This window comes from Entelurus aequoreus, linkage group LG13 (assembly GCF_033978785.1).
Source record: "Entelurus aequoreus isolate RoL-2023_Sb linkage group LG13, RoL_Eaeq_v1.1, whole genome shotgun sequence".
In the NCBI taxonomy this organism is placed as follows: Eukaryota; Metazoa; Chordata; class Actinopteri; order Syngnathiformes; family Syngnathidae; genus Entelurus; species Entelurus aequoreus.
In genome coordinates, this window is record NC_084743.1 from 53,522,511 (window position 1) to 53,666,689 (window position 144,179).

At 38.5% G+C, this 144,179-nt stretch overlaps 10 protein-coding genes and 1 long non-coding RNA gene across 16 annotated transcripts in view; 7 read left to right on the plus strand and 4 right to left on the minus strand.

Moving 5' to 3' along the window:
- Positions 1-2,106, plus strand: part of LOC133663506 (uncharacterized) — a 20,162-nt gene extending 18,056 nt beyond the window's left edge. Inside the window, exon 3 of one of the 2 annotated variants that reach the window (XR_009828360.1) lies at positions 973-2,105. This is a non-coding gene — a long non-coding RNA (uncharacterized LOC133663506). Of the gene's footprint in view, positions 1-972 lie in introns of both variants that reach the window. The other variant, XR_009828359.1, reaches the window with a different exon arrangement.
- The window catches only part of LOC133663505 (TRPM8 channel-associated factor homolog), a 13,981-nt gene extending 8,939 nt beyond the window's left edge, over positions 1-5,042 (minus strand). Inside the window, exons 1-6 of the mRNA XM_062068008.1 lie at positions 5,015-5,042; positions 4,180-4,874; positions 961-1,177; positions 580-871; positions 205-506; positions 1-90 (exon numbers count right to left, since the gene is read on the minus strand). The exon at positions 1-90 is cut by the window's left edge and continues 85 nt beyond it. Coding sequence (XP_061923992.1) covers positions 1-90; positions 205-506; positions 580-871; positions 961-1,177; positions 4,180-4,826 — 1,548 coding nt within the window. The 5' untranslated portion in view covers positions 4,827-4,874; positions 5,015-5,042. The remainder of the gene's footprint in view (positions 91-204; positions 507-579; positions 872-960; positions 1,178-4,179; positions 4,875-5,014) is intronic.
- A 14,526-nt stretch (positions 5,043-19,568) lies between these two features.
- LOC133663507 (TRPM8 channel-associated factor homolog) lies at positions 19,569-34,661 on the minus strand. 3 transcript variants are annotated; one of them, XM_062068012.1, is made up of 12 exons: positions 34,615-34,661; positions 32,314-33,011; positions 27,709-27,925; positions 27,348-27,639; positions 26,973-27,274; positions 26,681-26,855; positions 26,488-26,582; positions 24,101-24,311; positions 23,572-23,808; positions 21,461-21,684; positions 21,273-21,386; positions 19,569-21,170 (listed from the first exon to the last, which is right to left on the minus strand). In XM_062068012.1, exons 2-12 carry the CDS (start codon positions 32,958-32,960, stop codon positions 20,928-20,930), a joined length of 2,757 nt encoding a protein of 918 aa, XP_061923996.1. In that variant the 5' UTR covers positions 32,961-33,011; positions 34,615-34,661; the 3' UTR covers positions 19,569-20,927. The 3 variants fall into 3 exon arrangements, with proteins under 3 accessions (XP_061923996.1, XP_061923994.1, XP_061923993.1); XM_062068010.1 differs by lacking the exon at positions 34,615-34,661 and adding an exon at positions 34,036-34,086; XM_062068009.1 differs by lacking the exon at positions 34,615-34,661 and adding an exon at positions 33,084-33,229.
- On the plus strand, positions 34,065-56,459 carry pnkp (polynucleotide kinase 3'-phosphatase). The gene is made up of 17 exons (XM_062068015.1): positions 34,065-34,388; positions 35,261-35,307; positions 36,740-37,015; positions 37,094-37,387; positions 38,163-38,242; positions 38,320-38,377; positions 38,462-38,569; positions 44,841-44,912; positions 45,021-45,069; positions 46,802-46,872; positions 47,135-47,227; positions 50,155-50,251; positions 50,329-50,390; positions 50,696-50,805; positions 55,713-55,800; positions 55,880-55,947; positions 56,020-56,459. Exons 1-17 carry the CDS (start codon positions 34,268-34,270, stop codon positions 56,138-56,140), a joined length of 1,815 nt encoding a protein of 604 aa, XP_061923999.1. The 5' UTR covers positions 34,065-34,267; the 3' UTR covers positions 56,141-56,459.
- Positions 56,460-56,612: 153 nt separating this feature from the next.
- mfrp (membrane frizzled-related protein) lies at positions 56,613-77,073 on the plus strand. Its single transcript, XM_062067210.1, has 13 exons — positions 56,613-56,866; positions 66,543-66,651; positions 68,717-68,848; positions 68,941-69,084; positions 69,159-69,378; positions 71,894-72,024; positions 72,584-72,709; positions 74,301-74,377; positions 74,465-74,613; positions 74,883-75,013; positions 75,489-75,623; positions 75,703-75,830; positions 75,908-77,073. Exons 1-13 carry the CDS (start codon positions 56,810-56,812, stop codon positions 76,130-76,132), a joined length of 1,764 nt encoding a protein of 587 aa, XP_061923194.1. The 5' UTR covers positions 56,613-56,809; the 3' UTR covers positions 76,133-77,073.
- nudt8 (nudix (nucleoside diphosphate linked moiety X)-type motif 8) lies at positions 76,182-88,472 on the minus strand. Its single transcript, XM_062068016.1, has 5 exons — positions 87,116-88,472; positions 81,129-81,842; positions 80,928-81,060; positions 77,852-77,929; positions 76,182-77,633 (listed from the first exon to the last, which is right to left on the minus strand). Exons 1-5 carry the CDS (start codon positions 87,136-87,138, stop codon positions 77,439-77,441), a joined length of 1,143 nt encoding a protein of 380 aa, XP_061924000.1. The 5' UTR covers positions 87,139-88,472; the 3' UTR covers positions 76,182-77,438.
- On the plus strand, positions 86,706-94,529 carry ftr86 (finTRIM family, member 86). Of its 2 annotated transcripts, none has more exons than XM_062068013.1 (12): positions 86,706-86,854; positions 87,906-88,516; positions 88,626-88,721; positions 89,688-89,921; positions 90,719-90,884; positions 90,958-91,032; positions 91,131-91,172; positions 91,251-91,289; positions 91,875-91,910; positions 91,991-92,056; positions 92,162-92,364; positions 94,063-94,529. In XM_062068013.1, exons 2-12 carry the CDS (start codon positions 87,983-87,985, stop codon positions 94,396-94,398), a joined length of 1,827 nt encoding a protein of 608 aa, XP_061923997.1. In that variant the 5' UTR covers positions 86,706-86,854; positions 87,906-87,982; the 3' UTR covers positions 94,399-94,529. The 2 variants fall into 2 exon arrangements, with proteins under 2 accessions (XP_061923997.1, XP_061923998.1); XM_062068014.1 differs by lacking the exon at positions 86,706-86,854 and adding an exon at positions 86,904-87,283.
- Positions 94,530-107,838: 13,309 nt separating this feature from the next.
- cbln20 (cerebellin 20) lies at positions 107,839-110,629 on the plus strand. The gene is made up of 4 exons (XM_062068637.1): positions 107,839-107,878; positions 107,983-108,075; positions 109,790-109,930; positions 110,004-110,629. Exons 1-4 carry the CDS (start codon positions 107,872-107,874, stop codon positions 110,435-110,437), a joined length of 675 nt encoding a protein of 224 aa, XP_061924621.1. The 5' UTR covers positions 107,839-107,871; the 3' UTR covers positions 110,438-110,629.
- Positions 110,630-114,562: 3,933 nt separating this feature from the next.
- cbln18 (cerebellin 18) lies at positions 114,563-121,174 on the plus strand. Its single transcript, XM_062067211.1, has 6 exons — positions 114,563-114,566; positions 120,193-120,372; positions 120,482-120,631; positions 120,699-120,787; positions 120,877-120,957; positions 121,046-121,174. Exons 1-6 carry the CDS (start codon positions 114,563-114,565, stop codon positions 121,172-121,174), a joined length of 633 nt encoding a protein of 210 aa, XP_061923195.1.
- A 3,428-nt stretch (positions 121,175-124,602) lies between these two features.
- On the plus strand, positions 124,603-136,079 carry tagln (transgelin). 2 transcript variants are annotated; one of them, XM_062068017.1, is made up of 6 exons: positions 124,639-124,758; positions 128,203-128,245; positions 130,366-130,554; positions 130,670-130,841; positions 135,348-135,450; positions 135,544-136,079. In XM_062068017.1, the coding sequence occupies exons 2-6, from the start codon at positions 128,234-128,236 to the stop codon at positions 135,680-135,682; spliced, it is 615 nt and encodes a 204-aa protein (XP_061924001.1). In that variant the 5' UTR covers positions 124,639-124,758; positions 128,203-128,233; the 3' UTR covers positions 135,683-136,079. The 2 variants fall into 2 exon arrangements, with proteins under 2 accessions (XP_061924002.1, XP_061924001.1); XM_062068018.1 differs by lacking the exon at positions 128,203-128,245 and having other exon boundaries at positions 124,603-124,758.
- A 6,075-nt stretch (positions 136,080-142,154) lies between these two features.
- The window catches only part of pcsk7 (proprotein convertase subtilisin/kexin type 7), a 31,311-nt gene continuing 29,286 nt past the window's right edge, over positions 142,155-144,179 (minus strand). The window contains exon 17 of the mRNA XM_062068019.1: positions 142,155-143,111. Coding sequence (XP_061924003.1) covers positions 142,833-143,111 — 279 coding nt within the window. The 3' untranslated portion in view covers positions 142,155-142,832. The remainder of the gene's footprint in view (positions 143,112-144,179) is intronic.

Here is a 144,179-nt window from a genome sequence, read left to right on the forward strand (position 1 = left end):
GTCAGGATTGGGGCTAAACTTGTATACCTCTGCTCCCACACTGAGAAGGAGGTGGTCTTTGGGAGACTTCACTGGGCAGCTGTCACATACCTTAAACGTACAAACGTATATAAAGATCTATTAATGGGGATGATGGTTAAGTGCGATTTAATGCATGCAACTGCTGTCTTTGCTCTCATGAGTTTATCCAAGAACCTAACTTACCTGAGGCATGCCAGATCTTTTCAGGACATTTGTGAGGGTGGACAGGACCTGATTATATGGGCAGCAGTGGTGGGCATTCATCTTTAAGAAGGTCGCACAGTCATTTCCAAGCCTTTTAAGGCACTGCTCCTCATGCTGGGTAAGGTTCTCTCCCTGAGTTACATGAGCAGCAAAGCGCTGCAGAAGGTGGCGGAAGTGGTAGGTGTCTTTGACGGTCTTGCTGGGCACAGGGGCCTTGAAGACACCTCCCTTAATGGTTGCACTCAACAAGCTCAGGCCCATTGTATTGAGGATTTTGTTTCCTGGAATTATAGGAAGTGTCAATTATAAAATGATCAAGTCATACTATGAAGCTGATATGGTAGAGTGTAACACCTGGGAACTCTGTAAATTGGTTTTGGTCTTTGTGTTTTTGGGCCCAGTACCAGGCATGGCCACCAATCAACAGGCCTCCCCCCTCTGCTACAAAGTCGTGGATCTCCTCTGCATATTTGTCATTGTTTACTGAGCCCACAAACACACTCAGGTCTTTCCGGAAGTCTGTCTTCTCACACTTAAAGCCAGATTTCTTGAAATGTTTAAAGACGTCTTGTTTCTCGATACCAACAGTGCCATGTCGGTCATTGGTCAACCAGTGAATTGCGTTGTTCCAAAATGGAGCCAACACCTGTGAAAAATTTGGCAGTTTAGCACACAATAACAAGTGAAGTAACACAAAGTAGTTTGCTTAGCATACCGTCTCTAATGTAAAATTACCTCTCTTTGCAGAAACCCTTGGTGGCTCACGACAATGACGCGCCCCAGTCCATAATAGGAGGCGGCCAAAAATGTCCGTCCATCGTCTGCCATTGCCACAGGGAAGGCAAGCTGGCCATGAACAAGAATCTCAGAAGCAAGCGCATTACCAGAGATGTCAAACTGGGATATCCCCTTTAGCAAGAACTCCAGGTCTTCCTCAAAATCCTTACCAACACTGTATTTAAAAAGAATAGAAGAGAAAGCTTCACTGTCATTGTTGCAGTTGAATGAAAAGTGGTTTTGCGGTAGATTAAAAGAAAGAAACTACTAACACTGCAAAACTATATAAAACTACAAAAACACTCGGAGAGCACAGACCACCACCAGGCTCTACTTCCAATAGTAAAATTCCTGAAACTAGACAGTGATCCGAATTACCCCCAAAATGTAATCACTTGTACCTTCTCCCTTTTCTGACTTTTCCTGAAAGTTAAATAAAAAAGTTGTCAATGACTGATAGAGCTTTCTATAGCAGAATGAAAGGAACAGAGTGACGCCTCTTTTCAGTCATCTACTGTTTTTGTCTCTTTGGGTGGAGGTGGGACCATAACAATACATATAGACAAAGAAGTTGAAGCTCATATTGTAAAGTAATGTGGTGTCTGTTGATATTACCACATATCAAGGTTCGTATATGGTGAATGTTTACATTCCTCTTGGAGAAAGTGGACAATCTGGTTTTCTTTAAATAGGGGTATATCATTGTGGGCAGGTAATAAAGTATGGCCATCACGTTTACGTACATGTGGATTAGACTAGTTCACACAAGATAAAGGCTCATAAATTCGCCCTTGGTATGCAAAGGGCCAGTCGCATCTGTGGGAAGGGACTGCATGTTTAAGTTAACGCCAACAATTAAGTTATGACCTAAAACTGAAGTGTAAGCACGCCTACACACTTTACACATTGCCTTACATGGTCAGAATGTATGCAACTTGCGTAGCACACACTCAAAGACATAAGATGACCCCATTGGGGAATATAAAACTGCTGGTTTGGCTTCTCCAAGGCAGGGGAGACACATTTTGACTAAACCTCCTCCAAGTACTGCAGTCCTGTACAATGACACTCGTTCGACAATAAAGAAACTTTTGTTCATCGATGCATCACCGGCGTCTCCTTTGAGCCTTTACAACGCCACGTCGCCCTCAAGTCCAGACGAAGATGACAAGATCAGCAATACACATCCGTAACGAGGTATAAATTATTTGTATTAACCCCAAAATATAATAATGACAACTTCCTTATCCCATTTCGGACATTTCTGGATAGATTAAAATCAGCCTGTAAAAAAAAATTTCCTTTGAGGAAGGATGGGAATTGAAAGAGCTATGTAGTGATTTAAGGTTTTTGTACCTTTCTTTTCCAGACCACAGATTTCGACCATAATTCCATATCTGTTTGCTGATGCCACTGGTTTGAACACTGCCTGGTAGTTACTCCTCAAAAAGACGAGTTACGACTGCTGTCGATCTCTAGCAAAGAGAAGTTAACTACTTCTAACCTCCAAGCTTCAAAGCCGTCAAACCCAAACAACATGGGAAGAAAAAAGGCTTCTACTGCAACAAATGCAGAAGAGAATGTGGAAGAGAGTCCAGAATCAGGTAGCCTCCAAGAAGTAATAAGTATGCTACATGATATGGGAGCCAGGCAAAACCAAGTGTTTGCTAGGCTTGATAGACAGTGCGAGGACATGAAATACTTGTCCAAAAAATATTAGGAAGTGAGGAAGGATACTGCAACACTCCGTAACCAAATGGATGGACTGGAAGGAAAAGTGATTGGACTACAAGAGAAAGGGAATGTTTAAAGAGGCAAAATAATGAGAAGTATCACATTTTATCTTACATGTGTCAGACAGCACAAGAATATGTCCGCATGAACAATGTGATTATGATAGGCCTTCAGATATCATGCATGCCTAATGATGAAGCAGAGGAGGCAGACAAAATGCTGGTGTCTAACTTTCTGCAATCTAAGAGGGTGAATGTGAATGTCAACAACATCAAAACATACATTACAATGTCTAGCAGGAATAACACCACACCTGCCACCATCACAAAGTTCACCAACAAAAACAAAGTTTAGTTCAGTGCAATTTATTTCGATCATGCATACAATTACAATGTAATGCATAGCAGATTTAAAAAAAAATTAAAACGCATTAGCAATTAAAACATCTAAAACATACTGTCGAAATTAAAATTGCAAAAAAACATATTAAAAGTGAAAAACTGAAATATTTTAACTCACAATTACTAGGACCTATTCGACGCAGTATAAGCCAGTGGTACCCCTCGTCGTCGGCTTATTCAAATGGAAATGGCGAGCATTTAATCGCCAGAACAGCTGAGCTAGCTTCCGGGGTTGGCCGACATGGTCTCACAAGATGTAGTTTCTCTTTAAATATCCTTCTTGAAAATGGCCTTGCAAATATATATCTGCCACCTAATCACCGTTTTGTTCTCTTTCTCTGCTATCCCGGTCTGGCTACTGCGCAACACTTCCTGCTTCCTGCTAAATTGAAACTTCTGATTGGATACTCTGGAGTGACAATTGCGTATCCAATCACAGTCTCGTTAACAACAGGATACTTAGATAGGCTACTGTCAACAACTTGTAATCTGATTGGCTATCGCAACTGTCTCTCAACTCTATGTGATCTCAAATTCATCCGCTAACGGTCCCGATGAGTATGCAATCACAGGACGCGTAAATGTCACGTTCAAAGTGAGGCCATCTAGAAGGCCTTACTGACAACAACTGGTGATCTGATTGGCTATCACAACTGTCTATCAACTGTATGTCCACGTTCACTTACAGTGCACGGATGCCCGCATTGTTGATTCTGAAGGCCTCTGACAGATTTGGTACAGCATGGCAACATAAGCTAGCTGAATTCTGATTGGATACAAACTAAAACTAAAAACAACAGCACTGGAAGGAGCATAATATGACATAAAGAGAATATGAATACTTTTAGATATTTAGGGAAAGTAAATTAAAAAAATATTTTATCTTTAATTATGATCATGATTTCTGTTTATGTTAGGCCAGCAGAGAAGACCTTGCTGGCCCTGACGTCACACCACTGGCTGTTACCCAACAGACATACCCACACAAACAGACATGATAAAATTGCAAACATACACTACAATAATAATAGAATGTACTTACACGACGCCCATCCAGGAAGATGGAATCTGAGGGTACACAGGCAGACATTCAACCTCCCCCTGATGTTCAGAAAAGTAAATCCCGGCCACACCAGAAAGTTTATTCCCTCCAAACTGAAACAGAGTGTTTTCCTTTGGGTGATTTGCAGCCCAATTCCACGCTTGCCCTCCGATCAACACTCCCCCACCGTTTTTCAAGAAAGCCACCAGGTCCTTTACATCCGTACCAAGGCTGTAGGCATCTGTTACATACACACCGGCATTCGTATTCTTTTGGAATTCCCCCACAACTGTGGTTTGGAAACTGGATCTGCTGAGATAATCAACCACTGCTTTAACGCTTGTGTGGACGTCCACTGACAGGTTCTCTGTTCTGTCTCCTCTCAGCCAGGTCAGTGCATTTTCTACGAGAGCAGCGACTGTCGTCAGGTAGGCCTCATGACCCAAGACCACAATCCTTCCGGAGCCATACTGAGAGGCCGCCATTAGGACTTGGCCTTGGTTGTTCATAACCAAAGGAAAGGCATGGTCTCCTGTCAGAATCAGGTTAGAGGGCACAGGAGGGCCACAAAGGTCCACCTCATTCAAACCTCTCATCAGAGCCAAATAGGCACCCTGCGGGTGATATTGTGCTGGCTGCCTCGACATGGTGAAGAATAATCTTGGAAATTTAGTTCCAGGAAAAAAAATACATTCCTGTGAAAAAACAATAGAGGCGGTTATGTTTCAGTTATAGTGAACATATTACAACAGACATAATAAACTCACAAGATCACAACTAAATTAGCAAGTGAATTTGAAGTCTAAAGAAAAACATTGCTAAGTAATATTTTTACCAGAGTCAGCAGTTGAAGTCAAAGAAACAGGGAGCAGTATGAAGCAGTAGCCAGGTGTATACAGACTTAGTAACACAACAGAGGTGTGGCAAGTCAGAACAACCTATTGAAATGGCTTCAACAAAGAATAACAAACCTTACTGGACACATTAGATCACAAATAACATGTCTAACAGGATTGCTGTGTAACATTATTTTCTGTCTTGAGGAAGGTATACGCCCTGGTAAAACTCACCAAGTCATACTGTAGTCTTAGTCATCTACTCAAACAGAATTCAATTAATGCACTTTCAAGTTGTAAAAATGCAAGTTTAATCCGTTCATGAAGCAATACAGCATAAGCATAGTGGTGCTGACAAAGTATAAATAACTATTGTAGCACTGTGACTTTTCAGATACTTACAGGGGGACAGTGGTAGGATCAAATAAGCTCTGCTTCTTCCTATTCCCTTTGGACCTTTACCAGTTTGAGCTAGTGTTGTCCCGATACCAATATTTTGGTACCGGTACCAGTACCAAAATTACTTTGATACTTTTTGGTACTTTTCTAAATAAAGGAGACCACAAAAAATAGCATTTTTGGCTTTATTTTAACAAAAAATCTTACGGTACATTAAAAGTATGTGTCATGTTCTGTGGTCTGGATTTTGTTTGGTTATGTTCTGTTCGGTTTAAGACTCCATTGTTCCTGTTTTTGCGCTCCCTTGTTTTAGTTTCCATGACGACTGATTAGTTTCACCTGTCTCATGTGTTTGACTCACGCACCTGTTTTAATCAGAGAGTCGGCCTGGCGACATTACTCTGGATTTACTCTGTGTTTGCTCTGCCCACGCCATAGTTCTTGTTCATAGTTCATGCTGCTCTGCTCATGTCACAGTAAGTGTTGTTTGTTTTATGTTCATAGTTTACGTTAAAGTATTAGTTTTGTTCCCTGCGCCAAGTTTGTGTCGCCGCCTTGTGAGCGCCTTTTGTTTGTACTTTTTATAGGCAAGATTAAATCATGTTCCTACCTTCTACCGATGTCTGGTCTAGTCCGTTTACATCCCGGGAAAACAATCCTCGCAGTAAGCTGCGTAAAAGTCCACGTCCTGACAGTATGTTTCTTATTGAACGTTTTTCCTTAAATAAAATAGTGAACATACTAGACAACTTGTCTTTTATTAGTAAGTAAGCAAATGACCGGTACTTTTCAGAGGTGGTATAGTACCGAATATGATTCATTAGTATCGTGGTACTATACTAATACCGGTATACTGTACAACTCTAATTTGAGAGCAAATGTGATTGATTGTGGTTATGCATTTGTAATATGATCTAAATCAAATTGAAATGCATTAAAACTTAGCATTATCATCCTAACATTTAGTAAAAGCATTAAAATGATCAGAGTGGTTTGGAAGTGAGTAAATCATCCACCCAAAATGGGATTTACGATAAAGAAAAAAATGGATAGTGGATCAAAAACGGCACGTTTACACAACTTCTAGTTACATAACCTGCCTATTCATTTTCATTTCATTGACATCCTACTGGGTTGTGAGTTTTTCCTTGCCCTTATGTGGGATCTGAACCGAGGATGTTGTTGTGGCTTGTGCAGCCCTTTGAGACACTTGTGATTTAGGGCTATATAAATAAACATTGATTGATTGATTGATAGTGTTACTAAAAATAGTTTTACCGGCCCCCAGACGCATTTTTTTCTCTAAATGTGCCCCCCCCCCCCCCCCCCCCGAGGCAAAATAATTGCCCATGCCTGATCTAGACATTGAAAGCTACAGAGTATACAGGTCTGAATGGTAAACAAGATTTCTCTACTTTTTTGTACAATTATTCAGAACTGTTAGTTTGGTTGTCTCTCAGACAGGTCTTTAGAGACTTAATACTTATTACATGAATGTATGTACTAAGTTTATTTGATTGTGTGATGAGCTGAAGATGGTGGATTGTGTGGGGCAGATTTCCCTTTGGTTTTATAGTGTCTGTAATATTTGTGATATTTTTTTTTCCATTAGCAGGTCATGCTGATCATGTGACCACCCACCTGCTTACACTGAACAATTCTTTCTAATCACTCACCTATTGATCAATGAGCAGAATTGACTGAAAAACACTCTTAAACACACTTTCAGGCTGAAACGCATAAGCATGTTTTTACTAGACTAGCCAAGTACTAATGAAGGCGTTTTAATCTTTATTCTCTAGAGTGCCTTTTTCTTTTAAGTTTCACTTGGATCTTTAAACTGAAGAGTACCAGAGGGACGCATTTTGCTACACCCAAGCAGCATGTCATGCATTTTTGCTTTTTATTTAAGTTTAAATTAAAATTTTGACTCTTAATATTATATCTAAATGTTAAATCTAAACCTAAATCTTAAATCTAAACCTATATGTTAAATCTAAACCTAAATGTGAAATCTAAACCTAAATGTAAATAAGAGCGCTAAATGTTAAACCTAAACTTATATGTTAAATCTAAACTAAATCTTAAATCTAAAGCTTAATGTTAAATCTAAACCTAAATGTTAGATACAAATCTTAAATCTAAATGTAAGCACAAAATGTTGAATCTAAACCTAAATCTTAAATGTAAATCTAAATCTTAAATCCAAATGTGAGCACTAAATCTCTTGCCAAGTGTAAGAATGAATATTTATAAAAGGATGTCAATAATTGAAACCTCTCTGTCACGGCTCGAACCCGCCTTTCATCGGCAGATTGTACTGCCAGCGCAGCTGTTGGCAGCACGCCATGACACGCCCCTGCTTGCGCTGGGCGCTTCACGCCCACGCAACGGCGAAGCTGCAGGCAATCGGCAATCAACGCACCTGGGTCTAATCAAGACAAGCAGCATGAAGACCCAGGGAGCTGACGCCGGAACGTAGCCAATTCTTTGCAGTAAGCATCCCGTCTCTGGCTTCTCCTCCCGCGTACTTGCTATCTCCTTATCTTCCTAGTTTCCCGCGTATCATGTCCTTTGTGTCCTCCACAGTGTCCTCCCTGTTTCCCCGTGTTCGAGTTGTGTACCTCCAAACATCTGGATTCTGGACTGCCTTCCTCGATCCTCGACCTCTGCTTGGACACGGACCTCGCCGCTTCTCTCCTGCCCCGACCACCTGCCTGCCCACAGACTACCTCTTTGTCTCGCCCCTCTGGACTGACAAAGGATCCATCCAACGCGCACTTACAACAACCCTGGTAAAATTTACATTATTAATTCTACACATCGTCTGCACTGCAAAAAGTCAGTGTTCAAAAACAAGAGAAAAAAATACAAAAATTAGGGGTATTTTTTTTTAACTAAGCAAAATTATCTGCCAATAGAACAAGAAAATTTGGCTTGTCAAGACTTTCCAAAACAAGTCAAATTAGCTAACCTCATTGAACCCCAAAATACCTTAAAATAAGTATATTCTCACTAATAACAAGTGCACTTTTCTTGGTAGAAAAAAAAGACACCTTTTTGCTCAATATGTTGAAAAATATTCTTAAATTAAGTAAATGCTAGTGCCATTATCTCAACATAATGATATGCGCACGGCACTACATTTCTTGAAACCAGCAAACTTATACTAAAAACTAATTTATTGTTCTTAATGGAAAGGCAACAAGGCAACCGCTTGTTACTCTCGGGGTCTACTAGCCGCTCAGGCAAATCATATGGTCTAAAAATGCATTTTTCCATTGATAACATGACATCATCGTGCCAAGTGCGTGCTCTTTCAGTCAATTAGTGCGCATATATACAGCCCAGCCTTTTTTTAATTTTGAGGAATTTATCTGAATGTGCATGAACTATTTCTGTTCAAAATTGTTTGAAATGTTAAATGTTTAAATATTAACTGTCCGTTTACTGTACTTTGCCAACTGTACTACTATATGAGTACGTATATTCTATTGTTTCATTGAAAATAAAAAAGCAAAGTCAATTTGGCTGTCATACGTTTTAATTATGAGACACAATTGTGTCAAAATCATGATTTTTTTTTTTCATGCTTGAAATAAGAAATGATTACTTTAAAAAAGTAGTTTTATACTTGTGAGTGTTGATGACACAGCTTTGCAACACTTGATATTCTAGTTTCAAGCATGTTTTACTCAATATAGGTCATAAAATCTCAGCTACAAGCTGTAATATCTTACTGAGATAATTTTAAAAATTAAAACACTTAAAACAAGTAAAACACTCTAACATAAAATCTGCTTAGTGAGAAGGATTATCTTATAAAATAAGCAAATATCACCCATATTTGAGATATTTAATCTTACTTAGATTTCAGTTTTTGCAGTGGGGCACCACATACTTAGAGTAGCATACACATGCCACACACTCATCAAAGGTTTAAATAAACCTGTTAACCTGACCTTCCTCGTGGTGTCGTCTCCTTCCCCATTCGTACGTAACACTCTTGGCCGCAAAACCGCGCCCACATCTCTGCCTCTCAGTGCAGACACTCCTCCTTCTTACTGTGTAAGAAAGAAATTTGCTTAATGACAAATGATGCCAATTAAGTTGCATATTATTTTGAAACGTTAGCTCCAAACGTGTGCGTGTGCAAGGTGTGTTGCATAAGGACAATTAGACACTCGAACACGTTGACGTTGCACTTCCGTGTTTGACAATGAATGGAATTGCTTCTAATTACACCAAGGGATGCAGTCTGTTGGAATACACATATTTCAATGTGTACGTGTCTTTCATCCTTTCTCTGCGCTGTAACTTCATGATTGTGTCACATATGAAAATTACATTGCTGTAAATAACACGGTCGCTGTCATATAAGTTTGTTGCAGGCAGCAGCCAGCTGACACGCTCGCTTTGGATCGTCTTAAAGGCCTACTGAAATGAATTTTTTTTATTTAAACGGGGATAGCAGATCTATTCTATGTGTCATACTTGATCATTTCGCGATATTGCCATATTTTTGCTGAAAGGATTTAGTATAGAACAACGACGATAAAGATTGCAACTTTTGGTATCTGATAAAAAAAAGGCTTGCCCCTACCGGAAGTAGCGTGACGTAGTCAGTTGAACATATACGCAAAGTTCCCTATTGTTTACAATGATGGCCGCATGAAGTGAGAGAGATTCGGACCGAGAAAGCGACAATTTCCCCATTAATTTGAGCGAGGATGAAAGATTTGTGGATGAGTAAAGTGCAAGTGAAGGACTAGTGGGGAGTTGAAGCTATTCAGATAGGGAAGATGCTGTGAGAGCCGGGGGTGACCTGATATTCAGCTGGGAATGACTACAACAGTAAATAAACACAAGACATATATATACTCTATTAGCCACAACACAACCAGGCTTATATTTAATATGCCACAAATTAATCCTGCATAAAAACACCTGCGTGTTTGTTACGCTAGCTCCTAGCTCCTCTGCTAGCTCCTAGCTCCATAGAACACGCCAATACAATTCAAACACCTGATCAACACACACAATCACTCAGCCCAAAAGACCGTTCACCTAACCCAAGGTTGATAAAGCTTATATATTTTTAAAAAGTTACGTACGTGACGCGCACATACGGTCAAGCTATCAAATGTTTAGCAGCCAAGGCTGCATACTCACGGTACCTGATATTCAGCTGGGAATGACTACAACAGTAAATAAACACAAGACATATATATACTCTATTAGCCACAACACAACCAGGCTTATATTTAATACGCCCCAAATTAATCCTGCATAAAAACACCTGCGTGTTTGTTACGCTAGCTCCTAGCTCCTCTGCTAGCTCCTCTGCTAGCTCCTAGCTCCATAGAACACACCAATACAATTCAAACACCTGATCAACACACACAATCACTCAGCCCAAAAGACCGTTCACCTAACCCAAGGTTCATAAAGCTTATATATTTTTAAAAAGTTACGTACGTTACGCGCACATACGGTCAAGCTATCAAATGTTTAGCAGCCAAGGCTGCATACTCACGGTACCTGATATTCAGCTGGGAATGACTACAACAGTAAATAAACACAAGACATATATATACTCTATTAGCCACAACACAACCAGGCTTATATTTAATATGCCACAAATTAATCCTGCATAAAAACACCTGCGTGTTTGTTATGCTAGCTCCTAGCTCCATAGAACACGCCAATACAATTCAAACACCTGATCAACACACACAATCACTCAGCCCAAAAGACCGTTCACCTAACCCAAGGTTCATAAAGCTTATATATTTTTAAAAAGTTACGTACATACGCAAAAAAAAGTTGCGCACATACGGTCAAGCGATCAAATGTTTAGAAGCCAAAGCCGCATACTCACAGTAGCACGTCTGCGTCTTTGTCATCCAAATCAAAGTAATCCTGGTAAGAGTCTGTGTTGTCCCAGTTCTCTACAGGCGTCTGTGTATCGAAGTCAAAAGTCCTCCTGGTTAGAGTCTCTGTTATCCGAGTTCTTCCATCTTGACTGCATCTTTCGGGAATGTAAACAAAGAAGCGCCGGCTGTGTACTGTTGTTGTTGACTACGTTCGAAAAATGCGTCCATTTCGCACCGACAACTTTCTTCTTTGCTTGCTCAGCTTCCTTCTCCATAATGCAATGAACATGATTGGAACAGATTCACGAACACAGATGTCCAGAATACTGTGGAATTATGAAATGAAAACAGAGCTTTTTCGTATTGGCTTCAATGTGGAAGGCATACCCGTGTTCGCCGGGCTACGTCACGCGCATACGTCATCCTCAGAGGTGTTTCGAACCGGAAGTATAGCGGCAAATTTAAAATGTCACTTTATAAGTTAACCCGGCCGTATTGGCATGTGTTATAATGTTAAGATTTCATCATTGATGTATAAACTATCAGACTGCGTGGTCGGTAGTAGTGGGTTTCAGTAGGCCTTTAATTTATGAGCTAAATGGTACAAACATGATTATAGTGAGTCATCTTTCCTTCATCTTACTTCCTTTTAAGTCACGCTCCTCAGACAGGAGTAGGAAGATGGAAAACAAGCATATTAAAAGGCGCATGCATATCAGCATGCGCTGGGTCCGAACCTCTGACCAAATTTAGACTTTACACTCATTATGTATTTACCATTTAGCTGACATATTCTTTAAAAACCGATCCAAAGCGAGCCTGCATGTCAGCTGGCTGCAACCTGCAACAAACGTATATGACAGTCACCGCGTTGTTTACAGCAATGTAATGTTCATATGTGACACAATCATGAAGTAGGAGCGCAGGAAAATGATGAAAAACACATGCAAATAGAAACAAGCGTATTCATGCACACTGCATGCCTCGGTGTAAGAATCGTTTCCATTCATTGTCAAATGCGGAAGTGCAGCGTCGACGTGTTTGAGTGTCTAATTGTCTTTATGAAATAAACCATGCACACTCACACAGTTGGAGTAAACATTTTTTTTTATAATACGCAACTTTATTGGCATTATTTGTCATTAAGCATCGGTCATGTTTCCTTCTTCCGCAGTCAGAAAGGTGGAGGAGTGTCTGCACTGAGAGGCAGAGATGTGGGTGCTGTTTTGCAGCTGAGAGGCGGCGGATTGGTGGAATATTGACATCCTATAAATATTCATCTTTACACTTGGCAAGAGATTTAGCGCTCACATTTGGATTTAGATTTAACTCTAGATTTAACATTTAGGTTTAGATTGAACATTTAGCACTCACATTTAGATTTAACACTTAGGTTTAAAGTTAATATTTAGGTGTAGATTCAACATCTGGGTTTAGATTTAACATCTGGGTTTAGATTTAACATTTAGGTTTAGATTTAAAATTTAGCGCTCATTTAACATTTAGTGTTCACATTTAGATTTAAATTTAACATGTAGGTTTAGATTTAACATTTAGGTTTAGATTTAACATAGATTTATATTTAAGATTTAGGTTTAGATATAATATTTAGAGTCAACATTTAATTTTAATTTAAACGTGATGAAAACTAGTTGAATCTGAGAAAAGTGAGTTGAATCTGAGGAATATATCTACTAGAAAAGTGTGACTGAACTTTTACATTTGTCAGCCCGTATGGAACAATCCTGAATTGACTTGTTGGAAACAAAGTTAAAGTTGTGATTTTTGATTAAAATAACTGGCTTTTCAAAGTTGATACGGAAGTGTATTTATGTTCTTGTCACCCCCGTCCAGACAGAAAGGTGACACAGTAGTGTGGCTGGATCAAAAGAGACGTCGGAGGCGCTTTACTGAACCAAAAGTTGCTTTATTACAAGCGAGCGTCATTATACAGGACTGCAGTTCCCTGGAGGAGGTCGGGTCAAAAAAATGAGGCACTCCTAACTGGAGAAACCAAACCATCAGTTTTTATATTCCTCCTTTCTGTCTCTGGGTGTGTGTGCTATGTCAGGAGAGCGCATCCTGACCATAAAAGGAGATGTTCGTGTGTAAGTGTCTGGAAAACAACTGCTTTAAGTCATAACTCAAATGTTGGCGTTAAGCTAGACAGGTAGTCTTTTCTCAAGGATATGGTTATCACTTTTGCATTCCAAAGTCCCAATTAGAGCCACTATTCCTACGAGAAGTGATCCAATCCACCTGCGAATATCAAACTAAGGGACCTTAGTCGAGTGGCCAAAAGGTTCAATTTTGGTCTCATCACTCCAAATTACTTTGTTCCAGAAGTTTTGAGGCTTGTCTCTGTGCTGTTTGGTGTAATGTAAGCGGAATACTTTGTGACATTTGCGCAGAAATGGCTTTCTTCTGGCGACTCGACCATGCAGCACATTTTTCTTCAAGTGCCTCCTTATTGTGCATCTTGAAACAGCCACACCACAATTTTTCAGAGAGTCCTGTATTTCAGCTGAAGTTATTTGTGGATTTGTCTTTGCATCTCGAACAATTTTCCTGGCAGTTGTGGCTGAAATCTTTGCTGGTCTACCTGAATCCCTCATTTTCCACTTCTTAATCAGCATTCTCAATTCCTTGGATATCTTTTTATACCCCTTTCCTGTTTTATGCAGTTCAATTGCCTTTTCTCGCAGATCCTTTGACAATTCCTTTGCCTTCCCCATGACTCAGAATCCAGAAACATCTGTGCAGCACTGGAGGAAAGATGCAATGGTCTGTCAGAAGCCCAGAAACTCACTGACCTTTTATACACACACATTAATTACAAACAGGTCACAGGTGAGGATTGTAACCTTGATTAGCCATTCAAACCTGTTTGTCAACTTTTGTGCATGTTATCAGATCAAAGTCACTGAGGTATGTAAACTTTTGATCAGGGTCATTTGGGTACTTTCTTTTGTCATTTTGATTTAAAAAGAGTAAACACTGTTGTTTGCCAATAAATAGCTTCACACAACCATTAAGCATGAGTGGAAGAAAGGTTTTTGTGTTGTCATTCATATTCTCAGAAGAATGGCCAAGAAATCATAAATTCTCCCAGGGTATGTGAACTTATGAGCACAACTGTATATTTGTTTTTCTTCATGTTTGTTCACTCTTTTTTTTTTTTTAACACCCTTTCCTGTCTATGATGGCGTATGGTCCAAACCTTATTTTTTGGCACCCCTTCATGTCTGTCTTAATAGAAGGATATCCCTCGGTCCAGGTTATCCTAACCCAGGGGTTCCCAAACTTTTTGATTTGGGGGCCGCATTGGGTTAAAAAGATGTGGTGGGGGCCATATATAGATAGATATATATTCCTCACACACTAATTGACTGAAAGAGCGTGCACTTGTCGCGCGCTTGCCCGACACTGCGGAGCAAGCGTGATGTCCCATTATTGATGGGAAAATGCATTTTTAGACAATATGATTTGCCTAAAAAAAATAATAATAAAAAAATATATGTTAATATTTGGTTACATGTCCCTTGGTAAGTTTCACTGCAATAAGGCACTTTTGGTAGCCATCCACAAGCTTCTGGTTGAATTTTTAACCACTCCTTTTGACAAAATTGTGCAGTTCAGCTAAATTTGTTGGTTTTCTGACATGGACTTGTTTCTTCAGCATTGTCCACACGTTTAAGTCAGGACTTTGGGAAAACCATTCTAAAACCTTAATTCTAGCCTGATTGAGCCATTCCTTTACCACTTTTGACGTGTGTTCGGGGTCATTGTCCTGTTGGAACACCAAACTGCGCCCAAGACCCAACCTCCGGGCTGATGATTTTAGGTTGTCCTGAAGAATTTGGAGGTAATCCTCCTTTTTCATTGTCCCATTTACTCTCTGTAAAGCACCAGTTCTATTGGCAGCAAAACAGGCCCAGAGCATAATACTACCACCAGCACGCTTGACGGTAGGAATGGTGTTCCTGGGATTAAAGGCCTCACCTTTTCTCCTCCAAACATATTGCTGGGTATTGTGGCCAAACAGCTCAATTTTTGTTTCATCTGACCACAGAAGGTCTTATCTTTGTCCATGTGATGTCACCATATCCACTTGGCATCCATTGCACCGGTTGCCAGATTGTTCCCATCGGGTTGAGTTCTTTCTTGCCCTGATGTGCGATCAGATCCGAGGATGTCGTTGTGGTTTGTGCAGCCCTTTGAGACATTTGTGATTAAGGGCTATATAAATAATATTTGATTGATTGATTGATATAATTAATTTAACTTGGGACTTCCCGCGGGCCGTAGTTTGGGGACCCCTGTCCTAACCTAACGTTGTGGTAGCCTGGCTAAGTGTGGCTAAATTTGTTGACTAAAATTGCTTTGTGTTGTGGCAATAAGTAACTATTTTTCCCTCACTACTGGTTGTCACAAATGTTATTGTTAAATTACCATTATTATTATTATATACTATCAAATTGAAGCATGATTGACACAAGTGTTTATTTTGTTCATTCCACGTGTGGCTGTAACACTGTAACTTTTGTGTCTCCAACAGTAAAGGTGGTGGCGTGCTCTGCAGACCAGGATGTGGTTGTCACTCAGGTATTAAGACAAACATCGCAGTCCTAACAATCTTATGTCTCTACCTTTCATTGTTATTCACCGTAACTTTGTGATGATTAAAGAGACACACCCTTCAAGTGTAATTCCATCTCAAAGAAATATTAAGTTATAATTTGTCTTTGTTGAATTTTAACAAGTGATGACACAGTTGCTCACCTTTGAATTTACTGCAGTGTTTTTTTTGGACTGCCAAAAATGTATGTAACGCTAACTGATAAACCCTCACTCATCTCTAAACACGTGTAGCTTGTCATTACAATGCCGTACAAAAGATGGCATTGTAAGGCCTTCTCTGCTGGCCTAACATCACCAGAAATCATGATCATAATTAAAGATAAAAGTATTTTTGAAATGTACTTTCCCTAAATATGTAAAAGTATTCATAGTCTCTCCATGTCATATTATGCTCCTTGTTGTTTTTAGGTTATAAAGTTTTTATCCAATCAGAATTCAGCTAGCTTATGTTGCCATGCTGTACCAAATCTGCCACAGGCCTTCAGATTCAACAATGCAGGCGTCTATGGGCTGTAAGTGCACATACATTTGACAGACAGTTGCGATAGCCAATCAGATCACGAGTTGTTGTCAGTAAGGTCTTCTAGCTGGCCTAAGGCAGATATATATAGTGATGTTATCAATCAATCAATGTTTATTTATATAGCCCTAAATCACAGATGTCTCAAAGGGCTGCACAAGCCACAACGACATCCTCGGTACAGAGCCCACATAAGGGCAAGGAAAACTCACCCCAGTGGGACGTCGATGTGAATGACTATGAGAAACCTTGGAGAGGACCGCATATGTGGGTAACCCCCCCCCCCCCCCCCCTCTAGGGGAGACCGAAAGCAATGGATGTCGAGTGGGTCTGACATAATATTGTGAAAGTCCAGTCCCTAGTGGATCTAACATAATAGTGAGCTAGGTAACATAAGAACTCCATTACCCAGCATGTCATAGTAGTGAAGTACATGTGCAGTAGCCCCATTTAGGTTGTTGAATGTAGACATGCCTGCAGCTTGATGTTTTTGATGAGCACGCTGTGGAGTAAACTTTAAGAACTCAGCCAACACGCCCCGCCAGCATCTTTTATGATTAGACAAGACAACACATATAGTTGCAAGGCCATTTTCAAAAAGGATATTTAAGGAGTAACTACATCTTGTGACTGCGATGAGGTGGCGACTTGTCCAGGGTGTACCCTGCCTTCCGCCCGATTGTAGCTGAGATAGACTCCAGCGCCCCCCGCAACCCCGAAGGGAATAAGCGGTAGAAAATGGATGGATGGATACATCTTGTGAGGCCATGTCTAGCTCAGCTGTCCCGGCGATGAAATGGGGAAATTCCCGCCACACAAGAAGCGGCACCACTGGCTTATACTGCGTCGAATGGGTTCAACAAATTCTGAGTTCAAATATTTTATTTCTTAATTTTTTCACGTTTAATATGTTTGCAATTTTTATTTTGACCGTACCACATAGGATATGTTTTAATTGCTGATGCGGGCTTATTGATTTTTAAATGCGCCAGATAATAACCTGTTTTGTACACTGTTGATGTGATTCAATTCAAAGTAGTGCGTAAATGTGTTTCTGTATAGTATTTCTCCAGCAATGGTCATGTGGTGACATAAACAATGGTATTTTGAGAGGTAATCATTGAAGTCGCACATCTCTTTAGGCCTAGGTGGGAAACTCACTGCCCGCCATTGCTATTATTTGATAAGATATTTACATAAATGCTCTATTGTTTTTTTCCCAGCTGATCCCCAATTCCAGTGTCCTGGAGGGTGAGAAGCTCGGTCCTGGCCAGTCTGGGAAACTCAGTCATGGTGGCACCATCTACGTTGTCAACCAGAAATACCCATTTCAAGTTTGCTTCAGACATAGCTCAGACACAGCTGCTTCCAGTGTTGCACATAAAGGGCATAAAGATACAAACAAAACAAAAGGCGGCAAGAACGGGAGCGAAAAGCACGCACCTTGGTGTCTGCCCAAGCGCAGTATAAAAGATTTCTTTCCTACATCTCCCGTGAAAGTATGGGCTTTCTGGTCTGGTTACGGTTACGTCTGCAGTGTCTGTTTTTAAGTCAAACCACTTTACATTTACAAACTACCAGGGTGAATGAGTAATATGTGTGTAAAGGTCTGTTTATGACGTTAACAACATATGATCTTTCTTAAGGTTTGTTTGGACAACAACATGAATGGAGACTTCATTCTGAATGGAGCAGCAGGTGCAGTTTTAAGCCAGTATCACTGACGTTGCTGTATCGAGGTGTGTCCACCGATCGAGGACTAACTACACTAGAGCAAACTGGGACAAAGGCACAGTGTCTTTTAGCTCGGGTGAAGAGTCAGTAAAGCTAGAACTAACCAGCGCCAGACTGGTGAATTCCTGCACATATATATTTTTCATTATTCTGGTAGAATAATACATAACTCACATAATGTTTTTTTCTGTAGTGACTGTGCCAGAGATGAACATGCATTCCACTGAGGTGGCAAATTATGATGCGTTCAATCTATCGCACCAAGCAAATCTCAAGATCCCCATCATATCAATTCCTAGATGAGATTATTTAAGGCGCACTGCACAAAATAAACGTAACGTTAATATCAGTACAACGGATACCATTAACAAAAATTCCTCAAAACGGCCCACTACCGATAATATGGGCTTTTTAAACATCAGATCATTGACTCCCAAAACTTAATTAGTTAATGAGGTCATTAGAGACAACAATCTTTACGTCATTGGTCTCAGTGAAACTCGGCTAAAACCAGATGATTTTTTCCCGCTTAATGAGGCATCTCCTAAGTATAGGAGTGCACATATTGCCCGTCCCTCTAAAAGAGGTGGAGGGGTCGCACTAATATCCAATGAAAACCTTAACCTTAGCCCTAACCTAAGTATAAATCATTTGAGGTGCTTACTTTGAGGTCTGTCACACCGCTACCTCTCCATCTGGTTGTGTCATACTTTAATATATAATATAATACCCAAATTTTCCGGGAGGCTCCCGAATTTCAGTGCCTCTCCCGAAAATCTCCCGGGACAACCATTCTCCCGAATTTCTCCAGATTTCCAGCCGGACTTAAGGCACGCAGACCTGAGTGAGGACAGCCTCTCGTCACGTCCGCTCTTTACTTCATACTTCAGAACCGACTCCCACACTTGAGAGACGTAACTTCCATCACCTCGCCTGGTTATTGACTCCAACTCAGAATATTACACTGCACATACCTATGCTCCTTCAAAGGCTGTGCTACTGGCTGCAAAGCATTGCACTTTCAAATACAACAATGAGTAGAGAGGAGTGTTATGTGTGTATATATGTACATAAATGAACACTGAAATTCAAGTATTTATTTTATTCATATGTATATATATATATAATAAAATACATATTTATATATAGCTAGAATTCACTGAAAGTCAAATATTTATTTTATTATATATATATATATATATATATATATATATATATATATATATATATATATATATATATATATATATATATATATATATATATATATATATATATATATATATATATATATATATGAGGAAATACATGAATTTAAGTGAATAGCTATGAATATACTCCTCCCCCTTAAACCCGCCCCCCCCCCCACCCAAATCTCCAGAATTTGGAGGTCTCAAGGTTGGCAAGTATGGTTATATATCGCCCCCGGACATTGTCAGTTAATTTTCAGAGTTTGTCGCTAATCCAGTGACGCACGCAGATAATATAATTATAATGGGAAACTTTAATATCCATATGATTACCCTGTCCTACACTCCGTGTGTGGCGCTCCAGACTATATTTGATAGTTGTGGTCTTACACAAATTATAAACGAACCCACGCATCGCAACGGTAATACGATAGACCGAGTCCTTGTCCGGGGTGTCACCACCTCCAAAGTTATGGTACTCCCGTACACTAAAGTAATGTCCTGTCACTACCTTATAAGATTTGAAGTTCTGACTCATTGTCAATAAGCTACTAATAACCAATGATTTAGCAGCCACAACATTAATGTAGTCACAACTACGACTCTTGCTGGCCTACTGACTTCGGTAATGGCACCATTCCTAAATTATGTGGGCTCTATCGATAACCTCACTAACAACTTTAACAATGTCCTGCGCTACGCCATTGATATAGCACCACTAAAGCTAAAAAAGACCCCTAAAAGGCGTACCCCCTGGTTTACAGAAGAAACCAGAGCTCTTAAACATTGACCTTACATTTTTAATCATGCCATCAATAATTCAGCTATTAAGCCTGAAATTGACACATATTTCACGTTTATACTATTAATAATTAATACTAAATAAACTGAAAAAGAAGGGGTGTGATGTGTTTTGTGTGTAAATATTTATTGTTCCCTTTCTCAAGGTTATTAGCGTCACTTGTTTGCGTGCAGTAAAATCACTGCTGTCAGTGTTACATATGTCATTAATACCATACCATACCACCTTATTCATAACCATAAGAGTCATTGTTTTACCCATATAAAAGGAAAAATTACAACTATGAGAACCTGTTTGGGAGGGACACCTTTCCAAGAGTAGTTCAAAATGCGTTAACCCCAATAAAAAAACGGAGTGGAGTAGAAGCAGCGATTTGGGGGCGGCATGGCGTAGAATGCAGGTTCGCTCCCCGCCTCTTACCATCCAAAAATCGCTGCCGTTGTGTCCTTGGGCAGGACACTTCACCCTTTGCCCCCGGTGCCGCTCACACCGGTGAAATGAATGATGAATGATAGGTGGTGGTCGGAGGGGCTGTAGGCGCAAATTGCAGCCACGCTTCTGTCAGTCTACCCAGCCCAGGGCAGCTGTGGCTACGAGAGTAGCTTACCACCACCAAGTGTGAATGATTGATGGGTTCAAAAAAACATGTAAAGCGACTTTGGGCACTTAGAAAAGCGCTATATAAATCCCAGGTATTATTATTATTATTATTAACAGATTCCCGCACTCAAATCAACACCAGTCAAACGTTTAGCCACGCTTGACCATGGGGTGGTCAGTCCAGGGAGGAAGTTGGGATAGTTTCTCCTCAGTAGCTCTCTCTATAGGCCAGCTCCAGGCCTTAAAGAACCCAGAGAGGTTCATTTTCACCGTCTGCGAGAAGGTCTCTGCATAGAGGTTCATCTTTCCATTGTTGTCCTTTGGAAAGTTGTTCATGGTGTGGTAAGCAGCAAACACACTCTTGAAAGCACCCCAACCAAATCTTTCCTGGAGCTACATGAAAGGGAAGTAAATTCAATGGCATTAGTTTTGTTTGAGGTCACGTGTAAGTGTTTTTTTGATGAAAGTCTATCATGAAGGGTTAAAGTATCTCACCTGTAAGTATGTTTCCAGAGCCACCCACACCTCCCACTTGCCTAGTGGCTTGCCCTCTTTTACAAATTCCTGCAATCGATTCTTTCTTTTGTCTGGAGTGATTGCGCTGTGAGCCTGTAGTGATGGAGGCAGTGATGTAAAAGCATGAACAGTCAAGGGTCATTGTTAAGAACACATAAGGACTTCACCTTTGCCCTGTTGATCCCTAACACCATTTCATGCACATACACTGACCAAAGGTTGCATGTGCACTCTGTGGTGTGTGGTCGGAACTCCCAGCATGCTCTCTGCTGATTGTGTCCAAGCTCGTGAATTGACCCCCACAGACCTTTGCTCTTGGCATCCTCAAGATTGACCAGATTAGCTGCTGAGGCCTTGTGCATCATAACTGGGTATCCTGCATGCATCCACCCTGAGGATTGGAAAATGATGAGCGAGGATAACACTCCATGTGGTCCACAAGCAACATGTCAAGTCGCATCATTGGCCCCGTTTACAATGCACATCAAATCAGATTTTTTTTGCCCTCAAGTGACAGACCGGATTTTTTTGCCAGTCTAATGGCTCCAAATTGTTTCAGACCTGATCTTTTCACATCAGATTCAGGCCACATCGTGAGATAGTCAAAATCTGATTGAAATGGGATCTTTTCAGTCTAGGTTTGGGCGAGCTACGTTATTCGTGTGTTCGGGGAAAGACGCAGCCCGCCGGCGGAAGTGGAGTCGTCATCACAACATCCGGTTTCTGTGAGCAAATAATTTTTTTTAGCGGCAGAATTTTCGGTGCATCACTAGATAACAGTGCACAAATAATACGCTACAAGTAATATATGAAATAGCGATTGTTAATGCACCGGAAATTACGTGTACGCGTATGTTACGTACATTGCATAAGTTGTTTAAGTGAGTTGAAAAATAAAGCTAATGTAGATCCACGCTGATGTCTGTGTCTCCTCTAACAGTAGGGATGTCCGATAATATCGGACTACCGATATTATCGGCCGATAAATGCTTTAAAATGTAATATCGGAAATTATCGGTATCTGTGTCAAAAAGTAAAATCTATGACTTTTTAAAACGCCGCTGTGTACAGAGCGTCAATAAACCTTGAAGGCACTGCCTTTGTGTGCCTGCCCAGTCACATAATATCTACGGATTATGAAACACTCACAAGTGAATGCAATGCATACTTGGTCAACAGCCATACAGGTCACACTGAGGGTGGCCATATAAACAACTTTAACACTGTTACACATATGCACCACACTGTGGACCCACACCAAACAAGAATTACAAACACATTTCAGGAGAACATCCACACCGTAACACAACATAAACACAACAGAACAAATACCCAGAACCCTTTGCAGCACTAACTCTTCCGGGACGCTATAATATACACCCCCCGCTACCCCCTACCCCCCACCTCAACCCCGCCCCCCAAACCCCGCCAACCTCAACCTCCCAATGCTCTCTCAGGGAGAGCATGTCCCAAATTCCAAGCTGCTGTTTTGAGGCATATTAAAAACAACAACAATGCACTTGGTGACTTTAATAATAAATATGGCAGTGCCATGTTGGCCCTTTTTTCCATAACTTGAGTTGATATTGTTCTCTTATTTTGGAAAACCTTGTTACATTGTTTAATGCATCCAGCGGGGCATCACAACAAAATTAGGCATAAGATTGTGTTAATTCCACGACTGTATATATCGGTATCGGTTGATATCGGTATCGGTAATTAAGAGTTGGACAATATCGGAATATCGGATATCTGGCAAAAAAGCCATTATCGGACATCTCTACTTAACAGCCATGAAAAGATTAGAACCCTCCCAAATATATTACACTATAGTCATTCATACATTAAATTACTTTAATTCATTTTCACGTAAAAAAAAACTACTTTCATTTTTAAGGTGTGGCAACTTTTATTTTGCAAAATAGTAGTAGTAGTGACTTCCTTGTCCATTTACGGAATCCAGTCAACTTTCTTGGTTTTCACTTTATCGAAAAAAGCGAACATGCAAGCGGTGTCGAGGCCACATTTTAATTGTAATCAAAACAGTTATATGGAAAAAATCTGATTTCAAAAAGATCCGATTTGGTTCACTTTGGCCAGCTGTGTAAACGTAGTCTATGAGACACTTGTGATTAAGGGCTATATAAATACATTTTGACTGATTAATTGATAGATAGAAAGACCAATTTAATGTACCTCACACAACTGACTACAATGGGGGAATGGAATTCTAGTTGTAACCTGGTGTATGAGGGACATTATTTTTCCAATGACATACCATGAGAAATCTGTACATCTGCGACAAAGCGTTCTTTACGGGCATATGTGTGTGGTTTTGCAGCCAGATCAGCAATGCTTCTCATGATGGTGTCCCAGAACGCCGCCAACAAATCTGGCCGATCGAGCGTCCGTACGACATCTGAGGGTACAGTGAGGATAATGTTCTCAAACTCCAACTCGGCCCAGGGGGAAGGAGCTGTGCGCCGCAGAGACCAATCGGCTGGTGTTGTGGCACCTGAAATGAACACTGAGCGATAATATACAGTGGGCGCCTTGCATGAGCAACCATTATTAAACTGCCCTCTGGTATTAACAAGGATGTCAAAACATTGGATTAAAAACATTTGACTGTAGGCAAGACACACTTACCTGGATACTCACTTGTTTAGACAATAATGGTTGTGTGTGAGTAAATCTTTACTGCTATCCAAGCTGTACACTGACCACTCTAAAGTATATTCAAGTGTCATCCCTGGAAAATTATACTGTAGTGAAAACGGTGGCTGAGATGTGAGGAATGTACTCACCAGATTTATAATAAGGCGCTGGCACAGCTATCTGCACTGTGACCTCAAGGCCCCCGACTTGGGTTTTCGGTGGGGCCACCAAGTAGACCAGACCCCCCCACAAGTTCCACACCAGCAACATCCCCGTGGTAACGGAAAATCGCTCATGAACTTTGGGTGCTCTTTTCAACTCTTCATGCTGAAGATGGTCGGTTTGACAACCAATTTGGACCTGAAATGGAGGTTAAATAATGTAATATTGTATATGCAAGGATTTTTACAGACAAGCTAAAACGTTGCACCACTGTGAACAGTACATAAAGTAACGCTTTACTTCTCAAAAAAACTTCTGAATTGGAACTGAATTGCATAATTATCAAATTACTATTTAATTAAGTTTTTAAGTTCAAATTTATAAAATGTCTTGGCTGTTGTTCCCTTCCTCCCCAAAAGGTACAAAAAATCAAACCATATATATATATATATATATATATACAGTATATATACAGTATATATATATACACACACACATATATACATATACAGTATATATATACACACATATATACAGTACATACACACATATATACACAGTATATACACATATACATATATAAACACACAAACTAACGGGGGACGGCATGGCTTGGTTGGTAGAGCGGCTGTGCCAGCAACCTGAGGGTTCCTGGTTCAATCCCCGGCTTTGAATTCTAATTTGACAATAGCTCTAACACAGTGATGTCAAACATGCGGCCCGCGGGCCTGATGTTCAATCCAGCCCGGGAGATGAGTCTGCTAAGGGCATTTTAAAATTAAAGAAACTGCTGTTCTAAATGTGTCCACTGGATGTTGCAATAGCAATTCTGTTAGGCAAGCGAATAGTTTATACCGGGGCGAGCAAGTATACCAAACAAGAGGCACATGGCACACAAGAGGCGACTCCTCCCCCTCGACCCAACGTAAAACAAACAGGAGTAAAATAAAAAAATAGAAACCCTACTTAAAATGCTGCATGAGACACTGCACATTGATATAGTTCTGTGAAAATGTATGTCTTTTTGCAAATTTAAAGAAAGTGAACAGTGTGTAATTTACTGCAATACTGTCAGCCTTTTACGTTTCCATTTTTGGTTTGTTGAAATTGTGGCATTGCACAGTTTTTATTTTTCTATCAACACACAGTGATGCCTCGAAGGCAGGGAGGAACTCAAATCTCTTGAATAGTTTCTACGTCAGTTTTTATGGAATGTTGGGTTAGCACAGGTTTAATATGTAGAAATGACAAATGAGGTATTCGTATTTGATACATAGAAGAGTTTTGATTTATGCTTTATTTTGTTTTTTGTTCAATCCTAGATGGGATGTGACTTAAAGTGGAATTGCTTTGTGTTCTTCATGGTGTTTTTGAAACTGCATTAATTTTTTCCTCAGAATTTTCAACTAACATGAAGTGTTTTGTCAAGAGGATTATTTGTGATGTATACATTTTCAGAATGTGCTTGTTCTATTTTGGGCCAAAGTAAAATAAAGAAAACGATCTGAAGTTGTCGTAGTTGTATTTTTAAATTATTATGCCATGATTTTACCTGTCTGGCCCACGTGGGAATAGATTTTCCTTCATGCGGCCCCTGAGCTAAAATGAGTTTGACACCCCTGCTCTAACATAACCACAAGCAACACTGGAGCCTAATATGACAGAGAGAATATGATGAAAACTTTTATACATTCATGGAAAGTAAATTAAAAACAAAATTAACTTTAATTTATGATCAGGATTTAAGTTAGGCTAGCAGAGAAGGTCTTGCTGGCCCTGGCAGCACACCACATTTATATATATTTATTGTCAGTATATATATTCAGGTCACAAAAAGTAAATGGAGCATTGTTGGCGATTTTTTTTGTGTGGGTTACATGGGCGCAATAGAAGAGCTCCCATTGACTCCATTGTCAGCTGAAATGGATTTACGAGTTAGAATGCATTGAAAAACGACATATGTGTTCTTGTCACCTAAAAGAATTGTGAATAATAGGCAAAATTCCAAAAAAGTGCAGTTCTCCTTTAAACACTCAAAATAGTATGGCTTTTAAGTAGCCAGAATACAATTATTACGTAGCATATTTCTTCTGGCAAAAAAGTGTGTGGCTATTAATTTATTGCATTGGATTTTTTTTAAACAATTTGGTTTTCATAATAATGATAACCGTGATAATCTTGGTGACAATAATCGTGATAAGAAATGTTCATATCGTCACGTCCCTATAGCTAACAAACAAAGCTTGCGATTGCATAACCTCCTGGTGTGGGGTCAAGTTCTTATTCAGGGGACTGGCTATGCCAGAAATTAGGTCTAAAATGCAAGGCACTATTTTTTATTTGTTCCCCCCGTGTAATCATTTTTGTGTCACACCTTCCATCCCTTGTTGACAATCTGTGCAGGTAACGCCATGTAAGTCTTCATGCCAGGAGACAGGTAGAGACCTGTACTGATCCACTCTTCCCCTTCTGGCACACACAAATCATGATTTTCATTTCATTAAGTCAATGGAATATTGGAGAAAACAAAGGTTGAGCATTCAAATAGATAAGCAACAAGGTCTTACCTGCTGTGTTGACGTTCAATGGAATCTTGTAGTTGTAGACAACAGGTAACAGGGGATTCTGCTTGATTAGGTAAGGCATCAGACTGTCAGGATTGTGGCAAACCTTGTATACCTCTGTGCCCACACTGAGAAGGAGATGGTCTTTGGGAGACTTCACTGGGCAGCTGTCACATACCTTAAAGGTGACCAAATAAATATTAGAGACGTCACAATGGGGATAATCGTTAAGTGCGATACACTGCATGCAACTGCTGTCTTTGCTCTTGTAGGTTTATCCAAAAACGTTATTTACCTGAGGCATGCCTGATCTTTTCAGGACATTTGTGAGGGTGGACAGGACCTGATTATATGGGCAGCAGTCGTGGGCATTCATCTTTAAGAAGGCCGCACAGTCCTTTCCAAGCCTTTTAAGGCACTGCTCTTCATGCTGGGTAAGATTCTTTCCCTGAGTTACATGAGCAGCAAAGCGCTGCAGAAGGTGGCGGAAGTGGTAGGTGTCTTTGACGGTCTTGCTGGGCACAGGGGCCTTGAAGACACCTCCCTTAATGGTTGTACTCAAGAGGCTCAGGCCCATTTTGTTGATGATTTTGTTCCCTGGAATTACAAGCAGTGTCAACTATAAAATGATCAAGTCACACTATGAAGCTGATATGGTAGAGTTTAACACCTGAGAACTCTGTAAATGGGTTTTGGTCGTTGTGTTGTTGTGCCCAGTACCAGGCATGGCCACCAATCAACAGGCCTCCCCCCTCTGCTACAAAGTCTTGGATCTCCTCTGCATATTTGTCATTATATGCTGAGCCCACAAACACACTCAGGTCTTTCCGGAAGTCCGTCTCCTCACACTTGAAGCCAGAATCCTTGAAAACTTTGAGGTCGTCACGTCTCAGAATGCCAATAGTGCCATGTCGGTCTTTGGTCAACCAGTGAATTGCGTTGTTCCAAAATGGAGCCAGCTCCTGTGATAAAATTGGCAGTTTAGTGAACTGCACAGTCTTCTTAGCACATTGTCTCGAACGTAAACTTACCTCTCTTTGCAGATACTGTTCGTGACTCACAACAATGACACGTCCCAGTCCATAATAAGAGGCGGCCAAAAATGTCCGTTTATCGTCTGCCATTGCAACAGGGAAGGCAAGCTGGCCATGAACAAGAATCTCAGAAGCAATCTGATTACCAGAGAGGTCAAACTCAGATATTCCATGCAGTAAGAACTCCAGGTCTTCCTCAAAATCCTTACCGATACTGTATTTAAAAAGATAAGAAGAGGGAGCTTCACTGTCATTGTTGCAGATGAATGAAAAGTGGTTTCGCAGCAGATTCAAAGAAAGAAACTAACTAATAACATTGCAAAACTATATAAAACAAAAACAAAACATTCGGAGAGCACATACCACCGCCAGGCTCTACTTCTAATAGTAGAATTCCTGAATATGGACGGTGATCTGGATCAGCCCCAAAATATAATCTCTTGTACCCTATCACATTTCTCACATTTCCTGAATGTTGAATCAAAATCCATCCATAACTGCTAGAGCTTACTACCACAGAATAAAAGAAATGGGGTGAAGCCCTTTGTCAGTCATCCAATCTTTAACTCTGTGTTTGGAGGCGGGGCCACAAGAATCCATACTAGGGTTGTACAGTACAGCGGTACTAATAAATTACTGGGGTACTAATGAATTAAAAAATATAATATGCTGCCTTTGAAAAATACCATATGTTTGATGATGCCACTGGCCTGAACACCGTAGGGTGGAAGAAACTCTATCCATCTTATTCTGCATATCCAAAGTTGGGTCGCGGGGGCAGAAACCTAAGCAGAGAAGCCCAGACTTCCCTCTCCCCAGCGACTTTGTTCAGCTCTTCCCGGGGGATCCTGAGGCGTTCCAAGGCCAGCTGGGAGACATAGTCTCTTCACCGTGTCCTGGGTCTTCCCTGTGGTATTCAACCAGTCGGACGGCAAATTCAGAGCTTTGCCTCACGGCTCAGCTTCTTTTTCACCACGACGAACAGATGCAGAGTCCGCATCACTGCAGATGCCGCACTGATCCGCCTGTCGATGCCACAAACCACTCTTCCCTCACTTGTTAACAAGATCCCGAGGTACTTGAACTCCTCTACTCCTCCTTGGGACAGGATCTCCTCCCCAACCAGGAGATGGCATTCCACCCTTTTACGGGCGAGAACCATGGCCTCAGACGTGCTGATTTTCATCACAGCAGCTTCACACTCAGCTGCGAACTCATCCAGTGAGAGCTGAAGATCCTGGCTAGATGAAGCCAGCAGGACCACATCATCCGCAAAAAAGCACAGACCAAATTCTGCAGCTACCAAACCGAATCCCCTCAACCCCCTGAATGTGCCTAGAAATTTTGTCCATAAAAGTTGTAAACAGAATCTGTGACAAAGGGCAGCCATGGTGAAGTCCAACCTTCACTGGAAACGGGTCCGAATTACTGCCGGCAAAACGGACCAAGCTCTGACACTGATTATACAGGAAGCGGGCCGCCACAATCAGGTGATCTGATACTCCATGCTCTCTGACCACTCTCCGCAGGTCTTCCCAAGGGACACGGTCAAATGCCTTCTCCAAGTCAACAAAACACATGTACACTGGTTGGGCAAACTCCAATGCACCCTCAAGGATCCTGCCGAGAGTATAGAGTTGGTCCACAGTTCCACGACGACCACGAAAACCACACTGCTCCTCTTGAATCTTAGGTTATCCTAAGATAGGCTATCCTATCCGGCGTAGCCTCCTCTTCGGTACACCTGAATAGACCTTACTGGGAAGGCTGAGGAGTGTGATCCCACAATAGTTGGAACACGGTAAACAGAGAAACCACCACCCCAGAGGAGGTCTTCGAAGTATTCCTTCCACCGATCCACAGCATCTCCAGTCAACGTCAGCAGCCCACTGTCCCCACCCTACACGGTGTTGACAGTGCACTGCTTCACCCTCCTGAGGCGGCGGATGGTGATCCAGGATCGCTTCGAAGCCTTCCAGAAGTCATTCTACATGGCTTCTCCTCCCATGTCCGATTTTTTGCTTCTGCAACCGCTAAAGCCGCACACCGATTGGGCTGTCGTTACGTGTCCGCTGCCTCTGGAGTCCCACAAGCCAAAATGACCCAATACGACTCCTTCTTCAGCCTAACGGCATCCCTCACTGCTGGTGTTCACGAGTGGACTCTGGGATTATCGCCACGGTAGGCACCGACCACCTTGCGGCCACAGCTCTGATCGGCTGCCTCGACAATAGATGTACGGAACATGGTCCACTGGGACTAAATGTCCAGCGCCTCCCTCGTAACATGTTCAAAGTTCTTCCAGAGGTTGGAATTGAAACTCTCTCTCACGGGAGACTCTGCCAGACGTTCCCAGCAGGCCATCACTATGCGTTTGGGCCTGCCAGGTCTGTCCAGCATCCTCCTCCACCATTGGAGCCGATTCACCACCAGGTGGTGATCAATTGAAAGCTACGCTCCTCTCTTCACCTGAGTGTCCAAAACACGAAACTGCAAATCCGATGATACAACCACAAAGTTGATCATCGAACTGCGGCCATATCTACCAAATGCAGATATGGACACCCTTATGTTTGAACATGGTGTTTGTTATGGACATTCTGCGACGAGCACAAAAGTCCAATAACAAAACACCACCCTGGTTCAAATCAGGGTGGCCCTTTCTCCCAATTACGCATCTCCAGGTCTCACTGTCGTTGTAAGAGTTGAAGTCCCCGACTATAAAACGGGAATCACCTGAGGGAGCACTCAAAAAGGGCGAGTACTCTGAACTAATGTTTGTTGCGTAAGCACAAACCCCAATCAAGACCCGTACTCCCACTTATAGGCGGAGTTAAACGGCAACATACAGGCTCTGAGCCGCGGGGCAACAAGTATTGCCACTCCCGCCTGTCGCCTTTCACTGCTGGCAATGCCAGGGTGGAACCTTGTCCGCGCGTGTGATGCTGCAAAACTCTTGTTGAATTATGACATCAATTCAATGTACTTCATTGTACATTGTAGATGTACAATGAAGTGTACCTTGTCTTTAACATCAGTACACACTAAGGAGCCCAAGATACTTCTTAGAAAAGACTTACTAAAACTATATAGTCATCTCAGTGTTTTACTTGTTTGTTTATTTGCAAACAATATACAATACTACATGTTTATTAACATAATTATTTTATTCAAGGCAAAAGTTTAAATTTGCACTTTATTGATCTGATTAATTGTTATTGATTAATATTGATTATTGGTATCAATTGATTTATTGGAGTTAATAATTTGCATGCAGTGTGGAACGCTACCTCGAAAGGTGACCAGCGGTAGAAAATTGATGGATGGATTGATGTGCAATGTTGTATTTTTATTTACAGAAGTATTTTATTCAAGACAGAGGTTTTAAGTTTGCACTTTATTCATCTCAATGTTGGAGATTATTATTTATTTGCATGCAATGTACAATGCTACATTTTCGTTTACAGAAGTATTTTATTCAAGACAGAAGTATTGCCTTCCAGAGGAAGCTCTTAATTATTTTTTTTTAAAGTATAATCTGGTCCAACAAGAACAACACTGTACAAATTAGAATTTTGCTAAGAGTAAGATGCAGTGTATGCGGTGTCATTTCAAACAAAGGCAAAATCTGTTTTTGAATTATCAGTGTAATTTGTATTTATCCATCCATCCATTTTCTACCACTTGTCCCTTTCGGGGTTCTAAAATAATTAAGGAAAACAAATCGAAAACATTCATTAATCAAATTTGTTTGTGAACAAACCTGAGATTTTATTTTCAGCCCATATTGCCCAGGCTTAGTGCAACAGGTGGCCAACTTTCTGCAATAAAAGGGCGCGAATGTGGTGTCAACAACATGGAAACATGTCATCATGAAGTTCACCAACAACAACACCAAAGGGGCCTTGCTGAGGCAGCAAGTCAAACTGAAAAAACATACGTCGACATCAATGAGCATCTGACCAAACATCGCCGAGAAGTCAAGCGACTTGAGGAAACAACGAACAATTCAGAGCACTTAGAGCACCAACTGTAAAATCGACATCACGTTAAAATAAAAGACAGGAAGAAACCAAAGTACTTGTTATTAAAGACATTAAGGAACTGGACAATACCAAAGATGACCTCATCTCAACTACAAGGACAATAAAAGACACAACTCATATAGACTTGTTATCTGAAGCCAGTAACTACAAAAATAACAGATTATGACAGATTCTACAAATATTAGGCAACACACAACATTCATTAACTACCACCAAAAAGTTACGTTTTTTTTCCAACACCTTCCCTTCTTTCAAACAGGAAGTCAACTTAATGAAAACATGTAAAAGTTATGGTGTGAATGAACTATCAGTAAACGACGTGGAGAAGGAGTAGGATTAAATACAATCATAGTTTGCTCTTTACATCTTCCTACTCCTTTTCAGACGTGTTAAAATGTGTAATATAACTTGGTAAACATGTCTGAAACAAATAAATCATAACCATAACATTTTGAGTAATATTGTATTGTTGTTACCTAACAAACAAACCCACACAAACAGATGTGTAAAATAAAAATTGCAAACATACACTACAATAATAATAGAATGTACTTACACAACACTCATCCAGGAAGATGGAATCTGAGGGTACACAGGCAGACATTCAGCCTCCCCCGGATGTTCAGAAAAGTAAATCCCGGCCACACCAGAAAGTTTATTCCCTTCAAACTGAAACAGAGTGTTTTCCTTTGGGTGATTTGCAGCCCAATTCCACGCTTGCCCTCCGATCAACACTCCCCCACCATTTTTCAGGAAAGCCACCAGGTCCTTTACATCTGTACCAAGGCTGTAGGCATCTGTTACATACACACCGGCATTTGAATTATTTTGGAATGCCCCCACAACTCTGGTTTGGAAACTGGATCTGCTGAGATAATCAACCACTGCTTTAACGCTTGTGTGGACGTCCACTGACAGGTTCTCTGATCTGTCTCCTCTCAGCCAGGTCAGTGCATTTTCTACGAAAGCAGCCAATGTTGTCAGGTAGGCCTCATGACCCAAGACCACAATCCTTCCGGAGCCATACTGAGAGGCCGCCATCAGGACCTGGCCTTGGTTGTTCATAACCAAAGGAAAGGCATGGTCTCCTGTCAGAATCAGGTTAGAGGGCACAGGAGTGCCACAAAGGTCCACCTCATTCAAACCTCTCATCAGAGCCAAATAGGCACCCTGCTGGTGATATTGTGCTGGCTGCCTCGACATGGTGAAGAATAATCTTGGAAATTTAGTGCCGGGATAAACAAAAACAATGTCCTGTAAAAATACAATAAAGGTGGTTATGTTTCAGTTAGAAAGAACATACTACAACAGACCTAACACACTCACCAATCACAACTGAATTAGCAAGTAAAATTGAAGTTTAAAAGGTAAAAATTGCAATGTAATATTTTTTTTTAAACCAGATCTAGCAGTTGAAGTCAAAGAAACAGAGAGATATGATGCAGTAGGCAGGTATATTCCAAACTACATGACACAACAGAGGTGTGGCAAGTCAGAACCGCCTATTGAAGTGTTTTCAACAAGGAAGAAGAAATCTTAATTAACCCAGTAGATAACAAATACCATTTCTCACAGGATTGTTGAGTAACATTATTTACATGAAGACATACACGCTGGTAAAACTTGCTAATCAGGTCTTTCAGTTTAAACAGTGAACGTTAAGGAACTCTTGCAATTTACCCTAACAGAACACAAATAATGCATTATCAAACTGTAAAAATGCAAGTTTTGCAAAAAATAAATGTTGTTACATTAATCTCATAGAAATAAACACAATTTGTAAAGCAACATGACGTCTCCTTAAAATGTAATTTCTCATTTTCTGGTTAATGAAATGACACATTGTTTGGCGTGTGGACGCAGCAGCACTCAAACAGACTTTGGAAATTTGGGTCAGAGTGAAATGGTATCTCGATTCTTCCTTATATTTTGCATATTTGGGACAAATAATCTTTGATGTCTCAAAGCATTTGTATGCATGCATAACACTGAACGCTTTTAGTGTAATCGCTGTGTGGAATTGTTTTATGGAATGGATTAAGTAAGGAATGTAAACAATGTGCAAATATGAGTCCACACCCATATTCACACATAATTAGTAAAGCGCAAAACTGACAAACTAGCAAAACACTACTTAAGCCCTATTTAGTTTGGGTTTTCCCGAAATTATTTATAGATTTCCGCATTTAGCTCACCATAAAACTTGACAAATGTATACCTTTGCAACAATTAAAGTGAATTCACACCAAAAAAATATTGTAAAACGCAGTCGCTTTACCTGCTATAGTTTCTGGTATGACTCCCGGAACAGTTTATTCGGAATATTTAATCTGAGCACGTTTCCGGACGACCTTATTATTGTGAGGGACCGTCGGTGTTGGAAATGAAGTTAAAGTCGTGATTTTTGATGGAAATAACTGGCTTTTTAAAGTGGATACAAATACTGTTACCGTGTGGTGGTGTTCATTAATTGTTTATTGTAATAAGTTTACGTCGAGGTTGCTGCCCATATGTCGTGCGTGTTGGTTAGTGGTTCTGGAGCTCGGGTCTCTCTGGAGGACGGACGAGCAGTTGTGTTGGGTCGGGGTCCAGACACCGCAGTCACCGATAAAAAGTGCTCCAGACACCAAGGTGAATTTTACATTTTTCACTAATTCTATTCATTTTTGTTTGACTCTTACTACATTCATACTTCATTTTTATCTTATATTTATTTAAATGTGACCATATGTATTTATTCGTTTTCCTTCAACGTTGCACACGCAATAAACTATTTTACTTTTTGCTCATTTTTGTTTACTGGTATTTTCGTTCTTTTAGAACCCTTTCTTGTCTACAGTGGCCGTCGGGTCCAAACCTTTTTTTGGCATCCCTCATTGAGGGATTTCCCTCGGTTCGAGCTAAATTAAGTGCGGCTAAATCTGTTGACTCAAATTGCTTAATATAATAGCTGTAACTAACTATTTGTATACCACGTCACGCAGGGCCGGCCCGTAGCATAGGCCTTATATGCAAATGCTAAGGGCGCCGTCCACCAGGGGGCGCCACGCCAGTGCCACAAATGTTAAAAAAACAAAAAACAAGTTGGTACTATTATTTCTAAATACAAAAAAATAATCCCACGTTAATTAAAATGCAAAGTAAAGCCTATTTAATAGAAATATTATTTGTTACATCATTAATTTGAGCACTGCTGTGATTCGGTTAAAGATAATCATAACATAACATTCTCATATAATATGTTAATTTGCTTTCTTTAAGTAAAAAAAAAGGTCAAAGACAAAGCTATTCGGTTTCTTGTGAGTATATACACTTCACTGCTGATGTGGGGGGGGGGGGGGGGGCGCGCCCCTAAAATCTTGCCTAGGGCGCCAGATTGGTTAGGGCCAGGCCTGACGTCACGTCACAAATAGTATTGTTAATTATATACTATCAAATTGAAGCATGATTGACACACGTGTTTATTTGTGGCTGTAACACTGTAACTTTTGTTTCTCCAACAGTAAAGGTGGTGGCGTGCTTTGCAGACCAGCATGTGGTTGTCACTCAGGTATTAAGACAAACATCAAAGCCCTAACAATCTTATGTCTCTACTTTTCACTGTTAATCACCTTTGTGATGATTTAAAGCAGTGTTTTTCAACCTTTTTTGAGCCAAGGCACAGTTTTTGCGTTGAAAAAATCAGGAGGCACACCACCAGCAGAAATAATTAAAAAAACAAACTTAGTAGACAGTAAAAAATCGTTGTCGCAATTGTTGGATATGACTTCCGAAAGGGACAAGGGGTAGAAAATGGATGGACTTTAAACCATAACCAAGCATGCATCACTATAGCCTTGTCTGAAAGTAGGTGTACTGTCACCACCTGTCACATCACACCCTGACTTATTTTGAGTTTTTTGCTGTTTTCCTGTGTGTAGTGTTTTAGTTCTTGTCTTGCGCTCCTATTTTGGTGGCTTTTTCTCTTTTTTGGTATTTTCCTGTAGCAGTTTCATGTCTCCCTTTGAGCGAGATTTCCCGCATCTACTTTGTTTTAGCAATCAAGAATATTTCAGTTGTTTTTATCCTTCTTTGTGGGGACATTGTTGATTGTCATGTCATGTTCGGATGTACATTGTGGACGCCGTCTTTGCTCCACTGTAACTCTTTGCTGTTGTCCAGCATTCTGTTTTTGTTTACTTTGTAGCCAGTTCAGTTTTAGTTTCGTTCTGCATAGCCTTCCCTAAGCTTCAATGCCTTTTCTTAGGGGCACACACATTTTGTTTATTTTTGGTTTAAGCATTAGACACCTTTTACCTGCACACTGCCTCCCGCTGTTTCCGACATCTACAAAGCAATTAGCTACCTGCTGCCACCTACTGATATGGAAGAGTATTACACGGTTACTCTGCCAAGCTCTAGATAGCACCGACACTCAACAACAACACATAATTTGCAGACTATAGAACGTGACAAGCGGTAGAAAATGGATGGATGGATGGAATTACTGGTTTGCAAAAAAATATTTCTAACCCAAATAGGTGAAATTAGATAATCTCCCACGGCACACTAGACTGTATCTCAGGCACACTAGTGTGCCGCGGAACAGTGGTTGAAAAACACTGATTTAAAGATCACCTGTCTAGTAAGATTAAATCCCCAAAAACATTAAGTTGCTAATTGTCTTTGTTGGATTTTAATAAATGATGACACAGTTGCTCATCTTCCAATTTACTGTTTATGATTGAGTATTTTAATTTTTTGACAGCCCTATCCTTAACACCACATAATAGGACTGTCTGTGAATGTAGCTTGTCGTTACAATGTCATACAGTAGATTGCATTGTAACGCTGCTTTCAACACACCTCATGTGCACCTGGTCTGCCAGAGAATAAGAAGACACAGCAGGATGGATCAGTGTCTGTGTCTCTATTTTTATGACTGGTCTAATATTTATTATGATACAGTAATTGCATAAATGCTTTATTATTTTCTTTCCCAGCTGGGTCCCAATCCCAGTTTCCTGGAGGGTGAAAAGCTAGGTCGTGGCCAGTCTGGCAAACTCAGTCATGGTGGCACCATCTACCTCGTCAACCAGGAATACCCATTTCAAGTTTGCTTTACACCAAGCTCAGACATAGGTGCTTCCAGCGCTGTACATAAAGGGCATAAAGATACAAACAAAACAAAAGGCAGAAAAAACGGGAGTGAAAAGCACGCACCTTGGAGTCCGCCCAAGCGTAGTATAAAAGATTTCTTTGCTAAATCTCCCGTGAAGGTAAGGACTTTCTGTACTGGTTACGGTTATGTCTGCAGTGTCTGTTTTCAAATCAAACCAATTTACATTTCTGTCTAGTTGTCAAAAAGGCCGTTGAGCCCAGAGAGGGAGCACCCTGATGCCAAGCGCTCCAGAGGAGATGAGGCGTCTTCAGGTAGCTGGAATAAAAAAGAAGAGGAGGAAGATGAGATGCGTGTAGAGGAAAAGCTCAGGCAGCTTCAGAAATTGGCAGAGAAGTCAAAGAGCTGTGACAACAGTACCCACCTGGCATCTTCGTGGTCGTCTTCTTCCTCAGCCTGCGTTAAGAGCGTGTGGCAGCAGATTGGCAACCTCATGCTCTATACTGCTGCTGGCGTTAGAGCGAGTGACAAGGTGAGGTTGAATACACTAACCTAAAACATGTATCAATTAAACATTAACATTTATTTCATATAAATAATTCTAACAAAAATGAGATTAGATTTTTTTTCCCTCCATTATTGGTTTACAAGTTTTTGTCACAAAAAAGTATCTGGCCCTCTCCCATCGAAAAGCACTCATTCCGTCTTCTTTGTTTAGCGACTATAATAAACTTCATTTATATATATATCTATATACGCTTCTCTTGTATTTAAACTTGCTTTTTTCAATCATATAATTGCTAATTAGGAAAACTTGACGATTACGGCCTACCCATCATTCCACAAATAGATTGCAGTTCTATTGGAAGCACTGCTGTATTTCCTCCTGGAGGACTTTTTATTTACTCTGTTTTCTAAACCATTTTTCACAATACACAAACAGTTATACAGTGTTATTCATGTGTATAATGTATATATTCTATATTGTCAGCCTCTTGTTAGGCGTAACATCTTTGTCTCAGTATATCCGCACTTTCACTTTAAACCCCACCGTATCGATACTATGTAACTTTCAGAGGCATGTGGTGGAATCACATATCCTAGGAAGGATAAATACAGCTGCTTAGTGACTTTGTTAAGGCCTGGTGTACTGTATATTAGAGAATCAGTCACTAATATTGGAGAAATTAAGAATTTTGTATTTTCTTATTAAAACAGAGTAAATATTTATCTAGCTTCATGATTATTACACTGTCCTACTGTCAGGTTAGTTGCAATATCTCTGCCATGTCATGTTTCTTCTCTAGATTGCTGGCTTTGACATAGATGGCTGCATCATCACCACAAAGTCTGGCAAAGTCTTTCCAACAGCACCGGATGACTGGAAGTATGTGAACAACCCTCAAGCTGCAGCTAGAAAGGTTTCTTGTGCAAACCCATCATATTTTTTTGTCTCACGAACAGGATTCTCTACCCTGAGATTCAGCCTCGGCTTGCCAGCTTGATAAAAAAAGGATACAAGGTAAGAAAGAGCAAAATTATATTTTACATAGCAGCATTGAATCCTAAGGTTTGGTTTTTTAGTGTCCTCTTTCCCTTTCTGTAGGTGGTGTTCTTTACCAACCAGATGGGAATCGCTCGAGGAAAACTGAGACCAGAAGTCTTCAAATCGAAAGTGGAAGACATCCTTGCCACACTGCAGCTACCTGTGCAAGTGAGTGTTGAGTCTAAAATGAGTGAATTGCAAGCATACCAATACAATGGAACCCACTTATTCAGTCCCGTTCCACCATGTTATTTTTATAATTATTATTCATAAATAAAAACGACTATCTTAAGTTGACGTAAACATGTTACTACTAAGAATGTATCGGGGCGGATGCTGGTCCGAAGCAAAGAAAGACCGGCGGGAGAGTTTTTTCGAAAGAAGTAGTGTGGTGGCCATTTATTGTTACCACGCAAATTTCCGATAGCTAACATTAGCATTAGCATTTTGATTTGAGCATCGAAAGGTACTTACTAGTTTAGCAAGAACAGAGCAAAGATAACATTGGCCCAAAATCCCTCCTCATTGTTAAGCTCACGCCAGCAAGTGAAAGCTGAGGCAATGTTGATCCTGACTGTCCTTTTATCTGGGTAAGCTCTGTTTTTCTTTTTGTTTTGTCTCCTCAGACAAAACTTTTTGTTTCTTTGGTTGTTTTACAGCTTCGGCCATGATAGCAGTAATTGCATGTAGGCGTTCTTTTTGTTTTTCTTTTAGTTTTCTGGCAGCACGTAGGCGTTTGCATTGACTTCCCTCTTTTTAAAGAATGGGGAAAGGGGGAAAAACGTATGCTGTAAAGCAAGTCAGCACATTTGTAGTTTTTTGCATGGCAGGGTTCCTGCCACCCTCCTCAAGGTTGCTAAGTGCCAGGGAAAGAGATACAGACCCCTCAGGCCCTGACAGAGGCGTCTTTCAACTAGTTATAAGTCGATGTATCATCCCAAAAGTTATGAAAATATTTTATGAAGGTTGAAAAGTTACTTAATGCTGCTTTAAACATTAATTTTCGCATCAAAATATCACTAGTGTTTTTTATGAAATATCAAAAATGAAATACGATGTAAAAAAAAATGGTGGTATTTTGGTTATTCTAAGAATTTTAGCAAGCCCCGGCCGGAAATGTTAAGATCTTGCTCCTAGCTTACCAAAAGTGAACTAGGAGCAAGCAAGGTTGCAAGCTAAACGCAATAGGACAAACATGGCGAATATACTATGTTCATTACACAGTTTTCAACCTCCCGCCTCAGCAACATCTGGTCCGTCACTTCCATTGTGTTTATCTCGTCATTTGTGGCTTAAAGTTGTGTGGCAGCTTTATATTATTGTGTTGTTGCGTTTGTATTTTTGTGGCTTCTGCAATCGTGCTGTAGCTGAAAGTTGTTGTTAGGGCGTTGTCTTGTGGTGTTTGCATTTGCTGTGACCTTTCTCAGACACCGTAGGTATTCGCCATTCTTGTTTTGATGACTGATGGCGCCACAGACGTTCAGACCGACTTGAGTAATGTTTAACGTCCTTATCAATAAAAGTGCTATGGCAGTAAGCGAGGCTGCAAGCTTTTTGTAAACAAAGGACGAACATGGCAGATGTTAACTGTAAGTCTGATGTTACAAAAATTGATGCGGGGGTTAAAAAACCCTACTGCTAGCCTTACTAGTTAAAGTGATAATAATTTAATGAAATCTCCGAAGCATGTTAATGTATTACCTACAATCTATAATAGATATAAACTGAAACTTGAACTGCAAAATTAAGATAAACAGTTACATTATTTGTCATTTGTTGTATCTTCTTTTTAATTTTATATGTATCGGCTATAATGACATATTTTAAATATGAAAAATATGAACTTAATAATCACTGTGAAAATTCGGACTTTAAAAATTGTTAGACTATAATTAAAATGCATGTGTTGAACATATTTTGTCCACCTTTAAATGATGCTTGTCTAAATGATGCTTGTCTAAATTAGCTCAGGGGTTCTTAACCTTTTTGATCTCGGGGCCTGCGGCCCATTCAAATATTAACACTACATTTGTCATATTACTCTTAAATTTGATCGTGTTCAATAAATATATCTAACCTACTTACAGTTCACAACCTTGTCAAATGATATGATAACAAATACTATTTATTTAACACATAAACCTTAGGCTTAGGTCAGGCTGATTACAAAATTGAGTATTAACTAATTACTGCATAAGAAGGGACTCAAAAATAATTGACAACAATTTATTTATCATATAGTTATGTGTGAATGTGAGTGTGAATGTTGTCTGTCTATCTGTGTTGGCCCTGCGATGAGGTGGCGACTTGTCCAGGGTGTACCCCGCCTTCCGCCCGATTGTAGCTGAGATAGGCTCCAGCGCCCCCCGTGACCTCAAAAGGGAATAAGCGGTAGAAAATGGATGGGATGGATAGTTATGTTGTGCTCTAATGAATAAGCTAAATTCATAATATATATGTTTCTTAACTAAAGTGTCAGTAAAATTAAAGTAAACATGAAAATATGGCTTCACCACTTTAGTTATAATTTTTGCGCTTAATAAACTTCGCTATGACTTTAGCTCCAGACTTCTTATGTTTAATACAGAGCCGTCTATAGAGAGAGTGTGGAAAACTCGGTTTCAGTTGGTCCCAAACATGGCGTCATGTAGTCACGTGATGGGCTTATCACCAATCATTTAAGAAATGGATTGATTGTCTGGCCTTGCTCTCTCTAATTGGTCAAAAGCCCCCCATGTGTCTACAGGGCACCATGTTTGGGACTAACTCTGAAACTGAGTTGTCTATCCTCTATACCAGGGGTGCTCACACTTTTTCTGCAGGCGAGCTACTTTTCAATTGATCAAGTCGCGGGGATCTACCTCATTCATGTATATATAATTTATATTTACTTATTTATGAAATGTATGTTTTTGTTAACAAGTTAAAGGTGTTTAATGATAATGCAAGCATGTTTAACACATATAGTTAATATTTTTAATAAATTAAATGTGTTTAATGATAATACAAGAATGTTTAATACATATAGTTAATATTGTTAACAAGTTAAAGGTGTTTAAAGATAATGCAAGCATGTTTAACGCATATAGTTAATATTGTTAACAAGTTAAAGGTGTTTAAAGATAATGCAAGCATGTGTAAAACATATAGTTAATATTGTTAACAAGTTAAAGGTGTTTAAAGATATTGCAAGCAGGTTTAACACATATAGATTCCTTTCTTTCATGAAGACAAGAATATAAGTTGGTGTATTACCTGATTCTGATGACTTGCTTTGATAGGAATCAGACAGTGGTGCTGATAACGTCCGCATTTTCAAATGGAGGAGAAAAAAAGTAATCCTTTCTGTCCAATACCACATGAAAGTGGTTGGTTTTTGGCATCTTATTTGTCCAGCTTCCGTACTCCTTGTATGCAGTGCACACTTTACAAGAAATACATTGGCGACAAACTCCGTAGCTTGCGAGCTTGTGCTCGCCAGCTTTCTGAGACTCTTAGCGCAGGCAGGATGAAGCAGAGCTTTTATTGTGAAGGCAGGAACTGTGCAGTCGGTCTTTGGAGTTTTGACGACAGGTGCGGCGCCAGAGTCTGTTGAAATAAAAAGTGTTTTTCGCCTTCCTGTCGGTAATTTTTTCTTAATAATGAGCTGGCAGCAGCCAGCGTCATCTCAGAAGACCCTCGGGTGCCGTGAATGTCAATCAAGTGACGAAAGTGACGTCATAGTGAAGATTTATGATCGCTCATTTTTAGGACTATTTTTTTAATGCCTGGCTGGGGATCGACTGACACACCCTCCGTGATCGACCGGTAGATCGCGATCGACGTAATGAGCACCCCTGCTTTATACACAGCTCTGCTTTGATATTGTAACCACTGCCACAACTGGTGGAAAAGTGTATTACAACCAAGTACCGCTGCGGCCCATACAGATCACAGCTGAGAAACAGATATTTTTTGGCGGCCTATGGTTAAGAATCCCTGCCTTAGCTGATTATGTAATCTCCCTAATTCATGGATATGAGAGAGGGCCTGGGAGTTACAACAGAGATCCAATCAGATGCTTTTCCTTGTGAACTAAAGAAGTTGGATTTCTCACTGCAAAAACCAAAATGTTTTGGTTTAACATGTTCCACATCATAATATGTGTAAACCTGGGAGAAAGTGAAGAGGACACATTTAATTTTTGATGCTAGGATGCCATCAGCAGGCAAGTCATAGTGACATCTACACAACTGTAAATTAAATCTAATTCTACTGTATCACTTCTTTACAAAAAATATCAAGGCATTTTCTCTGCCTCAAGGAATGGTTTATATAATGGTAAATTTAAAGCCATGACCATTTTTAATGTAGTCCAACACGCTTATGTCACACACACAGCATAAAAAGTGGATGCAGTGTTTCCTAATTATTTAATTGAGGTGGACATTTATTAACAAATGAAAGGTTCAAGCCCCCCTGGCACCCCAGAGAAGGACAAGCGGGAAAAAATGGATGGATGGAAGGATAACATTTTCCATGCTACTTATGTTTATTTGCTGCTTCCGGTTGTCCCGCTCAGGAACAAATTATGATGAAAGCATGCATCGTAACTCCGTTTCACAACACACCTAAATACCTAGCAAAAAATGACTAATTACATCATCCTGACCTTAAAGGGGAACTGCACTGTTTTTGGAATTTTGCCTATCGTTCACAATCAGTATGGAAGACATTCTAACTCGTAAATAAACGTAGATAAAAGTCTGCTTACAGCGCAGCCAATGGGAGGTCCTCTATTCCACCCATAAAACCCCCAAAAAAACATCTAAAAGGCGCCAACAAATTCTCCATTTACATTTCGTGACTTGAATATTAACCATTAGTGATATTGTTATTATAAGCGCTAACGCAGACAAACTATTTATAGTGGCACCGTGATCTCGAGCTTGTGTGCCAATGTTGACAAGATCGACTGATAGGCTTCTTCCATGTTTCCTTGCTCGTCAAACTTTATTCGAGATAAATCATGCCTCTCACTTGGATAGTAGAAGGAGAAGGACTTATTCCGACAAGTTGGTACACTTTCACAGCCAATTTAGAGAATGACGCAAAAAGAAACTTCGTTCTATCCCCCTTTTTCTTCGCGAGGATTATGAGTAATTTTTCATCTAAATGAGCAATATATGAACATCCGAGCAGTCGGCATCTTAATAACAGCAGATATTGTACAGTAAGGAATGTTATATTATGTTTGTTGGCTCTCATAAAGTCTGCAGTAATCAATGATGTTGGGTAAAAAAAGCGAACGTCGTGATGTGTTTTTGAAATTAATGCGCTGCCAATGCTAAAAACTATCAGAATACGTAAGTATTAAATGTTGTTATAAATGTGCCTCTTACATATTTACTTACAGCATGTAAATAAAACCTTAATGGTGTTTGGATGTTTTTTTAAAGGCTTTATAGGCAGAATAGAACGACTCCAATAGGCTCCATTGTAAGCGCGCTTTTGATCGTGTTTATTAATATTTAGAACGCATTTTAAAAGGTTAATCCGTCATCATGTCTTTCATAATGATTGTGAACGATAGGCAAAAGTCCCAAAAAGTGCAGTTCCCATTGACCTAAGTCTAAGAGCGCTTTGCAGGTAGTCTAAATAATGGTGCTTTCAAATTAACTTTTAAGAGGCCTTATCATTTATACTTTTATTCGACTAAGTTTACTGTAATTTTAGGTAACTAAAATGTGATGTAATTTCGTACACTTAAACTAAATCAATTTAGATGAATGAAATTTGACTAAAACTCAAATACATTGTCGTCAAAAGACAAACTAAATTCAAAACTGCTGTTAAAATTATTCCTGGTTAGCAAAAATAATTGTTTTTTTTAACTTCCAAACAGACAGTTGTGCATAAAGGAATGTAAAATGTGTAATTCTTGTCAATGAGCCAAATAGTAAACAGGAAATGTAAAACCTTTGCCTTATTTGGCGCTATACAATCAAAATAATCCCACACTTTTGGCCAGTTTTCCTTTTATTTCTTGTTTTTTTGTGTAATGTTTATCTGTATCTGTAAAATGGGTCGTTGGTCCGTGAAAAACTAAAAAAGCTACAGGCCGCAAATGGCTTCCGCGGCACGGTTTGAACACCCTGATCCAAGCAATGGTTAGTTTCAATTTTATTTTTGGCTAGGTCGACAATCGTCAATGTTGCCTTCAGTCAGCCAGTCTGAGGGCCGCCAAGATAAGCAGGTTGTAGCTTGCTAAGGTGTAGAATTGTACTACCTCATATGTCATACTTATTTGGTTTTGAGAATGAATATACATCATATATACCTCTTGTTGTATTGTTTTGACAAGAAAGTGTAAATAAAGGTGTACAAATTTCCTATTTATATGCTGACTGATAAAATGTCATCCGAGTGTACACAAAGATGATTCTTGTCTGTTTCTAAGGTGTTTGTAGCAGCTGGATCCGGAATCTACAGGAAACCAACGATGGGAATGTGGAATCACTTGTGTGAAAAGGTAAATGCTAATACTCCTTTTTTTTAAAAACACAGTCTTTGTAATTATTGGAGCAGACTATCAAATATGTATTGTTACAACTCGTCTGAGTGTGTGATTCCTTGACAGGCCAATGATGATGTTCCTGTTGACAAGACTCAGAGTTTTTATGTTGGAGGTAAGCCAGCTTGGATGTTAAATGTTCAATCCTTTGTTTCCAATGTATTATCGTTTACATTTTTGATGTATTTTACCCTCAAAATTACTCCATGTTGGTTAGTTTCTTACTTTAATTTCTTTAATTTGTGTTATTGTTGCATCATGCCATGGCAACCATATACGTATCATCCACCCTAGGTCTCAGAGTGCTGGGCACCGTTACGAGGGATATCCCAATCCAATATTCATTTCAGATATTGGTTCGATATCATCAAAAAAACAAGTTTCAGATGATAGTGTCTTATATCTGAAACCTCCAATATAAGCTAATCCTGCAGCGTATTTACTTGTGCAAATCTGGACAGCCAGTTAATTGCTAAATTACCTCCAATAAGCACACAAAGTGGATCTTTCCTTGTGTTGTAGTCAAGGCATTTACAAAAGGTAAACATGGTAGGCGATATAGGCTGTTAGAAGATAGCAGCTACACAACAGCTAAGCACACAATGGCACACAAGCTAGACATCTGTATTAAGCAATGTTCCCTCTAAGGTGTACGCCTGCGCAATTGTGCACTGCTCACGCACACACAACAAATCTATGCCCTGCACAAAATAAAATCCAACCAGAACTTTAAACAAAGTAAACACATAACAATTTATTCTGTATGATTTTGCAACGCAACTCTGTGAGTGACATGGGACAACAAGCGGTCACAGCAGATAAAACAATGTTCGTCAACACTGTTCAATTATTGTAACGTCTTTTGAGATGCTTTAAAGAGGACATGAGGTCCACCGATCACTTTATTGAGTAAAACTGTTTATAACCACACCAAAAAACATTAGCAAAAAACTACTATCCAGTAAAACTGGTCATTTTCACAACTCCAACACCACACAGAAACTGTATATTCCAGGTCGTTAAACTCTGATGCGGCTCACATGCGGCCAATCAATGTTTATAACAGCGTGTTAATGCGTGCGTGTTGCTCTTTTGTTAGTTAGGTTTTAGCCAACAGTGCAACAAAGTTTAGATAGGTAAATGCTTGTAACTCTTATTTTGGTGAAACAAACAAGTACTGTACACCCACACTCCCCAATCAGATGCGTAATTATACAACTGTCATTTATTAAGAGTATTATTTTATGGATATTAATCATGAGATGCTGTTACTAGATTACAGAAATGCTAATAATAACTTTAATGATACATTTGTTAAAGGAATGTACATTTTATCCCATGCTTGTGCTTCAGCACACATCTCATTGGGCAACATGTGAATGTGTTAAGGGGAACTCAATGTGATCTCTGAAAGTGGTACACATTATTTTCAAACACAGGACTCCCACCCAGACACACAATACTAGTACATAGCTCATGAAAACCAAAATGTTTTTGATATTTTCATTATAAGTGAACCAAATCACTTATACTATGAAATAATCTAATGGAAATGACTGCTGTCATTTGATTATAATAAGGGTGTGAGGATTCGTTTGAACAACAATTCAATTCGATATTTGTGGTTGCCTTTCGTTAATAAATGCATATGCACTGATTTGTATTTAGAGCAAATTACACAACTTTAGTCGAAGCACTTCCTCCCTATTGCAAAATCAATTGAATGAACATTGTTGGCAGAGTCAAATGAGCAGATCATAAGACAACTATGAGAACAGTGCATAAACCACATACTCTCCAGTATATACACGGTATGTACAGTGACATCCTCTAATTTGACCTCAAAGATGCTGCAGGTCGGCCTGAGAACTGGGCACCAGGGAAGAAGAAGAAGGACTTCTCCTGCAGTGACCGACTGGTTAGACCACTTTTTTTGAACGTGTTGGAAAATAAATGTGACTTGCATCTGTTAGTGCTTGCTTGCTAATGACACAGTTCAATCATTAGCTTTAACCATTATGTATTCAGATACAAAGCTAAGTTGTCTTTGAAGAAATGGGAGTCCGGTACATGTAGGCATTGAACCACATCTTGAGTGTGTTTGTTTAAAATGAATGCAACTCTAGTTCATCAAATAGGAGAACTGTGTGTTATAATTACTGCATCTCTTATTTCTACAGTTTGCGTTGAACTTAGGCTTACAGTTCCACACTCCAGAGGAGTACTTCCTGGGCTGGAAAAGCGCTCCTTACAGCCTGCCACAATTTGACCCTGTGAGTATAAAAGCAAGTGAAAATTTCCTGTGAACATTTTCATTCATCTAGGTCATAGTATTCTCAGGGCGTTGAATGGGTTGCAATTGGACTGTTCAGATTGTCCTAGAAGACGTTTAGCCTCTCATCTGAGCAGTTCAGTTCAGTTTAGGCTCACAGATGTTGTTAAGACAGAGGTAGCCTGAGAGCCTGGTGTCAGATCCGAAGTATTTATCCTCTCCAGGATATTGTGGTAAGGAAAACACTGCTGTTAAGATACAAAGAAGAGGGGCCTCTGCCAGCACAACAACAGTCTTTAGGATAGAATCACCCTTCTTAGCATTCCATTCAATTGTACCAATGGTCAAGGGGGACCTGTGACCAAAAGTGCTATGTCCAGTTATTTGTCGGAGGCTAAAACGTTGAATTTCTTAGGAAGGGTTGAAAGGACAACATCGTATGTGGGGGATCAGGATGTTTTTTCAACTTTGACATAGATCTCCCTCACCCCTCTTTCAAACTATCCGGTTTCCTGTCCAGAATATGCACTTTTTTGGCCTCAGAAGAGGGTTGTGTTTTATTTGCAGAAAGAGAATTAGAGAGTGTGCTTCCATCCTAATGATTGTTGTTGTGCTGGCAAAGGTCCCTCTTCTTTGGATCTTATCAGCTGTTGTTTCACACCACAATGGAGCAAAACCATTCTTGTCGGGGCATGCCCCTGCCGGTAGAGGATAAATATTTTGGATCTGGCTCCAGGCTCTTGGACTAGATCTGTTGGATATAAATATGTGAGCATGAACTGATGAAGCCTGCTCATGAGAGGCAAAATGTCTTCTAAGACAATCTGAACAGTCCAGTTGTGATTGATTCAATGCCCCGAGAGTGTATTATGTATTGTAGTAACTATTGTTTTTTGTGGGCTACCAGCGGAACAAACAGCAACAATCACCAGATGTATTGTTATACTGCATTGTCCAAACTGTCTAGATCCGGGGTCTTTAACATTTTCAGAGCAAGGACCTCCAAACTGAAGTATAGATGGAGTGGGGACTCCTATTTTTTATATGTTCTGTATAAAATTAGGTTTGAAATTACTAACTATTCCTAAAAGTACCTTGTATTCAGGTGGTCTTTGAGTTATGAACGAGTACTGTTCCTAGACAGTGATGAAAGCCAAGTTTTATAATTAAAGTCAGATCTGATAAAATAAGAAGGAAAAAAAAACCTCCTCATGTGACATTTATCGACATCCAACTTTTTCTCGCTCACAGTCACATCATCACATTACATTCACCAAGCGCTCCAAAGCCTATCATGTGAACTTCACAATAAAAGTACTGTGCGCTACATCCTGCCTGACATTCATTAACTAGTGGTAGTATTAAAATACAGTATATAAGAGAAACCGATACAATAATGACTCAGTCGAGCATAGAACTCCACCAGGTCTTATCTCTCAATAGTAAAGGTTTCCTGAATCCAGATGATGATCCGGATTAGCCACAAAATTTAATGACTCTTCCCTTTAGCCATTCCTGGCATTTCTTGAAAGGTGGATAAAATCCACCAATAACTTTTTGAGCTATCTATAAAAAAATGAAATCATCTGCCTCTTGTCAGTCACCCACCGTATTTGTATCTGTGGGTGGAGGCGGGGCTGTTAGGATACACAGTAGTTAAAGCTTGTGTGGCTCGGTTGGTAGAGCAGCCGTGCCAGCAACATGAGGGTTCCAGGTTTGATCCCTGCTTCTGCCATCCTAGTCACTGCCGTTGTGTCCTTGGGCAAGACACTTTACCCACCTTCTCCCAGAGCCACCCACACTGGTTTAAATATAGCTTAAAGATGGGTTTCACTATGTAAAACATTTGAGTCTCTAGAGAAAAGCACTGTAAAAATATAATTCACTTTACTTTACACTTTTGTGGGGTGGTGTGGCTCGGTTGGTAGAGCGGCCGTGCCAGTAACTTGAGGGTTCCATGTCAAGATCCCTGCTTCTGCCATCCTAGTCACAGCTGTTGTGTCCTTGAGCAAGACACTTTACCTATCTGCTCCAAGTGCCACCCACTCTGGCTTAAATGTAGCTTAAATATGTAGATAATGGGTTTCACTATGTAAAACACTCGGAGACTCTAGAGAAAAGTGCTATATAAATATATTTTACTTCACTTAAAATGTAAGGACTTGTTCCTTATCCCACTTCTGACACTTCTTGGAAGGTAGATGAAAATCTGCCTGTAACTTTTTGAGCTATCAATAGCGGAATGAAATAAATGCATTGAAGCTTTGTCTGTCTGCCTTTCAGGTTTCATGCAAATCTGCCCATAACTTTTTGAGTTATTTATAACGAACTGACAGCCAAACTAATGGCAGAGATAGGTCCTCGTGTGTGTGCGTGCGTTTATATATAATACATATATATATATAATATATATGTATAATTGTATGTATGTATATATGTAGATATATATGTATATTTACATACACATATGTATATGTAAATGTGCATGTAATGTATATGTAAACCTGCTCAGTGGTCATACCAAAGACTATAAAAATACCCATTTCCTCCCTGCTTGGCACTCAGCATCAAGGGTTGGAATTGGGGGTTAAATCACCAAATGATTACCGAGCGCGGCCACCGCTGCTGCTCACTGCTCCCCTCACCTCCCAGGGGGTGAACATGGGGATAGGTCAAATGCAGAGAGTAATTTCACCACACCGAGTGTGTGTGTGACTATCGTTGGGACTTTAACTTAACTTTATATACATATATGTATATGTGCATGTATCAAAAAAAAATATATATATATACTGTATATATATAAATAAATAAAGTCTTATCCCAAAATTTTGCAACCCCAGGCGTCAACCCCTGTTAAAGACTACTGCTCTAGATTTCGAGTTTTTGTTATGATTTTTTATGGATTTTTTTTTTTTTCATCATCAGAGGAAACTTGACTCCACCGCCCAACTGTATGACCCGCCGTCTGCCTCTCTCACCTCCAACCAGACCGAAGTCATCGTGGCGGTGGGCTTCCCCGCATGTATGTGGAGGATCTCCATTTAGACTAACGCCTCCCTTGCAGTACCTTCCTCCTGACTGCTTCCCTTTTCTCTGCAGCGGGCAAGTCCACATTCTTCCATGCACACATCATCCCCAAGGGTTATGTGTATGTCAACAGGGTGAGTGATGGTCATCGGTGCAACAGAAATATTGTCATTTGTGTCCATGCATAAATTACCAAAATATGGTTTTAATACATTCAGCTAGAGGTCCACACAGAGACAAAAGTAGTGAAAATCCTTAGAGTAAATAATTAGGACATACTTGGGCTGACACGGCCAAACCAACCGAAAGCTTCTTGAGGAACCTATCTAAGCAATTGAGATCAATTAGGATTTGTGACATCTTCACTGAGATTACATTTATTGTTATGATTTTTGCATTAAGGAGGTTAGTGATTTTTTTTCCCTGGTGTACTTTTCAGGACACGATGGGTTCATGGCAGAGTTGTGTGGCCGCATGTGAGCGAGCTCTGAAAGAGGGTCGCAGCGTCGCCGTAGACAACACCAACCCTGACCCCGAGTCCCGTAAACGGTAACCAATAACATGTAAATATTGTGTGCGTGCGTGATGTAGAGGATCTTTGACTTACATTGTTTTTTTTGCAATACCTTAAAAACAGCAGAGTGCTCCTGTAATATAGAGGATCTTATACAGTTTTTTTGCAGGGCCCTAAAAACAGCAGAGTGCACCTGTAATATAAGAAGGTTTGACATACATTTTTTGGCAGTACCTTAAAATGGCAGTGCTCCTGTAATACAGAGGATCTTTGACAAATTTTTTTTCTTCCAGAAGTTCTTTCAAAAAAGACAAAGCACTGTACTTAAAGAATCGTTGACTCATGTTTTTCTTTAAAAATAGCAGAGCGCTTCTGTGATATTGAGGATCTTTGAAAAATGTTTGTAGTTCCTAAAAAAGGCAAAGCGCTCTGTCACATTGAGGATCTTTGACTACCTATTTTTTTGTATCCTCATTTCAAACACAGCAGAGTTCTTCTGTGATCATAGAAGAGCTTTGATTATTGATTATTGTATTTTGAGCATCCGGTACTTAATAACAGTGCTGCGCTCTGTAGAGCAGGGATGCCCAAACTTTTTTCCTCCCAAGGGCCAAAGTGAAAACGTGCCAAGGGTCTGCAGGCCAAACACAGCAATTTCAATCAATCAATCAATCAATCAATCAATTCCTTTATTGTCTTTGTCATAATAACACTCAAGTCATACATGTCAACGAGATTTTGTTTGAGCTTTGTCCAGCAGCATAGAAACTGCATTGAAGTGCAGGTTGACCAACGTTTACAGTTTAGCATTGTTAGGAAGATGGCAAATAGAGGGACGTGGGGGTGGGAACAGTCGGATGTCTGATGGGTGTTACGTTGATGTTGCAGCAATGCAATGTCCAGAGCACAATTATTGAGGTGGTGAAGAGTGAGGTAATAAGATGGTCCGGGGCAGCAAGGGGGCAGGCTGTTCATTTAGCAGTCTCACAGCCTGGGGATACAGACTGTGAGACATTCTGGTGGTCCTGGCACGAATCGATCTATACCTCCTTCCAGAGGGTAGCAGGTTGAAGAGGCCATGTGCTGGGTGGTATCTGTCCTTCAGGATGTTGTGTACTCGCTTTAGGCAGCGAGTTGTGTACATGGCACTCATCTCTGGGAGTATCGTCCTTGTAATTTTTTCCGCCGCTTTAACCACTCGCTGGAGGGCCTGTTGGTTCGCTTTAGTGCAGCTAGCAAACCACACTAAAGAGTGTAAGTGAGGACACTGCTGATGGCACAGTTGTAAGTCATTTTAAATGTACAGCAGCACCATGAGTGAAGCGTTTAGACCAGGGGTGTCCAAACTGTTGCCCGTAGTTCATTTTTAAACAGCCTGCTCCACAATCATTAGCATTTTAATATTAACATGCTAGTTTTTTGCAAATTTTGCAGTTACAAAAAAACAGCAAAGCGTTTCTGTCATATTGAAGATCTTTGAATTGTTTTTTGTTTTTTTTTGCAGTACCTTAAAAAGGCAAAGTGCTTTGTCATATTGAAGATCTTTGACTACCGTATTTTTGTGCATTCAGTCCTTAAAAACAGCACAGCACTCTTTTGAGGATTTTTTACTAGTATTTTGCAGTAGGATCCTAAAACAGCAGAGTGCTCCTGTTATATGTCCTTTAAAAAGCAGATCAATACTGTATTTTTGATACTCTTTTGACTCTGGCTTTGTTTTGTTTTTTGTAGAACTGTATTTTCTTAAATATGGATCCCCCTGTCATTTGGAGGATCCTTGACTTGGGTTTTTGTATTAGTTCTTGAAAATAGCAAGGCCTCTGTCATATTGAGGATCTTTGGTGAGCATATTTGTGTGCTTTTTAAATACCAGTAGAGTGGAAAAACAAGTTGACTTTATATGCTTAGTTGTGTTTCATTGAGGGACAAGCAGTAGAAAATGGATGGATGGATCCATTAAACCATATCCAATTGTATTTACATTTTGCAAAGTATGTGGCAATAGCGTCTGAACATGACAAAATTTCACAAATTAAATCAGCCATTTTGAATATTTAGCTCCGAATACCTTCGGCATCTTCCAGAGATTGACGTCACAATGGGAACACTTTTGCACTCTGACCATGTTATCAGATAAGTCATACTGGAAATATGCAACAATTAGACAGATATGTGCTGTTTATCATTCTCAATCCCTATATAAGACATGAACACGTGTTTTATTTATGCATTCTAAGTCGTAAATAAATAAAGGAATAAAAAGTCATCTGACAATAGAGTCAATGGGGGCTCTCTATTTTACCCACAAAACTTTCTAAATAAACACCCAAAACCCACAAGCAATACTCTATTTACGTCTCGTGACCTGAATATTAACCAAATATTAGTAATGTTGTTATTATAGGCGCTAATGCAGACAACATATTTTTAGCATAGATAACAGCTGGACTCAAGAGACTTTAATGTAATTATAAAATAAAACTGAAGATAGCAGTAATGCAACATATATGGAGGCAAACTGCCGTAAAACTGTGAAGAACAAGACAACGCTTATGCAGCACTGCAGCATTGAGCCAGCGATGTCTTGTTTGGTGCCGTGTCTGCAACTGCTGCATCGCGTCTCGGCTCGTCAAACTTATTCTAGATTAAAATTGATGCCTCTCATCTGGATAATTGGAGGATTTAGCCATGACTCTAGGAGTTGTCCATCTGTGACATTCAATTTATACCCGGAGATTGAGACAAACACACAACCGAAGACAGTGTCAACAGCAACTGTTTTAACCCTTTGTTGTGCGGATTAAAATTAATTATTCATCTAATCGGGAAGATATGGACATCCTATCATTCGTCATCACAGTGAGAGCATACATTGTACAGTACGCTGTCGTTTATTTGCGTTTGTATTTCTTGTTTAGCACTTAGCAATACTGCTACATGATGCTTAGTATTTCACTAAAGCTGCATTTGTTTAGCAGAGCTTCTAAAAGGTGTAGCTCACCCTCCTTATATTCAGGATCAACAATATAAGGTTCTGTACCATCATTTGTCCAAAAGTAGCCGTTATTGGCTCTCACAAAGTCTGCATGATTTGGATGGTTGTTGATGGTGAAGGGATCTGTGGTTCCTACCTGTACATCACGCGATGATATGTCTGGCTTCCTCATTATCTCTCAAAATGGCTTCGGAATCCCGGGAGATTGATACTATTCTGATCATATCTATTTACTCCCAAACTTTGTAAGTCTTTCGGTGTCACCTATCAGATATATAAGACAATAACTTTAATAAAGAGGCAACTTGTTTTTCCACTCTACTGGTACTTTAAAATCAGCAAAGCCCTCCTTTAGAAGTTCCTTGATCAACATGTTGCAGTATTTTCTCTCTTGTTCAATTTTAGAAAAATCTGCTTCTGCACATTAGGGCTGCACAGACAATAGAGTATTTTAAAACCTTGCTAAAAACACATTTATTTTCACAAGCATTCTGTAAATAACACCTGGGTTTTATCTTGTTTTACCTCAGTTTTAACTAAAATGTCTTGTTATATCATTAGATCATTGTTGTATTGATTTTTTTTATAATCTAATGTTCCCTGTGCAGCACTTTGGTCAACTTAGGGTGTTTTAATGTGCCATATAAATAAAGTTTGACTTGACAGTCTGTCTGTGAAAATAGTTGAGTGTTCTTGTCCCATTGAGGATCTTTGACCATGTTTACATAGTTTTTATGATTGAATTTCTGATTACTCCATTAAATATGACTAAATTAGCCATCTGATGAAGTAAACGTGTGAGGTGGGTGAATATGTTGTATACAAAAGAGAAAATGACAATCATTCAAATAGTGCACCTTCAGCACATCCTCTATGCACCCTAAGACTGCACCAGAATCTTGGTATTACTGCTTCTGCCAGCAGAGGGCAGCTCTGCTCAGCAATGTTGCTTCCAGGCACTGGAGAGAGAAAGATGAAGTTAATTGGATACTTACAATATTGATTGATATTAGAGATAAATGCTTTAAAATGTAATATCGGAAATTATCGGTATCGGTATCAACATTATCGGTATCGGTTTCAAAATTATCAGTATCGGTTTCAAAAAGTAAAATGTATTACTTTTTAAAACGCCGCTGTGTACACGGACGTAGGGAGAAGTACAGAGCTCCAATAAACCTTAAAGGCACTGCCTTTGCGTGCCGGCCCAATCACATAATATCTACGGCTTTTCACACACACAAGTGAATGCAAGCATACTTGGTCAACAGCCATACAGGTCACACTGAAGGTGCCCATATAAAAAACTTTAACACTGTTACAAATATGCGCCACACTGTGAACCCACACCAAACAAGAATGACAAACACATTTCGGGAGAACATCCGCACCGTAACACAACATAAACACAACAGAACAAATACCCAGAACCCCTTGCAGCACTAACTCTTCTGGGACGCTACAATATACACCCCCGCTAACCCCTACACCCCACACCTCAACCCCGCCCACCTCATCCTCCTCATGCTCTCTCAGGGAGAGCATGTCCCAAATTCCAAGCTGCTGTTTTGAGGCATGTTAAAAAAAATTATGCACTTTGAGACTTCAATAATAAATATGGCAGTGCCATGTTGGTATTTTTTTCCATAACTTGAGTTGATTTATTATTGTTTAATGCATCCAGCGGGGCATCACAACAAAATTAGGCATAATAATGTGTTAATTCCACGACTGTATACATCGGTATCGGTTGATATCGGTATCGGTAATTAAGAGTTGGACAATATCGGATACCGGCAAAAAAGCCATTATCGGACATCTCTAATTGATATGTATTTATAAAAGCCAATGTGTGTCAATATTATTTAGAAAAATAGACACAACACTGTCTATGTTGTGATACTATATTGATAACTGATCACCATTTTCTGTCTTTTTCTGTTTCAGTTACTTGGACGTTGCCAAAGCAGCGGGCGTGACCTGCCGCTGTTTCCTCTTCTCCGCCACTCTGGAACAAGCCAAACACAACAACAGAGTACGACCCACCTCTCCTGTACACTCTGGCACTTGTTCTGCCGACAAGGCCTTTTTCTTTAATGCGTTGTCTTCTCCAGTTCCGTGAGATGACGCCGTCCGACAGCAAGCATATGAAGGTCAACGACATGATTTTCCAAAGCTATAAGTGAGTGACTTTTCTTCATTTCTCATGTTCTCGTCATGCCTTTTGACTTTTTTCCTCTCTCTCCATGAACAGGAAACACTTTGTGGCTCCTGCTCTCACAGAGGGATTCTCTGAGATTCTCAGCATCCACTTTGTCCCTAATTTTAAAGACAGCCAGTCAGAAACATTGTTCAGACAGTTCTCAGAGGGATAACAGTACAAAGATTCCAAGTAATTGTGCAAGGAAAAGACACAGATAGTCAACAAATCATGTCATTTCAGATGTAATGCTGTAAGAGTTGTAATGTTCCATCCAATCCAGAAGATGGCATTGTGTTGAAAACATTTTTTCACAGTGCTATTATTGAATAGTCACATTGTTGTGTATAAAGTAAACAAGTGTCTTAGGTAAACAATAACCTCCGTCTATTTTGAGGCTCACCAATTTTGGCGAAAATGATTATAAAACACCCAATTTATCACGCAGACTTAGGAGCAGAAAATGTGTAAATAAAACACTTTAGAGGCTTAGATCATTAATGGGGATTACAGGGCTTTAGCAGGGACCCCTGCCTTTCTGTGCCCCCCTGCTTCAGGACTCAGTCCTCTCAGCTGACTCGGCTTTGCTCCACACTGGGAAGGAGTTTTGAAAAAGTTTTGTCAGCATACAACACAGCAAACCATTAGAAGTGCAGATATTTCTTTTTTTTTAATTGGAAATGAATACTTTCATTTTCAAGTCTCTGTGTGGAGCATGTTGGTGGACGTCCATTACAGGACCTGCTCACCACTAAAGCTTTACACTTGGACAAATTCTGCAACATTTCCTGGCGGACACATGGAGCGTTTCCCGGGTCCCTGACAGAGGAGCAGCACACCAAAGATGTCTGATCTCAGCCAAGTAGTCGTGGACTCTCGTGACGGCTCAGACATCTACAAGGTGACAGCGGTTGACAGTGATGGGTGATAGTCCAGTTATTTGCTAACGTGTGTGACTTATCACAAGAAAATGTCACATTAGTCATGTATAAAAGCAAATTAATCACGCAAGTGGTGCAAATTTCGTTTCAAAATATACCTTTGGGACTTTGGATAAAACTTAGTTTTCAGCAAAAAACACATAAAAAAATAAATCCTGTATGACATTCTGATTATAAAATTGCATTTGTGTTAATTTTTTTATTTTTATTAAGTACATAGCTGTTATTAAATGTGTAATTTATGTAAAGGGGACCTATTTTGCAAAGCCAACTTTTCTTACCTATTTGTACCCGTTTTTGTGTATTTGAGATCTCATAAGTCCCGAAAATGTCCAATCTAACCATGGAGGCATGGCGGAGCTTTCATAAAACAATCTTGCCTGCCTTCATAATTGCGAATCCAAAAAGCGTTTAAAAATTATCCCCATTTGGGATGTTTTTCTCATTGGTGATGTCAGCGGGGGGAAAAAAATCGAACCGACTCTTATTTTTTTGTGATAAGTGATTGGAGCACATACTTGTTTGTCACAAAAAACATTCATGAAGTTTGGTTCTTTTATGAATTTAAAATGTGACCACATCTGCTGGGTCAAAAGTATACATACAGCAATGTTAATATTTGGCCAGTTTCACTGCAATAAGGCGCTTTTGGTAGCCATCCACAAGCTTCTGGTTGAATTTTTGACCACTCTTGACAAAATTGGTGCAGTTCAGCTAAATTTGTTGGTTTTCTGACATGGACTTGTTTCTTCAGCATTGTCCACACGTTTAAGTTAGGACTTTGGGAAGGCCATTTTAAAACCTTAATTCTAGCCTGATTTAGCCATTCCTTTACCACTTTTCACGTGTGTTTGGGGTCATTGTCCTGTTGGAACACCCAAGTGCGCCCAAGACCCAACCTCCGGGCTGATAATTTTAGGTTGTCCTGAAGAATTTGGAGGTAATCCTCCTTTTTCATTGTCACATTTACTCTCTGTAAAGCACCAGTTCCATTGGCAGCAAAACAGGCCCAGAGCATAATAATACCACCACCAGGCTTGACGGTAGGCATGGTGTTCCTGGGATTAAAGGCCTCACCTTTTCTCCTCCAAACATATTGCTGGGTATTGTGGCCAAACAGCTCAATTTTTGTTTCATTGGACATCACAGACAAAGATAAGAACTTCTGGAGGATTGGAATTCACACCCCTACCATATATGGCAAAGTTTTACTCGAAGAGCTTTGCGCGAGTCTGCCATTATACTTCTACGAAGTCTGTAAATCCATTCTTTTTCTCTATTCACTTGTTGTGGGGAAGACTGGCTCGTACATGCACATGCATCCTCCGCTTTTGCCATTTCTGATATAAAGTAGTGTATAGTTCTAACTTATATCCGTCAGTAGACTCCATATGCAAGCACTAAAAACTACATCCTGAAGAGACGGAAAGCTGCTTGAAGATGGTTTGTGAAATAATTTATGCAAACTTTTGACCGGAGAACCGCCACAACATGCTATGTAGACCACAAGGAAGTGTTTTACAAAAAAAACAATATGACCCCTTTTAATTAAAAAATAAATCACATTCAATTAATTATTTCTATATTTAATTGAACAATTGTTACACTTAACGATTTTGTCATTTAATTATTTTACTATTTCATTGATACGTGTGTCAGCACTTGGTGATTTTGACAGGTAAAATAACTTATCAAAGTCAGTGGGCGGTGCAAATAAATCTAGTCATTTTTTTTGTTTTGTTTCAAGCATGAAACTTTGGAAGTCCTTCAAAACATGGCAGTGAAAGAGTATATATGTGGGTGATTTTTCGGGAGTTAGTGGTAGGTATTGTAGACCTTGAGTAGTATGAAGCAAGACCTGCTGACTCAGCTTGAAGCGGAATAAATGGAAGTTGTCGGAGTTATTTCTGCCCTTTTAGACCAAAGAACCGACCAGTACTCCTACCATCTATGATTCAAGTTCCACAGACAAGTGTAAGTGCCGGGTAACCAATCAGAGTTCAATAAAATACATTAATGCAACGTATCACAGGTTCACTAATATTAACTCAACGATTATTCGAATTCAATATTGAAGTGTACTTAATATATTTAATTCCAATTATAATTGATTTCATATTTAAATAAAGTTTTATTTATCTAATTGTGTCCCATTTGAACCCTCCATAGGCCATACTTGCCAACCTTGAGACCTCCGATATCGGGAGGTGGGGGGGCGTGTTTGGGGCGGGGGGCGTGGCTAAGGGCGTGGTTAAGAAGAGAGTATATTTACAGCTAGAATTCACCAAATCAAGTATTTCATATATATATATAATATATATGTATGAAATACTTGACTTTCAGTGAATTCTAGCTATATATATATATATATATATTTTTTTTTACATTTTATTATACATATAAATAAAATACTTGAATTTCAGTGTTCTGCAGGCTATCCAGTAGATGGCAGTATTGTCCTGTTTAAGAGTGTCACAACATTGCTGTTTACTGCAGAAGAACTGCTTTACGGTAGACTAAACGTGACTGCTGTTGTTGTGTGTTGGTACCGCGCTGGGAGGACGTTAATGAAACTGCCTAACAATAAACCCACATAAGAAACCAAGAACTCTCTCTCCTTGTTGTGCACTCTACTCTCTAAAAGCCGTAGATGTTATGACGTCATTGGGCAGGCAAACTGTTTATATTGTGGGAAAGCGGACTTGAGAACGGCTGTCCCCACTCAGGTCCGCATTGAGCTGGAGGGGGCGTGGCCTCCAGCTCCGGCTGAATCTATGGCGACTAATAATGCAGGCGACCTGTGGTGACGTCATGTTAAATTCAGTCTACGAGGTCGTCTTTTGTCTGCTTCCTCCTTTAATTGTGTTCCACTTAAAATGAATGTGGGCAAATCAAAGAGTCAAAAAGTAAGTCTAAACTGTTACTGCAATCTACTAATAAAAGTCTCAATCAATCAATTCCCATCTTGTTACCACACCTGCTGCCAGCTCGATGTTGTGCCTCAGCCTGCAGCGCCCTCTAGTATTCCAACAGGGTATGACAAGCACATCTGTCTCCTACAGACTGTGGGTAACATTTCGGTTCTTTATAATAACAGAATAGTTCACTGGAATTCATAAAATATTGTGTAGGTCGTACTAAATATATTTATACTGTATAATCAATTTGTTTATTTCACCTGGTAGCGTTTTGTTCAGGTTACATAGTCCAGAATTGAGGCATAGAAGCCAGTTAGATGTTCTCCACTACACCAATCACTTTATATTAGATAAGAGCATGTGGCAATAGAAAGTATACAGCGGGTAAAAATGCAACATGTTGACAATAATAGCAACATAAAGTTGGACTAATATATATATATATATATATATATATATATATATATATATATATATATATATATATATATATATATATATATATATATATATATATATATATATATTTATTTTTTTTAATTATTTTTTTTAATATATATATATATATTTTTTTAAATATATATATTTATATTTATTTTAAATATATATTTTTATATATATATATATGTGTATATATATGTATGTATGTATATATATATATATATATATATATGTGTATATATATATGTATATACATATATGTATATACATATATATACGTATATATATATATATATATATATATATATATATATATATATATATATATATATATATATATATATATATATATATATATATATATATATATATATATAAGGGCTACAAGCTGCAACTAACAATTAATTTGATAATCGATTAATCTATCGATTATTACTTCGATTAATAATCGATAAAAGAGACTAACTACATTTCTATCCTTTCCAGTTTATTGGGGGAAAAAACAGTATACTGGCATCATACTTATTTTGATTATTGTTTCTCAGCTGTTTGTACATGTTGCAGTTTATAAATAAAGGTTTATAAACAAATAATAATAAAAACAAAATAAAAATAATAAATTGCCGGACATCTGCATGCACATAGCATGGATCCAACGAATCGATGACTAAATTAATCGGCAACTATTTTTATAATCGATTTTAATTGATTTAATCGATTAGTTGTTGCAGCCCTAATATATATATATATATATATACATATATATATATATATATATATATATATATATATATATATATATATATATATATATATATATATATATATATATATATATATATATATATATATATATATATATATATATATGTGTGTGTATGTATGCATAATACAAAATACAATGATTTTCAAATAATTTTCAACATATATTCAATTGAATGGACTGCAAAGACAAGATAATTAACACTCGAACTAGAAAACTTTATTTTTTGCAAATATTACTCATTTGGAATTTGTTGCCTGCAACATGTTTCAAAAAAGCTGGCACAAGTGGCAAAAAAGACTGAGAAAGTTGAGGAATGCTCATATAACACTTATTTGGAACATCCCACAGGTGAACAGGCTAATTGGGAACAGGTGGGTGCCATGATTGGGTATAAAAGCAGCTTCCATGAAATGCTCAGTCATTCACAAACAAGGATGGGGCGAGGGTCATCACTTTGTCAACAAATGCGTGAGCAAATTGTCGAACAGTTTAAGAACAACATTTCTCAACCGGCTATTGAAAGGAATTTAGGGATTTCACCATCTACGGTCCGTAATATCATCAATAGGTTCAGAGAATCCGGAGAAATCACTGCACGTAAGCAGCGAGGCCCAAAACCAACATTGAATGCCTGTGACCTTTGATCCGTCAGGCGGTACTGCATCAAAAAGCGACATGAGTGTGTAAAGGATATCACCACATGGGCTCAGGAACACTTCAGAAAACCACTGTCAGTAACTACAGTTGGTCGCTAAATCTGTAAGTGCAAGTTAAAACTCTCCTATGCAAAGCGAAAGCCATTCATCAACAACACCCAAAAAAGGCAGCTGTCTTCGCTGGGCCCAAGCTCATCCAAGATGGACTGATGCAAAGTGGAGAAGTATTCTGTGGTCTGACAAGTGCACACCATCCATCCATCCATTTTCTACCGCTTGTCCCTTTTGGGGTCGCTGGAGCCTATCTCAGCTACAATCGGGCGGAAGGCGGGGTACACCCTGGACACTTTCTTTCTTTCTTTCTTTTAGTTTATTTCGAACATGAACACATTTACATCATAATACATCACACAATTTCATATCATTTCATTTACATCATGCCCGAAAAGGAGTAGGAAGAAGCAAAGCTTATTTAATCCTACCCCTTTCCCACTTCAAAGCATTTACAATTATATAAAATAATTTACTGACCTTTTTATATAATAAAATAACATCTATGAATTAGTATATACAACAGTTTGTAATATGTAATTAATTAATTCAGTCATTATTAACATACTGAGATGAAGAATATTTTCAATAAGGTTGGAAGTTTTTCTCATAATTCTTCTTCTTTGTACTTTGTAAGCACTATTAATTTAAACAACCTCTTAAACTGGATCATGTCAGTACAATTTTTAACTTCTTTACTTAATCCATTCCATAATTTAATTCCACATACTGTTATGCTAAAAGTTTTAAGTGTTGTACGTGCATATAAATGTTTTAAATTATTTTTTCCTCTAAGGTTATATTTCTCCTCTTTAGTTGAGAAGAAATGTTGTACATTCTTTGGTAGCAGGTTATAGATTGCTTTGTACATCATTTTAGCTGTTTGCAATTTTACCAAATCACCAAACTTTAATATTTTTGACTTAATAAATAAAGGGTTTGTATGTTCTCTATATCCAACATTATGTATTATTCTAACTGATCTTTTTTGTAACATGGTTAACGAATGTAGCGCACATTTGTAGTTATTTCCCCATATTTCTGCACAATACCTCAGATATGGTAACACTAGTGAGCAGTAGAGAATATGAAGTGATTTTTGGCCCAGGACGTGTTTTCTTTTATTCATTATTGAAATGTTTTTTGCTACCTTATGTTGTATGTTTTGTATATGAGATTTCCAGTTCATTTTATCATCTATTAATACTCCCAAAAATCTGGTTTCTTTTACCCTTTCGATGTCTACTCCGTCTATTTGTAGTTGCGTATGATGCTCTTTCCTACTATTACCAAATAGCATTATTTTAGTTTTACTGAGATTCAAAGATAGTCTGTTTTTGTCAAACCATCTTTTTAATTTGTTCATTTCTTCTGTTATTATTTGTATTATCTTCTGTGTGTTCTCTCCTGAACAGAAAGCAGTTGTATCATCTGCAAATAAAACTAACTTTAAGTCCTTTGTAACTTTACAAATGTCGTTTATATAAAGATTAAACAATTTTGGTCCCAGTATTGATCCCTGCGGCACACCACAGGATATATCTAGCCGTGTTGACATATTTTCACCCATCTTCACATATTGCTTCCTGATGGTTGAATAGCTTCTTACCCAGTTCAATACCAAACCTCTGATGCCATATCGTTCTAATTTTTGTATTAAAATATCATGATTAATTGTATCAAATGCTTTTGTTAAGTCCATGAATACTGCTGCCGCACATTCTTTACCATCTATTGCATTGGTAATTTCCTCTGTTATTTTAATTAATGGTATTGATGTTGAGATATTTGCTCGAAATCCATATTGGTTCTCCACGAGCGTCCCACTTTTGTTAATAAATAAATCTAATCGACTATTGAATAATTTTTCCATGATTTTGGAGAATTGTGGAAGTAATGAAACTGGTCTGTAGTTAGTAAACTGGTGTACGTCTCCATTCTTATAGATTGGTACGACTTTTGCAATTTTCATTTCGTCTGGGAATTTTCCGGTTAAAAATGATACATTGGTGATATATGTCAGAGGTTCTGAAATGTCTTCTATAACCTTTTTTATCGTTACCATATCTATTCCATGACAGTCAGTTGAAGTCTTGTATTTACAATTTTGATTATTTCTTCTTTTGTTACACTTTTAAGAAACATGGAATTGGGATTTCTGTCTATGAGCTCACTCAAGTCCTCAACTGACCCATCATCTGCATTTGGAATTCTTTGATCCAGATTTGTTCCGATATTAACAAAATAATCATTGAAACGTTCAGCTATTTGGTTCATATTGTCATTTTTTGTATGTCCATCTAGAAAGTACTGGGGGTAATCTTTCTTAGCACCATTTTTAATGATGCTATTTAGGATGCCCCATGTTGCTCTCATGTTGTTTTTGTTCTTGTTTAATAATTGACTGTAGTATTCCTTCTTACATGTTCGTAGTATACCAATTAGCTTGTTTTTATATTTCTTATACTTATTTTCTGCCTCTATAGATCTTTGTGTTATAAATATTCGATACAATGTGTTTTTTTTGTGACAAGCATTTTTCAGTCCTTTTGTCATCCACGGTTGGTTGTTTTTCTTTTGCTTCTTACTACGTTCTTTCCATGGGCAATGTTTATCATAGAGTGTTAGAAAGGTGTTGACAAAATTCCCATATGCATCATCTACATCATCTTCATTATATACATTGTCCCAAATTTGTTTCCTCAGATCCTTCTTGAAGAAAATCATTCCTTCCTCTGTGCATAGTCTTTGAAATGTCTTTTTGTCAATGTTCTTCTTCCTGTAGTTCCCATCATAAATAGTAAAGACTGGCAGATGGTCGCTGATGTCGGTTCACACTTCAAATTGTTTTTGGAAACTGTGGACATTGTGTCCCCGGGACTAAAGAGGAAAATAACTATCCGGACTGTTATAAGCGCAAAGTTGAAAAGCCAGCATCTGTGATGGTATGGGGGTGTATTAGTGCCCAAGACATGGGTAACTTACACATCTGTGAAGGCACCCTTATGCTGAAAGGTACATACAGGTTTTGGAGCAACATATATTGCTATCCAAGAAACGTTATCATGGACGCCCCTGCTTATTTCAGCAAGACAATGCCAAGTCATGTGTTACAACAACGTGGCTTCATAGTAAAAGAGTGCAGGTACTAGACTGGCCTGCCTGTAGTCCAGACCTGTCTGCCATTAAAAATGTGCAGCGCATTATTAAGCCTAAAATACCACAACGGAGACCCCGGACTGTTGAACAACTTAAGCTGTACATCAAGCAAGAATGGGAAATAATTCCACCTGAAAAGCTTCAAAAATTGGTTTCCTCAGTTCCCAAATGTTTACGGAGTGTTGTTAAAAGGAAAGGCCATGTAACACAGTGCTAAAAATGCCCCTGTTAATGATTATTTGCTACAAAATTTTAGTTTTTCAGTCCGAACATTAAATATCTTGTCTTTGCAGTCTATTCAATTGAATATAAGTTGAAAATGATTTGCAAATCATTGTATTCTGTTTTTATGTACGATTTATACAACGTGCCAACTTCATTGGTTTTGGGTTTTGTACTTATATATGTGTGCATTTGTATATTTGTATCTATATATGTGTGTGTATATGTAAATATGTTTTTTTTTTTAATTATACGAATTAGGAAATAACTATTTCATTCCTAAAAAGGAGAATGTATATTTTTAAGGATTCAAATAACTTTATTATGATACCAATTGAATACCACAATGATAGTATGTACATAAAAAAAAAAAGAATGGTAGAGTATATAAATGGCCTAGGTTAAAAGGTATATATAAAAATGGAATGTAAAAACAATGTATAAGAGTAGAATAAAATGCCTTTTATTGACACTACACATGACAGTGAGATTAAAAGTAGCTCCTTTTCCAGCGCAGACATGCATGTAGATGAGTATTTACAACATAAAAATTAAATATTCTGCAAAATTAATACAAATAAAGTTTCATATGCAATGGGTTATATAACATTGCTTTGGTTGAAACAGTTTCCCCTGTACCACAGAACTGTCATTTTGGAGGAACTAAATTCAGCTCACCAAATTAGCACACAGTACTTTTTTAAATCCTGTCATTTTTAGACAGGGTTTCCACCAATAAACTTTTTTAAGTGGATAATTACTTTGTGATGTGCAAATGCAAAAAAAAAACACACACACACAGGAACTTTTTAGTTCCAGGAACTATAAATGGATGGATATTCTTGGACAGTGGTTTGTGGGGCTTTTTTAATCTCCATTCACCATCAACCTGATTTGAATAAATTACACTGAACAAGTCAATCAAATGAATATGCATTATGTAATACATTAATATACATGTGTAGTTTGTATCAGATCATGTTAGATATACCTAATGTTTAGTTTATTTGGTCACTGTAAATGTTCTGGTTGACCAAGTAAAATTAAGTTATTAAGTTATTTCTTATGAACTGTCTGAAATGGACTTATGCTACCTTTGAGTTGAAGTGGAGTAGTAATTGTTTTTGGAGTTGCTTAGTGTCCACAATAATTTACTAATTTGAGCTCATGACGCAGTAAGTTGAATGATGCAGACACGTTTGTTACTGGATATTTTCTTATATGTTTCTGGTTTGGAGACTGTACATGTAAGTATTATGCAACTATATTTATTCGATACTTGCTTATTTTGACAAATATCATGTTTTAGACTGCAATATTTTTCAATGAAGAACCCTTATTACACATGTCTGGCTTGTGGGCTATTATTGTGAAGCTGCTAGCTCCTAGTAGCGTGTAGCCAACCATGTTTACCTAATTTCAGAATGTGTTCTGCAACCCTGCCTATGAGCTGGAGGGGGAGTGTGACGAGCATGAGGAGGGATTTCGAGGGACATTGTCCACCCCTGAGTTATTGAAACCACAAACAACTGGTAAGTTTGTATGTAAAAGTATGCTTTGGGCGCGAACACTGTTTATGTGTTGGTGGTGGGGCGTATATCCTTATGTCTTCTCTAGAGATCGGCCGATAATTGGCGTTGATATTTGGCATTTTGACATATATTGGTATCAGTCTTTTAAAAAAAAAAAAAAAAATTTTTACAATTACATCAGCAGATACAATATATACACATACTATACCAGTGTTTAGTATATTAATAGACCTAATTAGTCAAGTAGGTAGTTGCAAAGTATGTTCAAGCACCAGCCATTTTACCCTGCAAGTTAAGAGTTGCCTATTTTTTTCGACTGCAGCAGTGAAAAACTTGCAGAACTTTTTATATTTTACCATGAAATTCGGTTTTTGTCCTTCTGTCCCAGCGTTTTATCGATTCCGTTTTGTTTGTTTGATCAAGCCTCCGTCCACAACACTGAGCGTGGGCTCGTTATTGGAGCGCGGAGAGTTTCATGCTAGTGATTCAATCAAATAACGCGACGGAGAAGGACCCGAAGACAGAAAAGATATCCCTTTCAAAAATCCCAAGGTTAAGTAAATTTACTGACAAATAGGAGACTTATTATATTAGTAAAGAAGAGCAGGCAGCAGCTCACACATTCTCATACTGTCTGTAACATCTAGGAAGAAATTATGTCGGTCAGCTTTAAAAATGTCTCATCTATAAGGAGCCCAGAATTGATTTTACTCAAATGTTAAATATTTCAGGGTTCCTCAAGAGGAAACCTTCAAATGTATTAAATCTAGAGATGTTCGATAATGTCTTTTTTGCCGATATCCGATATTCCGATATTGTCCAACTCTTAATTACCGATACCGATATCAACTGATACCGATATATACAGTTGTGGAATTAACACATTATTATGCCTAATTTTGTTGTGATGTCCCGCTGGATGCATTAAACAACGTAAGAAGGTTTTCCAAAATAAGAGAACAACTTCAACTCAAGTTATGGAAAAAAGTGCCAACATGGCACTGCCATATTTATTATTTAAGTCACAAAGTGCATTATTTCTTTTAACATGCCTCAAAACAGCAGCTTGGAATTTGGGACATGCTCTCCCTGGGAGAGCATTAGGAGGTTGAGGTGGGCGGGGTTAGGGGGGGTGGGTTTCAGGGGGTGTATATTGTAGCGTCCCGTAAGAGTTAGTGCTGCAAGGGGTTCTGGGTATTTGTTCTGTTGTGTTGATGTGTTACGGTGCAGATGTTCTCCCGAAATGTGTTTGTCATTCTTGTTTGGTGTGGGTTCACAGTGTGGCGCATATTTGTAACAGTGTTAAAGTTGTTTATATGGCCACCCTCAGTGTGACCTGTATGGCTCTTGATCAAGTATGCCTTGCATTCACTTGTGTGTGTGAAAAGCCGTAGATATTATGTGACTGGGCCGGCACGCAAAGGCAGTGCCTTCAAGGTTTATTGGCGCTCTGTACTTCTCCCTACGCCCGTGTACACAGCGGCGTTTTAAAAAGTCATACATTTTACTTTTTGAAACCGATACCGATAATTTTGAAACCGATACCGATAATTTCCGATATTACAATTTAAAGCATTTATCGGCCGGTAATATCGGCAGTACGATATTATCGGACATCCCTAATTAAATCCATAAACTCTTATACAATTTTATAAAACTGAGTGGATGGCAAGTTATTTTGATGTCGCAAAATCCCGTATTTTTTTAACAATTTTCCAAGATATACCATAATTCGAAATGCAAATGTTGATGCTCTTAGACACATGTAGTAAGTGTTTGTGAATTGTGGGCTGCTAAATTAACCACAACATTAGCGATGTTTGTTGTCGCTACTGATGCAACGTTTAAAAAAAAGTGAATAAAAACAACTTCATGTCTTGTCCAGCTGTTTACTGACAAATACTATTCATGTTTAACTTTAAATACTTTTACTGCAAATTAATATTGGTTTCAAATACCGGTTATCGGCCTCCTTGGCGACTAATAATCGGTATCTGCCCTAAAAACCATAGTGGTCTATCTCTAGTCTACTCATGTACTTAATAATGTGTGCGTTACCTTTCAGGCCGAGGTTGGGGTATTTTCGTGGTGTGCTTTCTGCCACTGCGGCATCACCGTGGTCGGGGTAAAGGGATTTGTGCTGCTGCCTTAGTGCTGGTCGCAGCTCTTGGTCTGACACTGGCTCTCATCCTCACACGTGAGTCTCCGCACCTTTTAGGGTTAGAATAAAAAAAACGCCTAAACAGTAGCTGCTTGATGACCGTCTCTTGTTTATTTTCCTATATGAAGAGGTTAAAGGTGAAGAGGGCGAAGAGCAGCTGTCGTCCTCCAGCCCTACTACCATGCTGAATGCAGGAGGACGAGAGATGTCCACAAGTCCTGCAATCAGCATCCAACAGGACAGTACGGCTACTCCTTCCACGACTGAAACACGTAGGACATTCAAAGTAAACAACTGCTACTCGCACTAACTTTGGGATTCAACGACAATCCATGTTCTCCTTCAGGTTGTGGCGGAGTTTTAACCGACTCAGAAGGTTTTTTCAGCTCACCAAATCACCCCGGCTCCTACCCGCCGAACACGCTGTGTGTGTGGGTGATCCAAGCCACGCCCCCTCTCCTGGTCCAGATCCATGTGTCCTCGCTGAACGTGGAGGGCCCATCGCCATGTCTGTTTGACTGGCTGGAGGTGCAGGAGCATGGAGAGCACAGCTCTTGGGCAACCAGGTTAGTGATCATTCATAAAACATAATAACATAATTTATGCTCATATTAGCTTCCATCCTAAAAAGGATATATACATTTCCTTCATTGTTTACCTCCTTGAACTGGAGCTACAACTGCCGTCGTTAAAGACCAACAATGTATACCATTTAGCGTGCCTCAGTCGTTTACTATATTGTGGTTGTGTCTCAATTCGGGTGTCAGTCAGCTGTCAGTACAATGGGTTAAAAGTAGAGATGTCCAATAATATCGGACTGCCGATATTATAGGCCGATAAATGCTTTAAAATGTAATATCGGAAATTATCGGTATCGGTTTCAAAAAGTAAAATTTATGACTTTTTAAAACGCCGTTGTGTACACGGACGTAGGGAGAAGTACAGAGCGCCAATAAACCTTAAAGGCACTGCCTTTGCGTGCCGGCCCAGCCACATAATATCTACGGCTTTTCACACACACAAGTGAATGCAAGGCATACTTGATCAACAGCCATACAGGTCACACTGAGGGTGACCGTATGAACAACTTTAACACTGTTACAAATATGCGGGAGAACATCCGCACCATAACACAACATAAACACAACAGCACTAACTCTTCCGGGACGCTACAATATACACCAGCTATCCAATATCAGGAAAAAAAAAGAAGTATCGGATGATACCGGCTTGCATGTAAAATCTCTCTGATATAAGCTCCGATACAAGCAGTCCTGCTTTACTTAACATCTAAACGTCCTCCAATAAACACACATGGTTGTAATTTCTTGTATTTTAGGTAAGTCATTTACAAAAGGTAAACATGCTGGGCTATAGGCTACTAGGAGCTAGCACACAAGCTAGACAAGCGTAATAGGTGTCCTTAATTCCATCCATCTATCCATTTTCTACCACTTGTCCGGGATCGCGGGGTTTGCTGGAGCCTATCTCAGCTGCTTTGGGGCGGAAGGCAGGGTACACCCAGGACAAGTGGCATCGCAGGGCCAACACAAAGACAACATTCACACAGTGTTGCCAATCAACCTATCCCCAGGTGCATGTCTTTGGAGGTGGGAGTAAGCTGGGGAGAGCAGCTAAATTCCACACAGAAAGACTCTAAGCGGGGGCTCGAACCCAGGACTTTTGTATTGTGAGGCGCACGCACTACCCCCAGGGTCACCGCGCTGCCCTCAATTATTTTCTGTAACTAACAATATTGCAGTCTAAACACAATTGTCAATATAAACAAGTAACAAATAAATGTAGTTGCGTATTACCTACAGATACAAAGTCTCCAAGGCAGAGGCATATTAGAAAGTATCCAGTAACAAACGTGTTCGCATCATTCAACTTACTGCATCATGTGCTTAGCTGAATTGATTAATGCGGACACTAGGTGTTGGCACAAAAACCATTACCACTCCACTTCAACTTAAAGATAGCAGAAGTCCATTCCAGACGGCCAATGATAAATAGTTTAGTCTTTTTCATACCTATCATTGTTCAGGGTTTGAGTAATTTCACATGATTTTCTAGCATTCAACACTACAAAAAAATATATAAATTATTTGTGCTGATATCAAATCGTATCAACGTCAGTAATGACCAATACTCAGTGCTCTAAAACTATATACATGATTTGTGCTGATATCAAATTGTATCAATATCAGTAATAACCAATACTCAGTGCTCTAATACCAGTATCATATCGGGAGTAGAACAATTGTCTTGGCATCTTGTCTACGTCGCAGGAGAGGAGGTTGTTGCAATCCACAATTAAAACGTAGAGAAGAAGAGGAACCGGGTTAATCTGTAAATCTGTGTTGTTGTTGTTGTTGGGGACAAGTGTTGTAAATTAGCTTTGGCTACAAACACTATGATGCATACATCGGATAACTGTTTCAGATGTTTATGTTTTTGTATCTGTCCCTATTTCAAATAAACCTCTATAATAAAAAAATATATATATTGCCATCGTCATTCCACGGTATGTAGGCCTTGACAGTAATGGATTGGGCATAAAACCACACCAAAATGCACCCATTTAGAAATTAGGTACACAGATAGAAAACTTCAGTCAGTACACTTCAATATGTGAATTGCAAACCTAGTTCTCGAGAGCGATGTAACTTTTCATACCAAATCTATTACTGTCCTAGCCTTCTTACCGAAAATAACGATGGCAATATTTAAATTTTTTCTCTCCTTTTTAATTGTGTATTCCAACCACCTGAGTTAAGTCCCTCCCCTTCTGCTAGGTAGCCAAGATGGCAGCTGTTGAGTGTAGTTAGACTCCATGACTGAATGTGTTGAGCGCTGGGTATTAACAGCGTTTTGCATTTTACGGTACTTCCCCGTGTGAACGCACTCGTGCACACAAAATGCAACATACAACAATATACACACTTATACAGCGACATTGTAGCTCCTTGCACAATCGAAGTGAGTCACATTCGCTTATAAACCCTTTCAAGCAGTCACAATGTAATCTTCATTGTGTTGTGTATTCCACTTATCAGACTGTGTGTGTCTCTGCTGCAGGTTCTGTGGTGTTGCAGCTCCAGCAACCTTCAACACAAACAGCAGCACAGTGTGGGTGACCTTCCGCTCTGATGGAAGCATTACAGGCAGCGGCTTCACAGCGCAGTACAGGACTTTACTGCCTGGACACAGTCAGTGGTTTGTGTGCATAGATGACAAACCGAAGCAAAGTACCCTACCTGCTAATTGGGTTTTTCTTTAATTCCGCTTCTGGCTGTATAATAGTACTGTAGAATGGGGTTAGTTGTCGCACTTTTTTTTAAAACTCTAGTGTCACTGCTTATCATAAAAATCTCATTCTTGCTAATTGTAAAACAGGAACATATAGGTTTGGTGTAATTGTGCTCATTAATCACCAAATGGCGCCAGAAAACAATGAACATAATTATCTGAGCTTTGACGAGCATAAATGAGTTAAACTGTCAATAAACCGCTGAACTGCGATGAAAATTATTTTGGGTAATTATATATAACATGGCAGATATATATAAAATACGTGTGTGAACTTAATAAACGTAACCAATCTGTTTTCTCTCTCATTCTCTCTTGCGTAAATTTTCATTCCACAATTCTAGAGTCTGCGCCATCTGGCGCCGTTATATAACGAATGGGACATCTAACCCCGCTCTCCCCTACGTATACGTGTTTTAATGTACACCTGTGCCAAATACCTTTGTATGTGTTTCTCAGAAAGTTGCTCCAGAGAAGAGTTCATGTGTGACAGTGGCCGCTGTCTGCTGCCTGTGTCGGTGTGTGATGGCCATCCAAACTGCCAGGACCAACAGGATGAGGCGAACTGCAGCCAAAAACACAAAGGTGAGAGGTCAAAATATAACACACTTAAATGAGAATGTGAGAACTCACTTAGTGGAGCATAATCCTCTATCAAAGCTGGACGGTCCTATTTTAGACCGACATTAAAGGATTTTATTAACTTTTAAAACATTTTTTAAAAAGGACCTCATTCTAGAACTTGCTCTGAAGCAATGTTTACACACTTTTTAAATGTTAACTATGTTGCGACAACAATTGAGTGTCCTGTGTTGCTGACTTAGACATCTTGTTTTTTGTGTGTTTGTGCATGTAAAACAAATTGACTCAAACCGTAATTGAATTAGGTTCATATTTTTGGATTAGTACAAATACAGTACATTAAAAACAAATAATTCTATATGTCGGTATACACAATATTTTTTTGTGCAAAAGAGCAAAAAAAACAACCTTTTGGCTTTTTCACGTTAGGGGTTGCCACGGCTTGACAACCATTTAATGTTTACATTGATATATTTTCTGACCACCAGGGATTGACAGAATATTTGCCTACATTGGTGACATAATAAGAAAGGGCTTGGAAAAAGTTTGCCATAAAATGTTACATAAAGCTCATTGTCATTTAATAACTAAATTAACATTTTAAAACATATATTGGGTTCTCACAGTACAATACAGGACAAAGTGTGTACTTTTTAGGCTCAATAATGGATGCATACTTTTTTTATTTTCTAAATATGGGACAATTCTGTTTTGCAAACTACAGATGGCAACCCTGATATATGCTGACCATGTCACAGAGGAGTTTTGTTTAAAAAAATTAAAGAAAGAAAGGCTCCACCATGCACCTTGAAATACCCAGGAACTCTGTCCACTATCAGTCAGTCAGCTACAGATACGGAACATTTTTGCTTTTTATTTTTCTATTCTTTGATTTGACTCGTCGGTTGTTCGATTCATTTTAGTTTTATACGAAGACAGATTCATCTCAACATTTAAATTTCACAATTTTACTCTTGACTCGTTACTTTATATGGGCAACAGGGCATTTAACCTACACTAATTTAGAATATGTAGTTTTAAACACAATATTGTGGATCATTGTCAAAAATCTTATGAATAAATTGGTCCTAGTGTGTGAATGTGAGTGTGAATGTTGTCTGTCTATATGTGTTGGCCCTGCGATGAGGTGGCGACTTGTCCAGGGTGTACCCCGCCAACCGCCCGAATGCAGCTGAGATAGGCTCCAGCAACCCCCCGTGACCCCAAAAAAGGACAAGTGGTAGGAAATGGATGGATGAAAGTGATTTTATACATATGAATGTACATATGTATGTACATATATATACACATCTGTATAGATATATACATACATGTGAACATAGATATATAGATGTATACATAAATATATAGATGTAGAAATGTATATATATATATATTTTATAGTCAATACTGTAGCTACGTGCTCTACATACAGGAGAGGGCAGGATATAATACTTTTAGAAAGTTAGAGCCCTCTAAAGGTTGCAAATATCACATTTAAGACTTTATCACAGTACTTCAGTCTTCTACTAACCCAACCATAAACATGACTTCCTTGCCGGAAGTCATCATAATAATTTATTTTCACGCACAGATTGCGGGGGGCAGAAAACCGGGCCGTATGGCTTCCTGGCCAGTCCAAATCACCCGAGGCCTTATCCTCACCAGCAGGTACATTCTCACCTATTCTTGGCCGGGCTGTCACATGCTATACCCACCAGTGCAGATATATTCAATATTTATTTTGTGTGTCATTAGTTTTGTGTATGGCACATATCTGTTGAGGAGGGCCACGTCATCATGCTCAGCTTCAAAAACTTCAGCCTGGAGATTCAGGATGTGTGCGAGTTTGACTATGTGGAGGTTTATGACAGCAGCAACACGGGAGCGGAGAAAGTCCTGGGAAGGTAAAACATACTATGGTCTTAATATGGACAATTTGGGACTTCTGTACACTATGCCGTTTTCACATTTCTAGACAAGGAGTCTGGCCCATTCCAACTGATAAGAGTATATAAAAGTTTTGTTCACATAGTATACTTCTGTTTTTGTATTTCACTGACCTGCCTTTAGCCTCTATGATTTGTCTATGTGACTGTAAAAGTGTCCTACTTTGTGTCAGTCACATAAATTACAGGTTGACAGGCAGTGTCTGTGTTTTCTGCCTTTGTCCTAGGTTTTGTGGCACCACCCTCCCCCCATACCTGACCTCATCCGGTCACCACATGACTGTGTTGTTCGTGGCAGATGAGGGAGTGGCCGACAGTGGTTTCAACGCAACATATCAGTCTGTCTCCTTACTGGAAAGTAAGTTGTTTTTCTGGAGTATTGAGACACTCTTCTTCCAATTTTTTATTTTATTATTGGTGAAGCAACATGGACGTAATTTGGAGGGGAGAGAGGGAACATTCTGCACTTTTTCAAAATACGTTTTTGTGTCCTGCATTTCTTAACGTCCAAAAATATTGTTACACTATTGAATGGAGACAAGTCAAACATTAGCACAGATTGGAAAACGGCCGCTGAGGCTGCAGGCTGAAGATGCATCTAATGCCTTCAAAACACGCCCCTGTACGCAAGCCGGTGTGTCCCCCACTTGTAAAATTCAAATGTTGTCCCTGTGAGGCAGCAGGCCCTTTGACCTCAGAGAAATATTTTCCAAACATACCTATACTATTTATAATATATATATACACAATGTTACAAATCTATCTTACATTTATCACTGTATTTTATTTATTGTTTACCTCCGATGAATTCTTCTTGTGCTGTTTCTTAAAAGGGACATGTGGTCCAAGTCAGTTTGCGTGCAGCACCGGTGAGTGTCTTCATCCGCAGTGGTTGTGTGACGGCTGGAACGATTGTTCAGACGGAGCAGATGAACAAGATTGTGGCAACTCCACCTACCCTTCCTTCAGTAAGTGATTCTTACACATCAAAACAACATAAGGACATGTTGCACTCAATACCTTGAGTTATTTTCTTCATTCCACCAGCTTCAGCATGTGAGTCCATAGAGGTGGAGATGTGTCAAGGTCTCAGCTACAACCTCACCTCCTTCCCCAACATCTGGCTCTCCATCGCCGATCAGACAGAGGCTGCCACACTTCTGCGACAGTACAGGGTAGCAATGGCTTCTTTTAAAACAGGAGAATGAGGTTGAACTGAATAGCACCCAAAACGTTCTCCTCTGTGTTTAAGGTTCTGATGGAACTAGCCTGCTTCGAGCCCTTGCGGAGACTCGTTTGTGGGATGTTCCTGCCACAGTGCAGCCCTCAGGGAGGCATTCTCCAGCCCTGCCGCTCAGTCTGTTCCTCAGCGGAGCAACAGTGCAGCCAAGCTCTGGACCTTTTCTCCTTCAGCTGGCCCTTTAACTGCCACCTTCTGCCTGACTCACATGACCCCGTGGAGTGCTCGCGGCCTTAATTGACACTTAAAAAAATATCAGGGTTGCAAAACAAAAACAGACTTCAAGACACCAAAAAAGCAGTCAAAGCCGTTTTATTGTACTTCATCCTGATTTGAAACTACGAGTTTGCAGCACCTTGCACAACAGCACCACCAACATATACAATCATGGGCACTGCTTAAGTAGCTGGTTGACTGTAATCGGTTTAAATATCCAACAAACATAACAGAAAAACATAGCACCAAAACAAATGCCTCACTCAAGACTAGAATGATATGCCTTCTCAGCAAGGATTCATAGTCCATCACAATTATGACTGTGATTCTCAGTTATCCATGTTGTGATAATCCGTAATGGGTGAATCGAGGGGATTGGACTCCTGTTTGTTAAAGACGTTTCAGTATTTGTCCAAAAGGCTTCTTCAGTTCTAAAATTTTAGGCAAACAGTCTCTCTATTTATGTCTCTGGTGTTTATGTCCCAATAGTTGTTGTTATGATTACCCGACGTGACTGGTGAATGACCGTCCTGCATACTAAATCCTGGTGGCAAAACAACTTCCTGTGGATGGAGACAATCTTTGGGGAAGAGAGGACATTGTTGTAAGCATTAGTGTAAACTTCCTCCTCTATTTAGTGGTGTTTTGTGGTTTGCTCTCCCATGCCGTGCCATGCATTTCTTTAAGGGTTGTTTGGTCTCCTACAGTGGTGGGCCGCTTGTTTGAGAGAGGTGTGGGGGGGAAAGCTATTTCTACTCAGGATATGCCCACAGGGACATAAATAATGAAACTCCACACCTAAATTTTTTGTGCAAAAGGTCTTCAAAAAAGAAGAGTCCATTTGCAAATCATCGCAATGATTTATGTCCACAGATAAATTTGCAATGACGTCCAGCAAATCAACTTGGCATACTAGCCACACGATTTGTCTTGTTAGAAATACATGACCAATAAAAACTACTTTCAACAAACTTTTTAGTTTCTTTAATGCATTTGTTCTTCAACACACCACATTGTGATGTGTGTATGTATACTATAAAGGTGTTCACATATATAGCTTATATAGCTTTGCATCATAAATAACTAGTTTTTTTCATCTGTGCAAATATTTTTTTCACAACTACCGGTAAATAAAAAATTGTTTGATTCATATTAAAGCTGCTCATTTCACATCACAGGATTTTTAGGGAAGTTTTTCCCCTATGTGAATATTTATGTAATAATACAGTAATCATGTATAGGTCAAACTACCAGGGAGAGTGGTATTCAGATGAATGTGCCACACTAAACTTGATTGCACATTTTCAAATACGAAAATCTTCAACCTTCACTGCGGGTGTGGCGGGACAAGAAGCTTCAGCGTCTGGTCTAAGGCAACAGCAGTCAGTCCCCACACTCGATGCTTCCCGTTACGAAACACCGGCAACGTGTAGCCGTACTTGTCCCCTGTGCGGAAGTGTGTGTAGCCACGGTTTTGAGGGTCGCACAAATGGGGCACGGACAATGTGAAAATCTCTTCCACCTGAGATGAGGGGGAAAAAGGAAAACATGAATTTGGGTGCACATGAATTGATGTGGTTAAACACAGACTAAAGAAATTAAATATCTTATATAATTACAGTTAATGATGATAGTTTAAATTGAGTCACTAGTAAAAATGAACAAGACATACCGCAAATATATGTGACTCCTCCCAATAAACACTTAATGTCACAAGTAAACAACTAAGTAGGACTATACCTCTCCTGGGTTTGGTTTGAAGGATAACTCCTCGAAAGGACCAACATTAGCCAGCACAGGAGCAACCATCATCCCTGACTGAAGAAAGGTAAGAAAAACAGTAAGTATGACTTTCCATTGGAACTTGTATTTTTTATTCATACTATTTTCATAATTTTCTTTTTTATAATGTCCTGCCCAGCTTCTCAGGCAAATCATATAGTAGATGTAGATGCCCATATCAGCTGTTCAGATTTACTTTACAAAAGAGAAGTGTAGGATACTTTTCCTGTTGCCTTATTTGTATTTTGACTTTATTAAATGTATTTATATTATCATTTGGTGCAGCCGGGCCGGAGCAGGAGGGGATAGAAAGAGAAAAAAAGGAAGACAGAGGGGGGAATTGTGGGGACAAGAGGGGGATTAGACATATTTATTTTCATTATTTTCAATCAGCTCCCATTTCAGTTTTTGTAAATGTTTGTCCAAATAAAGTTGAACCAGAAACATGCGGTTAAGGTAGGCAGGTGAGGCTGAAACTCACCTGTCATGGTGGAAAAAGAAAAACAAAGGCTGTCAAAAATAACAAGCTAGCTCGTGTGATTAATCTAAAAAACATCATTGCATAAATGTATGCTTGCAGTGCAAAGATGAGTAAGAAGACTGCAACTGGGATGCTCGCTGACAAATGTCACTCTAGAATACACTCTGACTTTAGATAATCTGTTACCGAGTTTTCAGCAAATAAATTATGTACATTTAAGTAAAACATTTAAAAAATGTTCCTGGATGACATTGTGACGGTAAAATAGCATTTGGGTCAAATTAATTAAAATTATGCAAACATGTAATAATCTGTGATCAATCATGATTAAACCAAATTGAAAAATCTGTCGTTTTACACGTAAACCTAATATTATGCTTTTTTGAAGACATTTTTACACCATGAATTTGTAGTTTGTAAAATAAAGAATCTACAGCTTGAATAATGTTTTTAATGTAAGGGTGACATAGTAATTATTGATATCCGGACTGTAAATACAGCTGTCTATTCTGGAGAGGGAGCCTGAAAAATGGCTATGAAGCCACATAGTGGCTCCAGGACCAAAGGGACACCTGAGCACTTTATTAGAATACCTCTTGTAGTACTCTGACACGCCACACTGAGAAATGAGTGCGATCGTGAGCTAGCAGATGAACGTCACTCTGTGACTAATCAGCAAGGAACCAGCATTTGTTTTGGTTTTCTCAGACGCAAGAATAGATTTTTTTGAATGATCTGCTGAATAAATGAATGTTGCCAATATGAAGGATTATATATCCAAGATCAAACACACATTCAGACCAAACAGAGGCGATTATACAGTACGATTGCATGTACATTGAATGTAAAATCCTAAGAGACATTAATGTTTTGTATTCAACAAATAGTTTTCAACAGACACTGAAAAGGTGTGTTATTGTTTGTGCTATGGCGCCATCTTTTGGAGGAAATCTCCCACTGCAGGTTCTGCGGGGTGAACATCAACAATATTTCCTTTTGTTTAGTGTTTTTAACTGGAAGTACAAATGCCGTTCCGTATGGATTCTTCATTTATCCCTGCAAGCAATGTTAATAAAAGTTTTACAATATAGCTAAAACAATTCTTACTTATAAATCTTACCATGTGTGGTGTCTGTAGGAGTGTTTTCAGGCATACTTGTACATGCAATCGTAATGTGATCAAGCAAGCGTCCTTAGCATAAGCTAATATGCTAAAACATTTACAAGTGTCTGTGTTAGTATTATCAACTTACAATTGCATTATTTTTCTATTGTTTCAGTTTTGTAAGTTCACCAAAACGTCACTGTGTATTTATTGAGACTGTTTAGCTGATTGAAGAGCTAGCTTCCACAGCCAGTGGGTTCATGATGATGACTTCTGTTTTGTTTGATCAGCCGTTTACTGTCAGACACCGTTTGGAAACAATTAAGGTATGGAAATAAATATTTACAAAATCTTTTTCTGTAAATAACTGCGGCTTATAGTCTGGTGCAGCTAATATATGGGGGGGATTCTTCTGAAGTTTAGTGGGTGCGGCTTGTACACCGGTGCGCTCTATAGTCCGGAAAATACGGTATGTTTTGATGGGAGATAGTGCATATACTTCACATACAAATACAATAGAAGGTAAGAACGATTACAAATGTTTTTTAATGTTACCAAAATAAATAAATAGGAATAAGAAGTATTTGATAATATTTTTATGAAAGTTAATTACTGTAAATTCCGGACTGTAAGCCACACTTTTTTTCATGCGGCTTACAAAACGGTGGGGCTAATTTATGGATTTTTCTTTGTTGATAGTTTTCATTAACCACGTGCTATCTTTTGGTAGAGTTTGCTCACCGCAGGTGCAGCTGTGTAAAGCTTTGAACCGGAAGTAGAAGCAGTTATGTCTTTTAATCGTCAATAATGTTTCTACTCATATGGATTCTTCATTCATTCATTCATCCAAGCAATGTTTGTAAGTTTTACAATACAACAAACAATTCTTACCTATAAACCGTACCATGTGTGATGTCTGTAGGAGTGTTTTAATGCATATTTGTACGTATGTCTGTGTTACTATTATTACCTTACAGTGGCAGTATTTTTGTATAGTTCCAGTTTAACACATTCCTCAGTAAATTCACAGAGACTTCACCGTGGAGTTATTGAGTCTGTTTAGCTGATTGGAGAGCTAGCTTCCGCAGCTTGTGGTTCCATGACAATGACTTCTGTTTTGTTTGATCAGCCGTTTCACTGCTGTGTTACAGATACCGTTTGGAAACAATTAAGGTATATAAATATAAACGATTATAAAATCTTTCTGTGTAAATACAATTCGCAACATATATATTTGCAGCTTATAGGCCGATGCGACTAATATATGAAAAAAAAAAATTCTAAAAAATGTTTTGGTGCGGCTTATATAGTCCAGAAAAAAAACAGTCCTCCCTTTTTCTCGTTATCTTAATGAGCGACCTCACAAAACATAAAAAACCTGGTGTGAAAGTGAGGGACATCACTGAGTTAATGTAATCAAAAGAATATAAGTTACAAGTTCCACTTACCATGTCCCTAAGAGGCTTGAGAACACCCCACACCCTTTCTGAAGAGACACTGACACCGAGCTCCTCCCGTGCCTCCCTCAGTGCAGTGGCCACCACATCAGTGTCTGACGGATCACTCTTGCCCCCTGCAAAGCTACAAAAAAAGCAAAATTGAGGACCCATGCAGAAGTGAAAAATGTTTGGGGGTTTTTGGCCACTAACCTGACGTCTCCTTTGTGCCTGCCCGTGAGCGTTCTGGAGCGCAGTGTGAAGAGAAATGCCGGTTCATTTCCTACACTACAGAGAGACACTAGAATGGACGCCCATCTTCCCTGACTTTTTCCTTTGCTCAGACTGCCCCCCTTTCTCTCTTTGTCCACTTTATACATTGTCACATTGGGCCCCAGGAGTTGTCGACACCTGTTTTCATTTTCCTGTGTTAGACAATCACTCCAAGCACCAAGAACTGCTCTGGTTTGGTTAAAAGAGTGGCTATATGCCTGTGCTTTGTTCTGGATTTTTAACCATTGTAAAGATCTTTGTCCATTACTGAAATGATTACCGTAACTTTTATTAGTGAAATGCGAGTGCGACGGCTTGAAAATGTTCCCACGTCTTCTCCAGAGTGGAAGACCGGATACAAAGTCCTGATGCGCATTCACAGTTTTTGGGTTCTGGACATAATCCTGCACTTCAGTGTGCTTCCAAAAAGAATACAATAGTTTGGACTTTGCAGGGACCTTGGAGTTAAGGTCTTGAAATGAGGCCTCTTGCTGCAATTGATTTTCACAGTTAGTGCTAAAAAGAAAGCACTTTTTTAGACAATATACAGTCTCTGTGTGCAGGAAGGATTCTTTTAGACGCCATCCAGCACTTGTGTGGGCCTCAATTAGTCGCAGCAATGACCCAATCCCCATCTGTGGGCCCCGGAACATGCTATTAAAAGAAAAAAAAACACAAATTGGTTAGTAAAGCGAGTAATTCTCATAATAAATTCACTGTAATGATCATTGCCAAATTTACTAACTTGCTGGGACCAGGCTAGGGCTGCAAGTGTTAATTGTTTAGGAAAAATCTGCAATGTATATTCTGTTGCTTCGATTAATTGTGTAATGAGTGTAACTAAAACAATGTGATAAATCCATACCACATGGAGTTTTTTTTCGCACGGATGTGCAATAGAACACACAGGAGAATGGCGGTGTGATGTAATCTGTGTGGCAGATTTTTTTTTTTTATTCATGCCCATGTTAGAAGTGCAATTTCAATGTGAATGATGTGCATTTACTTTATTAGAAACATAGAATGAAAGTCATGGCAAGAGAAAAGTCTGTTGTTTATTTCAATTATTTTCCCTAAAATAAGAATTGGGGCTTTAAAATGTGTTTTATCCGATTACTCGATTATTCGGAAAAACTAGTTGATGACTAAAGTATTTGATAGCTGCAGCCTTCGACCAGACCTTCCCCTTTTACCTTTTAATCTTATCATCTGGAATTTCATTGCATCCTTTTGCTTTTTGTTTAAGATGGCGAGCTAGATACATGCAAACAATAGAGTTATCATTCGGCTACAGTGTTTGGCTTAAGGTATCTTTTGGAAGTAGTACTTACACAATGTTTTGAATCAACTGTCTTTTCTACTATGTAGTTATGTGTGTATTCGCCGCTGGCAGTGTTTCACACTTCAGTGTTTCCCACACATTCATTTATTTGTGGCGGCCCGCCACGAAAGAATTACGTCCGCCACAAATAAAATAAAATAAAATGTTGTTTTTGGTTTTTTTTTGTCCTGTCCAGCTTCTCTGGCAAATCATATAGTTGATGTAGATGCCCATACTTTACAAAAGAGAAGTGTAGGATACTTCTCTTGTTGCCTTATTTGTATTTGACCACTACTGTTTTCTGTTTATTTGTTACTGACTGTGGCAGGACACCTCTGCCTCTGTTTCACTTTATGTTGCTGGTAAATAATATGGTTGTAGTAGTAGGCTAAAGTTAAATTATTTAGTATGCACTAATTAAAGGGGCAGAGCTTTAAGAGACATTTTAGCTTTTATATTTTATAAGATATATTTTTTGTAAGAACCACAATTAATAAATATATTTCAGTGAATAACTTATTGTTCAAATCTGTATATAAATATGTACATAAAGTGTTGTAATTATATTGTAAAATGGATGGATGGATGGATGGATTAATGGACGTTTAAAACAAAACTGTTATTATTAATTAGTAAGTATACATTTTTTGAGCCTTTTTAGAGAAAATCATATCATTGTAGTAAATTATGCAAATTACTCGATGATGCCATGGGGACCACGCCCATAGCCACGCCCGCCGTCACGCCCCCACCGCCACAGGAATCTTGGCAGTTTATGGGAAACACTGCACTTGATTGCGCCATCTTGAGTAGCGACCTGATCGCTGTTTTCAGAGTTCAAATATGATTGCGTTGTTTTCATCACTACTATACATACACTAGTTAGTATTCATGACATACAACACATATTCAAGTTCATCCAGTATATCGAAATTTACGAAAGTACTTGCGCTACAAAGCTCTGACAAAATTTGGCAAATTTACACTTGACAAAACCTCCCTGCAAATAAATGCTGTTGAGTAAAATCTTCATTTGAATCCCTAATCTAAGTTATACATTTATCTGCGAGTATGTCAAATACCTTTTAAATTGATTGATTTGCACACTGATTTTTTGGACCCTCTGCGGCCTGGCCGTTTGTTTTGTCACAAGTCGAGTTTGAGCAGCCATGTTCACACAAATTTTTCATCACTTCCAACGCTAATTTCATGAATTTAATCAATTGAAAATACACCGGTGCGTAACTGTAAAACATATTTTTTTCTGTTTCTTTGCTTAGCAAGCTTTTCAATGACACCAACCTTTAAAAATGAGGTAAATTTGAAGAAAGTCATGACATTTTTAACAAAACGGTCACACCGAAAATCTTGAGCCCCACTGACATTGTACTATTACAGTTGACCATAAATCAGTGCATTTTCACAGGTTTTTCACTTATGTGGCCTCCTAAGACCAAAATTCTTGTATGGCATGCATTTTAATTTTTTTGTTTGGGCTCTTTGAGTATTAAAACAAAAAAAGTTGAAAGTTGCCATTTGGTTTTCTTGCCCTCAAGCCACTCTAAATGCTTCAAAGTGCTTAAAATCTGATATTTTCGCAGAGGTAGTCCGAATCTGTTTAGAATGTAATCTTTTGAAATGTGACTGCAGTCCAAACGGTAATGTTTGCGACTTGTACGTGATCTTTGGTCGAGTTGCGTCTTTCGTGTGCGCAGGAGGACAAAATGCGGCCCGCCAGCAGAAGAAGTGGATACGTCATCAGAACATCCGGTTTTGGCAGAGCTGTTTCTGTGATCAAAATCTATTTTAGGCAGCCAAATTTTCAGTGCATCACTATTCAATAGTGCACAAATAATATGTCATGAAGATATATTTTGATTCCTAAGAAATATCGATTGTTGAAGGACCGGAAAATAAGTTTACGCTGTGGCATATTTTCTTACATGTTACATCCATTTTTTTTTTTTTACATAAGTGTAACGACAAATAACGCTAATGTAGATCCACGCTGATGTCCATGTCTTCTCCAATTAACAGCCATAAAAAGATTACAACACAACAGCAGGGACCAATAAGTAAGAGAATTTGCTTGTTCATGATATTGCAAAAAAAAACACCAGATAATGTTTCCCAATAGGTGCAATTTTAGGGTCCTTTTACACAAAAAATAATACCTGTATGTTGAAACACAGCACGTATGACTATGGTAACCTACTCAGTGGCCTAGTGGTTAGAGTGTCCGCCCTGAGATCGGTAGGTTGTGAGTTCAAATCCCGGTCGAGTCATACCAAAGACTATAAAAATGGAACCCATTACCTCCCTGCTTGGCACTCAGCATCAAGGGTTGGAATTCGGGGTTAAATCACCAGAAATTATTCCCGGGCGCGGCACCCCTGCTGCCCACTGCTCCCCTCACCTCCCAGGGGGTGATCAAGGGGATGGGTTGAATGCAGAGGACGAATTTCAGACAATTATTGGTACTTTAACTTAACTTTAAAGGCCTACTGAAACTCACTACCGACCACGCAGTCTGATAGTTTATATATCAATGATGAAATCTTAACACTGCAACACATGCCAATACGGCCGGGTTAACTTATAAAGTGCAATTTTAAATTTCCCGCAAAACTTCCGGTTGAAAACGTCAATCGTTGAAACGGAAGTATTCGGACACCATTGTATCCAATACAAAAAGCTCTGTTTTCATTGCAAAATTCCACAGTATTCTGGATATCTGTGTTGGTGAATCTTTTGCAATTTGTTTAATGAACAATGAAGACTGCAAAGAAGAAAGCTGTAGGTGGGATCGGTGTATTAGCGGCTGGCTGCAGCAACACAACCAGGAGGACTTTGACTTGGATAGCAGACGCGCTATCCGATGCTAGCCGCCGACCGCATCGATGATCGGGTGAAGTCCTTCGTCGCTCCGTCGATCGCTGGAACGCAGGTGAGCACGAGTGTTGATGAGCAGATGAGGGCTGGCTGGCGTAGGTGGATAGCTAATGTTTTTAGCATAGCTCTGTGAGGTCCCGTAGCTAAGTTAGCTTCAATGGCGTCGTTAGCAACAGCATTGTTAAGCTTCGCCAGGCTGGAAAGCATTAACCGTGTAGTTACAGGTCCATCGTTTAATAGTATTGTTGATTTTCTGTCTATCCTTCCAGTCAGGGGTTTATTTATTTTGTTTCTATCTGCAGTTAAGCCCAATGCTATCACGTTAGCTCCGTAGCTAAAGTGCTTCGCCGATGTATTGTCGTGGAGATAAAAGTCGCTGTGAATGTCCATTTCGCGTTCTCGACTCTCATTTTCAAGAGGATATAGTATTCGAGGTGGTTTAAAATACAAATCTGTGATCCACAATAGAAAAAGGAGAAAGTGTGGCATCCAATGAGCCCTTGTACCTAAGTTACGGTCAGAGCGAAAAAAGATACGTTCTGCACTGCACTCTAGTCCTTCACTCTCACGTTCCTCATCCACAAATCTTTCATCCTCGCTCAAATTAATGGGGTAATCATCGCTTTCTCGGTCTGAATCGCTCTCGCTGCTGGTGTAAACAATGGGGAAATGTGAGGAGCCTTTCAACCTGTGACGTCACGCTACTTCCGGTACAGGCAAGGCTTTTTTTTATCAGCAACCAAAAGTTGCGAACTTTATCGTCGATGTTCTCTACTAAATCCTTTCAGCAAAAATATGGCAATATCGCGAAATGATCAAGTATGACACAGAATGGATCTGCTATCCCCGTTTAAATTTTAAAAAAATAATTTCAGTAGGCCTTTAAGTGCGCTTTATAGTCCGTAAAATACGGTACATTACTTTAATTTGTTTTCATTTTTAGGGTATGTAAAATGTAATTTTGCCAAGGAACAGTAGTGACTTCCTTGTTCATTCACAGAATCCGGTAAACTTATTTTGTTTTTACTTTATCAAACTGCACATGCAAGTGAGGTCCAGGCCACATTGTATGCGCATTTATGCTGAAGTCTGTTTGATAAAGTTAGATTTTTATCTTATTTAAAGATTTACTTTGGCCCGCAGTGGAAATACAGTCCTTGAATCTAACATGTGATGTGGTAATATTTTACTCCACCACTAATTGGCAGTATAATATCCTCATAAGTGGAAACCAAAAAAATTTGTATTGTTGTCTACACAACCACACATGTGATGTCCACATTTATCACAGGAAAATTATATTTATATCCCTGGAATTGTCTTTACAAGACATGTCTGATATTACCAGTTTAAAGTAAATCTTTTTTTTTTTTTTTTGGCTCACATACCTACACTAACGCTATAAAATTGAATGATTTCACCTGCCAAGGAGGAGGAGTTATTGCAAGTCCAGGTGAGTTTGGTTCTCAAGTCAAGGTCGGATAGTAGGTGCTGTGAGCTTTAAAGGTGGTAGAAGTACTTAATTGTTGGCATTCAACGAACTGTTTAAATTATTTGTCTTAAGTTTAGATACTTGATGAGGCTAATGCGTTAGCATAAGGCAAAGCACCAGACGTTACATTTAGTTATAAACACGGTTTTAATACGCCTCGTATTAAGCCTGGCCATATAATACTCGCTTTCCACGGAAGCGTACATATTGAAAGTAACTTACCTGGAAAGTTGAACACACTGCATTTTTAGCCTGCCGCCAAGCTAACCGGCAGCCATAAGTCAAAATGGCGCCGGGTCCTTTCATGTCCGTCACTGTTGCCCTCACTGCGCAGTCACCACGCAAAACCTGTTTCACATCATTTTTGTCCAATTAGTGTCAACAAGGCAGGTAAGAATAGCACTTTGGTTTTTTTGTGTGTGTTTTTTTTACTGAGTCTGACGACATGTTGGGCAAACCCTGCATTCCTTGCTGTTTACATCACCAGTCACCAATACAGTATCTTTTAAAATGTCCCATGCCGACACACGCATAGGAATTACAAATAGTTTTGTATAATTTATTTTCTATTTTTTGTTAAATCTACAGTATTTTTATTTTATCTACTCGTATTTACATTATATAATTTATGGTAATTTGTAGCTTAAGTTAATTTTCTTTATTTTTTTTACTCATTGATTATTCTTTCTTTTTGTTTAACACTTTTTTAATTTTATTTCCTTTTTATCAGTACATTTGTCTACCCATTCCTACCCCCCTATTAGTAAATGACCGAGTAAACAAACCCTTATATGCCATAATGTAAACACAATAATTATTGTTAGTGTCATCATATTAAATACACCATGAATATGTAGTCTGGAAAGAGTAAACCCATAAACCATAACCATAAAACCATATAGTTTCACAGACTTAAACCCCCCTATTTAGAGAGAAACTCTCCAGAACCAGATAAACTAGTTTAAGTAGCATGCCAATGATATGACCTGTCATTTTACAATCTACTATCTAGTGTGTTTCATCAGCTCGAGGGAACAACTTGTGACTTCTGACGCCTTGGAAAGCGGAGTTCCTGACCCCATCACACTCATGGCGGCCGCTGCCTGGTCTGAAGAAGAGACCTTTGCATGCTCCGTATGCCTGGAGAGCCTGAAGGACCCAGCAACTCTACCCTGTGGACACTCTTACTGTTTGACTTGTATCCAAAGCCACTGGGACATAGGGGACAGCAAGGGCCAGTACAGATGCCCCCAATGCCGGCAGCGCTTCAATCCTCGACCTACACTGGCTAAGAGCACGGTTCTCGTGGACGCTATGGAGAAGCTGAGGACCAACACCCTCACACAAAGTGGCTCTTCGATGTTCTCTTCTGCTCCGCCATCAGAGCCTGTCTATCTGGAGTTATGGGATAGGGACATTGGATATAGAACTTATATGGGATCACAGGAAGGCAGTGTGTGCCCTCAACTTCCCACATCGACTCCCAGACCTTGTCCAAAACACAACCGGCCCCTGGACCTCTTTTGCCATGAGGACAGGGAGTATGTGTGCGAGGTGTGTTGTTACCATGGACACAAAGGACACAGCGTGCTAAAACCTGCGGAAGAGATGAAGCAGAGACAAGTATGTTAAATAACTGTTAACACCACCACATATATATATATTTTTCATGAATATATTGGTCAAGTGTGATACTTTTTTATGTTAATTACTAAATGTGTGTACATTTTAGAAAGAACTTAATCAGGTGCAAGCAGAAGTGAAGAGACTAGTCCATGAGACAGAGACCACACTAAAGGATGTCCCGAATGTTACTCATCAACATAAGGTATGGGCAATTGTTAATATTTGTCTGTTTTGGACAAAATCTACTTTCTTTGGTTTTGTTTAACTAATTTGCAATGTGGTCGTGCTGATCGATTCTGCAAAACAATAAAACGTCCCATTGTCCTTTGGCATTGGAGGGCCCGGACAGTGGTCTTTTTTTTAGAATATAAATCAATAGATGGACAAAAACGGCACATCTCGTTAAGTAACATAATATTTAGAAATTACGTTGCTTGTTAAAGTACCAATGATTGTCACACACACACACTAGGTGTGGCGAAATTATTCTCTGCATTTGACTGATCACCCCCTGGGAGGTCACCCCCAATTCCAACCCTTGATGCTGAGTGCCAAGCAGGGAGGTAATGGGTCCCATTTTTATAGTCTTAGTGTGCAATGGATCGTGATTTTTATTTTTCCATTTTCTGTTCAGCTCTGTTGTGGGTGCAGTTTAGTCCACTTGTTTGTGTTATGTTAGTCTTCAGCCTATGACACAGGATAAGCAGTACATAAGGTGGATATATGTTGATTAGTGCAATATCATCCAAGTGCAGCCACAAATGGGCGTTCTCGTGGTTTTTAAAAATAAGGTTTTCGTTCTGTACGAGTTGGGAGAACTAACTAAGCCATCTAAGGAACATTAGCCCAAGTAAGGAGTTGGTAAGGGAGGAGGGAAAGGCAATGGTTATAAAACGAGACCAAGAAGAAATAAACAATTGCCTACTTGCCGACATATTCTCTTATCAAATGTTTTCTCCGGACAACATACCACAACGTAAAATTGCCAATATGGAAGGACAAATTGCATATCAAGTATGACTTGCAGAACTATATGCAATTAATTGATGAAACGGAATGTTGAACCCCCATTGGGCATTCTTGTGTCATGACGGAAAAGCTCAGGCCATAGCTGGACCCTTTGATTATTGCCCCATCCCTGACCTTCTCTTCATTCTTCTCGTTTCAGGCTTTGGCCCAGGCTCTGCAGCAAGAGAGGCTCAGTTTGTTTTCTGAGGTGACCAACATCATTAATCTCACCGGCACTCAGGTCAGTGAGCTTCTTGACACTCAAGAGAGGTGTTTCGGAAGCCAAATTGAGGGCCTGATCCACGGACTGGAGCGGGAGGCGGTCCAACTCCGCTTGAAGGGAGAGGAGCTAAACAGGCTGGCAAACATGCAGGACCACACCTGCTTCTTAAAGGTCTGTTGTTGTTTTTTCAAAAATGTATTTGTGGTGGCGAGCCAGGGATAAATTTGGACCGCCACAAATGGATTTGGTGCCCTATACTTCCTAACACGGCTGATACACACCTGGTCTGTTAGAGGATAAGACGGTGGGGTCAGTGTTGCCAAGTTAGCGACTTTGTTGCTATATTTAGGGAGAATTCAGAACCCTCCAGATACTAGGGCTAGAATGGTAAATCTATTTGTATTCACATTTATTGTAGTATTTGTAGTGCATTTCCCATGCAGTAAGCATTAAAAACAAGACAAGGCTGGTTATATGTTGGGAAGTTGTAATCCAAACATGTAGGGCATCTCCACAAGCCTAGGGACAGAAGTGAGCATTACCACCTCTGTAAAAGGAGAGGTGTGGAAGGGCCCCGGGCACATCCATAGCCCTGTCTCTTGTTCAGTGAGAGTTATGGCTTGCTTTAATGCTAAGAAGCCTGGAGACACTCTTCCGTTGTTTGGTAACATTTCGCCTTCCCGAAATATGTTTCCTAAATCAGGGGCGTACACAGTATTGGACCATGCCTCCTTTTTTTAATTTAAATATTTATTTTTTTATTGGCCCTGTGGTACATTATATAAATAAAAAATAAAATGGAAAGCAAAAAGTCAGGAACATGGCAAATTAGACAAGGATGTGATCTCCCCACATTGACCCACTATCACAAATAGATTGCAGTCCTGTGGGAAACTCTTGAGTGGAACACTTTCAATCACATTTTGCAGACAAATACATCTTTTCTGGTGTTTTTTTTTCCCCTTCAGAATTTCTTCACCATGGAGCAGGCAGGTGGAGCATGTGCCATCCCAGAAGTGTCAGTACTGAGCAAAGAGGAAGAGTTGGCAGAATCGGTCCGCATGACCTTAAAAGATCTACATGTGTCTGTAAAGGAGATGTGCAAATCTACACTGGCCACACTTTCTTTATTAGGTCAGTTTTAGTTCCTCCATCCTCTATCCTCCGCCTTCTGTCTCCTAGTGATCACTGTCTTTTATCTTTGTAGTGAACGAGCACTCCGCCACAGCACCAAGCGTAACTCCGGATGATGACCCTGGACAGGCCATTGTACAAAACACTGGTAGTCACTTAACACCATCAAGTTTCTCTGACTATAAAATGGTAAAGAGTTGTTTATTTATGACTTGGACCTTTTTTTTTTTAAAATTATTTCCCTAGTTTACGAGATGCTAAATCCTGTACCCCCGCCACGACCCCAAGGTAGATGATTATAGCTTTGTGACCCACTATTTTTGAACATGTTACTCTGAGCTCATCTATTGATTAATTTTCCATCAGGTCATGTGTCAACCAAGCCTCCATGTCAGCTTCCAGTCCGTAAGAAAAACACAAGCATTAGTTTATCACACTCTATCGTTGCTACTTGAGTTTGTAATGAGTAGAATTAAGATTCTTAGAACTGTTTTTAGATTTTAGTAACGCCGCCCTTTACCATTTGCTCTAAAATGTATTAATGGCAGTGTCCTATTTGGGCCCCAAGGGGGCGTTGTCCCCTATGCTTTATGCAGCAAGTGCAAACCCTAACACAAAACAGTTCTGGTTATTTTGTTCACAAAATGCAACATGCACGTGATAGATTTCAGAAAATATCTTATCGCCATAGTATGGAATGTCTGCCATTGAAAATGAAATAAATATCCCCTTGGTAAGATTCCGATCCGGTGATAAAATCCTCAAAGACAGCCCTAGTTTCCACATATATTGGGTATCAGGTTGAGTGGCAGCTGATCTTGTTTGATAATAACGTCCTTCCCTTAGTGGGCAGTGTTTCCTAATGCATGCATTTATTTGTGTATTATTACATATACAAATTATAGAAAATGGACTCTAGCATCATGTTTCTCCAGACATATTTAGTTCAGTTGTTTTAATTAAACCAAACTCTTCTGTCTGCAAATGTAGCTTTACTGCCACCTCTACCGTATCCTCAGCTTCAAGGTAAGCATCAAAGCACAACTATATTACTCTCATTTTGACAACTACTATAATCACATTTTTCTCACTGTTTTTGCCCTCAGCATTCTCTGGAACAACAGTGGGACTGGTCAATCCAGAACCAAAGATGAGAAAAGAATTACTCAAATGTAAGTAAGTCCAAGAAATATGACAAAGAATCCTTCATATCGCTTAGGCAAATCTTTCCTGCAGTTTCAGAGTTTTATACCAATTTGCCAATCTTTACCCTTCAGTTCGTTTTAAGCCCACCATGGACCCTGACACAGTGTTTCGGCATATACTGCTGTCAGATGGAGGACATAAGGCCACATTGCGAGCGGAAAACCTGAACCTGGCTGACCACACTAAACGTTTCCAGTACTGGAGGCAGCTTCTGTGCAGAGAACCAATGGCTGGCAGCCCTTACTACTGGGAGGTGGAGTGGACAGGACAAAAGGTACAATTGATGTGCATCATCACGTTTTAGAGCGTAACATCTTAAGGCTTTTATATTAACGAGCAGTGACGCTGACTCTTAATATGACCACGTTTTTCAGTAACGAGTAATTTAACGCGTTACTCATCCAAGTCACACACACTACTATTTTTAGTTACTTCAGTCACCATTAGTGACTGTTTGCTTGCTTCTTTTCACCTCGAAGAACGATGGTATGTACGCGACAATTCATGTTTTTAGCATGTAAAAGTCCCATGTAAAGTGGGGAGCAGACCCAGGGTTGAGCTTACTATTAGGCCGAAAGGCATGATTTTTAGAAGCCTCCAATACCTCATAAAACAATGATTCAAATGTTCTTCTCTTTAAGACAATTTTTTTGTGTTTATTTGTGCGCTTTTTGTACATGGAAATGCTGCATCATTGTGTTTTGACTGCTAGCTTCTCATGCAATCGACTATTCCATGTTACTGCTAAAGAGCAAGAAAACAAACTTGTTGGTGTGTTTTGGGGTTCTTTTAAAGTCAACCAAGTGGAGTGGAGAATTGCAGAAGGCTAGAAGAAACTTTATTTCTATTTTTGTATTTTTATATAAATTTAAAACCAGCCAAGGTGTCAACCTTTTTTCTCAGTGACACTGAATGTAGTTCTGTGCTGTACAATAGTGGAAGAAACTGCATTTTATCACAAATGTGTGAGAATTAAAGTACTTGAAATTGTAAAATACTGTGTTTTCCGGACTATAAGTGGCTACTTTTTTCGAACGTTTTGAACCCTGTGGCTTATAAAACAATGCAGCTAATTTATGGATTTTTCTTTTCGAACAGACTGTTTTGTATTCAACAAAAGGTTTTCATAATACACCGACAGACATTGGAAAGGTGTTGTTTGTGCTATGGCGTCATCTTTTAGATGAGTTCGCTCACGGCAGGTGCTGCGGTTTAAAAATGTACTTCCCATTTCGTGCGTTGAACTGCAAGTATAGCCGTCACAGCGTTTCTGCTCGAAAGATTCTTCATTAATCACATCAAGCAACTTTTGTAGGTTTTACAATATAACTAAAACAATTCATACTTACCAACCTCTCCCATGTGTGATGTAGGAGTGTTTTCATGCGTATTTGTACTTGCTATCGTAATGTAATCAAGCTAGTGATGTTGGCATTAGCAAATATGCTAAGACGTTTACAAGTGTCTGTTGGTATTATTAACTTACAATGACTGTTCTTTTTGTATTGTTTTGTAAACTCACCAAAATGTCACCGTGGAGTTGATTCTGTTTAGCTGATTGGAGAGCTAGCTTTCGCAGCTAGTGAGTCCATGACGATGACTTCGGTTTTGTTTGATCAGCCGTTTTACTGCCATGTTACAGGCACTGTTTGGAAAGAATTAAGGTAGGTAAATAAACATTTACAAAATCTTTGGCACCGATATATATCTGTGGTGCTGTTATTTGTAAAAATATTTTCTTTCTTCTAAAATTTGGTGGGTGTGGCTTTAATACCAGTGCGCTCTATAGCCCGAAAATACGGTGCATTAAATGTTGATTAATGTTACTATCAATTACAGTAAAAGCGTTAGAATAAGTGGACATTTGCGATGTGCAACTCATATGATAGTGTCCAACAACAACAACAACAAACATGATGACATTGTTACTTTTTTCAGAAAAGATGTGAAAGTTTTGTCCTTCATCCTCCAGATTACCATTGGAGTGGCCTACAAGGAGATGGATCGGAAATGTACTGATGACAGGAGCCGTTTGGGCCACAATCCCCATTCCTGGACGTTGTACTGGTCTGGGACAGGTTTCTCCTTCTGGCACAATGGTCATGAAAAACTTCTGGGCTCGCCCAAAAGCAGGAGGATTGGTACCTATTTGGACCAGTATGCAGGAATTCTGGCCTTTTACCGCATCACCAACAACCAGGCTGACCTCATCCACAGACATGTGACCCAGTTCACTGGCCCATTGTATCCAGGATTCAGGTTCTGGGGAGGACCTGGCGCTACAATTACAATCTGCCAGTTGGAGTGAAATATGCACAAAGGCAGAAGGGTTGCTGTAACTTCATGCAATGAACGAGTGTTTTATTTGTCCTCTTTGCCTAATGAATGTAATTAACTCTGAAATGTTTGATTTAATAAAGTGCAAGCAGAAAAAAAGAATCTAGTCCTCTGTACTTGCTAATCATGGTAACAAAACATACTAGATTCCTTATAATCTTACATCTTAAAATTAAAGATTTAAAAAAGAAACCCAGCATTATTGCTTACGTGTAAACACTGAAGGATCTGGCCCCATGTTGGTTACTTTAGTGCAGGGGTCACCAACGCGGTGCCCGCGGGCACCTGGTCGCCCGCGGGCACCTGGTCGCCCGTAAGGACCAGATGAGTCGCCCGCGGGCCTGTTCTAAAAATAAAAAATTACACTTTCAATCAGTGCATCAACCCAAACAACCTCCCCCATGCACACTCATCCACACCCACTCACACAAAAGGGGTTATTTCTTTCTGCTACCAATATTCTGGTTCCCACAACATAGACAACACATCTGCAAGGGACACAGTCCCTGAAGCACACATGATTGTATAGGCTGCTGGTCCACTAACATTTTCATTAATTACTATTTTTTATGTAATTTTTATATTGTTTTACTTTCTTTTTTATCCAAGAAAATGTTTTTTATTTATTTATCTTATTTTATTTTTAAAAAAAAGGGCCTTATCTTCAACAGACCAGGTTGTCAATGATATTAGATTTGTTTAAAGGTTTTTTTTAAACCAGACCCAGTCCAAATAATGTCCAAGTCGGACTCAGCAACACACACCTTCATTCATGTACACAGAAAAAAATTAGGGAACACAACAGATTGCATATAATTTATAAACAAAATTACATTTTCAAAATAAGCATTTATGTACAGTCCAGATTATGTCCAGGTCACTCAAATTAGGGAACACAACAACAGATATCATATAATCTATAAACATAATTCTACTTTCAAAATAAGCCTTTGAGGACTTATCTTTTTTTCAATGTTTTTTGGCATCATTATCGTTTTCAACCATGTAACTTTCTAAAGTTAGAAAATACTGAATAAATGTCTTAAAGAAAGTAATACTAAGTGAATATCTGTTTTTGGCCTTAAAAATAAACATTTTACCGAGTACTATAATTAAATTGACTAAATCATGATTGTCAATGAACTCTCCTAAAATAACAGAAACCACATTAAGCTTCATAAACAAACCAATCCTTAAACACATTTTTTCAACTTCCACCCAAAACAAAGACACAATATGACAATACCAAAACAAATGCAGGGTGGATTCAGGCTCCTGACAACAAAATCGGCAATCATCTGACTCTGTCATATTCCATAATTTTAACATTTTCCCTGTGGGTAAGAAGTTATAAATAATTTTAATTTGAAAATAACGATTTTGCACATCGATACTGGTTTTATAGATTAGTTTGAATATGGCATCCCATGGCAACGGGCAGTCAAAAAAGTCCTCCCATTTTCCATACCGGTATGTGTTGTATGGGGCAGCCTTCAAAGATTTCTTTATTAAATACAAATTATATATTTTTCTATTTATTTTAGTTCCTTTTTGCCAACTAGAATTTCTTATTAGATGTTTACAAACTAATAATTTAGTGTTCCATAATTAATTATTTGTTTCCATCTTTTCCCAATTACTCCAATTAGTTGATAAAATGAAAAGCTTGAGCAAGCATCACCATACATTGTTCTAAATTAATCATACTTCATAATTTTACCATTCTCATTGATAATATTGACAAAAATGATTCCTCTTTCAAATATATTTTTCCAAAAGAAAAGCTTTCCATCTATTACAATATTAGAGTTCATCCATATTAACTGCTGCAAAATATCGTCTCTTTTTTCTGGCACATAAAATTGAAAACACCACTATGAGTGGATTGTTTCCTTTATGAACCCTGCCATGTTTCCCAGCAGACTCTCTGGGAGGGGATCACTTGTAAAAAAGGATACAATTTCTTTTGATACAGTACATGTTTTTTGTCCAACAGGACATTTGTGTACCACTCAATGTTTAAATACATCTTTGGAACAATTGATGCTTTTAAAGACAGACACATAGCTTCAAGGTTGAGAAGTTTCAGGCCCCCATATTCATACTCTTTGTACAAAACCTTTCTTTTAATATTTTCTGGTTTGCCGTTCCAGACAAAATCGAAGACCCTCCGCTCATAAATCTTAAAAAAGTTTTGTGATGGAGCTGGTAATGACAAAAACAAATAAATAAATTGAGGAATAATTAACGAGTTGGCAATAGACATTTTACCATACAAGGTTAGGGAATTCATAATTGCATAATTTTGTCCAGCTTTCTTAGTCGATTATCATAATTTACTGAGCCTAGATCTTCCAGATTTTCTGGGACAACAACACCAAGTATGTTAACTGGTCCATCTGTCCACAAAACAGGCACTTTGCATTCCTTTCGAAAGGACGTTCCCTTTAGATTTCCGATCCTTAACATTTTACATTTATCATAATCAAGCTTAAGGCCAGGTTGCTGTGAAAATATGTCCAAAAGATTAAGAAGGTTCCGCAAACAATGAGGAAAAATCTTATCTTTGTGAATCAGCCTTTTCTGACATGAACTTCATCAAGAACAAACACAGAACACGCCTCACTGATGCACATCTGCAAGACTCACTCAGAGTTGCAGTGTCAAGTTACACACCAGAGTACAACACACTAGTTAACAGTGTGCAATGCCAGGCTTCCCACTAACTGACAAAGAAACAGATAACAGATTTGGTGTCCAGTTCAAAGTGTGACATGATTTAAAAAATTGAGAGTTTACTTTTGTATTTTACATGAGTTATTATTTGTACAAACATGGTGCAAATTAATTCATGATTTGTTAAAAAATGTTAGTGGCTCGCTAGTTAAAATGGGATATTGTGATTTCACAAGACTGTCTTAGAAGTGATCATTTGAAAATGTTCACTTTGAAAAATGTGCACTTAGAGAAAATATAAAAATAAAGTGTTGCATATTGATATTTATCTGTTTCTATGTATATTTATTGTGAGAAATCATTAAGATGATCACCACAAAGATAAATATCATTAATTATTAATAATAACAGAGTTAAAGGTAAATTGAGCAAATTGGCTACTTCTGGCAATTTATTTAAGTGTGTATCTAACTGGTAGCCCTTCGCATTAATCAGTACCCAAGAAGTAGCCCTTGGTTTCAAAAAGGTTGGTGACCCCTGCTTTAGTGTATATAATCCTAAAAGCATACCATAGTGACCGTCACTGATGCAGTTGATCCAAGGAAATGAACAGTGAAACAATACAAGCAAATGCTTGATTTATTTATGTATGCGTGGCACAATTGTATGTGCGCAACATGTATTATTCATCTCTGTCTTAGTTTGGTTGCCTTTTACTTTTGTATGAAAGTGGCACTTGGTTGCAGCAGCTCTGTGCTCTTTTAAAGGCCTACTGAAATGATTTTTTTTTATTTAAACGGGGATAGCAGATCTATTCTATGTGTCATACTTGATCGTTTCGCGACATTGCCATATTTTTGCTGAAAGGATTTAGTATAGAACAACGACGATAAAGATCGCAACTTTTGGTATCTGATAAAAAAAAGGCTTGCCCCTACCGGAAGTAGCGTGACGTAGTCAGTTGAACATATACGCAAAGTTCCCTATTGTTTACAATGATGGCCGCATGAAGTGAGAGAGATTCGGACCGAGAAAGCGACAATTTCCCCATTAATTTGAGCGAGGATGAAAGATTTGTGGATGAGTAGAGTGCAAGTGAAGGACTAGTGGGGAGTTGAAGCTATTCAGATAGGGAAGATGCTGTGAGAGCCGGGGGTGACCTGATATTCAGCTGGGAATGACTACAACAGTAAATAAACACAAGACATATATATACTCTATTAGCCACAACACAACTAGGCTTATATTTAATATGCCACAAATTAATCCTGCATAAAAACACCTACGTGTTTGTTATGCTAGCTCCTAGCTCCTCTGCTAGCTCCTAGCTCCATAGAACGTGCCAATACAATTCAAACACCTGATCAACACACACAATCACTCAGCCCAAAAGACCGTTCACCTAACCCAAGGTTCATAAAGCTTATATATTTTTAAAAAGTTACGTACGTGACGCGCACATACGGTCAAGCTATCAAATGTTTAGCAGCCAAGGCTGCATACTCACGGTACCTGATATTCAGCTGGGAATGACTACAACAGTAAATAAACACAAGACATATATATACTCTATTAGCCACAACACAACCAGGCTTATATTTAATATGCCACAAATTAATCCTGCATAAAAACACCTACGTGTTTGTTATGCTAGCTCCTAGCTCCTCTGCTAGCTCCTAGCTCCATAGAACACACCAATACAATTCAAACACCTGATCAACACACACAATCACTCAGCCCAAAAGACAGTTCACCTAACCCAATGTTCATAAAGCTTATATATTTTTAAAAAGTTACGTACGTGACGCGCACATACGGTCAAGCTATCAAATGTTTAGCAGCCAAGGCTGCATACTCACGGTACCTGGTATTCAGCTGGGAATGACTAAAACAGTAAATAAACACAAGACATATATTTACTCTATTAGCCACAACACAACCAGGCTTATATTTAATATGACACAAATTAATCCTGCATAAAAACACCTACGTCTTTGTTATGCTAACTCCTAGCTCCTATGCTAGCTCCTAGCTCCATAGAACACGCCAATACAATTCAAACACCTGATCAACACACACAATCACTCAGCCCAAAAGACCGTTCACCTAACCCAAGGTTCATAAAGCTTATATATTTTAAAAAAGTTACGTACATACGCAAAAAAAAAGTTGCGCACATACGGTCAAGCGATCAAATGTTTAGAAGCCAAAGCTGCATACTCACGGTAGCACGTCTGCGTCTTTGTCATCCAAATCAAAGTAATCCTGGTAAGAGTCTGTGTTGTCCCAGTTCTCTACAGGCGTCTGTGTATCGAAGTCAAAAGTCCTCCTGGTTAGAGTCTCTGTTATCCGAGTTCTTCCATCTTGACTGCATCTTTCGGGAATGTAAACAAAGACGCGCCGGCTGTGTACTGTTGTTGCTGACTTCATTCGAAAAATACGTCCGTTTCGCACCGACAACTTTCTTCTTTGCTTGCTCAGCTTCTTTCTCCATAATGCAATGAACATAATTGCAACAGATTCACGAACACAGATGTCCAGAATACTGTGGAATTATGAAATGAAAACAGAGCTTTTTCGTATTGGCTTCAATGTGGAAGGCATACCCGTGTTCCCCGGGCTACGTCACGCGCATACGTCATCCTCAGAGGCGTTTCGAACCGGAAGTTTAGCGGCAAATTTAAAATGTCACTTTATAAGTTAACCCGGCCGTATTGGCATGTGTTATAATGTTAAGATTTCATCATTGATATATAAACTATCAGACTGCGTGGTCGGTAGTAGTGGGTTTCAGTAGGCCTTTAAAATAGCTATATTGGCCAAGTATGTTCAACACAGAAAAATACATTTGACTTGGTAGACTATGCTCTTTGTTCAATTGCAAGAAACAAAGAAAAGCACAAAAACAAGAGTGCAATTATCCACTGCCATCTTGGTATGGAAACAAGAGTACAGAGCTGATGCAATCAGCTGCACTTCAAACGTGCCAATTTTATACAAACAATACAGCTACAAAAGTAATATGCAAAACCCCAAAAATTAGCAAATAATTGTTGCGCAAATACAATTGCACCATGTATAGACAAAACAAAAACGCCATTTCAACATTCTGCGGTGCTCCATGTCATCGTCTGCTGGGGTGAGGGCAGCACAGACAACAGACCGAACAAAGCAACCAAGAGATCCGATTCTGTCCTAGGCTTCCCAGTAGTACAGGGAGACCGAAGTGTCCGATACATGCTCATTCAGCCAGGGCTCCGTAATGCTCGTTCTTCCCGATGCTCAACGGTAGCTCCGCAGCCCTGTCTCGGCCTCAAACATTTCTTCCGGTCTCTCCACGCGGACTCGGGTGTGGAAGAGAGCCATCAGCTGGTTTCCGGTGCAAACATAAAAAGCAGCGCAGAAGCTACGGAAGGGCCTCCCTTGGTTGCGCAGTCCAAAAGGGGCCCAGAGCAAAAGATCAATCAATCAATGTTTATTTATATAGCCCTAAATCACAAGTGTCTCAAAGGGCTGCACAAGCCACAACGACATCCTCGGTACAGAGCCCAAAAACAGAAAAAGACAAAAACAAGAGGAATCCTCAAGAACACGAAGCAGGAAAGACATGAGCACAGAGCTCCTGCAACCAGCAGCCACCACAGCTGTGCTTCTCCTTTGTGAGATAACCCAAAATGTTGAGCTATATTGGACCACAAATAAAAAAAGTAATCGGTCCGGAGCCGCAAAAAATTAAAAGACTTATATAAGTGTTATAATGATGGCAACACATGATGTGCGTGGCTAATTACCTATGTTAACCTACTATCAAAATGACTATGTGTCGCAGGCTGACACAACTCTTTGTTGACAGAAATGTTGAAATGTAATATTTATTCTACACATTTTTACAACATTGCAAAACATTAGTAAAACTACTCAGAGGGTGAGATAACTCCTGGAAATGACTGTCTTAGAATGGCCAAAGGTATAGATGTGTGTGTCCAAGTTAAAGGAAACTACAGGCCGTCTTCTTCAAATGGATTTATTACAATCTTTACAAGCTGGGTAACGTTTGCTGTGGTCTGGAACAACATGGCGCACAAACAACTATCAGAAATGCAGCCAATATTACATACAGATAATGTGTCATGAAACAAAAACTAAATACACAGAGGACATACTGTAAGTAAAGGATATTAAATGAGCTCAAATATACCTACAAACGAGGCATAATGATGCAATATGTACATACAGCTAGCCTAAATAGCATGTTAGCATGGATTATCTTGCAGTCATGCACTGACCAAATACCAGAGGTGGGACCAAGTCATTGCTTTGCAAGTCACAAGTAAGTCTCAAGTCTTTGCCCTCAAATCTCGAGTCAAGTCCCGAGTCAAGACAGGCAAGTCCCGAGTCAAGTCCAAAGTCAAGACTGGAAAGTCTCAAGTCAAGTCACAAGTCATGCATTTTGAGTTTCGAGTCCTTTCAAGTCCTTTTAACCACAGACTAATATTTTTACACAGATTGTGTATGCTTTTAAAACGTTCTATTTATTTATTAAAACAAGTGCATTTGAAATAGCAGGGAAAAAAATAGTACTGACATTGCAATTCATAATAGCACTATTAAAGGCCTACTGAAATGATTTTTTTAAATTTAAACGGGAATAGCAGATCCATTCTATGTGTCATACTTGATCATTTCGCGATATTGCCATATTTTTGCTGAAAGGATTTAGTAGAGAAAATCGACGATAAAGTTCGCAACTTTTGCTCGCTGATAAAAAAAAGCCTCGCCTGTACCGGAAGTAGCGTGACGTCACAGGAGCTAGTATTCCTCACAATTCCCCATTGTTTACAATGGAGCGAGAGAGATTCGGACCGAGAAAGTGATGATTACCCCATTAATTTGAGCGAGGATGAAAGATTCGTAGATGAGGAACGTTACAGTGAAGAACTTGAGAGACAGAGATGGACGTATCTTTTTTCGCTCTGACCGTAACTTAGGTACAAGCTGGCTCATTGGATTCCACACTCTCCTTTTTTTATTGTGGATCATGGATTTGTATTTTAAACCACCTCGGATACTATATCCTCTTGAAAATGAGAGTCGAGAACGCGAAATGGACATTCAGTGCCTTTTATCTCCACGACAATACATCGGCGAAATGCTTTAGCTACGAGCTAACGTGATAGCATCGTGCTTTAACTGCATATAGAAACAAAAAAATAAACCCCTGACTGGAAGGATAGATAGAAAATCAACAATACTATTAAAACGTGGACATGTAAATACACGGTTAATGCTTTCCAGGCTGGCGAAGGTTAACAATGCTGTGCTAACGACGCCATTGAAGCTAACTTAGCAAATTAGCAACGGGACCTCACAGAGCTATGCTAAAAACATTAGCTCTCCACCTACGCCAGCCAGCCCTCATCTACTCATCAACACCCGTGCTCACCTGCGTTCCAGTGATCGGCAGAAGGACGAAGGACTTCACCCGATGCGTTTGGCGGCCCGGAGACGTAGGAAGTCAAGGTGAGGTCGGCGGCTAGCGCGGCTAGCGCTCCAACAAAGTCCTCCTGGTTGTGTTGCTGTAGTCCGCTGCCAATACACCGATCCCACCTACAACTGTCTTCTTTGCAGCCTTCATTGTTCATTAAACAAATTGCAAAAGATGTCCAGAATACTGTGGAATTATGAAATGAAAACAGAGCTTTTTGTATAGGATTCTACGGGTACCATAACTTCCGTTACTCTGACTTCGTCACGCGCATACGTCATCATACCGCGACGTTTCAGCCGGATATTTCCCGGGAAGTTTTAAATGTCACTTTATAAGTTAACCCGGCCGTATTGGCATGTGTTGCAATGTTAAGATTTCATCATTGATATATAAACTATCAGACTGCGTGGTCGGTAGTAGTGGGTTTCAGTAGGCCTTTAACCAGTCATTTTAATAGTGTAAACAATTTTAAACATTTAAGTCATTCCTTTACAGAATAAACACATTTGCAAAAACAAGTGCAACTGTACTTATTTGTACAAAAGTGTTAACATTGTATGTCCATGGCATATTGCATTGTAACTACTTCCACAGCAGTTTCTATTCTGTTCTTACCTAATCTCATTGATCTCATCTCATACTGTATGTGTGTTGATGTGTGCGTACACATGAAAAACATAACAAATACATGAACATAACAATGAACAGAGTTGTACTTTTTAGATGTCAGGGCCCTATGCAATATGTACACATATTCTTAATATAGTATACATTTTAACTGACCTTTATTTGACTATGTTTGTCTTTTTGTAGGTGGCTAAAATATGCGGTGCTGCTGACCGCCGTCTAACGTTAGGTTATTGTGTGTGATACATTGACTAACGTAACGTTATGTGTTAGGTACCTCATGCAACCCTGCTTAAAAAAAATCACTTGACAAAAAGTATGAATAAGGTAGCGAACTGCAGTGGACGCAACAGATTGCCGTGTTTGCAATGACATTATAACCACAGACATCTTATAAGTAGACGCAGCATTGGTTGCTGTGACGCGAGCAATTTGCATCTTGAAGTGGTGATGAGGAGCCGGCGAGTAGCCTAAACTGACAGTTGACAGGTAGAAAACAAAGATGCCGGGCTGGTGTTCAGCGTTTTCCTGCTCAAATGAGCGGACTGTTGAAAATAGGAATCGGGGGATTACTTTTCACAAGTAAGATTTAACATTAATGTACTATTGGTTGTATTTTATGAAAATAACATTACCACAGAGTTGAGAAGGAGCAAAGATCTTCAATATTTGTATGTGAAAATCACAAAGAAATCTTCTGGGGGAGGATGACGCCCCTAAAGGGGTTTGGTTTACAAACTTTCAGCCCCACCTAAAACAAAATTCACCAGCCGCCACTGATTATGATGCATTCTCATTTTAGGCAAAATATAAGACAATACTTTCTTAACAGTATAATTGTAACCAGGAATAAGTCTTCAAGTAACAATATTCAAATACTAACATTGTTGGGTAAGACAGCATTTGGTTTTATTCTGAATCCAGTGAAACAGATTGGTGGTTTTAGCTGATATAAAGACTTTCAGGTGTTTATATATGTTTAAGTATTTGGCAGACGCTTTTATCCAAAGCGACATACATAAAAAATACATATATAACAATCACTGTAAACATGATCATTTAAGGGAAGAATGTAATACAAAATATCAATACAAAGTGTCAAGACAGAATAAACTCTCTGCTGCTGCAGCAACAGAGATACAGTCTATAAGATATATAGATATCTAATGTATTCATACATTGTTTATGTAGGATATACACATGTATATATAACCTAATCATATTGTTTCTTCAATTTAAAAATAGCTGACCGTTTTTTTCCCCTTTCTCTGGGGATTATATTCCCAGTTTTGATCTCGGACGTCTGGTCACTTATAGCGTATAATAATATTATATTACTGTTAAGCAAACTATGAATAATAAAACACGCCAAAACATGTGTCCTTTATCATAGCTACACGTATGACAAAAAAGTGTGTGAAAATCAGTGGTATTCAGTGAGGTAAGATGAATTAAATGCGCTGACAGTTCATTGCTCCTGCCAAATGAATTGCACTAGTGGAGCGGATCACCACTCCAAGATGGCGGCCCCGCGTCTCGTCTGCGCCTGTAGGCAGTAGCGCTCCATGCTGCGTACCCTTATAAGATGTCTATGGTTATAACGTTAACAGTGAGTTTACAGCCTCACTGATTTAACTACACAGCAAATAAAAGTCACGTTACTTAGCCAATAAACGTTAGCTTACATTCAAAACTTACCCTTCTTTGTGCATCTTCAAATGTCGAACGAAGTTAGAAGTTGTTACGTCTCCGTCTATAATATTCGAACTGCATGATTTGCATAGGGCTATTCGTTTTTTGTTGACCGAGTCGTAGTTTTAATACCCGAACGAAATTAACTTTGGCATAATTGTTTCTCACTGCCGCATTGTTTGACAATTCTTCTTCATTGGTTGTCCTGCAATTTGATTGGATGAGAGCTGTGTGATGAAAAGAGCGTAGATCTAATTTGATTGGCTGTTGTACTGAGAGCACACCAGCTGACAGGAACAACACGCTGATAGACACAGACGAAGAAAAGGAAAAATACGGAGCGGCGCGCTCCCAGATAACTTTTTAATCTTTGGGTTTTGGGGAAAGTAGCAAGTCATGTCAAGTCAAAAGGCTCAAGTCCAAGTGAAGTCACAAGTCATTGATGTTAAAGTCTAAGTCGAGTTGCAAGTCTCTTTACATTTTGTCAAGTCGAGTCCAAAGTCATCAAATTCATGACTCGAGTCCGACTCGAGTCCAAGTCATGTGACTCGAGTCCACACCTCTGCCAAATACGCCTGATGAACACTCCACACAAGTCAAAAACATCAATAAAGCTCACCTTTGTGCTTTCACGCACAGTATAAAACGTTTGTTGGACAAAATGAGACAAAGAATGAGTGGCATTCTGTGGTAGCGTCAGAGAAAGTTAAACATGTAAACAAACTGTTGAGTCACAGTCCACACAACGGTGAGTTCAATTAGTAGGACAAAACGGCGCTCACCAAATACTCTCATCAGTGAAGCACAAACATATTAAACAGTGGGCTTTTTAACAATTAGGAAGGTTTGTGTCGTGTTTGTCCTACAGAGACCATATTACAACAAAAAACATTTTTCACCCCATTTTTTTCCATTTCCATACATTTTGGAAAAAGCTCCATTGAGCCACCAGGACACCGCATGTTAGCTCACTGAATTTTCTGTTTTCCATTAATACATTTGAATAACACTCGTTATTAAATTGAAAGTTAATGGACAGTTTTGTCTTTGGTCCGCACTTTGGATAACCCGGGTGTACACAGAATCTGGTCCAAATTCAACAAATTTCTACTTTCTGTGCATTTTGATCAATCCCTGGTCTTCAATGTTTTAATTACTGTTGGAATAATAAAAATGCCAATGTCCATGCTCTGACCTTTCACCTTATAGTTTTAAATCTCTTGCTGTATTAACAATGATGGTGGTATATTAGATTTACCTGTAACATTGCAAATAAAAAAATGTGTGTTTGTCACAATCATGCAATATGTGCTTTTGTCTGTTTTTTAAACATACTTATGTGATTAAAAAGCCTATTTCACACAAAAAAGGTAATTATTTTTTTTATATTGCTCATCCTTATTGGGGTCAGAAAAGGACAGATGGCGAAAGTGCAAACTTTGCACTGCAAAAAAAGATAAAAAGACCAGGTTTTAGGAAAAAAATACTAAAAAACTAGTGAAATTAAATAGCTGCATGGACAGATAATTTGACTTAATAAGGCATGCTGAATTAACATTTGTATATACATAGAAATTAGCAGGACTTTTAAGATAAAAAGATAGGTATTTTATTCTGAAAACAAGCATTGTTCAACTTGCAATTCTTAAATTACGCATCCTCGGGATGTTGCAGCGTCTTGAAACAAGATTTATTACGTGGGGAAAAACCAAAACATCTTTTTTTTATATAGTTATTTTCTCAATTTTAACATCTTTAAGCTAAAATAGAAAAAAATGCATTTTGATGAATCACTGGTTTTCAATGTTTTAATTACTGTTGGAATAATAAAAATGCCAATGTCCATGCTCTGACCTTTCACATCATAGTTTTAAATCTCTTGCTGTAATAACAATGATTGTGATGTATTAGATTTACCTGTAACATTGCAAATAAAAAAATGTGTGTTTGTCACAATCATGCAATACGTGCTTTTGTCTGTTTTTTAAACATACTTATGTGATTACAAAGCCTATTTCACACAAAAATGGTAATTATTTTTTTATATTGCTCGTCCTTATTGGGGTCACAGAAAAGGACAGATGGCGAAAGTGCAAACTTTGCACTGCAAAAAAAGATAAAAAGACCAGGTTTTAGGGGAAAAAAACTAAAAAACTAGTGAAATTAAATAGCTGCATGGACAGATAATTTGACTTAATAAGACATGCTGAATTAACATTTGTATATACATAGAAATTAACAGGACTTTTAAACTAAAAGATAGGTATTTTATTCTGAAAACAAGCATTATTCAACTTGCAATTCTTAAATTACGCATCCTCAGGATGTTGCAGCGTCTTGAAACAAGATTTATTATGTGGGGAAAAACCAAAACATCTTTTTTAAAATTTTGTTATTTTCTCAATTTTAACATCTTTAAGCTAAAATAGAAAAAAAATGCATTTTGATCAATCACTGGTCTTCAATGTTTTAATTACTGTTGGAATAATAAAAATGCCAATGTCCATGCTCTGACCTTTCACCTTATAGTTTTAAATGTCTTGCAGTAATAAGAATGATTGTGGTGTATTATATTTACCTGTAACATTGCAAATAAAAAATGTGTGTTTGTCACAATCCTGCAATATGTGCTTTTGTCTATTTTTTAAACATATTTATGTGATTGAAAAGCCTATTTCACACAAAAATGGTTATTATTTTTTTATATTGCTAGTCCTTATAGCGGTCACAGAAAAGGCGGGCGCATAATCTGGTGTCATCATAACACCTGACCCGTAACTTAAACAAAAGGGGCTTACCGATGTGTGTCATGAATAAAAGGACTATTGGATATGGAACCGGGTGGACACGTTTGACAGTCACCTGACCAGGTCAGATGGAAACACATAAATAGCTGTGAATCCTATCCCTGCAACAGTCAGTGAAGCCTTCTTGCCTCCCACACTCCCTGTTGTCGGCACGATGCGAGGTGAGATCACTTCAGGGAGGTTTTTATGGACATTTACTTTGATCGTTAGATGGATAGGTGGTATGTGTCCTACTCAGTACTGTTTCTCACTCTTTCACTTGCAGCAATTATAATCCTTTGCCTCCTGGAGTTTGCCTTTGCTAACTTTTCCTGGAATGGACCCTCCGAAGGGGAGGAGGATGCCAGCCCGGAAGAACGTAAGATTCTACGAGAAAGGCGCCGCAGTTCTCTCAGTAACCTGTGCGGCTTTCAGCAGCTGTGTATACAGTCATGGTCAAAAGCTTACATACACTTGTGAAGGACATAATGTCGTGACTGTCTTGAGTTTCCAATAATTTCTACAACTCTTATTTTTTTGTGATGGAGTGATTGGAGCACATACTTGTTGGTCACAAAAATTATTCATGAAGTTTGGTTCTTTTATGAATTTATTATGGGTCTACTGAAAATGTGAGCAAATCTGCTGGGTCAAAAGTATACATACAGCAATGTTAATATTTGGTTACATGTCCCTTGGCAAGTTTCACTGCAATAAGGCGCTTTTGGTAGCCATCCACAAGCTTCTGGCAAGCTTCTGGTTGAATTTTTGACCACTCCTCTTGACAAAATTGGTGCAGTTCAGCTAAATTTGTTGGTTTTCTGACATGGACTTGTTTCTTCAGCATTGTCTACACGTTTAAGTCAGGACTTTAGGAATTTCCATTCTAAAACCTTAGTTCTAGCTTGATTTAGCCATTCCTTTACCACTTTTGATGTGTGTTTGGGGGTCATTGTCCTGTTGGAACATTCAACTGCGCCCAAGACCCAAACTTCCGGGCTGATGATTTTAGGTTGTCCTGAAGAATTCGGAGGTCATCTTCCTTTTTCATTGTCCCATTTACTCTCTGTAAAGCACCAGTTCCATTGGCAGCAAAACAAGCCCAGAGCATAATACTACCACCACCATGCTTGACGGTAGGTCTGGTGTTCCTGGGATTAAAGGCCTCACCTTTTCTCCTCCAAACATATTGCTGGGTATTGTGGCTGAACAGCTCAATTTTTGTTTCATCTGACCACATAACTTTCCTCCAGAAGGTCTTATCTTTGTCCATGTGATCAGCAGCAAACTTTAGACAAGCCTTCTGGAGCAAGGGCTTCACTTCTTGCATGATAGCCTCTCATTCCATGGCGATGCATAACACGCCTGACTGTGGACACTGACACCTGTGTTACAGCAGCTTCCAATTCATTGCAGACCTGCTTTTTGGTGGTTCTCGGTTGACTCTTGATGATCCTGACCAATTTTCTCAGTAGCAGGTGATAGCTTGCGTTTTCTTCCTGATCGTGGCAGTGACAAAACTGTGCCATGCACTTTATACTTACGAACAACTGTCTGCACAGTTTCTCTTGAGACCTTAAGCTGCTTTGGAATGGCTCCAAGTGACTTTCCTGACTTTTTCAAGTCTATGATTTGTTTTTTCAGATCTGTGCTGAGTTCCTTTGACTTTCCCACTGTCGCGTTTGTAACCGACTCTAATGACTGCCATCACGTGAGCCCTATTTAAAAGGGCTCAGAGAAGTCAACAGGTGTTGTCAATCATAATCACTCACATGACATTAAGAGGCCATGCCATGAAGCTAAATTGATTTGATTGTAATTTTTCTACATCACCAAAAATGTATCATGTATGTTGCTGTATGTATACTTTTGACCCAGCAGATTTGCTCACATTTTCAGTAGACCCATAATAAATTCATATAAGAACCAAACTTCATGAATGTTTTTTGTGACCAACAAGTATGTGCTCCAATCACTCTATCACCAAAAAATAAGAATTGTAGAAATGATTGGAAACTCAAGACAGCCATGACATTATGTCCTTCACAAGTGTATGTAAACTTTTGACCAGGACTGTATCTGCGTGTGTTTAGCATGTCTCATAGACCAGGCGTCGTGTGGCTGCTGCATGATGCAGCAAAATATACATCGGATGCAGCTGTTCTTTAACAAGAGCCTTGAAGCGCTGGAGAAGGAGTTAGATAAAACTCAAAACACCCTCGTCAATATGAGAGGTGAGACGCATTTCAGTTACAGAGGCAATGAAATAATGGTATCCCATAGATTCAACATTTGGTATGTTTGCAGCGAGTCGCAGTGCCTTCTCTGTGGCTCTAACTAACAGCGATGAGTTGAAGTGCGTCGGACCCTACCGTGACGACCACCTCATCGTCTACGAACACGTTTTTCTCAACTTGGGGAATGGCTACGACGTGAACAACGGGGTCTTCGTTGCCCCCCGCGCCGGCGTGTACAGCCTGGCCCTGACGGTCTACAGCGACGCCGGTTCCCCCGGTAACAGCCTGGCCGCCTGTGCCAGTCTGCAAGTCAACGGTAAAGTGGTGGCCGGGCCCAGAGAGAAAAACGCGCAAGACCAAGAGGATAGTGCCTCTATCGCCGTGGCCCTCCACCTTAAGGCCGGGGACAAGGTGGCTGTCAATCTGCCCATTGGATGCTTCCTTTGTGACGACAAAAGCCATCGCAACACTTTCACCGCCTTTCTTCTTTATGCTACTGACTGAATTTAAAAAAAAAACAAAAAAAACCCAGTCAGTCAATCCAGTTCTTATGTTTGGTCCCTTATGAAAGTTCTGTAAGATGCCTTCTTTGCCTGGATAGATGTCCAAATTCAACACATTTCTACTTTCTGTGCATTTTGATCAATCACTGGTCTTCAATGTTTTAATTACTGTTGGAATAATAAAAATGCCAATGTCCATGCTCTGACCTTTCACATTATAGTTTTAAATCTCTTGCTGTAATAAGAATGATTGTGGTATATTAGATTTACCTGTAACATTGCAAATAAAAAATGTGTGTTTGTCATAATAATGCAATATGTGTTTTTGTCTGTTTTTTTAAACATATGTAATTAAAAAGCCTATTTCACACAAAAAAGGTTATTATTTTTTTATATTGCTCGTCCTTATTGGGGTCACAGAAAAGGACAGAGGGCGTAAGTGCAAACTTTGCACTGCAAAAAAGGTAAAAAGACCAGGTTTTAGGAAAAAAATACAAAAAACTAGTGAAATGAAATAGCTGCATGGACAGATAATTTGACTTAATAAAACATGCTGAATTAACATTTGTATACTTAGAAATTAGCAGGACTTTTAAGCTAAAAAAAAAAAAAGGTATTTTATTCTGAAAACAAGCATTATTCAACTTGCAATTCTTAAATTACGCATCCTCGGGATGTTGCAGCATCTTGAAACAAGATTTATTATGTGGGGAAAACAAAACATCTTATTTGTTTAGTTATTTTCTCAATTTTAACATCTTTAAGCTAAAATAGAAAAAATAGCATTTTGATCAATCACTGGTCTTCAATGTTTTAATTACTGTTGGAATAATAAAAATGCCAATGTTAATGCTCTGACCTTTCACATTATAGTTTTAAATCTCTTGCTGTAATAAGAATGATTGTGGTATATTAGATTTACCTGTAACATTGCAAATAAAAAATGTGTGTTTGTCACAATCATGCAATATGTGTTTTTGTCTGTTTTTTTAAACATATGTAATTAAAAAGCCTATTTCACACAAAAAAGGTTATTATTTTTTTATATTGCTCGTCCTTATTGGGGTCACAGAAAAGGACAGATGGCGAAAGTGCAAACTTTGCACTGCAAAAAAGGTAAAAAGACCAGGTTTTAGGAAAAAAATACAAAAAACTAGTGAAATTAAATAGCTGCATGGACAGATAATTTGACTTAATAAAACATGCTGAATTAACATTTGTATACTTAGAAATTAGCAGGACTTTTAAGCAAAAAAAAAAAAAAAGGTATTTTATTCTGAAAACAAGCATTATTCAACTTGCAATTCTTAAATTACGCATCCTCGGGATGTTGCAGCATCTTGAAACAAGATTTATTATGTGGGGGAAAACAAAACATCTTATTTGTTTAGTTATTTTCTCAATTTTAACATCTTTAAGCTAAAATAGAAAAAATAGCATTTTGATCAATCACTGGTCTTCAATGTTTTAATTACTGTTGGAATAATAAAAATGCCAATGTCCATGCTCTGACCTTTCACATTATAGTTTTAAATATCTTGCTGTAATAAGAATGATTGTGGTGTATTAGATTTACCTGTAACATTGCAAATAAAAATTGTGTGTTTGTCACAATTATGCAATATGTTTTTTGTGTCTGTTTTTTTAAACATATGTGATTAAAAAGCCTATTTCACACAAAAAAGGTTATTATTTTTTTTATATTGCTCATCCTTATTGGGGTCACAGAAAAGGACAGATGGCGAAAGTGCAAACTTTGCACTGCAAAAAAGGTAAAAAGGCTAAAAACTAGTGAAATTAAATAGCTGCATGGACAGATAACTTGACTTAATAAAACATGCTGGATTAACATTTGTATATACATAGACATCAGCAGGACTTTTAAGCTAAAAAAATAGGTATTTTATTCTGAAAACAAGCATTATTCAACTCGCAATTCTTAAATCACGTATCCTCGGGATGTTGCAGCATCATGAAACAAGATTCATTATGTTGGGAAAAACCAAAACATCTTAGTTATTTTCTAAATTTTAACATCTTTAAGCTAAAATAGAAAACATATAATTATTTATGTTAACATTAAGATTAATCAACGACTAAAAAGAGGCAAATAGCTCTTAAAACTAGGGACAGAAATAAAATGTCAAACCTATGGCAAATAATTTGCAGTGTACAAGTTTTTTAACGGTGGAAATCGGTTGAGTAAAACCAGCTTTATGCTCAATAATGTTCACCGGGATTTTGTCCTTTCTTATTTGTAAGCGCTTTAAAGAGAACATAAATAGACAATGAGACTTGACAGAATTCCAACTGGTGGGAGGGAAATTCATCAATCACTCAAAACATGAACAGCCATTTTGGTTGCGGAAGGACCGGTGATCCAACAGTGACATCGAAGTAGTAAATACAATTTTTTCATGACCTGGATTTTTTGTTTTTGGGTGATTTTTAGGTCCGATGGATTTATACATTTTGTCTAAATGAAAAAAGAAGTGTAGTCACACATGTGAAGATGTAACAAAAAACAACAACTGAGGTACCATAAAACATTTATAGGATGAAATATACACTACCGTTCAAAAGTTTGGGGTCACCCAAACAATTTTGTGGAATAGCCTTCATTTCTAAGAACAAGAATAGACTGTCGAGTTTCAGATGAAAGTTCTCTTTTTCTGGCCATTTTGAGCGTTCAATTGACCCCACAAATGTGATGCTCCAGAAACTCAATCTGCTCAAAGGAAGGTCAGTTTTGTAGCTTCTGTAACGAGCTAAACTGTTTTCAGATGTGTAAACATGATTGCACAAGGGTTTTCTAATCATCAATTAGCCTTCTGAGCCAATGAGCAAACACATTGTACCATTAGAACACTGGAGTGATAGTTGCTGGAAATGGGCCTCTATACACCTATGTAGATATTGCACCAAAAACCAGACATTTGCAGCTAGAATAGTCATTTACCACATTAGCAATGTATAGAGTGTATTTCTTTAAAGTTAAGACTAGTTTAAAGTTATCTTCATTCACAAATAAGGACATTTCAATGTGACCCCAAACTTTTGAACGGTAGTGTAAAGGTAACACAAAAGTATACCTACTACGCTAAAAACTACCCAGGACTGTGTGTGAGGCAAATTATTGGACATAAAACAGAACAAATTATCCAGGAGCCACATTTCCAGAAAGCTAAGGACCGGGGCACCAGACTTCTCCCTTAACCTTTTTATTTTACATTTTTTTGAGAATAGGCAGTACGCAATGTTGTACAACGTTTTGGTTACCTCTTGGATTTTTACCTTGTCTTTTGCCCACAATTGCTGTGCTGTCGGGCACAAAAATGGGTGGAAAAAACGTTCATACATAGAAACAATGTTCGTACACCAAAGTATACTTTTATTTGGCCTTGTAAATCGAAGAGGGCTTGGTAAATCAAGAGTCCATTGTACTTTGTTGAATTCAAATAGTGTCTCACATTGTTTATCAAAGTACTGGCACTCACAACTCTAATTGGCCCCATGGTGGATTATTTTGCTGTCGAAAAATTAAGCACATGGAGTGACTGACTAGCATGTGGTATCCCTTAGCTTTGCGGAATGATACGCCGGCAAACAAATTAGTTTGAGCTGAAGTAAAACGGAACATTTTCTAGAAAGTTCCAAAAACTCGTACGGCCTGTGGGATGTGACCTTCACTATACATTGGGCCTTTTACCTTTCCCCTGTAACTGTAACAAAAAAATTAATCATCGCATCATCTGTGTTTCTAACAAAACTTGACGAGTAAAGTATATTTTGCAACTTTACACGCTTTAGGGTTGTATTGTTTTTTCGTCAATACCAGTGTGAGAATCAGGCTATTGATTGTTGTTTACCACAAACTGACCACGCTCCTCCCTCAGATGATTTTTGTCCCTAGAGATCTAACAACAATGTTCTTCATATCAGGTCTCTGGTAGGAGGTGACTCTCCAAAGAAAGGGTGCCTATAAGGTGACATGATATCAGCCTTTGGTCTTTCAAAAGACTGTGAAGTAAAACAATGCATGAACTATTTGGCCAAGGATGTGAGTTACCAAAAAGTGGACCATGAGCCTTGAAATGTCAGGCCTGTGATCTGATATTGTTAACCAATGGGTAGGTTGCGCTTGTTTCGTTCACCTCCACAAGGGAGGGTCACGTCAATAAGAAGCCATATGGCAAAAAATACTCTTTCGACACAAGACCAAGAGACTGGATCTTACAAAACACAACCTCTCAAAACAGAGAAGAAGATAAAAAAACCGCAGTAAGTTTAATGCTTGTATCCTTTTTTTTCTTATAGTGTGTAAATGTTGAGAGCACACAACCAACTTGTTTATTTTAGAGGCAAAAGAAAAACAGTGGCTAAAAAAAACACGTTAATGATCAGTCACTTTTTTGTGTTGACTGTTGACTCTCTGACTAATTTGCAGCATATCAAATTCAAGTCCAAACGACAGTAGAGTACAGTCATGTGGTTTCTCTCAGCCGATATACAGGGTGTCCATAAAGTTTGCACATATTGTATAACATACACATAAAGTATACATATGATGATAGATTTACTGATTAATGCATATGATGAACATGAATAATAATAAGATGTGATAATGTCAATTATTTTATAACTAAAAATGAAAAATTTAAAAAATAATAAATACAAACATGTATTATGCAATTCTAATAATGATGAATACACATTAAAGTTAAAAAAACAACTCATATTTGTATTTGATTTATTTTTCTTAAAAATAGTCCAGACTTCAAGGATCTCCTGTATAAAATAAAGACTATGTGCGAGTATATGAATAAAAGAATGGTAATATGTAAGAGTCCCCGATAAGCAGACAACAAATAATCATTCAAAAATAATGATCTCTCTTGCTGCTTGGTGCATGTTTCTAAAAATGTGTATTTTCATTTCAGATGCTTGTATCACCCCTTTTCATCCTATTGGGGGTGGTCTCTCTCCATGGTTGTGCTGAGGCCCAGTCCATCAACCAAATACTCAAAGAAAGCGCTAGTAAGCTTTGCAAAGAACAGGCATTCTCAGTTGTTGTTTTTTATTGTAGTATAGATATATTTAATATTATTGTGGTTGTATTTTCGCAGGCTTGTGGAACTGTATGTACTGCATCAGACATTTCTAATATGTTGGTTATCTTAGCATCTCTCCTTGTACTATACAGTCTGCGGTATAAATTTTAAATGAAGAATTTTCATTGTTTTTTTTAAAATGCTTTTCATGCTATGATTTAAAATACAATATTGTTTTAGCATTATTAAATACATCTCGACATGAAACAACACTCGTTTTACGCTATATAGTAAAAATAATAATAGAAATAAGACATATGATGTAATGTTGAATACAAAAGACATAAGACGCAAAAAATAAATTCACATCCAAATTGCGATATTTATTTATTCCTATTCTAAATGGATTCATGATTTTGGGGACTCTATTAAAAAAACTATGTATTTTGTATTATGTATTTTTTTAGAATCAATTTTTGGATAAAAAATTTTTAAACAACTATTTTTGACATTATTATTATTCACACTGTTGCTTTTATTAATTTTCATATTTCATATTTTAGTGTTGTAAGTATTGTATTTGTATGGCTTCTCAAATGCTTTGTATGATTTCAAACCCATCCATTATATAGCTGGAATTGGGTTGGAGATGAGGTTGCTCTATTCTCCTTATATTAACATTCTGTGATTTTTATTTATAAAATCTCAAAAATAAAAATTTTAAAAGACGGCTTTTAGACCAACAGTGAGTGTATAAGTCGTGCATCAACAGCCAAGAGGAGCTTTTGTAACCTGTAACCTGTTTTGAAAAGGTTTTATTACAATTTACTGTATATACCAAATAATATGTTATGAGAATTGTGTTTAATTGTGTATCGATTTTGAATCGAATTGTCACCCCATGAATCAGAATCAAATCGTGAAGTGCTCAAAGACTCCCACTTCAACTATGCAGTAATATAGACACCCACGACACACACACACACACGCACAAAGTTTCTAAAAACAACCACTAACCTGTAGAAATACTGTAATGTTTTCGATGATGATGATGATCTGCTGTGCAATAAATAACAATACCTTAATTTGTTATAAGTTCTTTTCATTTTTTTAAGATTGAAAATGCTTAGTTTAGGCCAAACATTAAGTAAAATGTGCTTTAAAATGCCTTTGTTTTTTACTAATAACAGGCTGTAGTCAAACAGCGAGGAACCATGATATGATTTTTTAATAAATATATTTTGAAAAACTGCGATAGAGTGAAGCCCAAATTTTAAAGCGATAGAGGCAAGGGATGACTGTACTACGGTAAAAGTTTATTCATACTCTGGTTTACTCCCACAGTCCAAGAAATATGCATGTTGGCTCAACCTGAGACTTTGTATTGATATTAGAACTCGTACATAGTTGCGATTGACTGGTGACCCAAAAGTCAGCTGGGATAGACTCTAGCTCAACTTTAGACCCGAAAAAGGAATGAAAATATTGATGGACTCAGTACAATGCTGTGGAATTGTACAATCTTTTACACTATTGATAATAACAACCACAATGATGTTGCATTCAATGCAAAAATGTGCACCATAATGTGCATCCGAAAAGTATTAACAGTGCTTCACTTTATCCACATTTTGTAATGTTACAGACTTACTCCAAAATGGGATAAATTCATTTTTGTCCCAAAATTATACACACAATACCCCACATTAACAATGTAAAAATTCTATAAAATTTTGCTAAATTATTGAAAATAAAACTAAAAAATATAACATGTACATAAGTATTCACAGCCTTTGCTCAATAATTTGTTGATGCACCTTTGGCAGCAATCACAGCCTCAAGCCATTTTGAATACGATCCCACCAGCTTGGCACACCTATCTTTGGGCAGTTTCGCCCATTCCTCTTTGCCCATTTTATTTGCAGCACCACTCAAGCTCCATCAGTTTGGATGGGAAGTGTTGGTTTTCATCCAGAATCTTTCCATACATTGCTGCATTCATCTTAGTCTAGTCAGGGAGGTGACTAAGAACCCGATGGTCACTCTGTCAGAGCTACAGCATTCCTCTGTGGAGAGAGGAGAACCTTCAGGAAGAGCAACCATCACTGCAGCAATCCACCAATCAGGCTTGTTTGGTAAAGTGGCCAAACGGAAGCCATTTCGTAGTAAAAAGTTTGCCAAAATGCACCTGAAAGACTCTCAGATCAAGAGAAACAAAATAATCTGGTGTAATGAGACAAAGATTTACTTCTTTAGCATGAATGCCAGGTGTCATGTTTGGAGGAAACCAGCCACCGCTCAACACCAGGCCAATACCATCCCTATAGTGAAACATGGTGGTGGCAGCATCATGCTGTGGGGGTATTTTTCAGCGGCAGGAACTGGGCGACTAGTCAAGATAGAGGGAAAGATCAATGCAGCAATGTACAGAGACATCCTGGGTTAAAAAAAATAATGCTTCCCAGCCAACCTGATGGAGCTTGAGAGGAGCTGCAAAGAGGATTGGGCGAAACTGCCCACAGATAGGTGTGCCAAGCTTATGGCATCATATTCAAAAAGACTTGAGGCTATAATTGCTGCCAAAGGTGCATCAATAAAGTAGCGAGCAAGGGCTGTGAATACTTCCATACTTATGTGATTTCTTTATTTTTAATACATTTGAAAATAAAAATAAAAAATTTCACATCGTGATTAAGGGGTATTGTTTATATAATTTTGTGGACAAAAATGCCTTTTTTTCCCTTTTGAACTACGGCTGTAACTAGAGATGTCCGATAATATCAGCCTGCCGATATTATCGGCCGATAAATGCTTAAAATGTAATATCGGAAATGATCGGTATCGGTTTCAAAAAGTAAAATGAATGACTTTTTAAAACGCTGCTGTAGGGAGCGGTAAGTACAGAGCAGTTGCGTCTCCTAGTCAGCAGCCCCTCCCCTCGCCCCTCTCCCACACACAACACAGGAGTTGACGATTGCAGCATGAGAGGTTTACCGGCGACACTTGATGACCTCAACGAACCGCCGCGAGCGTAGCATAACAACAACAAGAATGTGTTGTTGCCGGTGCTGTAGCCGTGGCTAACAAGCGAGCTCGCTCGGTAACTGACTAATGACACCATGTCTATGGTTTGGGATTATTTTAAAGTGTCTCTGACGGATAAAAAACTGGCAATTTGCAATGACTGCAAAAAGTTGGTTATGCGAGGAGGAACCAAGACGTCTTCCTTTAATACGAGCAATCAGATCTCCCACTTCTTCAAGAATCATAAGGAGATACACGATGAATACAAGCGGAAGATGGATGTGAGCCCAGTTTATACTTCCCTGTTATACAGTATGTCAGGCAGTCTTGCACTAAATGAGGACTACGTTATTGTTTACTTTATTACTCTAGTATACTCTGGACTGAAGCTGTGTGCCTTCATTGTTTTTGTAGCTGTTGTTTTGAGGCATGTTTAAAAACAAAACAAAATAATGCACCTTGTGAAAGTCAAAGTATAGTATTTCCCATAGTTGTAATGGGTATAAGGATTATTATCTCAGGGAGAGCATGTCCCAAATTCCAAGCTGCTGTTTTGAGACATGTTAAAAAAAATAATGCACTTTGTGACTTCAATAATAAATATGGCAGTGCCATGTTGGCACTTTTTTCCATAACTTGAGTTGAAGTTGTTATCTTATTTTGGAAAACCTTGTTACATTGTTTAATGCAGTGGCTCTCAAATGGGGGTACGCGTACCCCTGGAGGTACTTGAAGGTATGCCAAGGGGTACGTGAGATTTTTTTTAAATATTCTAAAAATAGCAACAATTCAAAAATCCTTTATAAATATATTTATTGAATAATACTTAAACAAAATATGAATGTAAGTTCAGAAACTCAGTGAAGCACAAGCTCAGGTTTCTCACTAAAATGTCTGTCAAAAAGAACTGTGAAAAGAAATGCAACAATGCAATATTCAGTGTTGACAGCTAGATTTTTTGTGGACATGTTCCATAAATATTGATGTTAAAGATTAATTTTTTGTGTTTAGAATTAAGTTCATGAATCAAGATGGATCTCTATAACAATCCCCAAATAGGGCACTTTAGGTTGATGATTACTTCTATGTGTAGAAATCTTTATTTATAATTGAATCACTTGTTTATTTTTCAACAAGTTTTTAGTCATTTTTATATATTTTTTTCCAAATAGTTCAAGAAAGACCACTACAAATGAGCAATATTTTGCACTGTTATACAATTTAATAAATCAGAAACTGATGACATAGTGCTGTATTTTACTTCATCTTTTTTTTTTTAACCAAAAATGCTTTGCTCTGTCTAGGGGGTACTTGAATTAAAAAAAATGTTCACAGGGGGTACATTACTGAAAAAAGGTTGAGAACCACTGGTTTAATGCATCCAGCGGGGCATCACAACAAAATTAGGCATAATAATGTGTTAATTCTGCGACTGTATATATCGGTATCAGTTGATATCGGAATCGGTAATTAAGAGTTGGACAATATCGGAATATCGGATATCGGCAAAAAAGCCATTATCGGACATTTTTAGCTGTAACATAACAAAATGTGGAAGAAGTGAAGCACTGGGATTACTTTCCGGATTCTCTGTATATTCAACGTGACCCAACAGTTTTGGTCGGCGACTGAAAACTTAAAAGTCATCAAACAAGAGCTTCAACATTCTGTCCTGTCTCAGTCCACCTGGAAGACACCCTGACCTGTGGCGCGTGGGACTGCGACTGTACCTTTAACCGCCTGCGCGGGTGCTGTTGCGCAGCCAACGATTTGTTCCGAGTCGAGGACGAAACCTTCAGGAGGCTGGCGTCTTTGGGGGACGGTATCACCGTGCTCAGGGGCAGAGTGGGCGCTTTAACCGGTAAGTTTGTACGTTCAGATACAAACGAAGTGGCGAAAGCACAACAGTGGTGGCAATTGATCGGATCATCTCACAAAGTGAGACTGTAATTCCTTTTTTCCCCTCACAGCTGGCATTAAGATTGCCTTCAAAGCCGGTATAGACCCATATCTCTTAACGACTTCTGATGAAAAATGCTTTGGGCCTTTCAACACCAATGTACCGATACCTTACACTCTTGTGACTCTGAATGACGGCAATGGATACAACCCATCCCTGGGTAGGAAACACACACCTTTATACCTGTCCTTGCCTCCGTTAGTCTCACTCTCGATCATGTCTCGCAGGCGTCTTCACAGCGCCACATGCCGGAGTTTATGTCTTCTCCTGCACTGTCTACTCAGTGGTCAACTTGAACCAGCGCCTGTACCACAACGTAGACACAATTACCCTTTCACACAATGACTATCATGCCAAGACATGACATGGATCATTTTGAAGCTCAAAGTGGGTGTTTCCTCGCAGGTTGTGATGGTGAAGAATGGCGAGGTGCTGACCAGCGTGTGGGAGGACAATCGAGAAGACGGAGAAGACAGCGGCAGTCATGTAATCAGTCCAATTGATCCAAAATGGAAAGAAACACACAGTTTCAGTTAGGTGTTTATTGATTTTTTTTTGTTATTTGTGTTGTTAGGCGCTTACTGTGGAGATGCAGAGAGGCGATCAGGTGTACATGGAGCTGGAGTCCGGAAGAAAACTCTGTACAAATCTATACTCTAATGTCTTTACTGGTTACATGCTGTATGCTTACACAGATGAGTAAACGCAACCCCAAAAATACAAGAGGGGATATCCTACTCATTTCATGCATCAGTAGGGCACTATTTTAAGTTTCTTGGATTAAAATATTTGATCAATATCAATTTGTGTACATGGTAAATCTGCATTCTTCTTCTCTTGGCCAAAAAGCCCTGACTAAAATGGGACACTAACAAATCATAACAAATGCACATTAACTAAAACACTGATACAATTAACTGACTATTTATTCAATGAATAAAAACAAGACAAAAATGTTGACAGAGACGAAATGAAGACTTCTCTGCTGGCCTAACATAACCAGAAATCATAATCATAATTAAAGATACAATTATTTTTTTTATTTACTTTCCTTAAATATCTAAAAGTATTCATATTCTACTCATAAAACCTACTCAGTGGACTAGTGGTTAGAGTGTCCGCCCTGAGATCGGTAGGTTGTGAGTTCAAACCCCGGCCAAGTCATACCAAAGACTATAAAAATGGGACCCATTACCTCCCTGCTTGGCATTCAGCATCAAAGGTTGGAATTGGGGGTTACATCACCAAAAATAATTCCCGGGCGCGGCCACCACTGCTGCCCACTGCTCCCCTCACCTCCCAGGAGGGGATCAAGGGTGTGCAGAGAATAATTTCGCCACACCTAGTGTGTGTGTGACAATCATTGGTACTTTACCTTATTCTCTTCATGTCATATTAGGGTTGCGAAGGGGTGGAAAGTTACCGGAAACTTTCCACCCCTTTGCAACCCTAATCGTTCACAAGTATTATTATCAAACCTTAGCTCAGGCTGATTACAAAAAAAAATACTAATCAAGTATACTGCAAAAGAAGCGACTCATAAAAACTAATACAAATACATTTACATACAATTATGCAGTGCCAAAATAAAAAAAATAAAACAAATTCATAATAAATAATAAAAAGACGTTTCTTAAATAAACCATCATTAAAATTAAAGTGCAAATGAAAATACAGCTTAACTACTTTGGTCATATTTTTTGTGCTTCAGAAACTTCTCAATGAATTTAGCTCCAGACTTCTTCTGTTTGTTTGCGATTGTCCTTACTGCCAAAAGTGGTGGAAAAGTGTATTACAATAGAGTACTGCTGCGGCCCATGCATCGGACCATACCTGAGAAACAGATTTTTTTTTATAGCCCTCTAGTGGACTACAGGGGTTAACAATGGGTTATGGCTCAAGAAACACTGGAATAAACCATTTGCTTTACTTCAACTTGTCAGAATAATTGTATCTAAGTTATCATAAAACTTTGTGTAGCCATGAGTTCCCGGCGAGAGGACAAAAGCTGTCTTTGATCTTACCAATCAAAAGGCTTGTAAAACTCCACTGTGTAGGATGGGAAGCGACATGAAGGGGTCGGTTTCTTTGATATATTATAATCCACAGGAAGATTTTGTCTTGACCCGAGATCTACAAAGCAGAGAGGAAGCAGGACCTGACCCCCCTCCAGGCACCTTTTCTTTGAACTGTTTAGTGACCAACAGCAGCGGCTGTTTACGACCCCCCTCCCTTAGAAACAGCTGTTGCCATGTAATCAGGGAAAGTCCCAAAAAAATGAGGAGGCGTACAATCTTTCGTCAGAGCGTGGGACGACACTGTCCAAGGGTACAGGTCTACACATTTCTCCTCATTGAGCCAAATTGAATTCTGTGTCTGTTTAATTCCTTGCTTCTTTGTCTGTTTAATAGATGTCATCAGTGTTTGAACCTGACACAACTCCTTTCATCACGTGATTATGTGCGGATTTGCGAGATCTCGTAAAAGTCTGCGCTATATCGCTTACTTGTTAGACCATGATTTCTGATATTTAACCTGCCTTAGATTTAGCAGTGTCATGTCTTGAGACTCCTAACACAGCTGCACTTGCTGCTGAATAATGCTGATGCTTGCATTTTGATACATAAAATGAGATACATTAAGCAGGTTTTGGACTCCAATCTTGTGCTTGTGTGGATTGAAAGCAGAACTAAGTAACCTTTCAACGTTCATAAAATATTTTCATAACTTTTGGGATGATACATCGATTTAAAACTAGTTGAATGACATCTCTGTCATGGCCTGAGGGGGTCTGTATCGCTATCACTGACACTAAGCAACTTTGAGGAGGGTGGCATGAACAAAAAACTACAAATGTGAACAAAACTTGCTTTACCGCATACATCACTCCCCCTTTTCCCATTTGTTAAAAAGAACGGCTATGCGTAATTACTGTTATCATAGCAGAAACTAAACAACCAAAGAAACAAAAAGTTTTAACGTGGACCCCGACTTAAACAAGTTGAAAAACGTATTCGGGCAGCATCCCTTGCGACCCCAAAAGGCACAAGCGGTAGAAAATGGATGGATGGATGTACTGTACTGTGCAATTTACTAATAAAAGTTTCAATCAATCAATCAATTCTCTGAAGAGACAAAAAAATGAAAAAGGGAGGCTACCCGGATAAAAGGACGGTCAAGGATCAACATTGGCCTGGCTTTCACTCGCTGGCATGAGCTCAAAAATGAAAAAGGATTTTCCTGCTGGACCAATAAGTACTTTTCGATGCTCAAATCAAAATGCTAATGCTAATGTTTGCTATCGGAAATTTGCGTGGTTGCAATGAATTGAAATGAAACCAGCTTGATAGTTTGCAGTTCCACACTGACACGACCAGCAAAACGCAAAAGTAATGTATAAAGAAAATCAATGCATTGACTGCAAACCACAAATATACATTTTGAGTAAAATATGTAGGTTCCTACTGTGGAAAGATCAGTATTACTGATCTTTCCACAGTGGAAACCTACATGTGGTCTTACTACCGCTTTGGTCCATTCCAAAACTGAAAGGTCTTAAATATGGGGCTTTAATCCAGGAAGCATCCTTCCGCAGTCCTAAAACATGTTTGTTAGCTTTATGTCAGACACGGAATGGCGGGCACGCGAATGGTTTTATGTGGCGATCAGTCCAGGAAGTACCCCGCCTCCTGCCCCCTCCCTCCTCAAAAACTGTGCAAAGACGTCTCCGCAATGGAATGTAGTGGAAATTGCGTTCCTCCAACACACAAACGCACACACACACTTCATATTTAGATTTATTGTCCTGAACGAGGAAGGATTTCTTTCCACTTTTTTCCTTTGCGTATCAAAAAAAACAAAACAAAACCTACAGTATGCAGATAATGTGTCTCTGCTTTTCCAGCTCTTTCTGATGCAGCAACTCTAAAAGAGAGTGAAACATTTGGAGAATTCCTCCAGAGCAAACCAAGACTGCATGACTGCTGCCTGTTCTCTGTGCGGAGGAGCTCTACCCAAATAAGGCCGGGCTTTTTAACTGCGTTGATGGAGTGGGAAGCAGTGACAGGGAACTGCTAAAGGCCATGCCCTTTTTAGGACGAACTTCCCATTTTTTGCCCCCCCTCCTTCTCATCTAAACCTCCTATTTCCCCTTGATACTCCCTCCGTTGATTACGCCCGCCCTCTCAGACGGTACTATCATTAAGTCATCGGCCCCTTTCAAGCAAGCAAATATCCATACTCTCATCACAAGCGGCACCAGCAGAGAACTCCATCTGTTTCCTCACAGTGAGTACAATCCTCTTTTATTCCTGCGCATGCAGTCCACAAGTTTCCTAGAAAAGTTCATTAGGGGGCTGCAGTTCTGTGTCTTAAGCGTACAACTTATTGCTGCATCGACTCCAACGTCTGTTTGCTGATGATTTATTGTAAAAAAAAATGCATCTTTGTCTGTCTTAAGGAGAATTTGAACTTCTGTTTGGAATTACACTGCAATTGACAACCGCACAGTTTGCTATGTCAGCAGTAAATGAAGTAGAAAACACAGCTATGGATCTTGAACAGTAAGTGGAGAAAATGGAGAGGTTTTTGTCTGCGCTCAGAACAAAGCAGCGAAAGGAAAATGCAAGCAAACCAACGCCCACAGGTTCAAGTGCATCGCTGCAACTAGAGGATTCTTAAACAAAGCACCAAGAGCGGTAGTGGCATGACGCCATGTACACTACCCACGGGATGCTACAGCTGGTAAAACGCTGGTTTCCCGTTCTGGCTGTAGGTCAGGGGTGTCCAAAGTGCGGCCTGCAGTTAATTTTTTATTGGCCCTTGACATTTTTTTAAATACAATAATCTCACAAATAATGTAACATATTATTAGATGGATATTACATAGATTTGCAATGTCACAACACAAAGCGTCAGGACAATATCAGTGCAAAAATGAGTGAGGAGACTGGTTTGCTGGTAAATTTCAATGGGACTTTACAATAACCCTGCATCAGTTATTTATTTTTATTTTTGAGCAAATAAAATAAGTGCATTCAAGCAAAACATTTAAAAAATGTTCATGTGTGATAAATTATGACAACGTAAGCTATGGCTTTTTTGAATTATGCAAGCAATTCAATGCAATTAATCAGATTACTAAAACAATTAAAAAGTGTGAATAATCTGAAAATAATCTAAAATTATGTAAAAAAAACAAAAAAAATCTTTTGATTTTAATTATTAATGATTGAGTATGATTATTGGTTAAATATGCCCCCCAAAACTATTTAAAATTTAGTTAGTTCAAACTACTTTTATTATATTAATGATTACTATTAGAATAACCACTAATAGTAAAATAATACTAATGATATTAATATCATTATTACTATTACAAGAAAACAAATTCACAATATAGTTTAGATCAACACAACCCCAAAAAAGATAAAACTACTATTACTATTGTATGAACTATTACTATTAATATTTTTACTAATACTATTTTTAAACAGTAGTTTTTAGTTCATATTTATCCCTCAAAAAATAGGAAAATATTTATGATAAACTGTTATTATTATATTACCTATTACTATTATTGTTAATTTAAACATTTGTCAGCAGTATAGTAATTAATTAAAATGTACCACCTTAAAATAAAAAAAAAACACTATACTACAGCTTTGCTATTAGAATGTAATTAGAAAATAGAATTAAAATTAGTTCCTGATAGTTACTAAGTAAAAATTATTAGTTACATTTTACAACTCAAAAAAACAATTATTATTGTATTAAAAATACTTGCATTATTATCAGATTTTTTTTTTTATTCACCAAAAATATTTGCTCCAACTCTTAACTAATATCATTATACTATTAATATTATTAACTAATACAATTATTATGAGGAAAAAATAGAAAAGCACATTATTATTTTAAAAGTATTAAGATGTCAAGTTGTGTCATCAAGGCTAAAGGTCATTGTACAAAGTTCGTATTATCAGCAGAAAAAAGACTTTTGTTGTTGGTTTGCCAAATGAATAACAATTCTAGTTTTAGTTTAAAACAAAGTCATAAAATAATAACAGTTGGTATAGTAGTAACTTTGTTAATGACTTAAAACTCTGCATTGGTTGAAGGGTGTTTGATAATCAAAAGGGGAATGTCAAAGTATCCTCACATTTTTTCCAGAAAGGTTTGGACACCCCTGCTGCACGCAGAGTCGCCATGGCAACAACAGGAAAACACAGCTGTGTGGAAGAAGAGACGAATAAAGAATAGATGTGGTAAACGTCCTAAATGTGGGCTGCAGCAAATCAAGACTAAAAGCTGGCTAAGCTACTTACTAATCAGCGGATAAAACCAACCAACACACAGCCATAGAAATGTGCAGCAACAAATATAGACAGCAGTGCTGTGTGATGTCTTTTCATACCTTAAGGGCATTTTTGGGGACGCAGCCAGACAACACTGAAGATTGTTTGGCAGGTCAACATAATTATGGGATGGATTTCATGGATTTTAAACAGCCTAACCCCCAGACACACACATAATTGTGCTGAAATCCCTGGGCTCTACTCATAGTATTTTTATTCGTCTTATCCTTTTAGATGCATAATAAGCTTGCGTCCAGCAAGGGTCCTTTTTGAAACATTTAGTGCATTAAGGAGGCTAAAATTAATCCAATGTGTGTCCATACTGTAATTAAAAAATTATGCACAAATTTGGCAAACAACAAAGTAGTCAAGTAGTTATTATAGTTGTCCAAACATTTTTTAAATTATGTTAAGACACAACAAATAAAGTATTTTTCTTCAAATTTTTTTTTTTTTTTTTAGTTTGGAAACACCAAATATGTGATGTTTCCAAAAAAATAATGTTTTTTTTTAGTTTTTTTTCTGTTAGTTTGGGGACCCCTGGTGTAAAATCTATCTGATACATGTGAGATTTGAGGATTAGAGGATAATGCAAATCATAATAATACACAATTAGTATCATGATTATGTTATTATTAGCGCATCTCCTGGGGGTTAAGTTTCGCCCTGTCTTTAAAAACTAGCAACGCCTCGGTTTCTAACTTTAATGGAGGCTCTTTGAACACACCACAGGTATGTGCAATAAGAGAAAGAGAGAAAGTGAAAGTTGTACATAACTTTCTCCTATGCTGCCACAGACAGATTTATTATATTTTTACCTTTCTTCTATCACCTCATCCTGTTCAAAGGTGAGCTTTGATGGCGTTATAACATCTGTTTTGAGCGAAGTGTCCATAGTTAGGCTTGCTGCGATATTTGTAACCATAAAATTGAACTTTCACAGCTATATTAATTCAGAATTCATATTTATGATGTCTTTTTAATAACTTACATTTAAATGGTAAGAAAATAAATCTTCAAACTTGACAAAAGTCCCCTGAAAAGAACATCCGAAGCAAACCAGGTTGAAGTGTCAGGCCTGTGTTGCCCTTCCCTCTGCAACCAAACAGCCTGTAGCGCTTTGATTCATTGACAAGCAGCTTTTTTCCACTAATAAGAAAGAGGTGTCATGTCTCATTGCCTGTTTAATTTAATTTGCATCATTCAAATACCCGTATGCAGTGTGAAATGCATCATGTATGCACAGCAAATGTTCCTTTTCTTGATTCATCCGCATCGTAGCGACACAGGCTCCTGGAAGCAGCTTCACCTACGCCCCTGTCAACTGTTGATGTTTAATCCTTCCATTTTTTTTTATTTTGAACCTTCATACTAGGAACAGGAAAGTGAAGTGACCTGACGTCAAGATGGCAGCAAAGGTTGGCTGGTGCAGACAGCACCTTGCTAGGGGTTTTGCACTTGGCTGCTGGCCCAACAGCGATTACAGCAGCATTGAGCCAAAAAGGGGATGATGGCTCCGTTTGACAAAGAAGTGCGCCAATGCAAAGATGGCTGAATCAGAGCTCCCTTTGTGCACCACTTTGCCTCAGACACCCAAAAAAGACAAAATGGTGTGCAGTCGGGACCTTTTGCTGTTAAGACAAAAGTGCTGAGCATCTTTGCTTCATCACACGCTTGTGACATGCATGTCAAAGATGTTTTTCTGACAGGTTGTTATTAGAATTAGTCAGCAAATGTTTATCGCGCAGCCACACATGCATGTTTGAGCTTCAAACCACATCCAAATATGAGCGTATTAAGTATGCACAAAAGAGTGGAAACTCCAAAGTCGAAAACCATCTGTTACTGGTTGGCTTCAAAATCTAAACTTGTTTTTAGCATACGACATAAACGGGCCATCATTAAAACCTTTATTATTATTTCCCACTGTTACACAAATGAAGATATGCTGACCACTCTTTCATGAATTTACCTACATAAAACATAAATAAAGTAAAATGACTCACCATTTGAAGAAACGAAAAGGAGAGGGATCAGGAATGCTGTCATGTTTGCAGGCCCTGAGGCACAAAAACACATTTTTAATTTGAATAAGTAATTGTATGCTCAGCGATAAATAATATAGCGTTAAATCATATTTTCAATGAAAATGTGCCGTTTGTTGCTAGTCATGAGTGCCTACATGTTATATCTGTTAGCATCTGTTTGGTCAAATTGATACTTATTGCATTGCTTATTTTGCACTGAACAGTCCTAAATTCAATGGTTTTTATCACACTATAATCACAACGGAGACCATGACAAAGAAAACACTTGGGAGTTGATTATTTAGGTCACATGTGTCAAACACAAGGCCCAGGGGCGTGCTACATTGTTCTATGTGGCCCGCAGAAGCCTGCAAATCAGTGGTTTTCAAACTTTTTTCACCAAGTTCCAACTCAGAAAAAACTTGGCTCTCCAAGTACCACCAAGTACCATGAATTGATCAACGTGGACCCCGACTTAAACAAGTTGAAAAACGTATTCGGGTGTCACCATTTAGTGGTCAATTATACGGAATATGTACTGTACTGTGCAATCTACTAATAAAAGTCTCAATCAATCAATCAAACCACAATGACCAGCATTGAATTATGGTAGCGTAGTAGGCCTAAGTATTCATTAAAAACAAGGCAGACATTTTGTATATTTAAATGTTTTGGCCACTGCAACAATACACAGTTTAAATATAGGAAAATAAAACACTGTACTTTAATCAAGGGAGTCTTTGGCGTACCACTAGATAGAGTCCGCGTACCACTATTGATACAGGTAGCACAGTTTGAGAATCACTGCTGTAAACAATGTGCGTCAATACAGCACTAAATATATTCCTTCTTTAGATTTTGACAGAACATTTGCATGTACTGCATTCAATGTTATATGTCAATATTAGTTAACCATACATATTATCATATTGTATATCCCAGACATTTTTTTGTTAAAATAATGCTTGAATATCTGCTTGTCACCCTGACTTATGATCATTTGAAAGCAAGTTAGCCATCAATTTGTACGTACAACAGATATAGTAATCAAATGCAAAGGCAATTGTGTAAAAATATCATGAGGTGATCATACATTAATAGTCATTATAGTACATTAATAATTATATATGTAATATATCATATACATAATAATAATACATTAACAGTACATTTATATTCGCTATTACATGAGGGAAGCCATAACTGTGATGCGGACGTGAATAAAAAATAAATTTTAAAAAAAGTTTGCCACCTGATTTAGGTGTTTACTGAGTTGAAGTTTCAAGCGGACGTTTCCTTGTGGGACTTTTGAGGCCTGTTTTGCCAAACCCAGAAATTTGTGTCAAATTGGAATGGACTTTGGAGGATCCACTTGAAATCAATATTTGACATTATACTAGAAATAATCACCTGTAATATGAAAAAAGTAAATTGTTCAAAAATATATATATTTAGATGTATTTTTCCACATTATCCGCCCCCTTTTTGTTTACCTGTTGAAATCATTTCAGGGAACTGGCATGGCAAACAAAGGCCCATCCTACGGCATGAGCCGGCAGGTTCAGGATAAGATCGAGAGCAAGTATGACACGGATCTGGAGCAGATTTTGGTGGAGTGGATCTCCCGCCAGTGTGGTTCTGGTGTCGGGAGGCCAGACGCAGGCAAGATAGGATTCCAGACCTGGCTGAAAGACGGATGTGTGAGTGCACCTGCTCTTGGTTATCAAACGTGCAATTATCAAATGATCACCTACTTCTGGCGAATACTGACAGTTAACGAGCCATCCGTCCATCACTTTCTTCCATACCCTCCAGGTCCTTTGTGAGCTGATTAATAGTCTTTTTTCTGGAGACAAACCAGTGAAGAAGATACAGAGCTCCACCATGGCCTTCAAGCAAATGGAGCAGATCTCTCAGTTCCTCAATGCTGCAGAGAAGTATGGCGTCACCAAGACTGACATGTTCCAGACTGTGGACCTCTGGGAAGGTAAACAGGTTTTTATGCCTCTATTTTTTGTTAAAATACATGTGTCCAAAATAGAATACATTTTTTGTCTACAGAAAGTACCTCATAATGACAGTTTGAAAAGTTTATTTTTTTAAATTTTGTACATTTAAAAAAAAAAATGATTCACAGCTTTTACTCCATACTTTGTTGATTGACCTTTGGCCTCAAGTCTTTTTTTATACGATGTCACAAGCTTGGCACACCTATCTTGGGCAGTGCCGTCCATCTCTCTTTGCAGCACCTCTCAGGCTCCATCAGATTGGATGAGAAGCGTTGGTTTTCGTCTAGGATGTCTCTGTACATATGTATATAAATTTGGGCAGCAACAACTAATCGATTAAATCGATTATAAATAATAGTTGGCGATTAATTTAGTCATCGATTTGTTGGATCTATGCTATGCGCATGCGCAGAGGCAATTTTTTAAATTTTTTTTTATAAACCTTTATTTATAAACTGCAACATGTACAAACAGCTGAGAAACAATAATCAAAATAAGTATGGTGCCAGTATGCTTTTTTTTCCCAATAAAATACTGGAAAGGATAGAAATGTAGTTTTTCTCTTTTATCTGATTATTAATCGATTAATCGAAGTAATAATCAACAGATTCATCGATTATCAAATTAATCGTTAGTTGCAGCCCTAATATATATATATATATATATATATATATATATATATATATATATATATATATATATATATATATATATATATATATATATATATATATATATATATATATATATATATATATATTTGTATATATTTTATATTGTATTTCAAAGTGCAGTAATCAATCATGGTTTTAAGATCATTATAATTTCCCGGGAATTTTATCATGGTTTATTATAAATACTAGTATTAGTTGCAATCCCTAATTAATCTTAGCCTTTTTCCCACAAAAGGTTTTTAAACTACAAAAAATGGGAAAACAGAGCAAAAAGGTGTAAGGTAGCAAGAAAAAGTACACATTTTGATACAAATAATTGGTGATACTAATAATTAGTCAAACATTTAATTTATTTAATCAGATTAATCAAACATTTGGGCCACCAACATTAGAATTCTTAAATATTGACTGCAATATGAAGCATTTGATCCGCCTCCGTTAAGGCTAGTTATGGAGGTTAACTCAACTAAACCAGTATCTCTTGGGGCTCTGGTTCCTTCTCCCATTCACTCTTCCGCCTTTATGTAAAATGTAATCGTAAAAACCTCATTCAGGATTTGGGTTCAGATTAAGCACTATTTTGCTTTGCAGACTATTTCTAGTCTTGCACCCATCACTGCTAATCATGCTTTCCGTCCCTCTCTTGTCATGCCTTTTTAAGGTGGTCAAGTCTGAGGATCAATAACACTTAAGATTTATACATTGACAACACTGTTGCCTCTTTCCAGTAACTTTGTGATACATTTTCACTCCCAAAACAACACTTTTTAAAATATCTACAGATCCGCAGTTTTTTTCGTCATACTTTGCCTTGGTTTCCAGATTTACAGACTGACACAAAATTAGATGTATTTCTGACACTGTTTCAAAAACCACATTTTTCTTTTACGCCCTGAGTCTCTGAATTCCACTAAGTCACTTTGGAAAGAGGATTTAGAAGTGATCTGATCTGAGAGTAGCTGGACAGAGATTTTAAGTAGACTTAATAAGTTTTCTATTTGTGCAAGACACAGCGTCATTCAATGCAAGCTAATACATCGTACTTATTATACCAAGGTTTGACTAGCTAAGATATATGATGGCATATCTGTGTTATGCGATCGGTGTAAACAAGCTCCGGCTTATTTATTACATATGTTTTGGCTGCACCCATCCCTGTGCAGTTACTGGAGATAAATGTTTAGCACTTTGTCTGAGGCCACTGGCGAAAGGAATAAACCAAATCCTTTAAGTGGACTATTTGGGGTAGCCTCTCAGTCATCTTTCCCAAACAAATCCAAAAAGAATCTTGGAGCTTTTACAACTCTGTCGTCTAGACAACTTATTGTGTTAAAATGCCACACCAGCTGGCTTCGAGAAATTGTGTTATTCCCTCAAACTGAAAATGATTAGGTTGACATTGAACGGCTGTTTTACAAAATTTCAAGAAGTATGGGGCGCTTTCTTTAAATATGTAAAATAAACTGATCTTCAATTTTACCCTGACTAAAATACCAAGTCCATAGATAATAAGCGCTTAGGTTTTTATTTTATTTTTATTGTTGTTATTTGCCCTGAATACAGTTGTCTGCAGCTTTGTGTCAATATTTACCTGTACAAATTTGACTGATGTATTTATTATTGTAATTTTAATTTATTTAATTTAATTTCATTGATTTACTTATTTTTATGTATTTATTTCCCTTATTTTATGTTTTATATTGTGTGGGTGTCTGGTTTTGGGGGGGGGGGAGGAAACTTTAGATAGGTAATCACATTCCTGTAATGTGTATTTGCCATAAAAAGTCAACAACAATAGTAAAAAAAAAATTAAAAAAAGATTAACAAACATTTGAATTTTGATTAATCGTAGTAAATTACTTGCATAATTGTAATTTTTTTTTTTTAAAAAGACCCCAACATTTATTGTCAGACTGCATACACCAACATTTTTAAATGTTTTATTTGATTAAATCCCATTATTTTGCATGGGCAGTTTAAAACTAACTGCGTGACCAATCTGCATTTACACGTGATTATTGCAATATTTTGGGGGATTAATCACATGTATTCACGTGTTAACTTTGACAGCCCTACTAGTAATAGGTCTTGTCCCCGATACCACAGAGTTGACCAAGTATAGCCTTTAAATATATACAATATAATTGCAATTTGTAGCTTTTTACCAAATTAAAAACATCGAAATAGTTTAGGTTTACTTATCAAACCTTTGTGGTAAATGTATAAAATATAGAGTTACTTCCACAGCAAACTTCATTTGAATTGTGGAAATTGGATAAATCAGTGCCAATCATAAAACGACACTGGGCAATGTTTTACTTATCATTTTAGTCTTAAGTGTAAAAATAGGTTAACCACACAGTTAAGATTAAAACATAAACAGAAATAAATGTGTTTTCACTAGAAAATTCCAGATGTATTACCTTTTCAAGTTGTAATTATTGCAAAAGTGTGATTGATTACCGCACTACGATAAACTCACAGCATAGTAGCAAGAGCGCTATTTGCTAGCTGGCAGCTAACATGCTGATAGCTACCTATATTCTGTCTAAGCTTGGGCCCCTGGAGAGTGGGTCCAGACTGAGGCAAAGGGGGAAAAAAATCATAGCCATAGCACACATAAACATGTAAATAAGAGGGAACCATCAAAGACAACAAAGGACATTACATTCATTAAAAGAGCAGAGCTAATGCAACCAGCCACTTCTACACACAGCCACAAAAGTAAGACAACAACAACAACAACAAAAACATATACACTATGGTGGCCTCTGCGGTGTTCCACGCCATCGTCTGCTGGGGTGGGGGCAGCATGGCCAGAGACAGGAGCAGACCCAACAAAGCAACCAAGAGAGCCGACTCCACCCTCGGCCGCCCACCAACTCTCGGCCGGTGTCCAGTCCGCATGGAAGAGCGAGGATTACTAACATTAACATTAACATGAGTGATGGTTTTATTTTTTTCTTTAGAATGTGCAAAATATTGGTCCAGAGAGCATCGGCTTCTCTGGAATTCACTTTTTTGTATGATAATTATTAGGGATGTCCGATAATGGCTTTTTTGCCGATATCCGATATTCCAATATTGTCCAACTCTTAATTACCGATACCGATATCAACCGATACCGATATAAACCGATACCGATATATACAGTCGTGGAATTAACACATTATTATGCCTAATTTGGACAACCAGGTATGGTGAAGATAAGGTCCTTTTTAAAAAAAATTAATAAAATAAAATAAGATAAATAAATTAAAAACATTTTCTTGAATAAAAAAGAAAGTAAAACAATATAACAGTTACATAGAAACTAGTAATTAATGAAAATGAGTAAAATTAACTGTTAAAGGTTAGTACTATTAGTGGACCAGCAGCACGCACAATCATGTGTGCTTACGGACTGTATCCCTTGCAGACTGTATTGATATATATTGATATACAATGTAGGAACCAGAATATTAATAACAGAAAGAAACAACCTTTTTGTGTGAATGAGTGTAAATAAGGGAGGGAGGTTTTTTGGGTTGGTGCACTAATTGTAAGTGTATCTCGTGTTTTTTATGTTGATTTAATAAAAAAAACAAAAAAAATTGATACCGATAATTAAAAAAAAACGATACCGATAATTTCCGATATTACATTTTAAAGCATTTATCGGACATCTCTAATTATTATCCAAGCTTGTTTGGATTCTTACAATGTAAACCACATATGTAACATAGCACATAATAACCACATAATAGTAACATAGCATGGCACTTGAACATTTTGGTTGAACTCTGAACTGTACTGTTTATTTGTGTGCAGGCAAGGACATGGCAGCAGTGCAGAGGACCCTGTCAGCCCTCGGCAGCTTAGCTGTCACCAAGGACGAGGGCACGTACCAAGGCGACCCAAACTGGTTCTTCAAGTGGGTGACGACATAAAACGAATCGTCACTTTTTTTTTCCATTTTTAAGAGGCTTCCAAAAAAAAATGTGTAAAAAAAAATTGTGTCTCACAGGAAAGCACAGGAGAACAGGAGAGATTTCTCCGACGATCAGATCAAGGCAGGAAAAAGCGTCATTGGCCTGCAGATGGGGTCCAATAAAGGAGCCAGTCAGGAGGGCATGAGCTATGGAAGGCCGAGACAAATCCTGTAAAACTCCTCTAAATTCGGTCACATCACTCTGATGCGCATTTTAACGTCAGTCCCTCCTATTAAACCCATTACCGCATCATAGAGTGTCTGTTTTCTAATAAATAATAAATAAATAACCCCCCTCCAACACAAATCACACTCTTCTGATGAGCCTTGCCTTGCTTTATTCCCTCACTCTATTTAAATTAGAAACAGCTGAATATGTCAAAATGAGTCCTGCAACCTATCCTGTACAATTTGACAAAATATAGCATATTCTCCTCAATTTGGACACGCAAATGTTTCCATTAATTATGGCACAATCATGGTCAATTCTTATTTACACACCCCCGCTCTTTGCCTGCTGTATCAGCACTAATAACTTTTGTACATTTTCATATTAAATAATGACTTGGAAATACATGTGCTGTGTGATTTATAAACACAATGTTACAAAATAGGAGCATTTTCCTTCACAAATCCTAAATCTGCCATTTTTCAGTGTTATGTACAGGGACGGATTTATGACTGACGATACCTAAATGAGTGATGGTTTTATTTTTTTCTTTATGTGCAAAATTATTGTTCCAGAGAGCAGCAGCTTCTCTGGAATTCCCTTTTTTGTATGATTATTATTCAAGCTTGTTTGGATTCTTATTAAAGTTAAGTTAAAGTACCAATGATTGTCACACACACATTAGCTGTGGTGAAATTTGTCCTCTGCATTTGACCCATCCCCTTGTTCACACCCTGGTAGGTGAGGGGAGCAGTGGGCAGCAGCGGTGGCCGCGCCCGGCAATCATTTTTGGTGATTTAACCCCCAATTCCAACCTTTGATGCTGTGTGCCAAGCAGGGAGGTAATGGGTCCCATTTTTATAGTCTTTGGTATGACTCGGCCGGGGTTTGAACTCACAACCTACTGATCTATCATTCACTTTTGTTTGGACCATAACTTTACAAATAGTAAGACAACATTTTGCTGATAGTAAGCCAGCATTTTATTAATAGTAACCTAACATTTTACTCATAGAAAGCTATCATGTTACTAATAGTACTCTGACATTTTATTAATAAAGTAAGCTAGAATTGTATTAACAGTGATCCAACATTTTACTCATAGTAAGCTAACATTTTATTAATAGTAATCGATCATTTTACTAATATTAAGCTAACGTTGTACTGATGGTAAACTATCATTTTACTCAAAGTAAGCAAACATGTAAATGACAGTAACCTATCATTTTACTCAATAATAAGCTAACATTTTATTAATAGTACTGTGGCATTTTATTAATAGTAATCAAACATCTTATTCAGAGTAAACTAACATTTTACTCACAGTAAGCTAACATTTTACTCATAGTAAGCTAACAATTGTAAGAAAACATTTTATTAATAGTACTCTGACATTTTATTAATGTAGTAAGCTATAATTGTATTAATAGTGATCGAACATTTTATTAATAGTAACCTAACATTTTACTAATAGTAAACTATCATGTTACTAATATAGTAAGCTAACATTTCATTAATACTAATGTGGCCTTTTTTTAATAGTAATCGAACATCTTATTCAGAGTAAACTATCATTTTACTCATAGCTTTACTACCGGTAGTTGTAAGATAACATTTTCAATCAATCAATCGATGTTTTCTTATATAGCCCTAAATCACGATTTAATGTTTAATAAAAGTACTGTGGCATTTTATTAATAGTAATCGAACATCTTATTCAGAGTAAACTAACATTTTACTCATAGTAAGCTTATATTTTACTAATTGTAAGATAACATTTTATTAATAATACTCTGACATTTTATTAATAAAGTAAGCTAGAATTTTATTAATAGTGATCGAACATTTTACTCATAGTAAGTTAACATTTTACTCATAGTAAGTAGACTGACCATACGTCCTTTTTTCCCCGGACATGTCGTCTTTTGCGGGGCTGTTCGGGCTCTCCGGGCGGGGTTTCTTAAATGCCTCAAATGTCCGGTATTTTGAGTTAGGGTTGCGTGTATTTTCAATGTACGTCCAGGGTTAAGAAGGGGTTAAAAACAAAACAAATTGTGAAGTTGTGCGCACGCAGCAACATTCGTGAGGGAGGGGCAGAGACAGAGAGTGAGACAGTCGAGAGACAGACAGAACACAAGAGAGAAGCCGAAACGTAAATGCAACTTCACGGATGATTTGCGGGAAAATTATCTGTGTTTTCGTCCTGGCCGTGACACATGGAAAGCAGAATGCACTGTGTGCAAAGCAGGAACGTATATATCTGTGGCAAATAAAGGGGCCAACGATCTACAAGCCCATATCGACACTACAAAGCACAAAACAGCTGTGCAGGGCGAGAGCTCATCTGCTGTTTTTTGTTTAAATTTAATTAACTTGTTTTGAGGCATTATTTATGTTTAGATTATATACAAGAGGTTATTTTGAATATTTCTACCTCTGCACTTTTTTTTCCAAAACTGTGAATGTTACAGAATATAAGTGTGACTTATTTTGTTATACTGTCAACCAGTGTTGGCGTTAACACACTTTTTGTGTCTTTTTATTGCATTGAAATCAGAAAGGACACAGATTTTTTTTATTTTTTTTTTACCATTTGCGGCCCACAGCTAATGTTTTAAAGGCCCACGGCAGATTCTAAAAATACTATTAAAATAAACAAAAACATAACAAAAGTGAAATAAAAAAGCTTACAGGTGAAATGTAATTTAGAAACAGTTGCAATGTTGACTAATAAAAAAAGCAGGTTTTTTTCCTTTCAAACGGTCGTTGCTCAAAACATAACATTGACTCAAAATCAATGTTATCATGAATTATTGACCTATCAAATGTTCCGATTACTTCACATCAAATATTCCACTTTGAAAAATATTTTTGGTGCAAGATTTTGCATATTTTGTGTGTTTGCCATAAAAAACATAGTTTTGTTTGACAAAAAAGGGCGGAAAACAAACAAACAAAAAAACAAACAAACAAAAAAAACAACATAAATGTTATGATCCGCTTCCCGGATCATATTTCTGTTTACGTTTTCAAGTCACTTGTGTTTTTCTGTTAGTCTTGGTCTCTTTCTAGTTCCTGTTTATGCACCTCTGAGTTTGGTTACCATAGCAACGTATTACTTTCACCTGCCGCTGGGGTTCCCGACACGCACCTGTTTATCATCACTGTCATTATTATATAAGCCTGCCTTTCCATTCAATCGGTCTTGCTTCGTAGTTTGTTTTCATACAACAGTTGACAAATTTTGTTCCTGCTCTGGTAACCTTCTAGCTCCCACGCTAAAGGCTCAGTATGTTTAGTGTTTACCTTCTAGCTCTCACGCTAGCTCCTTTTCTTTCTACCTTAAGTGCTATGAGCACGTTTTTGTTTGTTCCGGTATTATTTATTTCTTAAATAAATCATTCTTTACCTGCAAGCTATGTCCGAAGCCCGATCTGCATCCCTGGGAGAACGAACACCCGCATCCATGCGACCCGCTCGTCACAATAAAAAAACTAAAACATTTTGAAATGAGGAATAGATCTCAAGTCGATGTAGACTCCAGAGATTTAAGCGTTAAATATAAAAATTATGTATGCCCTGGCACACCATTATCATCATTTCATGACCGAAGCAAAACACTTTTTACACTTTTATACTGAAATAAATACACCTACAACTTATTAAATAAAAACATAGAAAAAACTACCAGCAGCGGTAAAGTTTAGATCCATGAAGGAAAGAAGAAAGTGAATGAATATTTCTAGCGGAATACATTTACATATGCATACACATTTGTTTTCTTTTGTATTCATTTTTTTAATGAATTAAGTAACGTTTATGACAACCTTTTTCCAAAACACAATATAGAATGTGAGATATAACAGGATGATGCTTTCATTTGTCCTTTGTTTTCAAAACGCTTACAAAAAAGTGGGACCGGACCCCAAAAATTTACTGTGGGACCCCATTTTTATGACTTGATGGGGTCCCTGGAACCCCATTTTGAAAAATTCCTAGCGCCAACATCATTGACTTAAACAAGTCAGGAAAGTCACTTGGAGCCATTTCAAAGCAGCTTAAGGTCCCAAGAGCCACTGTGCAGACAATTGTTCGTAAGTATAAAGTGCATGGCACAGTTTTGTCACTGCCACGATCAGGAAGAAAACGCAAGATATCACCTGCTGCTGAGAGAAAATTGGTCGGGATGATCAAGAGTCAGCCGAGAACCACTAAAAAGCAGGTCTGCAATGAAATGGAAGCTGCTGGAACACAGTCAAGCGTGTTTTGCATCGCCATGGACTGAGAGGCTACCATGCAAGAAGGAAGCCCTTGCTCCAGAAGCGACACCTTAAGGCTCGTCTAAAGTTTGCTGCTGATCACATGGACAAAGATAATTGATTGATTGATTAATACTTTTATTAGTAGGTTGCACAGTGACCTTCTGGAGGAAAGTTCTGTGGTCAGATGAAACAAAAATTGAGCTGTTTGGCCACAATACCCAGCAATATGTTTGGAGGAGAAAAGGTGAGGCCTTCGATCCCAGGAACACCATACCTACCGTCAAGCATGGTGGTGGTAGTATTATGCTCTGGACCTGTTTAGCTGCCAATGGAACTGGTGCTTTACAGAGAGTAAATGGGACAATTAAAAAGGAGGATTACCTCCAAATTCTTCAGGACAAACTAAAATCATCAGCCCGGAGGTTGGGTCTTGGGCGCAGTTGGGTGTTCCAACAGGACATTGAGAACACGTGGACAATGCTGAAGAAACAAGTCCATGTCAGAAAACCAAGACATTTAGCTGAACTGCACCAATTTTGTCAAGAGTGGTCAATAATTCAACCAGAAGCTTGTGGATGGCTACCAAAAGCGCCTTATTGCAGTGAAACTTGCCAAGGGACATGTAACCAAATATTAACATTGCTGTATGTATACTTTCGACCAAGCAGATTTGGTCATATTTTCAGTAGACCCATAATAAATTCACAAAAGAACCAAACTTCCTGAATGTTTTTTGTGACCAACAAGTATGTGCTCCAATCACTCTATCACAAAAAAATAGGAGTTGTAGAAATTATTGGAAACTCAAGACAGCCATGATATTATGTTCTTTACAAGTGTATGTAAACTTTTGACCACAACTGTACCTACTTTTTTACGAAAATCGGTCGATACTGGTCGGGGCCAAGAAACTTACTATAGTGCCCCACAAAGATCCATTATAATTTTTTTTTAAAACCTGAAATGAGCTGTGCAGGACCCTGTTTACATGTATTTATTTTACTTATTTTAATGTGTACAGTATTTTGATTTCTTCCAAGGCAGCGGTGTCAAACTCATTTTTATTGAGGACCTCATCGCAATAATGGCAGCCCTCAGAAGGCCACATTAATTGATGTGGCGAACCAAATTGAACAACATCGTGAACCACATTATGGTCGGCGGGTGCCACCTGAGGGGTCCTGGTTCGATCCCCAGCTTCTGCCATCCTAGTAATGTCCGTCGTGTCCTTGAGCAAGACACTTCACCCTTGCTCCTGATGGATGATGGTTATGGCAGCTCCCACGTGTGTGAATGTGGGAATAGTGTCAAAGCGCTTTGAGTATCCTTGAAGGTAGAAAAGCGCTATACAAGTATAACCCATTTAACGTTAAATAATGGGCCACATTAAATGTGACGGACTACATAAAAGAAGAGGCCCGTCGCGCTAAGGATGAACTAATTGGTCACAATAGGTACATCTGGTGAATCTAATGAGATTTCATTGAACAGTTAGATTACTTTCTGTATATTTCAATTATATATCAATTACACAACAAAAAAATAATTTCATAACCTCATTCAACCCTTGTGTGGTGTTCGGGTCTGTGAGACCCGTTTTCATTTTTTATTAAAAGAAAAATGGTACAATTAATACATTTTTCAAACTGAGTCTCACTGACTTTGGCTCATTTTCTGTGAAGAACATATATCAGAATACATATTTAATGATCATCAAACCATACACCCCTCCTACACATTTCTATGACAAATTGATGTTCTGTGTACCACACACACACACACACAGCAGGCCTAGACAGGAGGACAGAGTGTAGGTACACAGAACATCAAATGTGCGAGAAAATGAGAGCAGACAGTGTTGACAAACAATGTTGCAACCTTGTGTGGGAACCGCAGGTGCAGAAACACAAAAGAAGAATCCCTGTGGGATGCAGAAACTGGTAGGGAAATTTTCTGTGCAACGTTCATATTGTTGTTACTCAGCCAGCGTTTGTGGGTCTGATGGACCCGTTGCATTTTGTGGCTTTTAATGCCTCACAATCAAACACTTTCATGTTAAAAATACTGAACAGATGTTTACCATATCCCAATAAACATCTGTTCAGTATTTTAACATAAAAGTGTTCAAAAACGCTGGCTAAATAACAACAATATGAACATTACACAAGGGTTAACGTGCGAATGGAAAATAAAATCACACTCACAAAGTAACAATATTCCATCAAGTCCCTTATCTTTTATTCATGTGACTTGCACAGCAAAACACAACTTCCAAATCCTCTCTTTAATAAAACGTTTTGTAAAAAAAAAAGCCATTTATAGCCAGCACAAATGATGTACAATGTATAAGGCATATATGTGTGACACTCGAATAAAAATATAACTATACATATTCAATACTTTAACTTCAAAATGAATGTCAAGTTTTTTTTCTGCAGTTGTTTAATAAGCCCAAGGTAAGAAACCTTTTACGTAAAAAATATATTTTATTCCTAAAATATATCAGCAGTACCACAGTTCTAAATCAATGACCCTTTAAAAAGGAAGACCTCGTTTATACTCATTTCACAACACTCACGCAGCAGATTCACCCTTGTGTAAAGTGCATACATTATGTTTGTCTTGGTTTGACTCCATCTCCATAAAAGGTACTCCTCTTTCTGTAAGCATTTACTTACTGAGGGTTTGAATCTTTTACGGTTTTGTTTTTGAGATGGTCAAGTGCATAAGAACACACCATGTTTGAGCTCACAAGTACTTTTTCAATCAAGTTTTTCTGTAGTTCATTGTTTTACTCCTCAATCCCACTCTGGAGGAATCAGAGTGGGCGAGCACGTTTGGGTGAAAGCCTGAGAAATCCAAAAAGCACTTCAAAACCACCGTCGGGGTCATTGCTATGTATCCAGCATCTCTCCATTTGTAAGTGCCGCTTTGGGCCTAGAGTCCAACACTGTATGCAGCTCCAACAAAACGTTTCTCTCCTCGACCTCTCCAAATTCCTCTTCTTCCAACGCCTCTTCTACTCCTCTGTTTCGACGGCCCTTCTTGACTTTGTGCCCTCTGTGCCTCCAGGACAGACATAGGAGGTCTTTGAGGTCCAAGTGTGCCACGGTGGCCTCCAGTATGTAGTAGAGGGACCAGAACAGAGCAAAGCAGCCAAGCAACAGGAGAAACTACAGGAGAGGACGTCAAAAGAGGAGACAATGCTCAGAATGAAGACAAAACCACTTCATGTCGACACCCCTCGCGAAGACTGGCTAACTCGACATAAGCAATTGTCTACATAACCAACAATTTTATTTTAAATGACTTAATACTTTTACCAAAGATAAGAATTTCTGTGCATATTTTGATTTCATATTACAGTGGTTCTCAAATTTTTTTTCACCAAGTACCAGAAAACCCATGGCTCTCCAAGTACCAGCATAATGACCAACATTAAAATACAGTAGCATAGTAGGCCTAAATATTCATTAAAACAAGGCAGAAGTTTTATTTAACAACTATATTTAATATTTTGGCCGCTGTAACATTACAAACAGTTTGAACAGTAACACTGTTTGAATATCTAATTGATTCTTTGGCGTACCACTATATAAAGCCACAATATAAGAATCACTACCATATTGGATCGGGATATTTTATACCAGGGGTGCCCAAACATTTTTCACAGAGGGCCACAGACTGACAAATCAAAGGATGCGGCGGGCAATTTCGTAATTTCGCCTTTAAAACCAGTGCAACATTTAGATTTGGTTTCAAAAAACAAAAAATTGCAACTTTGGTAGAATTTTTGTGTAAATGCTGAAGAGCCAAAGCTGAAATGAAAGGCTACACTGCAAAAAGTGAAATCTAAGTAAGATTACATATCTCAAATAAGGGTGATATTTGCTTATTTTCTGTCTGACAAGATCATTCTTCTCACTAAGCAGATTTTATGTTAGAGTGTTGTACTTGTTTTAAGGGTTTTGGTCCTAAATTATCTCAGTAAGATATTACATTACAGCTTGTTGCTGAGATTTTATGACCTATATTGAGTAAAACATGCTTGAAACTAGAATATCAACTGTTGCAAAGCTGTGTCATCAACACAAGTATAAAACTACTTTTTTAAAGTAATCATTTCTTATTTCAAGCATGAAAAAAAAAATCATGACTTTGACACAATTGTGTCTCATATTAAAACAGATGACAGCCAAATGGACTTTGCTGTTTTATTTTCAATGAAACAATAGAAAATA

Bases quoted from the DNA above. Each gene is read 5' to 3' on its own strand.
- LOC133663507 (XM_062068012.1), bottom strand. From the start codon at position 32,960: ATGTCGAGGCAGCCAGCACAATATCACCAGCAGGGTGCCTATTTGGCT. The intron at 27,640-27,708 runs GTAAGTTTACGT...ATTTTATCACAG, and splicing joins AACAGTATCTGCAAAGAGAG to GAGCTGGCTCCATTTTGGAA. The intron at 26,856-26,972 runs GTAAATAACGTT...GTCACCTTTAAG, and splicing joins AAAGATCAGGCATGCCTCAG to GTATGTGACAGCTGCCCAGT.
- pnkp (XM_062068015.1), top strand. From the start codon at position 34,268: ATGTCGTGCGTGTTGGTTAGTGGTTCTGGAGCTCGGGTCTCTCTGGAG. The intron at 38,243-38,319 runs GTATGTGAACAA...TCTCACGAACAG, and splicing joins ACAGCACCGGATGACTGGAA to GATTCTCTACCCTGAGATTC. The intron at 45,070-46,801 runs GTAAGCCAGCTT...TTGACCTCAAAG, and splicing joins TCAGAGTTTTTATGTTGGAG to ATGCTGCAGGTCGGCCTGAG.
- mfrp (XM_062067210.1), top strand. From the start codon at position 56,810: ATGTCTGATCTCAGCCAAGTAGTCGTGGACTCTCGTGACGGCTCAGAC. The intron at 56,867-66,542 runs GTGACAGCGGTT...ACCTAATTTCAG, and splicing joins ACGGCTCAGACATCTACAAG to AATGTGTTCTGCAACCCTGC. The intron at 74,614-74,882 runs GTAAAACATACT...CCTTTGTCCTAG, and splicing joins GCGGAGAAAGTCCTGGGAAG to GTTTTGTGGCACCACCCTCC.
- nudt8 (XM_062068016.1), bottom strand. From the start codon at position 87,138: ATGCAGTGTGTTCAACTTTCCAG. The intron at 81,061-81,128 runs GTTAGTGGCCAA...CTTTTTTTGTAG, and splicing joins AGGCACAAAGGAGACGTCAG to CTTTGCAGGGGGCAAGAGTG. The intron at 77,634-77,851 runs GTATAGTCCTAC...CCCTCATCTCAG, and splicing joins TCAAACCAAACCCAGGAGAG to GTGGAAGAGATTTTCACATT.
- ftr86 (XM_062068013.1), top strand. From the start codon at position 87,983: ATGGCGGCCGCTGCCTGGTCTGAAGAAGAGACCTTTGCATGCTCCGTA. The intron at 90,885-90,957 runs GTCAGTTTTAGT...TTATCTTTGTAG, and splicing joins GGCCACACTTTCTTTATTAG to TGAACGAGCACTCCGCCACA. The intron at 91,290-91,874 runs GTAAGAAAAACA...CTGCAAATGTAG, and splicing joins TCCATGTCAGCTTCCAGTCC to CTTTACTGCCACCTCTACCG.
- cbln20 (XM_062068637.1), top strand. The intron at 108,076-109,789 runs GTAAGATTCTAC...GCGTGTGTTTAG, and splicing joins GGATGCCAGCCCGGAAGAAC to CATGTCTCATAGACCAGGCG. The intron at 109,931-110,003 runs GTGAGACGCATT...GTATGTTTGCAG, and splicing joins CACCCTCGTCAATATGAGAG to CGAGTCGCAGTGCCTTCTCT.
- cbln18 (XM_062067211.1), top strand. The intron at 120,632-120,698 runs GTAGGAAACACA...CATGTCTCGCAG, and splicing joins TGGATACAACCCATCCCTGG to GCGTCTTCACAGCGCCACAT. The intron at 120,788-120,876 runs GTAGACACAATT...GTTTCCTCGCAG, and splicing joins ACCAGCGCCTGTACCACAAC to GTTGTGATGGTGAAGAATGG.
- tagln (XM_062068017.1), top strand. The intron at 130,842-135,347 runs GTAAACAGGTTT...ATTTGTGTGCAG, and splicing joins GACTGTGGACCTCTGGGAAG to GCAAGGACATGGCAGCAGTG. The intron at 135,451-135,543 runs GTGGGTGACGAC...TGTGTCTCACAG, and splicing joins GACCCAAACTGGTTCTTCAA to GAAAGCACAGGAGAACAGGA.